Source organism: Sprattus sprattus, assembly GCF_963457725.1.
Source record: "Sprattus sprattus genome assembly, chromosome: 19".
Classification (NCBI taxonomy): domain Eukaryota; kingdom Metazoa; phylum Chordata; class Actinopteri; order Clupeiformes; family Clupeidae; genus Sprattus; species Sprattus sprattus.
The window spans coordinates 25,088,521-25,212,134 of NC_137917.1; the positions used below are offsets into that span (position 1 = coordinate 25,088,521).

General features: G+C 41.1%; 12 protein-coding genes, 1 long non-coding RNA gene and 1 pseudogene across 14 annotated transcripts; all 14 read right to left on the bottom strand.

Annotated features, from left to right (window-relative positions):
* Window positions 1–1,719: 1,719 nt before the first annotated feature.
* LOC308380700 (uncharacterized protein) lies at window positions 1,720–10,576 on the bottom strand (the record flags this gene model as incomplete). The annotated part of the gene is made up of 2 exons (XM_080858105.1): window positions 1,720–8,317; window positions 8,888–10,576. 2 exons carry the CDS (start codon window positions 10,574–10,576, stop codon window positions 2,216–2,218), a joined length of 7,791 nt encoding a protein of 2,596 aa, XP_080714231.1. The 3' UTR covers window positions 1,720–2,215.
* A 231-nt stretch (window positions 10,577–10,807) lies between these two features.
* On the bottom strand, window positions 10,808–27,227 carry LOC308380834. Its single transcript, XR_013969023.1, has 4 exons — window positions 27,107–27,227; window positions 20,446–20,500; window positions 11,299–11,359; window positions 10,808–10,879 (listed from the first exon to the last, which is right to left on the bottom strand). It is a non-coding gene; the product is annotated as an uncharacterized lncRNA (long non-coding RNA).
* A 4,207-nt stretch (window positions 27,228–31,434) lies between these two features.
* LOC308380819 (uncharacterized protein) lies at window positions 31,435–34,073 on the bottom strand. The gene has a single exon (XM_080858231.1). The coding sequence runs from the start codon at window positions 33,790–33,792 to the stop codon at window positions 32,029–32,031; it is 1,764 nt and encodes a 587-aa protein (XP_080714357.1). The 5' UTR covers window positions 33,793–34,073; the 3' UTR covers window positions 31,435–32,028.
* An 11,078-nt stretch (window positions 34,074–45,151) lies between these two features.
* LOC308380701 (chemerin-like receptor 1) lies at window positions 45,152–46,150 on the bottom strand (the record flags this gene model as incomplete). Its single annotated transcript, XM_080858106.1, has 1 exon — window positions 45,152–46,150. One exon carries the CDS (start codon window positions 46,148–46,150, stop codon window positions 45,152–45,154), a length of 999 nt encoding a protein of 332 aa, XP_080714232.1.
* A 1,799-nt stretch (window positions 46,151–47,949) lies between these two features.
* On the bottom strand, window positions 47,950–49,059 carry LOC308380824 (chemerin-like receptor 1; the record flags this gene model as incomplete). Its single annotated transcript, XM_080858236.1, has 1 exon — window positions 47,950–49,059. The coding sequence occupies one exon, from the start codon at window positions 49,057–49,059 to the stop codon at window positions 47,950–47,952; it is 1,110 nt and encodes a 369-aa protein (XP_080714362.1).
* Window positions 49,060–65,158: 16,099 nt separating this feature from the next.
* LOC308380825 (chemerin-like receptor 1) lies at window positions 65,159–66,259 on the bottom strand (the record flags this gene model as incomplete). Its single annotated transcript, XM_080858237.1, has 1 exon — window positions 65,159–66,259. The coding sequence occupies one exon, from the start codon at window positions 66,257–66,259 to the stop codon at window positions 65,159–65,161; it is 1,101 nt and encodes a 366-aa protein (XP_080714363.1).
* Window positions 66,260–68,000: 1,741 nt separating this feature from the next.
* LOC308380827 (fMet-Leu-Phe receptor-like) lies at window positions 68,001–69,038 on the bottom strand (the record flags this gene model as incomplete). Its single annotated transcript, XM_080858239.1, has 1 exon — window positions 68,001–69,038. One exon carries the CDS (start codon window positions 69,036–69,038, stop codon window positions 68,001–68,003), a length of 1,038 nt encoding a protein of 345 aa, XP_080714365.1.
* A 3,353-nt stretch (window positions 69,039–72,391) lies between these two features.
* LOC308380822 (chemerin-like receptor 1) lies at window positions 72,392–73,555 on the bottom strand (annotated as a pseudogene). The gene has a single exon. The product of its transcript is annotated as a chemerin-like receptor 1 (transcript).
* Window positions 73,556–75,794: 2,239 nt separating this feature from the next.
* Window positions 75,795–77,747, bottom strand: LOC308380702 (fMet-Leu-Phe receptor-like; the record flags this gene model as incomplete). The annotated part of the gene is made up of 2 exons (XM_080858107.1): window positions 75,795–76,824; window positions 77,680–77,747. 2 exons carry the CDS (start codon window positions 77,745–77,747, stop codon window positions 75,795–75,797), a joined length of 1,098 nt encoding a protein of 365 aa, XP_080714233.1.
* A 2,432-nt stretch (window positions 77,748–80,179) lies between these two features.
* Window positions 80,180–81,244, bottom strand: LOC308380704 (fMet-Leu-Phe receptor-like; the record flags this gene model as incomplete). The annotated part of the gene is made up of 1 exon (XM_080858109.1): window positions 80,180–81,244. The coding sequence occupies one exon, from the start codon at window positions 81,242–81,244 to the stop codon at window positions 80,180–80,182; it is 1,065 nt and encodes a 354-aa protein (XP_080714235.1).
* A 16,167-nt stretch (window positions 81,245–97,411) lies between these two features.
* On the bottom strand, window positions 97,412–98,485 carry LOC308380705 (fMet-Leu-Phe receptor-like; the record flags this gene model as incomplete). Its single annotated transcript, XM_080858110.1, has 1 exon — window positions 97,412–98,485. One exon carries the CDS (start codon window positions 98,483–98,485, stop codon window positions 97,412–97,414), a length of 1,074 nt encoding a protein of 357 aa, XP_080714236.1.
* Window positions 98,486–100,232: 1,747 nt separating this feature from the next.
* On the bottom strand, window positions 100,233–101,270 carry LOC308380826 (fMet-Leu-Phe receptor-like; the record flags this gene model as incomplete). The annotated part of the gene is made up of 1 exon (XM_080858238.1): window positions 100,233–101,270. One exon carries the CDS (start codon window positions 101,268–101,270, stop codon window positions 100,233–100,235), a length of 1,038 nt encoding a protein of 345 aa, XP_080714364.1.
* An 8,681-nt stretch (window positions 101,271–109,951) lies between these two features.
* Window positions 109,952–111,013, bottom strand: LOC308380706 (fMet-Leu-Phe receptor-like; the record flags this gene model as incomplete). The annotated part of the gene is made up of 1 exon (XM_080858111.1): window positions 109,952–111,013. One exon carries the CDS (start codon window positions 111,011–111,013, stop codon window positions 109,952–109,954), a length of 1,062 nt encoding a protein of 353 aa, XP_080714237.1.
* A 3,397-nt stretch (window positions 111,014–114,410) lies between these two features.
* On the bottom strand, window positions 114,411–115,568 carry fpr1 (formyl peptide receptor 1; the record flags this gene model as incomplete). The annotated part of the gene is made up of 1 exon (XM_080858235.1): window positions 114,411–115,568. One exon carries the CDS (start codon window positions 115,566–115,568, stop codon window positions 114,411–114,413), a length of 1,158 nt encoding a protein of 385 aa, XP_080714361.1.
* Window positions 115,569–123,614: the final 8,046 nt, after the last annotated feature.

Here is a 123,614-nt window from a genome sequence, read left to right on the forward strand (position 1 = left end):
TGTTCCAGTCCGAAGCTGTGCGCCTGCCTGGGTCATCTTCTCTTGTTAATACTCACCCTCATGATGTTTCATCAGGTGTTCTTGGTGACCAGGTGGCCACATGGCTTTAATTGTAGTGGTGCTGTTACTATTGGCAACAGGCCCCCTGGGCCCCCATGTCCTCCAGCCAGCTGTCTCTCCAAACTAGTCACATAGGACAATCTTTCCTTTGTTTCACGCTGTTTTCCAACATGATTAACAGGTTTATTCGCTGTCTTCTTTATTTCTTTGTTTTTTGGGAGGTTAGTTAGTAAGAGAGAAAGTATCTTTATTTGTAAATATTATCGAAGGTCGTCATTTATTTATAACTAAATTAATTCTGTACATTCATCATAATTATATACTAGATAAAGCCTTCGGCAGTATGATTAGACTACACAAAGCAATGCTTTTCTGTTCCCTTATATCTATTTAAAAAATCTTCCCTTTAAATGTATTGGCATAGAGTGAGTCTCATATGAAAGGCATGAGGTGGTAGTTGATGGTATTTTTGTCTTTGACAGGGTATCTTAATGTTTACAGATTAATTAAATTAAGTGATACTACAAAAGACTACTGTTCTGAATAGTCATAAACATGAATGGCTTACACAGGACATGTACAGGACTTCAACTTGCAAGTGAAATTGATTTATAGAAATGCTATACCCTATTAATACAAATGTTACGTTCATATCCCTCAAAACCTTTTGTCCAAAGGACACAATGAATTGAAACTTCCCAATTAGCGAACAAAACAAACTTCTTCAGGATTCATAAGGAGCAATCTGAACATTTTCTGACCAGAATTATTTGTGCCAGTTGTTTGCCATGGTGGAGGGTGACTGTATTCCAAAAAGTTTTTACCTAGATACTATATTACTAATCACTAAGCTGCTGGTTGGTTGGATGGTTCATTCAAAGACACTGATCAACATAGTACCTTATCCAGGAAACCACTCTTATGTAAAAGGCCAAATAGAAAACATAAGCAGAGACGAGGAGGTTTGATGAGCACAACCGTTTCTGGACATTATTGAACTTATATTATTGTGCTATTTTTATGTCTGTACCATCTGTATTTGTGTGTGCTTGGCTGCTATGATGATGTAATTTCCCTCTGGCGTATAATGGTCATCCATCCATCCAATAAGAGCCTGATATGACTAGTTTTTTTTTGTTTTTGTTTTTAACACTTCTTTTATTGTTTTTTATCTTATTGTTTTTTATTTTCTTTTATTTCATGTATATACATATATTTTGCTAAGTGTATTTGTTTGTGTGTTTATTTTAGATAATTGAATGTTTTCTCTGCACAAAGCACATTGTGTCTATGTATACCATACCAAATGTGCTATATAAATAAACTTGAACTTGAACTTGATATGAACGATATCCGTTTTATTTGCCAACTGATCTCAAACCAATATTCATGTCATACAGAAGGAGAACAGAAACACCAGGCTAACAGAAGCCTATTCGAAATACAAATGTAGTCATGAAATGTCTCCATCTTAAAATCATTTTTTTTCCATGATCATATTAAATATGCAAGTGCTCAACAGCTTTAACATCTTTGAATCAAAGGCAACATTTCAAAACATTCTCGAGAGAATAAAAGAAAATCTAAAAAAACTGAATGTAATCTCAAAAATTCATACATCTCAAATAACACTGAAGGCTTAACATCTCTTATTTGCCGTCTTTTAATGAACAAGGGAAGAATAGTACAGTACACGGACTACAGTAAACAAAAATGGTTCAAGGTTCATCAGTTGATGAAACCCACCATTGAGACTATGAACAAAGGATGAACACTTTACGTGCTTTTAAGGTGGATATCGTCAAGGCATATAAAATGTACTCTACATTTTAAAAAGTTATTCGATATCCGAATCTTCACTGCACAATTGAACAAACCAAATTAAAAACAAAAAAAAAATCAAGTCATTTTTATATACAGTAAGTAATTATGTGTGGTAATTGCTAGCTAGCTACTTTTATGGTTAGCAACACCACTGAATATGTACAAGACTATACAGTATACAAACATCTCAGCTCTGAATAGATCCACCTTAACATCCCATGAAAGTTGGTCAATTAGGCTAAAATCTGCCATCAAAAACACACTGAGGACAAGGTTATATCTCTTAAAAAGATGTTGGGTGAATTTAGTTTTTACAGTGCGGAATCTTTTTTTATACTTGGTCAGTGTGTGGATTTGTAAGAGCGGAACTGGTAGAAGAGGCAACAGCTACGTGAGTGCGTTCATGCTCTTCTAGAAGGTGGAAGGCGGCAAACGCTTTGTCACATTCTGTACATTCATACACAACCTCACCCACGTGAGACTCTTGATGCTTCGTCAGGAGTGAAAGATGGCCAAAGGACTTATAACACATGTCACAGCGGTGAGCCCCCCCAGTCTGTTTGTCTTTCTGTTTAGCATGCTTCTTCTCATGTCGTAACAGATGCTGAGCCGTGGTGTAGTACTTCTGACAGACAGAGCACTGGAACTCTCGATTTACATGAGTTTGTTGATGAGCCGAAAGGGAACTTTGAGTGTCAAAAGACTGTGGGCAATCATCACAGCGAAACGGCCTCTCGTGTATAAGCTGATGCTTGTTGAGATAGCGCCTCTTTCCGAAGCCCTTTCCACAAACGTGACATTTGTAGGGACGGCATTCTAAATGTACCCTTTGATGCTCGCCAAGATCCTCTTGCGAGGAGAAGCGTTTTTTGCAGACTGGACAATTGTAGAAGTCCTCTCCCACATCAACCTCTTCTTCCTCCTCCTCCTCATCAGCCCTTGAAGCCCTCGAGGACTGCTTAAGTGATGTGGGGGACGACAACCGCGGCGCTGTACCGTTTTCGATGTGTGAACGTTGACGCTGCGCACACTGGTGCTGCCTGAAAGCATCACTGCCCAGAAAACTCTCCCCACATTCTGTACACTCATACTGGGTCGTTGCAGTGAAGTGACTCTGCTCGTGGTCTGTCAGTTGTGCTTTTGTTGGAAAAGTCACATTGCAAACTTTGCACAAGAAGGAATGTATGGTAAGGTGATCAGCCAACTCCATGGCTTGCGAATAACTTTGGGGGCAGATGGGACATTGGTATATATTGTCAGGATTACTGCTTTCAGCTTCTAATTCGTCCCCGCCACCAGCTACATCTACTGATTCCTTCTCGTTCCCATGACGTTTTAAATGGCTGAGGAAGTGATGCCGATAGATGAAATTCATGTGGCACTGATTGCACTGATAGCGGTATGGATCTGACAGCTGATGGCTAAGCTGATGCTTTTTTAGATGGGTGCCACACAGGAAGTGCTTGTCACATGGGCACGCATATGGACGCGTCTTCGTAGCTTTACATCCATGTTCAGAGAGTTGTTCTGAATCTTTAAATCGCATATTGCAAACCGCACAGCGATACTTAAAGACACCCATCTGCTCCTGACTGCAAGGGACAACAGAAGAGGATGATGTCAGAGGAGGCGTATTTGACGGTGGAATCAATGAGGGGAGCTCTTCTTCCTGTTCGCTGTGGATTCTGCGGTGTTCTGCTCGACTTACTTTACATGAGAAAGTGCGGTCACAGAGATCGCAGGGGAAATTCTCTTCACGATGAGTGGCCATGTGCTCGGCAAGTTGAGAGGGGCCAGTGAAGCTCAGATGGCACTTTGAGCAACGATGAGGACGGCTCTTGCCATGCGAGTGTTTGTGCTTTCTTAGGGCGAAGAGCGAGACAAAGCCTCTTCCACAAGTCTGACACTGAAATTCTGATTTGTGGCTCCGCTGATGTTGTTGCAGGTTTACAAGCTGGACGAAGCATTTCCCACATTCTTCACATTCGTGTGGTTTCTCGCCCAGGTGGCAGCGTTGATGATCCTCAAGGCTCTCTGAGGTGGAGAAAGTTTTGCCACATACATGACAAGGAAAATATGGAGCAGAGTCCGAGTCGTCATCTTCACTGGCGTCATTTTCATCCTTGGCGTCACTAACGTCACTCTCTTCATCAATGTTAACTTCAATGTCAAATTGATCTACTGAGGCGCCCTCTCCTTTGTCATTTGTCACTAATTTGTCAGAATTAGTTCCAAGCCCGTTAGGATGCTTTAGCCTATTATGCCTGACATATGACTGTTTGGTTAAGTAACTCTTGTTACAGGGGTGGCAGGTGTAATCTTCACTCTTGGGATGGGACATTGTAATATGTAGATTTAAGGACTTTTGAGACCAGAATCTTAAATCACAACTAGAGCAGCAGAAAGGTCGATTGGGATCATGGCACTCTTTGTGAGTTTCCAAATCAGATGGAAAGCGGAAGGATTTTGAACAGATGTGACAAGTATGGGTGCTTTTTATGCCGTGTTGCATGCTCATGTGTCGTGAAAGCGCACCTGCTTTATCAAAATCCTTGAAACAAATAGTGCAGCGTGGTTTTTTCCCTTTAAAAAGATCTTCGCGACCATGGTTCTCCAAATGACTGATAAGCAATAATCCATCTGTGAAGCTCTGATCACATTCGGAACACTGGTACTTGTTTGCCGTCATATTAGCATTGTCTGAGATATCATCATCATGACCTGTACTCTGCTCTAAATTTCTCAGTAATTTCTTGTTACCATCTTTGCAGGAAAATTTGGTCTGCAGAACTCCGGTTCCTGTTGTATTTGAACCTTTGTTAAAGACTAGGACAGCACTTTTTTCTTTAGACTCTGGCTCTTTAGATATGTGTGCTGGGTTGAGACTGTTTTGAACCATGGCTGTTTTGCCTTCACACTTTCTCAGATGCTTTTTTAGAATTTTCTTATTCCAGAATCCTTTGTTGCACTTAGGACAAGAGAGAAGGTATTCTGCTGTATGTGTGCGGATGTGCATGCCACGTCCACTGTTGTTAAGAAATCGCATGGGGCAGTGTGGACAAGGATATGGCTTTTTGTCATTATTCTGGTTATCCACATCAGTCTGTACCGGGCCTGCCTCATCGTATTCTTCAACGAAAGTCTCTTTTTTAATGGACACATCATGTAGTTTCTGTGACGTATCTTCTCTATGTTTACTGAGAAAATGTTGCTGCAGTTGCGAGAACAACAAAAATGTTTCGCTACAGTTGGTACAGGAGAACGTCTGAGCTTTTGTAGGGGGGCTGGAATTTGCCTGTATCTTATTTTTGAGTTCTCCATCATTGGCAACACAATTTGATTTGTGGCTTTGAAGATCTTCTTGTGGGAACAACTGGCCACATCGGTCACAGAGCGCTCTTTCAGTGGCTTCTCCTTTCGAGGTACATTTGACCAAGTGTCGCTGCAAATAGTCACGCCGGATAAATCGATCACCACAGTTTTCACATCCATAGGGCCTCTCTCCAGTGTGGAGACGGGTGTGTATCTGTGATTGCCCTCGATCCTTGAAGCGACGGGGGCAGTAGGCACACTGAAACTTAAATTTATTTGAATAATGCCCTTGTATTCTCTGCAGAAGTTTTGCCGTCTCCCTGCACTGCTGTTCAGTAACTTTGGCACTCACAGTCTTTCTAGCACTGTTTGATGAGGCCCTTGTGCACTTCACCCTCAAAGTGTGTTTCTTCAGAGCATCCAGACTAGTAAATGATGATCCACAGCGTTTACAACTGAATGGTTTGTTGGTAGTATGCACTAGGGAGGTATGACGGGCCACATTTCTTCTACTAGAGAACTGCTTTGAGCAGATGTTACACTGGAAAGTTTCCTCTTGTTTTATTTGTAAAGAATTTTGCCAGCCAGTCCCGACAAGCTTAGGACTTATCTTGGAGACACGAACTTCAAGTTTTTGCTTGCTCCCTCTGCATTTATTTTGATGTACTATAAGATGATCGTGTCTGGAAAAACCACTCTTACATAACTCACAGCGGTAAGGTTTCACATCTGTGTGGGTTAGGATGTGACGTCTGAGGTTCCTGGCTTTGGAAAAGTTCTTATTACAGAACTTGCATGGGTACTGACCATCGGTCTCCATTTTGGCCACTCCATCTTGAGGAGTGGTTTCCGTTGGTTCCGTTTTCAAAACTTTCCGAAGGGGTGCCGATCTCCTTCTGAAAATCCCATCACAGAAAGCTTCATGCTGAAGATATCGCCTTTGACTTGCGTACTTATGACCACAATGCATACATGCGTATGGTTTTTCTGCCGAATGTGATGGAAGATGTTTCAGCAAATAACTTCTGTATTTGAAAGACTTTGGACAGTGAGGACATTTGAACGGCAGGCTTTTCGCAACTGTCCCAGTATTTTGTGAGCTTTTTTTAATTTCAAGATTTGTTGGCAGAGCAGTTGCCTCACATTTTTTCTCATGGACATTTCTATTGTCAACCCGACTGAAAGTTTTCCCACACTTATTACATGGAAACAAAGTAACTGTGTTGGAGCCCTTTCCACTGCATGCCTTCTCATGAGAGTCTAGTACAGTTTTCCAGTAGCATCTTCCACATTTGGAGCAAGGGGCAAGTAGCTTTAACTTGTGTCCATTCAAGTGCTTTGTCAGACTACTAGTCCATACAAAGGATTGCGGGCAATATGAGCACTTAAACTCCTTCTTAGCTTTATGCGAAACACGTTTTACTTCTTTATGCTCTGCCTTTGCGTTGTCCTTTTTATCACATTTCTTCATGGCCACCACCTTCCCCTTGCAATGCTCCATGTGCGTCATAAGGGGCTCCTGCCGCTGGAAGCACTTGCCACATTTTTTACAAGGAAAAGGTTTCTCCCCTGTATGAAGGCGGATGTGGCGAATTAGGGCACCGCGACTGCTAAAATTGCGTTTACAGAACGGGCATTTTAATGACGACTCTTTCGGCAAGTGACTTAAACAGTGATCGCTCAGTCCTTTTGCATCAGCAAACGATTTTTGGCATACAGAGCACCTAAATTCTTCTTCGCTGGCTAAGGGGCTCTCGTGTTTTTCGGGCGGCTCTTGAACTGGCTTACTTGTAGCCTTCTTGGCTGGATTCGTCTCATTCTGCTTCTGCTTGTCATGGATCACCAGGTGCCTAAAAAGCCAAACAGGAAACTTAAACTCCAACGGGCAGTCGGGACACTTCAGCATTCCTTTGTTAGCATGAGACTGCCTATGCTTTATCAAATCAGCGATGGTGGGGAAGACTTTCTTGCAAACAGAACACGGCACCTTCCTTTTGTGGGAGTGGGTGTGGGCAATCAAGTAAGCATTCTTTTTGAAACTTTGACCACATTGCTGGCACTTGTAGGGTTTTTCTCCCTTGTGCAGGGACATGTGTTTCTTCAATGAGAGCGACCCCGTAAAACGTTTTCCACAAACCTGGCAAGACACACTATGACCTTTTTTTGTGTCTAACGACTTTTCTCCTTGTCTCTCCTCTGAATAAGATGACACTTTCAAATCATCAGGATTTGCAGTTCTGTATCCAACTTGCTTTCCAGTCTTAGCAAATAGCCTATGTTTCCTTGAATGTTTGGATAATCCGGAGGAATGAGCAAAAACAGCTGGGCATAACTTGCATTTAAAGTATGTGCCGTTGGGTGATTTTTGCATCTCTGAAACTATTGGTTTCGGTTTTCCCGCCAAACGATTTTCCCTCTTTTTTTCTTGCTTCATCCTGGAGATTCCTTTGGCTTTATACTGTGGGAAGCAGATATTTTTTAAATGTCTACCCAGATTGCAAACAAGGGTGAAAAGAGCACCACAAAGTGGACACTTAAACCCACTGGCTGTCTTCCCCTTCCCATCAACTTTTGTGTACTCTTTGAGGCACTGCAAACGCAGATGTCGGAAAAGGTTGTAGGAATATTTGAACACACGAGGACAGAGTGGGCACTTGTATCTGGAGGCACTGGTCTCCTGTGCCGTGTCCTCAGGGTACTGTTCTTGTTTGTGTGGCTCTGGGCTCCCTGCAGACTGAGCCTCGTCGCAGATTTTGGGAATCCCATCACACCGTTCTCTTCTGTGTTTATTAAGGTTCCACGAGTATTTGAATGCCCTGGAGCAATCTTTACACTCGTAAGGCTTCTCATCAGAGTGCGACCTCATGTGTGCGTTGAGCTGTGCACGAAGCTTGAAGCTTTTATTGCATATTTTGCAAGTGTTTGATGGGGATACTGGGTCTCTCCTGTAGACATCCACCAGCTTTACATAACATTCACGAAATATTCCGTGTGAGGTCTTGACAGAGGTTTTCATCATTCTCTTTTTTGCCTTTGGTATCACTTCCCTCTCCAATACCTCAGAAACAGATCCCGACTGGAGACATCTATTTAATCGTTGGTGCCTGTACAGGGAGCTAGTCTGGGAATAATACACGCCACATCCATCACACCTTAATGTCGCTGTCTTGCCCACATGCTTTAGTTCATGCTTGCGAAATGTATCAAAATTTCTAAACCTAAGGGGACAATGTCTGCAGTGATGCAACCCATCTGCCTTCTTTGTGAGCTTTTGAGAGTCTTCACTGCTCCTGTGCTGTCTTGGTTGTGGAAAGACCAGCTTATTTGGTTCACAATTATGATGTCCATGACACCTCAATGTCGCTGTCTTGCCCACATGCTTTAGTTCATGCTTGCGAAATGTATCAAAATGTCTAAACCTAAGGGGACAATGTCTGCAGTAATACAACCCATCTGCCTTCTTTGTGAGCTTTTGAGAGTCTTCACTGCTGCAGTGCTGTCCTGGTTGTGGAAAGACCAGCTTATTTGGTTCACAACTATGATGTTCTGCAAGTTGACAACTAGTAAGATAGCACCCACAGGCCTGACATAGCTGGAAATAGAGCTTGGAGTGCTGAAGATGATGATGTTCAATAAGAGGATTTATACTCTCTGCAGTTCCACTGCATTGTGTACAACGATAAATCCCAACCTGGTCATAATTTTGCTCTTTGTAGTCTAAAACCACAACAGGATCCAACTTTCTCTTCATGTTACGTGAATCTATCAGTCGTACAGCTTTAACAAGGCGATGGCTCTCATTTTCATTTAAACTGGATTCACTCTTCCTTATGTTGCCCTCCTGTTCGGTTACAACTCCACTTAATTCAACGTTATCTTTTGGCGCTTCAAGTATGCCTTGTGGTTCACTGTTGCACGTACCCAACATCATCGAGTCAGCACCGCTGTCTACTGCTTCTTGCTCATTTTGTCTAGGTGGTTCTTGTGTTACACATCTTTGTCCTGGTAGGACTTCGTTTGGTTCCCCACAGACTGACAAATCTGCACTCTCAGAGGTCCTTAGTGGGTTGCAGCTGGAATTTAGGCCGTTTTCTGACTTTTTCAGGCAGGTTTCAAGAAACTCAAAACTACTGCGCTCCATCTCGAGACCACTGCTGACATGACGGTCATCCTCTCCCTTTTTGAAACCATTATCAATCTCCAATTGTATGGCCTCTGTTTGTGGTGACAGTGATGTGGTATTGTCTTGGGGTGATGTGGGACCAGGAGTGGGGACAGAGGTTTTTTGAAGGACTTCTTCTGTGGACTTAACAGCATTGTCAGTTGTCAGTTTGCCCATATTCATGAAACCATTATCAATCTCCATTTGTACGGTCTCTGTTTGTGGTGACAGTGATGTGGTATTGTCTTGGGGACCAGGAGTGGGGACAGATGTTTTTTGAAGGACTTCTCCTGTGGGCTTTACAGCATCGTCAGTTATCAGTTTGCCCATATTCATGAAACCATTATCAATCTCCATTTGTACGGTCTCTGTTTGTGGTGATAGTGATGTGGTATTGTCTTGGGGACTAGGAGTGGGGACAGATGTTTTTTGAAGGACTTCTCCTGTGGGCTTTACAGTTGTCGGTTTGCCCATATTCCTGTCCACATTGCCATCTACATTTTGGAAATTGCTAGGAGTAGTGCAGGTTTCAGCGATCATCTCATGGACCTTATCAGTATTGAGTGGACCATCCCCAGCTTTTTGATTCTCAAGCACATGATCTGAAACACTTTCAGAAGCAATACACAGATCCTGTTCGAGAGCTTGTCCTTCCTCCTTAAGAATGGACGTCTCTTGATCAAGTTCTGGGCTACTAACGTTTGAGTATTGATCCTCTTGTAAACGCTCCTTTTTTATCTCACAACCTAGCACTGCACTTTCACAAACGTCCGACATCATAGCAATGCCGTTGTCTTGGTCTGATTGGCATTCCAAATTACTATGGTTCTTCAGAGTCTCCTGGGTTTCTGCAATTTGTGTTGAAGCCTTCTCATCACAATTCAAAGTCCCTTCATTGTGGTGTTCCGAGCAGCTACTAACATCCGAGTACCCATCAGGAATGTCTGGTGTCAACAAATGAGGGTCATCTTTTGGGCCCTGTAATTTTTGGTCTACATCAAAATCTCGGCCAGTTTCACCTGAAAGAAAAGACTTTGTGGGAGTAAATGCTGTACCATCACCGTCCTTTAAAAGGTCTGTTGTGAAAGAAACAGTCTTAAAGTCTTCATGAGTAGTCTCCTGATATATTCCAGAGGTATGGTTGTTCTCCTGCTTCAAAAAGCCTTCAGCCTGAACCTCCATGTTTTCTTCTGGGTCCTGGGGTTCTCCCAAAGCCATTGGATCAGGAATCTGAGTTTGGCAGCATGTATTCCCTTCATGAGTCATGCTGTCTGGACATCCAGGATGAGAGGAACCTTTCAGTGGCCAAACCTACAAAAAGTAAAACAAAAAATTATAAAAAATAAAAAAGTATTAATGGCCAGAGCATAGTGTTCAGAAAACAGGGTATCCATTTAGTATTATTACTGAAAGAACTGAACAAGTACAAATGACCACCGCAACTTACCATAAACATCTACTTTTTTCCAACTGTAGTCTCACAACCACAGGAATCACAAATGTGAACTTCATTCAGGGGACCTAAACACAACAAAAACGGTTAAAACAATGTCTGTTTTAAATATTCTAAGTAAACTAATGAAGTATAAACACGCCATAGAAAATGACCCTCCCACCATGAAGAGCGTATCATTTACAACCAATTATAGTTAAATAAATAAAAGTAATTAGTGACACTAAAGCTCATGGCCTCTTACACTCAGGTATGCACCTGAAATAGGTATACATAAAATCAAATATTTAATAAACAAGGAGTTGGATGTGCCAGGGCTACATATTGCTCACATATAATAACTTTGACTGTGGTAGAAGACAGGAACAAGGTGGTAACTCAAAGGGGAGAAGAAAAGACGCTTTGGGTGTAGTCATGGCCTTGGGAAGGTGACATACTAGTAAGATGATCCATTTTGACAAGAATGCGACCTCAAATAAGCCGTTACCTGTTGAACCACTCCTTTGAAACGCGGTGCCAGGTCACAAGTCCACAGGCCAGCAGAGCCCCTGTTGTGAGGGAGAGAACACAGCACAGTGTTATGGGATGTTCAGTAGCCAATGGCAGACATATGGAGCAGTAGATGCATGAAAGCCCTTGTAAATGGACTGAATTGTCAGATGAAATCTGTTGTGAAAAGGGCTCATGCACTTGGGGACGAGGGAGTTTAAGGCTGATTTATGGTCAGAGACGTAAGCGTAAGCGCAAGAGCAAGAGGCCGTGCAAGCCGCTTGTGCGTCTTTTCACGTCTTGCGTGCGTCGGCCACCTTTTCTAGATTTGCGCCATTTTTTACGCAAGCCTTTTGTTCTGGGTGTGAATTGCTTGGCAACACACACAACCATTAAGGGAGCATGAATTGCTATGAGTAAATTTTGCGCAACAATGTTATTGGATTAAGACCCTGTGAGGGGCGTTCACTGCACTTCAGTGCACCAGTCCCGCAAAGGTGAAATTTGGTCTAAATTTGGGTGGGAATATTTATCACATTAATGGATTTTAAATGTCTTAAACCAATCCAAATAACCCTTGAGGGCAGAGAAGAAAGAGGAGGTTAGAAGTAAAACTCCTGGCAAAAATTATGGTAAAACCACACTCAGAAAAAAATATTTTACTACCTAGCAAATAAACAAAATCACAGATGAAACAAAACCATTTTCATTTAACAGCAAAAAGTTTTGGCTAAGAGTATTTTATTAAATGCCATATTTTTTTTCCATATCAAGAAGAGGAAAAAGCAAGTCTACAGCGAGCATCTAACCAAAAACCTGCTAGCCACCTCTGCAAGGGAAGCAACACAAGCAAGAAATCGCAGAGACGACCTGCAACTCAAGGAATAGAGCAGACGAGTCGTCCGATCTACACGGCACAACATCGACAACATCTCAGCTATGACGATCACCAATCTACAGTACCAGTCAAAAGTTTGGACACACCTAATTTTTTGAGCAGTATTTTCTTTACTTTTATTATTTTCTACAAGGTAGATAACACTTTTTTGGTTTAGAACATCATTCCATATGTGTTCTTTCGTAGTTTAAATGTCTTCAGTATAAATTTACATTGTAGAAAATAATAAAAGTAAAGAAAACACTTGTAAGGTGTGTTCAAACTTTTGACTGGTACAGTATGTATTCTCTTCTCTTTGCCTTAGTTATCACCATTGGATCCACCAGCACAACCCCTTTTCCCCTAAGGACTGGTAACTCCAATATAACATCCTCCGAGAGCAACTTCTCCCAACCATCCAGGAACAACTTGGTGATGAACAATGCCTTTTCCAGCATAATGGAGTACCTTGCCATAAGGCAAAAGTGATAACTTAGTGGCTCGGGGGACAAAACATCGATATTTTGGGTCCATGGCCAGGAAACTCTAGCCTGGCCATTACCAGCCTGTGACTCCATTTCATTCCGTCTTTCAGTCTGGGCCAACCCAATGCATTTTGGTTTCCGAGATGGGCGGGTGCTTATCTTGAGGTTTAAAATCATTGGAGTTCCCTTAACCAATCAGCAATAGGGATGCAAATGATTAATCGACTTTAGATTAATTGTCGATTAAGAGGTTGCTCAATCAAAATGTATTAATCACGATTAATCGCTAGAGGGCGCTAGCGCGAGAGACCGGTTGAAAACAAATGTTCTCTGTGTAATGCGGTATTGAAATACAATAGTTCCACTAGCTCACTCAGTTACCATTTGAACACCGTGCATGCTTCTGTCCTGCATGGCACGACCAGTTCAGCTGGTCAACCTAAAAATCACAGCTACACTGTATTATACCTTCTCTCGCTTACTGCCGCGAGTTATGGCTTATAGTCTTAAAACTCAGGTTAGCTAATAGCTCGTTAGCGGGCTAGCTCACTGAGACTTCATAGAGTTAGCTACCTAGCTCGTTAGCGGGCTAGCTCACCTTGCTATGAATGTGAATATCTCTGTCTACTCCCGCGCTAACGTGTGCCCGCGAGTTTGGCTCATGAGAGTAAGTAAGTAAGTAAGAGTTGAGTTGGCTATTTAGCTTGATAGCGGACTAGCTTACTCAGGCTTAATGATTAGATACCTAGCTCGTTAGCGGGCTAGCTTACCTTTGCCTGATGGCTTGTCATTAAGAATGTAAAGTTACTCTATCCCTCACTACCGTGAGCGCGAGTTAAACTTCAGAGAGTTGTGTTGGCTATTTAGCTTGTAATAGCCTAGATGCAGTTTCTTCATAATCTATAGGCTCAATAATATTCTGTTTGGCTCTATTTCATTTCTTCTATTCTTTTTTGTTTTATGTCTGTTTCAAATGCAAGAACTGAGCCAGTCCATAATTTATTTCTTTTTTTTTTAATTAATGAATGGATTTTGTTATACCATAAAAAAACTTTTCTGCTTTCTTTTCCTAATGCATAATTACTTGAGGAATGTATAATAGAATATAATAGAATTATCATAATGTAATGTAATAATAATAGGGCCTATTTTTAAAGGCCCTATTGAAGCACTGAAACTCAGGTGAAAAACGCCGCTTATCAATTAATCGAAAGTCGATCGATAAGATTATCAACTAATGATTAATGAATTAATCGATAATTTGCATCCCTAATCAGCAACGTTTAGTAAGCATTCGGTAGATTAATCTCTTCCCAAAGCCAGTTGGGAGAAGAGCTACGACGTCCTTTCCAATCATAAAACTTACAAGAAAATACTCTTGTTCTCCTTTTAATTTTCTGATGTTCTCGAGAGTTGAGACAACTTTTCCGATAGCTTTTCGTGTCTTTTCCTCCAAGGCGAGTTTTGCGTCACAGCTCTGAACTGTTCGCTGATTGGTCCTACAAAATTTTGAGTCCTGGAGACGATTGTCAACGGGGTTAGGCCAGACTGAGTATGAGCTTGAAATCAATTCAGGCGGAAATACGTAGGCTGGTGTCACCAGGCTAAGGATACTCCCCAGACAACCCCTTTTCCCCTAAGGACTGGTAACTCCACTATAACTGGGCGTTTACAGATACATTAGCATACTCACTACTTGGCTAAGCATACGACTATACAAGGGATATTGCGAATATTGCTTCCCAAAAACATAGTGTCTTTCTTGGATCACTAACAATTTCCCTCTTCTAACTTGGCACCGTAATAGCATATACATTGGACTTAACATAGCCACACATGCAAAGAGAACACTCAAACTTTATGCTGTATAGGCGCGTTCTTTGTTCATATCACATGTCAGTTCCGCGTGCATGTATGCACGTTCGTAAACAAAGATGATCAAACAAAGGAACACACATTCTTTATGGTGTGCACACTCGAGCACACAAACTAACACACACGCCTTTTTAAGTAATCAGCTAGAGATATTTAGTTAGATTACATATTGTGTGTTTTATTTCTGATCATTACGTTAATAAATGCTTTGATTATACAAGCTGGTCTTTTTAATGTTAAACAAGAATGAATACTGCTTACTTCCAAAGACCTTCAACCTTTGGTTGTCGTTTTAATTTCAATTCCAAATCAGAAAAAGTTGGGACGGTATGGAAACTGCAAAAAATAAAAATAAAGCCAGGAAGGGCCTACTCCTGACGGAGCAAAGATGGGCCGAGGATCACCATTTTGCCAACAAATGTGTGAGCAAATTATTGAAATGTTTAAAACAATCTTTCTCAAAGAAAGATAAGCAGAGATTTGAATCGCTCACCCTCCACGGTGAATAACACGATGAAAAGATTCAAGGAATCTGGAGTAATTTCAGTGCGCAAAGCACAAGAGCGCAGGCCTAAGCTGAGAGACTGTGGTCTCCGATCCCTCAGACGGCACTGCATCAAGAACCGTCATTCATCCATAAGTGATATAACCACATGGGCTCAGGATTACTTTGGCAAACCTTTGTTAAGCACTACAATATAGTTGCATCCACAAATGCCAGTTAAAACTGTACTGCGCCAAAAGGAAGCCTTATGTTAACCGTGTCCAGAAGCGGCGTCAACTTCTCTGGGCTCAGAGGTATCTGGGGTGGACCATCACACAGTGGAAACGTATTTCCGGTCTTTTTTTGCTTGCTCCAGAACAAAGAAGCAAAAGGACCATCCAGCAAAAAGTCCAAAGGCTAGGGTTTGTCATGGTATGGGGTTGTGTCAGTGCCCTTGGCAAAGGTAACTTACACTTCTGTGATGGCACCGTTAGTGCCGAAAAATACATAGAGATTTTGGAGCAACATATGCGGTCTTCAAGACGACATCCTTTCCAGGTATGCCCATGCACATTTCAACAAGACAAGACTATGCAAAACCACATTCTGCACACATTTGAAAGTCTTGGCTGAGAAACACGGGTGTGTGGTTGCTGGACTGGTCGACCTGCAATCCCGACTTGCCCGGCATAGAGAATGTGTGGTGCATTTTGAAAAGCAAAATGCGACAACGAAGACCCCTTACCCTTGCACACCTTAAGGCTTGTTTACAGGAAGGAATGGGACAAAGTTACACCTGAACCGCTTAATTACTTGGTGTTTTTAATCCTTAGACTTAAGTGTTTTAAAAGGAATGGCAACATTACAAAGTGGTAACTGCTTTACTGTCCCAACTAGTTCTGTTACTTTTAGGGTTTAAAAAATATATATATATATACAGCCGCGGAAAAAATTAAGAGACCACTTCAAAATTATCAGTTTCTCTGGTTTTACTATTGATTGGTATGTGTTAAAGTAAAATGTACATTTTTGTTTTATTCTATAACCTACTGGCAACATTCCTACCAAATTTCAAATAAAAATATTGTCATTTAGATCATTTATTTGCAGAAAAATGACAATTGGTCAAAATAGCAAAAATGATGCAGTGTCTTCAGATCTCGAATAATGCAAAGAAAACAAGCTCATATTCATTTTTAAACTACACAATACTAATGCTTACACTTAGGAAGAGTTCAGAAATCAATATTTGGTGGAATAACCTTGATTTAAAATCACAACTTTCATGTGTCTTGGCATGCTCTCCACCAGTCTTTCACATTGCCGTTGGGTGACTTTATGCTACTCCTGGCGCAAGAATTCAAGCAGCTCGGCTTCTTTTCATGGCTTGTGACCATCCATCTTCCTCTTGATCACATTTCAGAGTTTTTTTATGGGATTCAGGTCTCGAAATTGGGCTGGCCATGACGGGGTCCTGATCTGGTGGTACTCCATCCACACCTTTACTGGCCTGGCTGTGTGGCATGGAGCATTGCCCTGCTGGAAAAAACACTTCTCAGAGTTGGGGAACATTGTCAGAGCTAAAGGAAGCAAGTTTTTCTTCCGGGACAACGTTGCACTTTGCCTGGCTGAGGTTTGTAAAAGACCATAAGGATTGAACCAAAGCGGACTGGAGGGTCTCCTAGTTCGTCTTCTCTGATGAGTCCAATTTTCAGCTTTGCCCAACACATGGTCGTCTGATGGTTAGACGGAGACCTGGAGAGGCCTACAAGCCAGAGAGTCTTGCACCTACTGTGAAATCGGACTCATCAGAGAAGACGAACTTAGAAGAACCTCCAGTCCGCTTTTTCAATCCTTATGGTCTTTTACAAACCTCAGCCAGGCAAAGTACAACGTTGTCCCGGAAGAAAAACTTGCTTCCTTTTGCTCTGACAATGTTCCCCAACTCTGAGAAGTGTTTTTTCCAGCAGGGCAATGCTCCATGCCACACAGCCAGGCCAGTAAAGGTGTGGATGGAGTACCACCAGATCAGGACCCTGTCATGGCCAGCCCAATTTCGAGACCTGAATCCCATAAAAAAACTCTGAAATGTGATCAAGAGGAAGATGGATGGTCACAAGCCATGAAAAGAAGCCGAGCTGCTTGAATTCTTGCGCCAGGAGTAGCATAAAGTCACCCAACGGCAATGTGAAAGACTGGTGGAGAGCATGCCAAGACACATGAAAGTTGTGATTTTAAATCAAGGTTATTCCACCAAATATTGATTTCTGAACTCTTCCTAAGTGTAAGCATTAGTATTGTGTAGTTTAAAAATGAATATGAGCTTGTTTTCTTTGCATTATTCGAGATCTGAAGACACTGCATCATTTTTGCTATTTTGACCAATTGTCATTTTTCTGCAAATAAATGATCTAAATGACAATATTTTTATTTGAAATTTGGTAGGAATGTTGCCAGTAGGTTATAGAATAAAACAAAAATGTACATTTTACTTTAACACATACCAATAAATAGTAAAACCAGAGAAACTGATAATTTTGAAGTGGTCTCTTAATTTTTTCCGCGGCTGTATATATATTTATATATATTTTATGTGCTGTTGACAATGTAGCACAGGTCAAATTCTGGTGCCCATATGAGGCTGGAACCAATTGTACCTACACTGATCTATTGTAGCCCATCAGCAGTCTCCAGATATCAGTTTTCCTTATACCTAGTTGTAACTGTTACTTTTATTTTAACTTAGTTTACAGGCCAAGACCAAGACTACAGTGAACATGGAACAGTGAATATTGGCATTAAGAGAAACAGTACAGTCTTATTTTGCACAAGCTTGATGTTGGGCTATGCTAAAGATATTTGCTTGCTAGTTTTGAAAACAAAGCCTAGCATGGCCATCTCTGTAGAGTTGCTAGAAAATACTCTTGGCCAATGGTACTGTTAGATTTAGGTGAATTTCGGGGGCTACTGTGGCGCAGCCAGTTCCCAGACCACATTCAGGCTTGATGCCCATGGAGGACACAGGTTCGATTCCGGCTTGATGTCATTTCTCCTGTCCACTTTTCTCCCTCTCATTTCCTGTCCCACTCTTCACTCAAAAACTATTGATAAAAGGCCAAAAAGCCCCCAAAAAAACAACAAAAAAAACAATGACACATACTGAAATTTCATATGCTATCTCATATAGACCAAGACATCAGACAGGCCCCCACTCTCAGTTTAAACAACACCAGTGGTCCACCGACAGAGCCATCAGACTTGGCTCCTGGCCTTTTTGTCTGAAGCCAGCCAGAACCATCAAGCCCGATTCCTGGTCTTTGTCTATGTTTGGAGCCTGAACTATTAGAACTTTTATCCTAACATCCACCTCCCTTGACCTCCAGACACACCCTATCCCTTCCCCTACAATTTATGTCATTGTTTAATATGTTAATTCCACACTATAAGAATTGTACCTTTCTATAAGAATAAGACTCTCCTTGTGACATGTGACCGGGCTGTCCAAGGTTTACTGCGCTATGCGTCGGAATAGATTTAGTTCAGCTAAGCCTACTTCCACAAGTCTGTTCCTCTGAACAAGCTAACTTGAAACCAAGGAGCCGACTTCTGTGTTTCAATCAAGGAATTCGCCAAGAACAGCATATTCTTTCAGTACTGATTGACTTGTTTTAAGAAATACAACACAAACTTGACAGTACCCTCTGTCGGTCAGAGACAAAAGACAAGGAAGTCATCAGGCCCAGATAGTGGGTCATCCTCCTGTCTGAAAGCCTGTGCTGATCAGCTGGCCCCCATTTTCACACGGATCTTCAATAGATATCTGGAGTTGTGTGAAGTCCCTTCCTGCTTCAAACGCTCCACCATCATCCCAGTCCCGAAGAAACACTACATCACTGAACTGAATGACTACAGACCCGTCGCCCTGACGTCTGTGGTCATGAAGTCCTTTGAAAGACTAGCGTTGACCCATCTGAAGGCCATCACAGGCCCCCTGCTGGACCCTCTGCAGTTTGCCTACCGGGCAAACAGGTCAGTGGATGATGGAGTCAACATGGGGCTGCACTACATCCTGCAACACCTCGACTCCCCAGGGACCTATGCAAGGATGCCGTTTGTCTCCCCAGGGACCTATGCAAGGATGCCGTTTGTCGACTTCAGCTCGGCATTCAACACCATCACCCCAGAAGTCCTCCTCACCAAACTCACTGCCAGTGGATCCCAAACTTGCTGATAGACAGAAAGCAGCAGGTGAGGCTGGGTGAGATAACATCCAGCACCCGTTCAGTCAGCACTGGTGCACCTCAGGGATGCCTGCTCTCCCAACTGCTCCTCACTCTACACATACAACTGCACCTCAGGGAACCCATCTGTTAAACTCCTAAAAATTGCAGGCAACACATCAGTCATCGACCACATCCGTGATGACGATGAGTCTGCATATAGGCGGGAAGTTGAACAGCTGGCCCTGTGGTGCAGTCGCAAAAACCTAGAGCTGAACACGCTTAAAACTGTAAAGATGACAGTGGACTCCAAGACCTGTACACCTACAGTCAGGAAACGGGCAGAACAAAAACTGCAGACCCCTCACATCCTGGACACAAACTATTCAAACGCCACCCCTCTGGTAGTCGCTACAGATCACTGTTCACAAAAACCTGCAGACACAAAAACGGTTTCTTCCCCCTCGCCGTCTCACTCGCCGAAGCTTACCCACTGTAGCATATATATTTATGCTTTAACTTCTTTCACTCTCCATTTCTTCTTTGCATTATTTGAAGATATTTATTACACATTTGTATTCGCCGAGTAGATAATAGTAAAAGACTATTGTGGTTGGCTTCCATTGAAATGGGGTTTAACCAGTAAGCGCCAATCATCACCGCAAGCCCCACCCATCAGTGTCGCACAGAAGTACCCACTCCAAAGGGAAAAGTTCCATTCTGAAAATGGCCCGGATCAAGTTTCTACAGGGTTGGTGGAAATACACACAGAGGTTTGGGCCTCCCAAAAGGGGTCCTAGAGATCTTTTGGAAGAAAACGGCTTAGAGTACGCAAGTGTTGCCACACCCTTTTCCTAAGGATGTCTCATTTGATTGGTTTGCTAAATTGACAAATTAAGCCCGCAAATGTGTTTCGCCGAATCTGTTACCTACTTGACTTTACCAATGCAGCTGGGGGTTCACTTACTTTTGCACATACACTAATACCATGTTTCATGTAGTTTTTTGTCTTCTCACACAATTCCCTCTAAACAAGTACATGCAACTGATAAACATAAACCTGACATTTCATCTATGGAAAATTGGTGATGGTGAAATCGAAAAATCATGGTAAAACAACAGAAAATTCTTAACTGCTCAAGGGGTTCACATAAGAAATACAACAGCACAAAAGATACAAAAGCAAACTCCAACAAATGATTACCTGTACTGCCGACAGTAGTGCCATCCCACAAATGAAGGTGTTAACGCCAAACCAGCTGTGAATAACAAAGAAAAATACATCAGTATTGCAGAAAGTACAAAGTTTACTTGGCATGCCTTGCAGGCTATTTAGGGGAAGGCCTGCTGTGGCGTTTTTAAACGGTGTAACTGGTTAGCTGACTAGCCAGCAAGTAGGCAATCTAGTCAGTCATCTTTATGCCAGAACTACCATTCCCTTAAATTCCCTGGAATGGATGGAAATGAGCACTAGTGAATGTTTTACGGCAGAGATAGTGACACACACACACACTCTGAATTCTATCTCTGCATTTTACCCATCCAGGGTAGTGATACACACAGTGATACACACAGTGAAGCACACAGTGAAGCACACAGTGAAGCACACTAACCCCGAGCAGTGAGCTGCTTTTGAGCTAACCTGGGGAGCAGTGATTGGGGTTAGGTGCCTTGCTCAAGGGCACCTCAGCCGTGGAAGTGGGCATGGAAGAGCAGTGCTCTAGCACTTCCCCCACCCACTTTTTTCCTACTGGCCGGGGATCGAACCGGCCACCCTCCGGTTACCAGCCCGAAACCCTAACCAGTAGGCCACGGCTGCCCACATCTTCCGATCTCATCCTTATGCCAAACTACTACTAACGATCATTCCCTTAAAGCAGGGGTTCTCACCTTTACGCCAGAACTATCATTCCCTTTAAGCAGGGGTTCTCATCTTTATGCCAGAACTACCTCTCTGTTAAAGCACGGGTTCTCATCTTTACGCCAGAGCTATCATTCCCTTGAGGGACAGTATTGTAACACTGTTTAGGCCTATATTCCAATCAGGTGACAATCCTGTCAGCAACCAACAAATCGGGCTTTAAATCTTTGTCTAAAAATACTCCCACTGCTTTCGTTATTACCTGCACCAAGGTTTTTGATGCCGTTTGTAAGGAAGATTATGCAGATGTACTAGCTTGATTTCCATGATGTCGATTCCAAAGAGTAGCAAACTCTGCTTCAGGTTCTCCTTCTCGGCCAACACCTCCCTCAGCTCCTTTTCCATGCTGTAAGGCTGACGACCAGGTGCTGCACATCCCACCCCTTTTGGTGATATAAAGTCTTTCTCCTCCCTCAATTTTCGATTTTAACCCTTTTGACTTTCAGCTTTTCCCATTCTACATTGCGAGCTTTATCCCTTTCAGCTGCGTGAGGTTTCATATTTTCATATTCCATTTTGCAAACTTTATCCCTTTCAGCTGCATCTCTAAGTAAATATGCTTGCCTCTGTTTGTTTTTAAGCTTTAGATTCTCCATTAGCTGCTCAAAATCTAACGCACTCATGCACTCCATTTTAAACCTGCCCAACTTTCCGATCGTCAGAATTTAAACAATAGCCCCGACGCAATCGTAGGTAGGCTATATCACCACCCAATTATAAAACCCCACAGACTAGAGCTTTCCCCACATCTATCTCCAAAACACAGTCCTACCTATTTCCAAACGTATTTCTTCAGTGTGTCCTCATTCAATTTGGTTGTCTAAACAACCCCAGCGCGTCCGACACATCCAATGAAAATAACAAACTCTTATAAGCACGGCCCAAAAAAAAAACTGCGGTAAGCGCCTCTTTACCTGCGCAGGGTTTCACGTTCGCTCTGTAGGTCTAACCTTCCTTTTCCCACCCAGTTAGCAACACCTGTGCCCACTTGAAGTAGTATGCACAACGCGTTTCTCACGCAACGAGAGCCCACAGCTGTAGTCACCTTTTAGAAATTACTTTCCTCTTTCCAGGCAACCCAATGAAAACTTAAAAGTGTACAAATTACAAATTGTCCACGTGCCCACGCCAAAAAAAAAGGCTAGGGTCGGCAGGTTTTTTTTAGGGTCGGTTGGGAAACAGGAAACATCATTTTTTTTCCCTTAGGCCTTACTGACTGTTAGGAACCTTGTCGACTTGCTACATTTTTCATCATAAACATCCCTGCCAATGTTATTTATGAAATGATTTGGCGTATGCTGTAACCTTACTGGTGTCATCCCTGTCTCACAAAGATTTGTAGTTTTTCCAGATTCCCAGAGTCATCGTCCTTCACCAAAATCTAACATCAGCAATATGCCTAACATTATGAATTATTAAATCTAACAAAATAAATACCCTCAACTAGCCCATCAGTGGCATCCCTGTAGACAGCTAGTAGGTAATAGATCTTTCGTTTACATTACAGCACTACTTCATCCGACACCTTGGACTCTCTTGCAGCAGGCTATGCATCTGCCACTCACACAGAGCTTTGTGTCTTTCTGAGCTCCCTTTTCCCCTTGTGATTAAGGTATGAGAAGCGCGAGAACTCAGCTTCTTTCATTTAAAAATGAAAGCTTAAGTTACTGTTCATATATTTTCTACAAAATATTCTGAAGGAACTGTGCTGACCCCGCCTCTTTTGGTTGCTGGGCAGGCCGTTTGTCTGTCTGTGTGTTTGTGTTGCAGATGCCCAGCAGGTGAGTTTGGATCGTCCGTGATTGGGAACACCTGGCACCGGTACTATAAGAGCACATCCCACTGGTTCCAAGAGAAGATTCTGACCAAGCATCAAACAGAGATTCAGAGAGAAGAGGGAAACTTTGCTCCCTACGTTCTGTTAGCGCCATGCTCATCTTTGCGTACTTGAAATATACAACAGTCCACCTATTAACCTAGCATGCATGCATGCATGCATGCACACACCCCGACATCACTGATTAACTGACTGCCACACCTCACAGTAGTTTTGCCTTCTAGAGTCCTCATAGTTTCTAATAAATTAACAGTGTTATGGTTTTAACTCTGTGTGACTTCAGTTATTTGTCATGTCTGTGAGCAAGAGCATGCCACACATTCAGCATAGGACAGCACTAGCTGGAAATGAACCAAGTTCAAGAACTTTGTGTTCGCAAGTGGACTGAAAATAAATGGGAGTCAATGGAGCTTATGGCACATCTAACCATAGCTATCTACGCACAATTGATGGCATCTCATTTACATCCAGCAGCACTAGTGTTAAAGACCTCCTACTTGTCTCATACATAAAACAGATCTCAAAGACCTCATTTTTGTATCTATGCCAAAATCAGAAAAGTTCTATTCCTCCAAGATACAGAAAAATTAATCCACGCTTTTATGACATCACAACTGGACTATTGCAAAGCGCTCCTGTCCAGATGTAGCAAAAACTCAATAAAGAGCCTCTAACTTAAACAGAAGACTGTTCCTTGCAAAAAGGCAAAAGCTAAAAAATATAATTCAGAGTACTCCTAAAATACAAAGTCCTAAATAAGCTTAGCTCCAAACTACCTCATGGAATTAGTTGTCCCCTACTGTCCACCAAGATAACTTTGTTGCCAGAATGCAGGTCTCATCTAGGAATATTCAAAACGCACAACAGGAGGCAGACCCTTTAGCTATCGAGCCTCCCTCCTGTGGAATAATCTTCCTGCTTCCATCCGAGATGCAGACATCCTTTCCATATTCAAATCAAATTTAAGACATTTGTCTTTGATGCATCCAATAGTCATGAATAACGGATCAAAGGCCAGTCACCGGTCACAACATTCTTCATTTCCTCTTGGTGGCCATGTTGTTGTTTCTAGCAGGAGTGGACTACAGACAGCGCATTTTGTGCTGTGAAGGAGTACCTTAACGTATCCTGGGGACAGCATACAGCGCAGGTTGCGGCTGTCGCCAGCCAGTTGTGCACTACTATTGTATCCTGCCACCCATACTATGCTTGTTAAGAGTCCCCACACACCGAGCTAGCCAACATTGTTAAACATAACTCATCACAACTTAACACATACAATTCCCAATAGCAATAAAACTGGGCTACAGAGAGCACATGTTGTACTGTGAAGGAGGGCCTTTACAGATCCAAGGTACAACATGCAACACACAGCTGGGCATGGTTGTGCATCCGGTCACCCTTGCCATCCTAACTTAGGCTAAGTCTGCACACCATGTCAGCCAACCATAACTAAACATATCTCTTCAAACCTTAACATAGACAAAATCCCCATACACAGCCTTTTCTTACAGTACTGTTCAAGAGGCCATTGTTCCTACTGGTTACTGTTTTCAGCCAAATGTATCTGTTTATCAAATTGATATCATCTAACCAAATGTTCTGTCTTATAGCATGATCTTATAGCATGAAGTACGTTGGCAGCTGAACTTTACCCACTCACTTTGTCTCTTTCTTCCCCTCCTAGTCTAGACCAGGGGTCCCCAACCTTTTTTGCACCACGGACCGGTTTAATGTAGGGATTTTTTTAAACAGAGCGGAATTGGTGCGTGAGAATCACCTGTTGCGATAAACCTGTATTTTAAGTATGACTCCTGGTCTTGTCTGTTAAAAGAAGCTTTCTTTTTTTGAGGTCGTAGGCTCCTCTTCTGGCTCCTTAGTTGACCTTTTCACCTTTGCAAAGAAGCTCTCCAAAGATGTTTTTTTTTTTTTTTTACTAAATTTCGCTAATTTGTGGGCTTATTTTTTGAGTGACGTTTCACTTGAACGAGACAAGCGTCTTGACGCGACAAAAGGCACAGGCGAATGTGACGTCCGGGAAAATCCGGTCGTTTTTCAAAATAAAACACCTTTCAGACGCTAATAATTAATTCAGCGGAATTGATATAAATTATTTATTCTTTCTGTGCGGCCCGGTAACAAATGCCTCACGGACCGGTACCGGGCCGCGGCCCGGTGGTTGGGGACCACTGGTCTAGACTACCTTTGTTGTGGGATCCTGCTGCAGTCTCTCCACCTGATCTACTTGCAGAAACCCTCAGCCTATACCTGCCCATCCCCACAACACATCCCCATACACTTATTCTACCCCAAACTCTGTGCTTTTACCTGCAATGTAAATAATTGTCACCATCAAAATAGTTTTCTGTTCCATTACTCTACTTAACTTTGTAATAGTAACCTGACGAGCACACTCCACTAAACTGTTTTCGAATAATCTCCCCATCTTATCCTCTATCAATTTTATATGAATCATGCTATGTTTTTTATGTATTGTGTACATTTATGCTAGCATGCTCATCCTACCCATCGGTTTCTTCTGCCATGTTCCTTATTGTTTCCCCTCCCCTTCTGCAACAATCCCTCTCCCTACTTTTTCGATCTCAACCGGGCTGGCTTCAAGCAGATGGACACCCACCCCCCCCCCCCCCCCCCCCCTTATGTGAAGTGGTTCTGCTTAAGGTTTCTTCCTAATTAACAGAGTTTTTCCTTGCTCCTGTCGCAAATGTGCCTGCTCCAAGGGGATTTTACATGCGATTTCACTGTTGCAGACATATTTAAAATGTCTGAATAAAATCATGACAGTTTTTCTAGAGTTGTGGCGCTTCAGTCATCTCAATCGTTTGGTGTAAGGTGGTCTTAAGTCTTAAGTCAATCTTTTTCTTGTCTTGACATTCTGATAAAATCAACTGTGTTAAATTATTATCATACGTTTTGAGTCCTGTGAATAGTGGCATGGACATTGTCAACAACCAATAGGTGAACTCTCTCCAGGATGAAACTGGAAAGAGCAAAGCGGCACAGGAACATCACTGGTGGGTATAGGAGTAGGCTCTGGGGCGGCCCTAGTAAGCTGCGGTTCTTTCTGTCTGTCCAAAAGGAGGAGAAACTGGTGAAGCTGTGGAATGAGCCAGAGTATCTCTAGCCATTTGTATATATGATTAAGAGTGGAGAAGAAAAAAATGAATGCAGCCAGCCTTGCATAATCTCAAAAGGAACCTAGCTGCAGTCTTAGTAACAGTGACTGAAAGACTCCCAAAATCATAGTCATAGTGACAAATTACATTGTATTTAGATGTGAGACCGCAACTAAGTAATTCTTTTCGAATCTATATCTGTTAATAGCAAGAAATAAGGCAACAAAATATGTTTCCATAAAGTTTTTCGTTAACTTATTAAGGTACACGTCAGTCAACTATGTGCAATGCAATATGTGAAATACAGCTTGCTTTGTTTGTTAGCCATCACTACCACCGTAACTAACATGTCCATATAAAAACAGTTAGATTTCAAACGGAACTTTTTAATTTACATTTCAGTTGCCCAGGGCCGTTGCACATTGTCGAGACAATAACTTGCCAAAGCTAGTACGGTTTCCAATTCCATCACCATTCACGTTTGCTAACTAGGCAAGGTTACCCTCCTACCAATCTGAAACTTCAGGTTGCAACTTTGGTATGCACCAGCTAGCTAGCTCGCTAGCCGCAGTGTATCAACTTGCTACCTGACTCAATCAGGTTACGTTAGCTTCTCGGGCTGTATAGGAAAACAACACTATGGACCAACCTATGTAGGTGCTGAAAACCAAAAGGAACAAATAAGCAGTCCGAATGACAATAGCATTCAAAACTCTGCAAAAATGTCGTACAAATGTCGCTAGCGCTACTACTTGTCATTATATCCGATCTTCGGTGTTTTCATTTATTAGCAAAGTGGTTGCATCGTTTAGTTGAGGTAGTCGTTCCTAATTATGCTAGCTGGCAAATGATGGATGCAATGCTAAGCTAGATAGCTAACCAGCTAGCTAGTTGCAATGTTTCTTCTGCTGCAATGTTTCTTCATCACGACCAATCTCAGTAGGTCAGCTCGCGACGTATCGCCACTTACCTTGGCTGGTTTAATTCAATAGTTCCAACCTTCCTCTATTCTTTCTCTCCTCAGAAGTTCGTCTGCGTGTAGTCCAGTTGGCAAAGAGTGCAGTCGGTTCGTCTGTATGATGTAGTACAATGTTTAGATAAATTGGTATTGTTGGACTTTCTTGCCGCCGTCGCCCATTTTCCTTGAATTCGCTTATTTCACAGACAAAGTGGTGAAGCCCACGACGTTTCACGACACTGAACCATTGACGGCCAATAAGGGGAACGGAACGAACCAGATGAACCCGCCCTGATTTCTACGGGGCTTCCATTTCACAACTCCCAACATGTGCGCGAACGTTAGTCTGCGCATTGTCGTTAGAGGAGCAAAGTAAAATGGCTTCCAAGTCTAAGGTTGTGCCATGTCTTCATGGAGTTCTTGCTCTGTGACTATACCTTCTCTTGCTGATTGTTCCTAGCTCAAACCAGGAACACAGACCTAAGCCCTGACTAAGAAAGGACCCAAGTGAAACAGTCCATCCACAGGCACGTCACCCTAGAGCTCCTGCTGAGGAACCAGGACCCAGACCTGGTGGGCATTGAGCACATGGATTAGTGTCAAACCTGCCTAATTTAACTCAGAGGAAGGGGTAAACCTAAAATAAGAGCCCTATGGCCTTGTTTTGCTAGGGGAATTAAGAAATGGTGGTCGTCTATTAGGAGGTTTACCACCTACTCCAATGGAATTTACCCAGGTTTGAAACTAAACCATGTACCTGGAATCCCCCCTGGTCACCGGGCATACAATAACACACGTAACATTTAACAGTATCTTTATCCATTTTGAGGAGAGGGAGGTTTCATCTGTGCCTTCAGGAACTAGTACTCTTTGAAATTGCAGTTGATCATTGCATTGTTGTGATGAGGCCACTGCAGTAAGGGGTCAAGAAAGGGCTGAAGATACATGCACACAACAGCAGGAACCTGAATAGCTGATTTATGTAAGGGCACATCGAATTGTGTACTGAGATTAAAGGTACAGTATGTGAATCTTGCAAAAGGTTGTTGATATTTAAGGTAAACAGCCAATCAAATTACACCCCTCACTTCCGTCCTTCTGAAGCAACACGTTGATTGTTTGATTACCATTTAAAGAGCCAGGACTGTATATGAACAAAAGTTTTTTCAGCACTCTTCAGACAGCGGACTCACCTGTAAAGGAAATGTTCTTGTTATCCAGGCCCACCTTTAACAGTACATTGATTATTCTTTTCAAAAACACTTGAGAAGGCAGATTAAGTGAGCAACTGCCTTTTATGAAGGTAAGGAAGGTCTTATTTGAAACCATGTGTGGTGTTTTCCCATTCATCCAAAATAATCAGTGACGGTTTCACACCCGCATTTATTCTCTTTTGCAAAAAGATTATCATGATACATTGGTACGTTGATTTCTGGACTTGGGCTTTCATTTGCTATGAAGACATCCTGAGGAAAAGGGTAGTTATTAAGAAGAGGCATGGCTCACCCCCACAAGGTATCACACAGGATACCTTCACTGGTTCTCGCTCCATTGTTGATGTATAGACAGAAAAGACAAATTGTGAGTTTTTTTCTTTATTTTTAAGCAAGTCACTTTCCACCCATGGGGTTTCACACAACCATCTGTATTGCAGGGTCCCATGCCACTGGCACATCACAAGGCTAAGACCAATGTGTTATTGCACATAAGGGACACTTTTTCACACACCTTATTAGTATTTCTTGTTATGTGCTTAAGAATAAGATAAATTGTGCAAGTTTAATAAGGTAACAATGAAGAGATCTACTACGATGCTAGTTATTAAGAGGGGAAACGAAGTGGTACCTCACTTACAGGTCATTTGGTATTCCTGCCAGCCAATTTGATAGGTGCCCACACCGCCCAATCCCGTTGAATTCCACCAAAGTTTAAAATAGCTTGTGTAAAGTGGGCCCTCAAAGCCTCAGGACTGTGTACTACCACCTGAGTTTTTTCCCCCAGTGTACACAGAAAGCACAGCTAGAGGACATAAGGAGAAATTTGCTGAATTTGAGTGTAAAAAAAAGGTGTATTTGACCAGAAATTACTGACCCTACATTTAAGTTCAAATGGTGAGACCATTTCCTGTCATATTAAACCCTTGTCATAATCAGTCTGGAACAAGGAAGTGGAAGAGAACTCAAGGTCCTCAAGGCTTGCAGGGTAGACCTTTTGGTATTACTCTTTTCACCAAAAGCGCCTGACTTAACTAACCAATTGTGAGATATTTGTGGTGGTGATGTATTTTATTGGGAAACATACCAGATGCACACAATATATCAATGGCACCATGATTGCAAGTGAGTTTAAGTCAATGTTGGTGTGTTTTTCAGTGCACACAGAATGCACTGCTAGAGGACATAAGGAGAAATTTGCTGAATTTGAGTGTAAAAAAAGCTGATTTGACTAGAAACGACTGACTACCTTTAAGTTCAAATGGTGAGACCATTTCCTGTCATATTAAACCCTTGTCATAATCAGTCTGGAACAAGGAAGTGGAAGAAAACTCAAGGTCCTCAAGGCTTGCAGGGTAAACCTTTTGGTATTACTCTTTTCACCAATAGCGCCTGACTTAACTAACCAATTGGGAGATATTTGTGGTGGTGATCTATTTTATTGGGAAACATACAAGATGCACACAATATATCAATGGCACCATGATTGAAAGTGAGTTTAAGGTAATGTTGCTGTGCTTGGAACGAAGGGTTACAGGACTATCTATAAGGTAGTAAGGCATCACTTCCAAAGTACTGTTGTATTTTTACATAGGCTGGATGGATTTCAGGAATGTAAAGGCCAAGTTAGAGTAAAAGTGTTTTCCATGCAGGAAAAGGTTGTAGCAAACCTAAAATGAGAGGTTGCACTGTAACGGTCTTGCTTCACATTAGATCCTATACATTCGGGAAAACAAACTGATGAGGTTGGTAGTGTATACAATAAAGGTGTAGGAAAACAGATCTAGAATGAGGGCAACAAAATTCACCAATGAATGAACACTGACTGTTCTGTCACATTGGTTGAATTTTTTAATCACTGGTGGAATTGTAGTTTTAAACCCAATTTTAACAAACGAGGATGAAAGCAGTGTAAAAGCTTGTTCTCAACACACCCGAAATGAGCCCTAGATCACATTCAGCAAGTAGAAAGGTTCGTCATTGCTAGGTTCTCCGACCATAAAAGGTGTGATGTTCAATGGCTACCAGTAGTCTTTTAATGGCAACTGGTCCACATGGTTTGCTAGGGTACACTGGAGATATCCCACAATCAATCCAAGGGTTTGCCCTCAAACCTTGACGGCAAATGCTAAGGTCATCAAATACTGAGGTAGTAAACATACTCAACGTGATTTTGCGTACTGAATTGAATATAGTTTCTTGTTCGGGGTAGAGATGACCAATTCCTGAAATTTCTAGCATGCAAGTCAGGGAAAGGTTATAACATGGAAGCTAGTGAGCTAATCATTTGTTTACGAATATTGTGAAGTTTGTCAAATTATTGATTTGTTCTGTGAGTACCTTTGTAAAAGCAAGAACAACTAGAGCAAAGATCCCTGTTAAGGATGCATGGCCCCTACTCTTTGCATCAATGTTCTCTAATCCCCCTGGGGGTTATTCTGGAATAAGGACTATGTGACATCCCTTATGTAACCAAGGTGATTTTGTGTGCACTAACAAGGTTATTGATAAAGGGAAGATATTGTCTTTGACCTGTGCATTAAATCATGAACCCTAACCATATTTCTGAACCAACAGGTTGTCACATTTTGGAAGGGGCAGTTGTGTCCCCTTGCTGTATTTCCACTACAATTACAATCCGGACACAAGCATTTGAGCCCACTTGTATACTGCCAATCTATGTGCAGCGAGGAGAGGTTTAGCTGATTTTAAAAAGGGTAAAGGATAAAGCCCTGGATGACATGTGTAAGCAAGCCACCACACAGACCTTTCCCATTATCCCTCATCTCCCTAACTGGTTAGGAAGTTTAATTCACTTTCTCTATGTAGGCACCTTTGTCTTGCCGTCATTTAAGCACTTGGGACATAAACCAATGGCGGAGCCGATGTCTAACATTTTGAGCACAATGTACTTGCTTTTTTATAACCAGGCATACATGGCCTTTAGTTGGGACACATAGTTGAGTAAAGTAGGTTTACAACGTGTGTGAAATTACTTTTTTGTCTCCCAAAAATAGTTGAGTAACTGATGAAACCCAGAACTAGTAATCATCATCACTTCAGCAACCATCATAAATGCCTCCAGAGGTCAAAGTACATTCGTTAGTCAAAAGTACACAAGTTCACTTAAGAAGAAACATCTAGATTTAATTCACACAGTAAAAACACAGTTTGCTTAACTAACATTCCTTTGTCCATTCTGTTGTGGCCAGAATAATGGCCGCATTGGCAGAAATAAAATTCACAATGATTGAGAAGATCGACTGGGATTTGGATCTAGGACTCCCAAGAAAAAGAAAAACAGCATTTAAAAGTCTCATGGGTGTTAATCCACCCCAATGATCCACACAAACGGTCTAATGTCATGCACAATGAAGAACAAACGCCACATCAAATGACCTGTCTTCTGAAATTTACCAACAAGAAGTTTATGTAGATGTATGGGGATGACAGAAGCACAAAAGCAAGTAAGAAATAGTGTGATGACCATATTTCTAAAACCTATCCATGATTTTGGCACTGCACACTGTTATAAAAAAGGGACGCCATGTGCTAAAACACTAATTAAGAGACATAAAATAGAATAAAATATGGAACTATGAAGACATTTTGGAATGAGATTCTTGCCTTCCCAAGCAAGAAACAGCAGGGCTTCAATTGTACATGATCAGTTATTTTAGTGAATTTGTTATCGTTCACACATGAAATCCTCACCCAAAGTTAAGCATGCTCTTTCTGATGTTTCATGAACATTTTCATGGAAGAAAATGTTTTGGCACACACAGTGCATTCATACAGCACTTCAGCATTCACACCCTCATCACCTTCAGCATTTGCATCATCATCATCAACTGTATCGTCAGTGTCCTCGGATTCAACTTTGTCATCCTTACTGGCATCTGGAGTAGCTTTTCCTTCTTTTCCTACCTCGGAAGGTACCTCGGAAGATGCCTCGTGGTCATGGGTTTTTAGATGGCGCTCAAGAGCAGATAGTTGTGAAAAACGGCACCGACAGTGAGTACATTTGTGTAGCTGTCGAGCTGGTTCTCTTTTGTGGTAACGTTGATGACGTTGGTAAACGCTGAGCAAGCCAAACACTTTACCACAATCACGACACTTAAAGGACAATCGTACCTTAGGAGGACCAGATTTCTCTTTTGCCCCTGAGGATTCATTGCTTGGACTTTCTTGTACATGATCTGAATCCTTTTCGGCTTCTTGTTCCTCTAAAGCGTTCTTTTCTGGCGACTCTTTGTGATTGTTAGAATTCTCATCAGCTGTAGCTGTCAGTTCTGATTTATGGTACATGGCTATATGCCGGGTGACGTCACATCTTTGTGGAAAGTGTCTCCCACAGTAGACACAGGTGTGCAGCGTTCCCTTATGGTACCGGTTGTGACGAGACAGACTACTTGAGTGCACGAACACACGGTGGCAGTGTTTGCATGGGTACAATCTAGTATTGCTTGAGTAGGACCCACGTGATCGACCCCGCATCCTTCTTGACCTGGGAGCATCCAACCTATGTATCTGTTGTTTGGGTGTGAAGGATCTGTTTCCGCTATCAGATGGGGACCGTCTTGTTGTAGCCTTTGATTCCACTGTTTTCGATTTGTCCTCCTTTGTCTGGTGGGTCAAATGATGTTGTTTGAGGGCCGACAGTATCTTGAAGCTTTTCCCACACAAACCGCATCGGTATGCTCGGTCAGCACTGTTTTTAGGAGAAGGGTCACTGGGTTCATTCTCATCAATGATCGGTTCAGTGGTGTCTGTAGGCACAATTTTTTTGAGGGAGTGACTGATGAGATGGCTCTGTAGGTCAGAAAGCCAAAAAAAGTGCAATTCACATAACTTGCACTGATAGAACTTCCCAATGTTGTTTTCCTGAGTCTTAGGAAGTTTGCTGGAATTCCTGACCACAGACGATCCGTGCCATTCTTTTTGGTGAACTGATAAGGTTTCCTGTTTTAGAAATCTTTTTCCACAGTGTCCACAGCTAAAGAATTTCTCATGAGCGTGATCTTGAAGATGTTCCCGAAGAGACTCTCTGTCAGAGTGAACCTTGCAGCATAAGGTACATTTGTAACCTTGCCCCAATGAATGATACCGCTGATGCTGTTGTACGCTCAACTTACTACTAAATACTTGGCCGCATCTTTCACATGGAAAAAGCTTGGTGCCATTTTCTGATGACCCTGTAGTGGACCGGGCATCAGTTAACTGACCTGATACTTTGGAATTTGAACCCTCCAATCTCTCAACTACAGTAAGTGTTCCATTTTTATGAAGAGCAAACTCTATGGCAGTTTCAAACTCATTACTGGTAGCATCAAACTGCAATGAATCTGAAGGTCCATGAATGGCCATATGACTGATTAGTCTGGAGTACTGCACAAAACCTTCTCCACATTCTGTACAGATGAAAGCATCGGCCTCTCCTGCCAACTCCTGGGAGGAGCAATAATCCATAAACGGGTCTTCCATGATTAAGGGATCAGTCCAGACGTTTTGTGGGTACTAAAACATTCACAGTTTTCAATAGTTTGATAACCACTGTAACATTATGTGCATCATTTTTTTTCTCCTGAAAGACAGCATCAACCCATCACTGTCCCAATTACCATACATTACAAGGTTGTCCATTCATGATTACTGTTTAGTATACATTACAAGGCAGTTCATTCGTTTCCTTCCATTGAAATCAAAGAGATGTAAGAATGTGAACTTTCTTCATGAGCAACATCATCCATAATCACTACCGTAGAGTAGGAAGGGGACATTTGACCATCAGGACACACTAGAACATAGGTGTGCCATCTTCTTGTCATCACATGACATTAAGAATCTGGAAGGAATTGAAAAAAAGAAAGATTCAGAGAACATTCCACTAAAATAAGTTAACATTTTAATCAATCTTTTTATTTCTCTGCGTCCGCAGCTCCTAACTCAAGACAAAGGGTTAGTACAAAGGGGTTGAAAACTGATTGCAAAAATATAACAGGTCTTGTTGTCAAATTCATAGACAGGCCTAGTCACTGACTCATCAGAACCACTACAATTGGAGTAAGTTTCATCTAGACAACCATACTTAAGTGCAGACCATGGGTACCATACCAATTGCTTGCAAATGGGGAAAGCATATGAAAGGCTCTAAAACTAGCCAACTACTAAGGCAAAAGCTTGCAAACGTCAACAAAAGCACAGTGCTAAACTACGCTCATTACTGCTCGTGCACACAACGCGTACGACCAGGCGTAATTCGCCTCGCCCTCTTTAGGATTGAATGGCAGACGAAATTCCGGCTGTTTCCCCGACAAGGCAAAAAATACGCCTCTGCATCCGAGATTCAAAGTTGGTGATTGTTTATCTGTATGCAAATGCAAAACACACGAGAGCCAATTGGTTCGGGGTGGTTTGTGATTTGGAAGCCTACGTTGTTCAAAGGGGCGGGAGTAATCAGAAACATCAAACCAAGATGGCGATGTCTCGGGAGTCTGTTTCTGGGAAATATTTTATGTGAATAAAGGTTTCTACATGTCTTTATGTCTACATGGACTCGGTTTGTTGTTTATATGCTACACGAATAAAATTAGGGCAAACAGAATATTGTAGGTCTTAACAGAAGCGCTCGACGATTATTGTTAGCTTCCTGCTAACACTTTAACAGAAAATCCATTAGATCTCATAGTTGCTAGCTAGCTGCTTATAAGTTACATATAACATTAGCATGCTGATATGAATTATATAGTGCTCGTAGAACATCAACAATTGATTGTGGTTAACTTTGCTCAGGAACATATTTGGGGAATATAATCCACTAACTTCCTATTTAGCGCTTTAGCATCCTAGCCGCTAGCCAGACCCTGCACCACCCGGGCAGTTAGACAAACACAGTATCCTGGAGGGTAACATAAGTTGTCAACATAGTGCTATGAATGCTTTTCCTCAATCTTTGTGAAGTTCCCACTACAGAACTACATTTTGCATTGACTGGTTGCTTCAGGTACCAGTCAACCCTCCAAGGGCTTGGTGGAACCAAACATTGCTATTCTACTGTTGGAAGAGACATGAACTAAGTGTGGCATTATTTTGATTCTGTAACTCATACTCCTGAATGTGTACTCTGTCTGTCTCACTGAGACCTGAACCATTGACATGTGAACCCCTTCCCCCCAGATAGCCTCCTTCCTGCTATCACCGTTTGTCCTCTGTTCTCCCCCCTCCCCCCATAGGTGAACCCCTCCACCTCACGGTCTCCCCTAACTGCCATCACCTTTGGTCTGACCTCCCCCCTCTGTATTCTACCTGACTGAATGGTGTAAATGAAAACACATTCATACAATCAGGTAGGCCATTCTCTGAGCAACACACTTAAAGAGAATCTCCACGCTGAAATAAACTCCAGAAATCCTGACTGCGTCTACAGGTCCGTTCTTGAAGTTTGGCGGGCTCATTTAGATTCTATCAGGTTGTTGGGCAGCTTAACTGACTGCTTCCTGACAAGGTTTCCATCCCTGGGCACTGGCACTGTACACTATTGGTGCTGCAAATGTGAAGCAAATACAGTGACTCAGACAGTCATAGACAGTTCCAGCAATATTACACCTTGCCTCAGTAGCACAGAAGTGTTGGGGGTAATTTGCTTCGCTCTGAGGTCACCTTTTTCAGGATCTGCGCACACCTCTTAAGAGTAGACTAGACCAGCGTTCTCCACCCGTAGGTGGCAAGCCAAATTTGGGTTGTGGCAAAATCTGAAAGGGTTTTGAGCACGAGTTGGAAATGTAAACATTTTAAAACCAACCTGCTCCTAAATGCTGATCCACAATCAGATTTCTCACCCCCAATCCTAATTTCTATAAACGGATCCTGGATCTGCAATTGACCTATCGCCAAGCCCCGCCCCCCATTGTGACAGCTGCTAAATCGGACACTTTATCAGAGCTGACTAGAGTTTACAATGGCAGCTATCAGTGACAAAACTATATCCCAAGAGGCTCTAGACAACTTTTGGAGACAAAAGGACCTGATTTCGCCTAGAAGCCTTCAAAAGGGTCTTAATTATGCAATGGAGGGATATGTATAAAATTTAAAACTCGATATGGTGGATAACAAGCTTAAATTTGAGGCGAGAATTTACAGAGCTCAATGCAAGAGGGAGAAGCCTAACTCACGGTCATCGCGATTGCAGATAAATACATCCAATACCTGCATTGTTCATGCACCGCATGGGAAAGATACAATGAATTCACAGTCAGTTAATTTAACTAATCTGGAAGGCACCGATATGTACACCTACGTTTATTAACTAGCAGGAACCTGCCCCTGACAGGACAGTGTCCAAACCATAGGCTATGGTCCTAACTGTTTAGCTTGTTAATGTAACCTTTTTAATTACCGGCATGCGTGTGTTTCGTTCACGTTGCCATGTTAATCCATTATTAAACCTATCGTTTGTTTAATAAACTGTCCCATAACTGACAAAGTTACGCTAGCGCATTGAATCATTAACGTTAGCTAATTTGAACCAGAGATAACTTGCCTAAGCCTAGCATAACATCAGTGGTGAAAGTAAGCAGGTACTGTGAATAATGAGTAGGCCTATGCCTTTTATCATGTAGGCTTAGTTGATTGCTTAAGCAATGGGAAATTCTAACAAGAGTATGGCAGAAAGCTAATGAACGTAGCGTTCACTGTGCGGTCTGTCACACAGCTTAATCCACCGGAGATATTTTGGACCGATCTTGTTTTCGTTTAGGAAATGAGATACAATATACCCCATTGCCTATCTTCTCACGATAACTCGTATTGTATACAGTGTTGTATCTACCCCATGCACATCGTTTGGCCATTTATGTTGAAACTACATTACCACAATTACACTTGTTTTTGTCCCGTTGTGGCTTGGGGAAAGGGATGAAATATACCCCATTCTGCAGCCTATCGGGATACCTACTGTCGGTGTTACATGTACCCCAAGCACATCGTTTGACCATGTTTTTTTTTTTTCATAAGCAACATCAATCGATCATTAAATTATTGTAACATGTCTCCTCCCTGTTGTTTTCAATGGAGTTATCGGAGCCGATGTCCGAGTCCAGTTCAGGCTGGAATGTCATTGGTTCATCTGCGTTCTAAGGACGGCGCTTAGCGACAGGTCAATTGCTTAACGTAAAACTACTTAAAGCAACAATAGGGAGTTCTGTTTCAAAAACCTTGCAAACCCCACCAACAGCCCAGTTGACACTTATAGAAGCTTGCCAACACACTAAATGATGTCTTTAGGCAGTATAGCTGGCAATGTCATGCTGTGAAAGCTTTTCTTTCATTTTTGCAGGATGTTCCAGCGCAGAACACAGAACTACATAGGGCATATCCTGGATGGCTAGTGGGAAAGATACGGGTGTTTATCTGTCCTTCACATAACCATATGCTATCAAAATTAATTTGACTTTTGAAGTTGACGTTGTGACGACCCCGCCTCCTTTGGTTGCTGGGCTGGCTGCTTGTCTTTGTGCTTCGTGTTGTAGATGCCCAGCAGGTGTGGTCGGGTCTTCATTTATTGGGAACACCTGGCCAAGAGTTCCCAGTACTATAAGAGCACACCCCACTGGTTCCATGAGAGAGAAAGGGGAACTTTGGGCCCAACGCTCTGTGCTCCACATGCTTGTCTTTGGGTTTCTTCTTACTATACAAAAATCCACAGCAGCAACAATGGGCAGCCGTGGCCTACTGGTTAGGGTTTCAGGCCGGAAACCGTAGGGTGCCGGTTCGAATCTGACCAGTAGGATATTGTGGGCGGGGGAAGTGGTAGACCACTACTCTCCCATGCCCACACCCACGGCTGAAGTTCCCTTGAGCAAGGCACCTAACCCCGATCACTGCTCCCCGGGTGCCGCCAAAGGCAGCTCACTGCTCCGGGTTAGTGTGTAACCTCACTTCACTGTGTGTGTGTCACTTCCCTGGATGGGTTAAATGCAGAGGTGGATTTCACAGTGTGTGTGTCTACACCACCTCTGTTATAGAGAGGACTTTCACTTTTCACTCACTGATCTATAGGGCATGCATACCTGCAAACAATACTGTTACTGACTTCCACACCTCACCGTAGTTTGTGATGTTTAGTGTTCTTGTTAGTTTCCAATAAATGAATGGTTCTTTTGCTTTAACTCTGTGTGACCCCCCCGTTATTTGTCATGGTTCTTGAGCCGGGCATGACAACATGGAAACAGTGGTTTACTAGTCATCTTGGGATCATGGTCTTCAAAAGAAGGTGCATTATTGCACGTGAGTATCCTGCTCTTGCTAACCATTCAATCAGAGTGCTATTTCCTTTCAGCACCACATATTTATGGGAGGCAGACTTCTCAGCTCTCACCCAGTTTAAGAATAAAAGCCAAAGCAAACTGAATGCCAGAAACATGCGTATTCCGGTCATTTTGAGACCAAATTCAAGTGTCTACAACCTTCAGAAGCTGAGATACAGATGCGCTGGACGGACAGATGCATTGACTAATTAACACAAGCAAGATCTTTTACTGTTGTATCTGTAAGTACCTCCTTCTTCATATCAATAGTCCTATCCTATGGCTCTGTCAAGAGAATCAGATAACAATATTGGCAAATCTGCCAGTGATGGAGATACCGGCCCACGCCAAGACACTGCCCCCACCAAAGGCTGTTACTCAGTCGATGCAACAATCAGCATAGCGCTCTCCACGTTGCCTCCATACTTTGACCCTGCATGAGGAGGGGGTGCCAGGCTGTTGTGGGTGCGTATCGATCTTCGAACCGCTACTGAGGCTCCTGACGGTGTATTAATTAATGAACTGCAAAATTCTTGGGGGAACCTTAACCCTGGAACCTTCAGATCAAGGCAAACACCTTGCCACTGAGCCACCAGACAAGTCACATTTTACATCAATGATGGCTTGGCAGGGACGTTCTTGAAACACAAGATAGATTATAATTTGAATTAATTTTAAAGTCTAGATCATAATAAATAAATTGATAATTTTTGCACAATTTGATGCATATTTGAAAAAGTATGAATTTAGGTATTTGTAAGGCACAGTAGCAACAGCAGATTCAAGCCTTGGCCTTTGAGCATTGAGACAGAGTGTAGACCTTGAGGACCCATGATTGTTTTAAAAGCATGAATTCAGGTATTTGTGACTAGGGCCAAATGGAAACAGCAGGTCCCAGCCTAAGACCTTTGAGCATTGAGATTTTTGAGATTCAAAGATTGAGACAAGACGCACCATGGTAGAATAAGGACTCAAACTCTGAACCTTTGGATTGCCAGACTGGGAAAGACATGGATGGACAATAGGAATACCAGGAAGTGCCAGGAAGATGATGAGAATGGGGAGGGCCCTAAGTGAAGATGTTCAAGTTAAACCCTGATTGGCTGAGGAGCTTTGAATAGCTTGAATATGAACAATATTGCATTATGGATTTGTAAGGGATCCCCCCTTGTCACTTACAGACGCTATGCTTTGGCTTCAGAAACCTGCAAATGAGGCACAAATCAGTGATCTAACAACATGTCCCTGCAGTATTTATAGGGATGCATTCAGTCACAGCCCAACAATCCCGACCTCAAGCAGATGGGTCCCCCCTTATGTGCCGTGGTTCTGCTTAAGGTTTCTTCCCGCCTAACAGGGAGTTTTTCCTTGCCCCTGTTGCCATTGTGCTTGCACTAAGGGGGTTCAGGCTCTGGGCTCTGTAAAGCACCTAGAGGCAATTGTATTGTTATGGCACTATATAAATAAAATTGAATTGAACAATCCTTGCACAGTCAAATCCACTGTTGGCAGGCAAGTGGCCTTAACAATTCAGGAAGCTGTTCGGCAATTGATGTGCTGAACATTGGCTGTCTAGTAGAAAACGGTCAAGTCAACAAGGCTACAAAAACTGGCAAAGCCAATTTGAGGTATGCCCCATATGAAATTCAACTTAGCATATTAAAAATATATTAAAACATATAACAATGTTTCCTGTCAATTTTGTGTCAGTCATTCCTAATTTTCCGATTGGTTCATGGGATTTGTTTAATAGTATAATGGTGATCAGGCTTTTAGCTAGGCATGCGTCCGTGCGTCTTTTGGACGCACTGTTCTAAAATAATAAGAAATTGGACGCAGTACTTTCAGGCAGACGCCCTACAGACGCCTTAAGTTTTCGTCCCTTTTTTCACTCAGTCAAACTTTTTTTAAACGTGTTCACAATAACTCTCAACATTGTTCAAACGTTAATGAGCGTAATCACGTTGTAACACGTAAAACAACAGTTTACCGCTATTAGGGGTGGCGAGCCGCATGCAGCTCTTTGCCGGCTGACGTGGGGCTCGGCTCCAGCGCGAGTGCTCACTGACTTTTCCCTTGGTGTACAGAATTTTCATATTGTAAAATAAACATCTAAAATGCATATTTTGCACGAAATACAGACAAAAAGCTGTCCGATTTGAATGGGGTATCTATTCATGTATATTGTGTCATCACGCGATCTTGAGAGATGTCTTCAAGTAACGTTAATGTTCCAAACATGAAACATTCTAATGTGTGCACCCAGTCGCAGAGAGTTACTACTAGCCAAACTAGCAGTAGCTACTGAAAGAATGCCATGGATCCAGCAAAGCGTAAAGCTAAACGAAAATATGAAGATAAACACTGCACGTTCTTGCCTGAATGGAAGGAATTATTTGCGCAGCGAAATGGAAAACCCCTCTGCTTAATATGCCAGATGTCACTGTCGCATAATTTAAAGCCTCAAACTTGGAGCGCCTGACAGCGCCTTCTCTCCACACACAATGCTAACATATAGCCCAGGAGTTCCTAAAGGCAAAGAGCTGTGCAAGCACAAGGTACATAGTTTGAATTGAAACGTCAGTCAGAGAAACAGACTCGGCTTTTTTTTTTATGAACGAAGTACTCTGAAACTGTCACGTTGGCATCGTATCATTTGTCATGGAATATTGCTCGAGCAAAATGTCATATAGTGAGGGAGTTTGAAAATTGAACAGAGGATATCTGACATTAACTATAATTAGCACCTATCTCAGCGGATGTCTCCAATATTTTTATTTTTGTGCCATATTTTAAATCTACATTTGTTAACTTCTCTTCCTAAAACCTACTAGAGGACACTATATAAAAGGTTATTTTCAAAAAAAAGGGAGGCAACTGCTTTGATTAGGCTCTTCTCCAGGCACAGTCTGTTTCAATGCTTTGTTTTGATCACAGTCATTGCAGAGAAGGAGTTCTCACATAAATATATGGAGGCAAAGGGTATAGCTGCTCCTAAGCTTTCTCTCCCAGGTCAGGGTGCTCCTGCTTCACACATATCCAAAACAAAATCTCAGCGGATGTCTTCAATATGTTTATGCCATATAATACATCTAAATTTGTTAATTTATCTTCCTTAAACCCACTAGAGGACACTATTTAAAAGGTTATTTTCAAAAAAAAATCTTATGGGGGAGCATGCCCCCAGACCCCCCTAGTTTTGCTGAGTCACCTGGGCTTCGCCGCGTTAGGTTCAATTACAAAATGGACCCCCCCTCAAAAAATCCTAGCTAAAAGCCTGATGGTGATGCATAATGTTTAAGTCCGTAAAAACAGAACTGACTGAATTTTTGTCTGTGCTTCTATTTTTTTACTTGGGTGCAAAAAGTGGGAAAAAAGTATGTGTAGAGCCCTGATGTTAGAATAAATTCACGTTAGCCTACATAAACGACTGAAGCATCATTTGTCCAGGAGCTTATCAATACTCCAATACTGACCCGTCAGGAAGCGATACCAATTTAGTACCGGTTCTCAAATCCCATTCCTAGTTTACGATAGTCCAGAAGTACCGAAATGGGTCGCACAACTAGCCCACACCTAACAACGGATATCTCAAGCAATGGCTGGAGGTATCATTTCCAATGGCAGGCAGTGTGATTTCCAAATAAAACCTTATTTAACATTTTATTGTGCATTCCCATGAAAATAATCATGACTGGAAAACACTTCAGAGAACAAGAGAACAAGAGTTTAAATTGTTATGCTTTTGTTAACCTAAATTGAATTTCATGGTTAGCTAAAATTACATTCGCTGCATTCATTTGCAGCAACCACTGTGTGGCATGCTGTCATTTCTGATCTACTGGGATCTCTGCTTTTCCAGTAATTAGTGTATAGCCTACTACTACTATACCTGTTTTGCCAACGATTGCAATTATAAAATTATTGAACACAGGCTACTTACGCTGCTGGTCATTAAAGGGAAACTTTGGGATTGTATAACCTGGGCCCTATTTTTCCCACATCTTTGTTCATAAAGTCAGACACTTCTAACTACAGTCAAGGGTAAGGCTAACTGAATACAAGACCAACATGGATTGTTTTTGTCCCTAGTAAACATGCAGACCTGAAAATATGTGGAAATAGGACCCAGGTTAAACATTTGCAGGGAAACTTTTTCTTGCCTATATAATACCATTGGGGTCTTCTCTCCGAAAAGCCTAAAAAGCCACAAATCTCTTTATTTGCTCTACCTTCCCAATTTGATACCAAGATAAAACGAAACGAGGTGGGCTAGTCTGGCATCCCTCCGTGGCCTGAAATAAGCTACTGTTAAGCGAGAACAATGATAGGACATTAAAAAGCTTTCCTGTCACCATAAAATACAAGGTAAGTCACTAAACTGAAATTGGTAATCACGTGAAATGTTTCACTGAAATGTATTTCACGTGTTGTTATTGTTATAGATTCTCACCTCTCAACTAATTTCATTCCGGGAAGGCAGGGTTTCCAACTGTTGATTAGCTGTAGTTTCTCTAATCATGGGGCTAGAGGTCTTTATTTTTTTAACCTTTTACTTTATTAGTCGCATTTCCACTAATGTTGACGTTATATGTACTTTATTAAGTTAAGACGCACCCATTTCCTGTTGTCTACACATCCTTACAATGTAACTTAGCATTTTCCCTTCACGTTCTAAACGTTGCCGTATTTAACATACAGGTTGCATTTATATCAGTGCACCTACAGCACCAACACGAAATATTATACACTTTGCAACAGCAAGCTAAATTCCTGCATGTTCCCCGTAAGAAATGACCATCCGAATCTTACAATCTACGCATGCATGTATGGTCGCCCACGTTATAGGAATACAAGTTGGTTAGCTATATCAATGTAGCTAGTTCAGTTAGCGCACTAACTACTAAAGTAGCTATAGATCTACCACAACTTTGGCTAACAACGAAACGTTAAGGTATGTGCACATCGCCAAGCTGTTCAACACTAACGTAAACCAAGACATATTTTCACAAGAATGCCAATAATCCGCCTGGTAACGTTAGCATACCAACCTGCTAGCTAAATGAGGTGACTATATCTCGTCAGCTAAGAAGTAAACACTGACTTACTCAATACGGCCGTTAAATCGAATTACCTTTTACGAATTTGCGAACTACCAACTGATTTTATGCTTGAAAGAGCTGCGAGTTCTGCCAGCTTAAAATAGCTAAATAGCTAGCTACAATGAGTCGTGGCAGCGAACAAATGTTGGTTATTCTTATATAGCTAACGTTATAGTTAGCTATCTGCATAAGAAAGGCCTTTGCCTAAAAGCCCAGGGTTGTTTGTTATGTAACTATATTGAATACACTTATACAGTTAACTCACCTCTACAGTTAGTTAAGCACTAACTAGTCCACATTAGGCATATCAGTTTAGTTGAAACCTCTGCTCAGTCGTTGAATTTCCCAACGTGATGCCATCCTGATAAGGTAGCTAGCTTCTTGCTGGGCTCCCGAAACAGCAGCAGGGGGCGGAGAAACTCTAGTAGTGTATACGCTGGTTTCCGCTCCGTAGTGATTGAATGAATGAAAAGATGAGAAGATTACTTCATGCCTCCTCGAGTTTGCGGCGAGAGGCTTCTCAGGCTGGCTGCACTTCAGTCATCGCATTTTAGGAAAGGATCCATTGGGCCTCTGAGAGGGCGTGTGACTTTGTAGTCCTACTGTCCAAAGGTGCAAAACTATAGACTTTGTAGTGCGAGCTGGTTCTGTGATTAACATAATAGAATACTATATTACTTTGCAGGAGATTCGTTCCAAGTTCTACCACAGAGAGTAGCGAACACATCTGACTATTAGGCTAACACAACCAGGGTCATGTGTGGACTGCATCTGTGTATGTTTTATACTTTAAATCTTAAAGGTGCTGGTGCAGGTGTAGTTATTGTTGTCAAAGCATGAAAATGCTTCTGGATTTCTTGATGATAATAATAATAAATATACAGTGTTCCCCATATTAATATTACTATGCACCTTACTGTGTTTCAGCCCTTTTTATGTATTTGTAAAAAGCACAGACTCTACCATTTATTCAGAGACGAGGCTATGATAGGTTCCAAACTGACAGTCTGTATCAAATATATATATTTGGGGCTGGCTAATAATAATGCATATCCCCGATTCACGGTTACATCCCATTTAAATGGGTCTTTGATCTGATGAACTACAATTTTTAACCTATTGTCTGCTTGTGAAAGCACAGTTTGTGACTCTTGGGCTCCTTGCAAAAACATGTTTTCTGAACTAACCACATTAGAAGGTGTGCAAAGTATCAAATCTAATCAAACTTTATTTATATGGCACATTTTATATAATGTCCTCGATTACAGGTGGTTCAATGAGTCTATAGAAGCATTTCATACAAATCCCTTGTGTCCCGCAGGGAGGATCACAACCTTAAAAAACAGGACTGATCAAATAAACAGTTATTTACAGCTCAAGCTCCCATATGTGGTTGTTCTTGAGAAGTGACACAGAATTCCCTGTTAAGTGTCCCTGTTAAGGACCTACGCCATAACTCACACCTCTGCATTGGTAAAATGACTTGCGCATCTTGTCTTTGAAATCCTGATCCATGAAGACATACAGCAAGGGGTTCAGGCAGCTGTTAAGGAATGCCAGGCTGCCGGTTACTGGATATCCAATCATTAGGACATAGCGAAGAGTTGGACTGAAATCATGTCGACAAATCACGGTAATGATCCACATAATGTGTAATGGTGCCCAGCACACAAAAAAGGCAGTGATAACAGCCGTCATTATCCTGAAGGGTCGTCCAGTTCGTCCCGGCATTGAGCGCCTCTTCCTGAGTCGATAAATGATGACGGCATAGCAGGACACGATGATGGCAAATGGCACCACAAAGCCAAATATGACCCGGGTTATGATCAATGCCATCAATTCGTGGTAGAAATCAAAGAAACAGTTGATGGTGCTATTTCCACTGGAGACGACATCAGAGAACACAAAGTTAGGCAAACTCAGCACCAGGGCCAGGAACCAGACGACAATGCTCACTGCTGACGCTCTTTGCACGCTTCGGTGGTTTTGTGCCCAGATCGGCTTCACCACAGAAATGCAGCGGTGCACACTGATCACTACGAGGATGTAAACGCTGCTAAACATGTTCAGTGTGCACAGGGTGGCTTTGACTTTGCACATGAACCTGCCAAAGGGCCAGTGGAAATCCATGGCTGTGTAGGCCACACTTAGAGGAAGAAATGCCGTGAAAAGGAAGTCAGCCACGGCCAGGTTCAGGAACCACACGGTAGTCACAGTCTTCTTCATTTTGAATCCAGTCACCCAGATCACCACACCATTACCCAGCACACCCAAGACAAACGCCAGGGAAGAGACGACAAGTCTCATGATGTTTAGGGACTTCCTCAGCTCATACTTGTCGTCCTTCTCAGTCCCATTTCTTGGCCACAAGTTGTTTTCGTCCGTCTCATTCCAGTTGTCAGTGTATGGGTCCACTGAGGCCATGACCAAGGCCATATCTGCCCTAAAATCAAATGTGGAAAATGCTTATTGCAACAAGCAATTATAATTTGTATTATATTTCATCAATTATCTTATTATGATTGTTTTCCAATAATTGTCCTATTTCATATCAATGTAAAATCGAGACATATTTAGTCAAACTGTGCAGATGACCCTAGATGACCCTAGCCTAGACTATCGAGGACAGGGAGGTGTGTGCGTAAATAGAACATATACTGACACTGTATCACTATTTCACTGACTCTGATCATTCGCACCCATCTGCAGGGAAGGCAAGGTCGGCCTCTGGCACTGATGTTCCTCATTCCATCCCAACCAGTTGAAAGTTAATTCACGAAATGAATTAGGAAAAACACTGGTCTCATGCTCTTTTCCTCTTCATTTACACTTCAGTATAGTTAGGCCTCATTCTATTTTATAAACTTCTAAAGGGTGAAGTCTTTTATAAACTTAGGGTGAAGTCCATCCAAATAGTTACACTTGAACTGTAACTTTGTTACTGAGACAAATTGTAGCCTATAGCCTAATATCCCTATAGACAAGTTTCCTCACGTAATGTCTTATAAAAAGGTAGTGGTCATATACAATTAAATTAAATATGACTGAAAGCAATCATTAAAAATACAACCTCCTTATTTCTCCCTGGCGCATTTAAAAAAAATAACCATTTTTTGGTAGCCTTAAGTAATTTCCGGTAAAATTATGTTAGTAGTATTTTAGAATGTCAAAGTAATTAGTAATTAGGAGTTTGTTGCATCTCTATTTGGTGTGTACACCAGGCTACGTAAGTATGCCCTAACACATCAATTCACATTTTGCCATTTAATTGCATTGTTCTGTTAATTTATTTGTTCTATCTAGCCTAGTTTTAAGCATTTGCTGATGTGTTAACCTAAAAACAGACCAAAGTGAGAGAAAACTGTAACTTTTGCCTACCTTGTTTGACCAAATATGACGCAGTAATCGTTGAATGGTTTCAAGTTGTACTGTAGTCTTTGCAGAACAGTCGCAAGTTTGCTGATTTAAATAGAGGTCTCAGGGAGGTTTTACTCTTTATGCGTGACGTCAATCTCAGTGTCAATCTCTGTGGCAGAACACCCAATGTTCTGCTGATTCTTGTCATTCCCACCTATCGCTCGGAAAGTTCGTCCTCGTTGCATATCTATTGGGGCATTTATTGAATTGATCCTTTTCTGAGATATTGTTACCCGGGACTTGACTTTTAGTTTGCTTGTTTGGTGCTGACATTGGTAGGTTAGGGAGGTATAACTACCTAGATATTAAGATTACATGTGTTACATCACAATCACTTGACAGCCTTCAGTTCACCGTAGGGTAATTATAAGTGTAAGGCTTTATATTTATTATGTTTGAAGAAAATAAAGAAAACTCACACACACTAACAGATGGACATAATATATAATAAATAAAATGTTTATTTCATCCAATTTTCAGACTTTTAATTAGTGGATCATTGATTTTATTTCCCAACAAACAAATAGTCTGAAAGGACCGAGGAATGTACGTATGTCATGGACCGCTCAGTGAGAGGGTGGGGGCAGGAAATGTGGTTGTGGTATTACGGATGTTGGGAGTGTGGTTGGTTTTGAGAGATGAAATACAGTCTACAGAAGGGTATGACAAATTGAATGGGAAATGGGTGTTTGTAGTCTGATGCTTTCGTTGGGCCATAGTGGTTGTTCTTGAGAAGTGACACAGACTACACATGTCCCTGATATAAGGACCTAGCCTACGCAATAACTCACACCTCTGCATCGGAAAATGACTTTTCCTTACGGCTGGTTATCATTGAGTTGGTGTACTTCCTCTGTGAACGCTGTCTCCAGCACCTTCAGGATGGATTTGCGCACTTCGTCCTTAAAATCCTGACCCATGAAGACGTACAGCAAGGGGTTCAGGCAGCTGTTAAGGAAGGCCAGGCTGAGGGTAATTGGAAGCCCAATCACTGCGACATGCTGAAGAGTTTGGCTGAAATCTTGGTCTGACTTCGTATGATTAATCATCTCAATGATGGCCATGATGTGAAATGGTGCCCAGCACACAAAAAAGGCAGTGATAACAGCCGCAATTATCCTGAAGGGTCGTCCAGTTCGCCCCGACATTGAGTGGCTCTTCCTCAGTCGATGAATGATGACGGCATTGCAGGACACGATGATGGCAAATGGCACCACAAAGCCAAATATGACCCGGGTTATGATCATGACACAGTGGCGCAGTGACCTCAATGCCTCCACTTCGGGGGAATGGTCGTCTGAGGAGGCGAAATTGTTGAAACAGTTGATATTGCTGTTATTCACACTGGGAGTGATGTCCCGGAACACAAAGTAGGGTGAACTGAGCACCAGGGCCAGGAACCAGACGACAAGGCTCACTGCTGACGCTCTTTGCACGCTTCGGTGGTTTCGTGCCCAGATCGGCTTCACCACAGAAATGCAGCGGTCCACACTGATCACTACGAGGATGTAAACGCTGGCAAACATGTTCAGTGTAATCAGTGTGGTGTTGACTTTGCACATGAACTTGCCAAAGGGCCAGTGGAAATCCATGGCTGTGTAGGCAATACTTAGAGGCAGAAATGCTGTGAATAGGAAGTCCGCCACCGCCAGGTTCAGGAACCACACGGTATTCACAGTCTTCTTCATTTTGAATCCAGTCACCCAGATCACCACACCATTACCCAGAACACCCAAGACAAACGCCAGGGAAAAGACGACAAGGGACATGATGTTTAGGGACTTCCTCAGCTCAGGCTGGTTTTCGTAGTAGTCATCATAATAATACTCGTCGTCCTCCTCAGTCCCATTTCTTGGCCACAAGTTGTTTTCGTCCGTCTCATTCCAGTTGTCAGTGTATGGGTCCACTGAGGCCATGACCAAGGCCATATCTGCCCTTAAATCAAATGTGGAAAATGCTTATTGCAACAAGCAATTATAATTTGTATTATATTTCATCAATTATCTAATTATGATTGTTTTCCAATAATTTTCCAATTTCATATTAATGTAAAATCAAGACATATTTAGTCAAACTGTGCAGATGACTCTAGATGACCCTAGCCTAGACTATCGGGGACAGGGAGGTGTGTGCGTAAAAAGAACATATACTGACACTGTATCACTATTTCACTGACTCTGATCATTCGCACCCATCTGCAGGGAAGGCAAGCTCGGCCTCTGGCACTGATGTTCCTCATTCCATCCCAACCAGTTGAAAGTTAATTCACGAAATGAATTAGTAAAAACACTGGTCTCATGCTCTTTTCCTTTTCATTTACACGTCAGTATAGGTGGGCCTCATTCTATTTTATTAACTTAGGGTGACGTCCATCCAAATAGTTACACTCGAACTGTAACTTTGTTACTGAGACAAATTGTAGCCTATAGCCTATACAAGTTTCCTCACGTAATGTCTTATAAAAAGGTAAAGTGGTCATATAAAAATACATTAAATATGACTGAAAGCAATCTATCATTAAAAATACAACCTCCTAATTTCTCCCTGGCGCATCTTAAAAAATAACCAGTTTTTAGCAGCCTTAAGTCATTTCCGTTAAAATGATGTAAGTAGTATTTCAGTATGTAAAAGTAATTAGAGTTTGTTGCATCTCCATTTGGTGTGTAAACCAGGCTACGTAAGCATGCCCTAACACATCATTTCACATTTGCCATTTAATTGCATTGTTCTGTTAATTAATTTATCTCTATCTAGTTTAAAGCATTAGCTGATGTGTTAACCTAAAAACAGACCAAAGTGAGAGAAAACTGTAACTTTTGCCTACCTTGTTTGACCAAATATGACGCAGTAATCGTTGTATCGTTTCAAGTTGTACTGTAGTCTTTGCAGAACACTCGCAAGTTTGCTGATATATATAGAGGTCTCAGGGAGGTTTTTCTCTTTATGCCTGACGTCAATCACAGTGACAGAACACTCACTGTTCTGCTGATTCTTGTCATTCGCACCTGTCGCTGGGAAAGTCCGCTCTCGTTGCATATCTACTGGGGCATTTATTGAATTGATCCTTTTCTGAGATATTGTTGCCCGGGACTTGACTGTTTGTTTGTTTGGTGTTGACATTGGTAGGTTGGGGAGGTATAACTACTTAGATATTAAGATTACATGTGTTATATTACATCCACTTGACAGCCTTCAGTTCACCGTAGGGTAATTATAAGTGTAAGGGCTTTATATGTATTATGTTTGAAGAAAATAAATAAAACACACACACACTAACAGATGGACATAATATATTTATGAAAATGTTTATTTCATCCAATTCTCAGACTTTTAATTAGTGGATCATTGATTTTCTTTCCCAACAAACAAATAGTCTGAAAGGATCGAGGAATGTACGTATGTCATGGACTGCTCAGTGAGGGGGTGGGGGCAGGAAATGTGGTTGTGAAATTACGAATGTTGACAGTGTGGTTGGTTGCGACAGATGAAATACAGTCCACAGAAGGGTATGACATATGTAATGGGAAATGGGTGTTTGTAATCTGATGCTTTCGTTGGGCCACAGTGGTTGTTCTTGAGAAGTGACACAGACTGGATGATGTAACTCTGAAGGTATGATACACCGTTTTTCCCATTTTCTGTGCATTTTATTTTGTTTCTCTGTTTCAGCCCTTTTTCACGTTTCAAAGTTTTTGTCTGTCAGCCAATTTAAGAGCCTTGTAGATGCTAAGGATGTGCCTCAATGCTGTTGTTTTAAATGATTCTCTGATTTTTTTTTTTTTTAACTTTATGAGTTTTTTAATGTGTTTTGTTTATTTATTTTGTCTGTTTTGTTTTGTTATGGTTTGTTTATTTATTGTTCTTCTTATCGTCTGTATTCTGTAGCCTCAGGCAGGGCATTGCTGCAAAAGAGCCCTGTGCTCATTCAATTCTCCCTGAATAAACAATGATGAATGAATGTATTTGTAAAAAGCATGACTCTACCTTTTATTGAGAGACGAGGCTATACATAATAGTCTCAAAACTGACAGTCTGCACCTGTTTAATGTCACCAGAAAGAGGGGAAGGTCACTCATGCGTTCATTTTTGTGCTGCAGCTTGTCAAACTTTGGGGTCGGCTAATAATGCACATCCCCCATTCACGGTTACATCCAATTTAAATGGGTCTTTGATTTGATGAACTTGTATTTGTTCTTTCCACAGCATTAACTAACATATTTTCTGCTTGTGATAGCAGTTGTTGACCTGAGGGGCATTTAAAAAAAACTATTTTATGAGTCAACCACATTATAGGAGGTGTGCAGAGTAAGTCTTGGAAGCCCTCCAATCCTATCTAAAGCAGAATGTTATGTGTCAGGTTTTATTCAGTGCAACTACCCAGGTTGCTGTCTCTTGAAACTCCTGTAGGGCTTGACTGGGTCACCCACAGTACACTTCTGTGAACCTTCAAGAGGAGTTCGGAATTCAAGTGCATGTAGTTTATATGCCACTACAATTTATAAAATGTCTTGAATGGAATGGTACAGATGGTTCAATGAGTCTATAGTAGTATTTCATACAAACCCCTAGTGACCCCAATTTCATATCAGGCAACCGCATGGAGGATCACCACCTGAAGATACAGAACTGATCAAATAAACCGTTATTACAGCTCAACTCACATATCACATCCCAGCACTGTGTTTGCGACCAAGGCCATATCTGCCCTTAAATCAAATGTGGAAAATGCTTATTGCAACAAGCAATTATAATTTGTTTTATATCTCATCAATTATCTAACTATGATTGTTTTCCAATAATTTTCCTATTTCATACCAATGTAAAATCGAGACATATTTAGTCAAACTGTGCAGATGACCCTAGATGACCTTAGCCTAGACTATCGGGGACAGGGAGGTGTGTGCGTAAATAGAACATATATTGACACTGTATCACTATTACACTGACTCTGATCATTCGCACCCATCTGCAGGGAAGGCAAGCTTGAAAGTGAATTCACGAAATGAATTAGGAAAAACACTGGTCTCATGCTCTTTTCCTCTTCATTTATACGTCAGTATAATTTCTCCCTGGCGCATCTAAAAAATAACCAGTTTTTAGCAGCCTTAAGTCATTTCCGTTAAAATGATGTTAGTAGTATTTTAGTATGTAAAAGTAATTAGAGCTTGTTCCGTCTCAATTTGGTGTGTTAACCAGGCTATGTAAGCATGCCCTAACACATCCTTTCACATTTGCCATTTAATTGCATTGTTCTGTTAATTTATTTTCTCTATCTAGCCTAGTTTTAAGCATTTGCTGATGTGTTAACCTAAAAACAGACCAAAGTGAGAGAAGCCTGTAACTTTTGCCTACCTTGTTTGACCAAATATGACGCAGAAATCGTTGTATCGTTTCGAGTTGTACTGTAGTCTTTGCAGAACACTCACAAGTTTGCTGATATATATAGAGGTCTCAGGGAGGTTTTAGTCTATATGCGTGACGTCAATCTCTGTGACAGAACACCCACTGTTCTGCTGATTCTTGTCATTCCCACCTATCGCTGGGAAAGTCCGCCCTCGTTGCATATCTCCTGGGGCATTTATTGAATTGATCCTTTGCTGAGATATTGTTGCCCAGGACTTGACTTTTTGTTTGTTTGTTTGGTGTTTACATTGGTAGGGGAAGTATATCTACCTAGATATTAAGATTACGGGCCCTATTTTAACGATCAGAAACACAAGTAGGACAGCGCCAAACGCAAGTAGCTCTGTGGGCGGCTCTATGGCGCATTTGCTATTATAACGGCGGAAAAAACACACTTGCGCCCGGCGCAAATGTCAAATGGGTTGGTCCAAAGGAGGTTACTCACACTGTAAAAAATATCCGTAGTTTATACGGTCGACAACTGTCAAACCGCTGCGGTAAAATGCCGTAAAGTCAGAAAAGGTTAAAAACATTATTCTAGACAAGGAAACACCGTAGATAAATATACTGGTCAGAACCATAATTTTTACATTTTTTTTCTGTAAAAAAGAAATCTACTGTCCGTCAAAAGCACAGACACACGCCGTAATGTTTAAAATTGTCACCATGTTCATTTTCACGGTTATTTTCTTTAACAAACACATTTTGTTACCGTTAAAAGGCAGCTTTTGTAGGGCTGGAATACTCTTGACAGAGAAATACCGTAAATATACCAGAACAATATTTTTCACAATTTTATTCTTTAAAAACTACATTTTCTAGCTTAAAAAAAAATACATTTACTGGCCGTCAAAACACATGCACACGCCATAGACTACCGTAATATAAATTCAGAAGCCTGAAATGGCGGCCTATCGTGAAGGTGCGCTCAAGCCAGTCTGTGCAACCGCCTACGGATTCTGACCTCAGCAGCAGTTGCAGCAGCATGCTATCTGAACGCACAGAAATAGAGGTTTACAAGTGCAAGGTAAGCTGTTGATTTTTCATTTTAGGTAGTTGAGGTATTTTTTTGCATGGCAAACAAATTAATACATTGAATTCTATGGATTATAGGATCATTAAAAGGCTATTGTGTTCCGTGGGTTGCATAACTTACTAGCAAGCTAGTTAAAACTATGTATGTTGAACGTACCAGTTGAGTTATTTATTGCTGACCTTAGCGATTGATAGGTGCATTAATAATATGGCTAACATCGTGAAATTAATGTCACAGAAAATTATTAAAGTAAGATTATAGGATCATTAAGTTTAAGGCTATTGTGTTCGGTGGGTTGCATCATTTACTAGCAAGCTAGTTAAAACTGTGTATGTTGAAGGTACCAGTTGAGTTATTTATTGCTAACATTAGCGATTGATAGGTGCATTCATAGCTAACATCGTGAAATTAATGTCACTGCTGTGTTTGGCTGTCACATTCAAACTTGTCAAAGTTAGTTATACTCAAATTTGTAATGTTATTCGCTATTCCAGTTTATAGACAATATGCGCACAGCTTAAATTACTTAAAGAACAAACCTTAAGGTGCTTTGTGCAACTGGCATTTTACAAACGTTGCTGCATTTTACGTTTAAGCAGCCCCCGCAAACTCCGCCTTCGGATTCTGACCTCGGCAGCAGTTGCAGCAGCGTGCTAGCTGAACGCACAGAAATAGAGGTTTACAAGTGCAAGGTAAGCTGTTGATTTTTTCATTTTAGGTAGTTGGGGTATTTTGTAGAAATTGCATGGAAGGGATGGGTATCTAACCGTCTTAAGAGAGATATACACCCTCGGTTGGGAGATGGGATGGAAATGTAATATTTCCCCTTCGGATGATTGGGAGGGAAAATCTTTGGTTCAGTTGACCATGCCGTGCTCCTACCGTTTGCATTCATACACGTGCATCTGTGGAGTTAAGTAAGTCACTGCAGGTGCTTGCTGACCGTTATTCATATAGTCGTTACCGTGATAGACTAACTAGGCTAAATAGGCTAACTTTTTTTGCATGAAGCTTTTTATCTTAAATCTGACGTTAGCACTACTGTGAGTTGGCAGATTTGAATACTACTATGTGGATGTTCGCTGTGCCTTATGGCTGAGCTGCTAAGGGTGGCTTTACACGACAACGCTCCCGGGTGAAACCGACAAAATATTTTATCAGATGTGCCTTTTGTTTAGACGGTGACAGCGTTTTTGGGGCTTAAAAACGCAAAAAAATGAACCCACCCTCCAGAGTGGAAATCTTAAATACGCTCCACCGTCGCGTTCCCGTCTAAAGGGTTGAAAACGCAAAAGTGTGCTCTGAGCTGCTCACGCTGGCTATCCTCGCATACGCGTTGACATCATATCCATGTGCATACAGCCAAACAACAACAAACATGTCGGATTATTTCCATCAGTCGGAGATTCAAGCTGCTTTGATATCTATCCAGGAGTCATTTCAGCAAATAAGCCGAGTAATCACAGATAAAACAGAACAGAGAAGGCGCATTAATTACACTAGGTCTCGAAGCTTGTCTGTTCTATCCCTTGTAGCCTACGTCGCTTTGGCCAAAGGCGTCTGCTAAATGACTAAATGTAAATGTACACGAACACTGCAAATGTAAGTGAATGAATAAATAAATAAGCACCCAATCGCGTTAAAATAGCCATAGTGGAATAGAATGGACACATATACATCCTGCAGTAGGTAGGCCTACCTCCACGTCTGCACCGTTAAGTTCAATTTCACACACTTTTGCGTCACCGTCTGCATGCAGATTTCCACCCAAAGACTCTCGTCTAAACGCGAAATAAAAAGTGGGAACGCAACGCCACTTTTGCGGTTTGCGTTCAGATCGTTGTCGTGTAAAGCTAGCCTAAGTTTGTGCAGATTTAGGCTAGTTGGCTAGTTAGCTAGCTTTGCTGATAGCTTGGCTATGTATTCCTGTTGCATTTGTGGTGCATCATTTCCATCTGTAAAGGCACATGTTGTCCATTTCAAGCTCCATCGCAATAAACCTCGCGCGGTTTTCAAGTGTGTTAACATTAGCTGCAAGCGGGTGTTTTCCAAATATCCTGCTTTTAAAGCTCATTACTATCGCCATCATGCCTGTAAATCATTGATTTCTCCGGATTTGGCTACAGCGTTTTTGAAATGCACAGTTCCCCTTTGTGAGCGCCACTGTGGTGACGTGAAAGAGTTGGTTGCTCATCTAAAGATGCACATTGTTGGGGGTGTCCTGTAAATTGCCCAGTGGAAGGATGCATTACTCTGTTCTCTCTAAAATCTACCTTCTCGGCCCATATGTCCAGGAAGCACAGAAACTGTCCTATCAATGCCATTAGTGGCTCACTTGATCGGCTTAGATCTTCTGAATGTCCTTCCACAAGTGCTAGTGTTAGCCTAACTGTAATAGAGGAACCTGCCAGTCTACCAGATGATGAAGACTGTCATTGGAGACAGTAACTTTGATGAATTGTATCTCAGAAATGTCTGTTTGTTTCTAGGTCTTGTCAGCCCTGTGCCTGATGTTCAGCAGTTTTTACTGCTTCAATGTGCATTACCCCATCGAGCTTCGTTCTACACTCGAGTTTCTCCAAAGGTACAATTGTTGTTGTTATTGTTGTGACTATTTAAGTCATTAATTTCATCTTTCAAAAGGTAATAGAAAATGCTTATTTGTTTTGATGAAGGTGCTTTTTCTCCATCAACCCGGAAAGAGGCACGAAAGTAGAGTGGAGGAAGAACAAAAAGGTGCTCTCAGTGAACCCGAGAGTCCTAACATTAGTTGCAGACTTGGCTGATCACGAGTGGATTTAGTCGATTTCTGCAAGCTGTGGTAAGTATCCCTTACTTTGTTGCACAACTTCATCAAACTTTATCCTCTCTAGCTCCTTTTTTAAAGACATCTCTGCCAAACTACTTTTATTATATTAATCTGCCACTGCTGTCTTACTCCTCCCATCCTCGTTTGTCCAGGGAAGTAATTATATGAATTATAAACTCTAAATCTCATTACTTGACACCTGTGTTCTCTGTGTTCTCTCCTTATAATGATCAGACTGCCTCCTTTTGTTGGATTCGTGATGTTCACCACGCTGCACGGCCCACTTTTTTGCTTCGCAAGCTAAGGAAAGCAACTCTGTGTTGGGACCTCATTTTTTTTTTTTATGCAAACAGACTGTTTACATTTTTGGACCTAGCATACAGTATCCTGGTAATTTTATTTTGCAGTTCCGATGCTCGTCATAGATACCTAGCATGCTACCCAGTGAGTACATTATACGATTTTGATTTCCAGTATCTGATGAATGTTTTGACTCCTATGTTGAAATTAAATTATTTTATCATATTTTCTAATTACAACCTATAATTTGGAAATAGGCCCAAAAAAGGGAGAAATCTGAACTGGCAAAGCTGCTCTACTGTATGTATATCACAGTTCAATATTGTTGACCTTAAACTGACTGATGGAAGTGATTTGTTATCTGTTGTACATTTGGATAATTTCAAACAGCGATCAATTTTATTCTCAAACATGCTGCCGTTCTTTTTACTTGGAGCTTTTTATGGCAAAATTGTTGAGAGAGAGTTGTATGCACGACTTAGGCTAAATGTAGAATAGGCCGTCTTCGTTTTTTGTATTTGAAGGTCATTAACAAGAAATAAAATGGTTGTTTTCATATTAAACACTTTTGTTATCACAGTGCCCAGTGTTTGCATGGAATAATTTAATAATATTTCTTTATAGTAAAACAGTCTGACACAAATGTTTAGCCAACTTGAATGTATGGTTATTATGGCAATGGTATGCTTGGTGAATTGTGTTTTTTGCAGTGAAAATTTGAAATGCTATGTAAGCCAGCTGCTGGTAATTCACCTAAAAAAAAAACTGATTGTATTTATTGCGGTGAGGTTCTGGAGCCAGCTGCCGGTATTTCACAGTTAAAAAAGGATGACATTTTTCCGTATTTATTACGGTGAGGTTCTGGCAACCGAGCTGCCAGTTAATTACCGTAAAATAAACAGATGGTATTTTTCCGTATTTATTACGGTGAGGTTCTGGCAACCGAGCTGCCAGTTAATTACTGTAAAATAAACAGATGGTATTTTTCTGTATTTATTACGGTGAGGTTCTGGCAACCGAGCTGCCGGTTAATTACTGTAAAATAAACGGATGGTATATTTCTGTATCTATTACGGTGAGGTTCTGTCAACTGAGCTGCTGGTTATTTACCGTAAAATAAACGGATGGTATTTTCCTGTAGTTATTACGGTGAGGTTCTGGCAACTGAGCTGCCAGCAATTTACCGTAAAATCAACAGATTTTTTTTTACAGTGCAGCCATAGGTGTGGTTTGGGCATAATATGCAATAAACCAATCAGAGCGTCATCTCACATTCCCTTTAAGAGCGAGGAGCGCATATTCCATAGCGGCTTGTTATTATAATGGCGGAATTACCTGGAGGAAGACCGTGAGGCCACCAGAACGTGTGTAACCAGAAACAATCACGGCAATATTTTCCCATGCTTGTTTGGAGAAATGTTTCTACTTTTCATTTCTCGTTTGTATTTTTTCATTGTCTAGCATTCGTTTTTTGGTGGCAACATATTTGAAATAAAAGTCACAAAAACATACTTTCTCACTGAATCACTAGGTTATGTATGCATGGTAATAATATTGCACCCATCGACACATGCAGTTCAACCTCACGTCTTCTAAAGTCCTCTAATCTATCCTCATTTATGTCATTGACACATCCATGATTCATGGCAATGTTGTGTAAAACACTGGGGGGGCACGTATGTGAATATGGGTGCAGTCTATAGCGCCAAGGACGGCAGGGAACCCATACTTCTCCCAGAACGCCTGCTTAGCCCTCTCTTGGCTGTCGGGTGTTACGGGAAATTGTATGAATTCCCCAGCATGTCGGACTAGACCTGACATAACTGCATGTATAGCCGAACTTATTGCAGACTGTCATAGGGACAGTGTGCGTCTGCTCCTAGCTCATCTGCCAGGAGATGGCAGACATCAGAACCGCCATTACAATTAACCTGAATCATTTGGGTCAATGTGTACGCTAGATGTATGCCTATTTTTTAAATATCTTGGATATGGATATCACAATGATTTCCTCATGTGGTAAATACTTTATTTTCCTTGTAATTATATATGGCTTGCCAAAAAATTGGTGTAAATCTCTCGTGTAGACGAGAGAAGTAAAGTTTAGCCTACTGTGCGGCCAAGAACGCGTCCTTAAAATAGCGTCTGAATACGCGCCACAGACTCTACACAATGCGCCTCTGACATTAGACTAGGGGCCCTATCTTGCCGATCAGAAACGCAAGTAGGACGGCGCCAAGCGCAAGTAGCTGTGTGGGCGGCTCTATGGCGCAGTTGCTATTTTAACGGCGGAAAAAACACACTTGCGTCCAGCGCAAGTGTCAAAAGGGTTGGTCCAAAGGAGGTTACTCAGCCATAGGTGTGGTTTGGGCGTAATATGCAATAAACCAATCGGAGCGTCATTTCACATTCCCTTTAAGAGCGAGAAGCGCATAGTCCATAGCGGCTTGTTATTTTGATGGCGGAATTACCTGGTGGAAGACCGGAGAAGTTCACAGCCGAGGAGACCGACGTGAGATTTACACCAATTTTTTTGGCAAGCCATATATAATTACAAGGAAAATAAAGTATTTACCACTTGAGGAAATCATTTTGAAATCCATATCCAAGATATTTTAAAAATAAGCATACATGTAGACATTGACCCAAATGATTCAGGTTAATTGAAGCTGCGTGACATTTGATTTATTGTATGGCTTTGTAAAAAGCCGGGAGATAGATATATATGGGGATGCGAGAAACCCTCCAAAAGTACACTGTAAAAAAAAAATCTGTAAAAAAACAGTAAATCACTGGCAGCTACGGCTGCCAAACAAAAACCGCAAAATTAAAGTAAAACATCCTAATTCAAATAAAGTGCAAAAACCCTATATTTACAGATATTTCCATTTGAGGATTTGCAGAGAAAAACTGTTTTTTTTATAGATTTTTCCTCAATTAATACAATCAAACACCATTAATAAAGTTACAGCCCTAACAGTTTAGCAGAGAAAAACTGTTATTGTACAGATTCTTCCTAATTTATTACGAGCAAACACCTTTTATTAAGTTAGGGTACTAAAAGTATAGCAGAGAAACACTGTTATTTTACAATGTTTTCCTCGATATTTAAGATTAAAAACCTTCAATAAAGTGGCAGCCCTAACAGTTCAGCAGAGAAAAACTGTTATTTTACAGATTTTTGTATCTATTATTAATATCGAACACTTTCAATAAGGTGACAGTACTACAAGTTTAGCAAAAAATGCTGTTATTTTACAGATTCTTCCTAATTTATTACGAACAAACACCATTCATTAAGTCAGGCTTCTTTAATTAAGATTAAAAATCTTCAATAAAGTGGCAGCCCTAACAGTTCAGCAGAGAAAAACTGTTATTTTACAGATTTTTTTATTATTAATATCGAACACTTTCAATAAAGTGACAGTACTACAAGTTCAGCAAAAAATACTGTTATTTTACAGATTCTTCCTAATTTATAACGAGCAAACACCATTCATTAAGTCAGGCTTCTTTAATTAAGATTAAACACCTTCAATAAAGTGGCAGCCCTAACAGTTTTGCAGAGAAACACTGGTATTTTACAGATTTTCCCTCATTTATTACAATGAAACACCTTCAATTAAGTGACGGCAATTCACATTTAGCAGAGAAACTGTCATTTTCCAGATTGCTCCTACATTTTTATGATCAAACACATTCAATAAAGTGCTGACACATGCTCAAGATTGTAAAATGATGGTTTTATTTTGGAAGACAATTATTTCAAACATTGACATGCAGGGTTTGTGATTGAAGAGTTTCAGGTGATGCAGAGTTTATTGATGGAGTACAGACGGGGAACAGGACACAAACAGAGTATACAAATCAACGAAAGGGTTAACAGACAGAGTTCTAACACAAAGATCTAGGAACATGAACTAAAGATCGCACAGAGTCTCACTCTGGCTACTGTGCGCAAGGGCAAAGAACAGAGGTACACGGCTACAGGCCGGACAAGACAGTCACATTACTCCCGGTGCCGTATGCACGGCACTCTGGATAATGCAGTCCTAAAAGTCTGCCGGCACCGAAATGGCTGACTCGGAAGCCAGCAGACAGGGAGCTTGCGGGGCTGGACGCCCACGGACAGAGAGCTTGCTGGGCTGGAAGCCAGCTGACAATGGGGTTGTAGTTGCCGGTGGCCGGAAGGCGGAATCCCAGGGACGTAGAGTGGGCCACAGAGCTAGAAGACTTGGGCAAAGGTTTCACCCTTGTAGCGACGAGACCAAACACGGAGTGAGGGGAGTGCAGGTTATATATAGGAGTGAATCAGGTGTGTGTGATCATGTGATTTGGGACCTGAATGCAGTGCAGCTGGGATGGTGAATGATACTGATGACATGCAGCTGAGAGCATGAGTGAGAGTGAAACAGGTGTATGTGCTTGTGTGATTGAAGGGGGCGTGGCCGGAGCGGAGCTCAGCAGGAACATCACAATAGCCTCTACCCACAAAAGTTAAAACATTTGACTTCAGACTCATATTAAACTACATGGAGTGAGTCAGTCCATTGCAAAGTAATTTCCCCCTTGTCTCGTCTTTATTGTTCTGCATTGCTCTGGGCCAGCCAGATCCAAGGTTAGGTCAGGTCAAAAGTATTGGGACACCTGATCATCACACATATATGAGTTTCACGCACATCTCATTCCAAAACTACTCTATAACAGTTGCCTCTCTTATAGGAAGTCTTTCCACAAGATTGTGTAGTGGGTCTGTTGGATTTAGTGCCCATTCAGCATTAGGGAATTTGGACAATGCTCTTGTGTGACTAGACCAGGCTTGCCGATGCCGTTAGAATGGGTCCCAAATATGTATAGTGGTGTTTAGTTCAGGGGTGGCTTGATTTTAACCGAATGAACAAAGTGAGTCTGTGACGGGGCACCTGTGTGACCCACCACTGCAGCCTGTAGGCTGCTGCTTTTGTGGACTGGGTGAAGGTGTTTTGGTGTGTGTGTGTGTTACATGTTTGATGTTCATGTCTTTGTTCAGTTAAAATCAGCACACATTCAATGTCTTGTCTCTGAAATTTTCTGTTTATTTAGTTTAACAATAATCATATTGTCATATTTCATACCGTTTGTCAACCGGTGTTTAGTGTCTAAGTTTGTGTTGTGAAGATGGCGCGATATATGGAGTTTATGTTTAATGAGATTTGGCTGCTTTATTATGTGTCGGCTATGCCGGCACCAAGCCTAATTGCTACCATGTGTAGTCTGTGTTTCCTAGTTGATTGGGAGTTTGATTGTTTAGGTATGGCTGCTGTGAGCCACAGGTGTTGGTGCCTTGCTGATTGACACACCTGAAATCAATGATTGGTATGAGCCAATTCAAGGTGCTTGTCAAGGCTACTTAAACTTACCTTTGTTCTTTGTTCAGGAAAGTTGCCAGTTTAATAGGACGTAAGTCCTTGGAGCTCTCACGATGGGCTAGTTACCTTGGTCCTTTTATTTGCTTTTGTTTTGTTTCGTAGTGAGAGTGATCGTGTTTAATAAGGACTCTCACTGACCAGTTAATGGTCCTTTTTATACATGTGGTCTTATGTGAATTGCTTATTTGTTGGTGGCTTCATGCATTTGTCCTTAGTGAAAACTGTATTTTTTATATTGATTTAGTATTGTCAGTGTTTTAACTGCCTTTGTGCCTTATTTGGGTTAATAAAAATACCCATCTTTCTAACATCTTCAACCTCCTGAGTCCTCTTATGAGTAACATCTTGCTCTAAGCGTGAAGGCTATCCCGACCTTTTACAGAGTCTTATCTTATCAGGATAACCCAATCAGCCAGCAAGATACGGGAACCTGTAACTAATATCATAGGTTGACTGACCTGTCAGTCTGACACAATGCGCGCACCCAAGACTATTTTGTTGCTATCATATGTCCATGGTTGCTATGGTAAACTCTGCTAAGTCTGTGCGTGAAAAACATAAACTAATACTTTCCTTGACTGGTCCACACATGTGTCAATCATGACTGTAGACCAATGAGATGCAAAGATATCCGAGTGCACAACAGAGAAGGTGGGATGTAATCAGTAATTCACGTGCATTTGTTTTGCCGTTTAGCCACGCAAGTTTTAGACAGTTCTATAACGAAATGCAGTTGTACAACGAAACACATTTATTCTACATCATCATGGCTTCTAAAAATAAAACAGTGAATCAGCCCCCAAAAAGATTGTTTTTATGGGGTAACAGCAGCATTGAAAGAGCTTCAACCGTTGGATGACTAGAAGATTGAAATAGAGTCTGGTAGAAACAGAAAGCAGCAAAAGTCACGGAAGAGTATATGGAGAGATCACCGATTATTTATCTTCTAACTTTTGATTGGGATGAGATATCAGTTCCATTTGTTCAGGTGATGGCATACCCTTGGGGGCACACAATTTTATGACATAACTGGCCATTTCAATTCATTTTCCCACTTAAATCCACAGTAATCTAGATGCAAAAGGAAAAAGAATTAGGGGGCGCCTATATTTTGGGAAGGTTATCAACATCTTTCTAAAATTTGAGATAACATATATGGTACTCTAAAGGTATTTTATCATAGCTTGAGGGGCACTTTTGTAACATCAAATTGAAATTTGCCATCATACTATACTTAAGACTCAAAAGTAGGCCTTTACATTTGGGCATGGAATTTTAGGTAGAATTTGCCAAAAAACATCAAGGTTCTAACAGGTTAATGAAAATGGGTTTGCTGAATTTTTGAGGAATTCACTGTAAATTTACATAGAAACATGATAAATTGTTAGTATGTACATAAACCTTAATATAATGAACTACATATTTAATTTCAGATTATCAGTGTAATTTTATTTACATTTGCATGTATTTTAGAAAAATGGAAAAATTATGTATAAATAATACAGTTATTTTCTGTAAAAAAAATAGAAATCCATGTAATTTGTCATTATTGGCATTATCCTTAAAATAGCAGTCGTGTTTTTAATTTATAGTTAACCTCCATTATTATACGTAGTTTTGTATACAATTTCATAAAACAGAAAACCACTGTAAAAATGTAGAGTTATTAACTGTAAAATTAGGTTGTTTTTTTACAGTGTAAGCAAAGTCAAGCAAGCATGTCAAGATATTGCCGTGATTGTTTCTGCAACGGGGCACCCGAAAACGTTGCCGAAAACGCTATAATGACGTCCGGAGACGTGGGACATCCAAGCTGGAAGGTAACACACGTTCTCGTGCCTTCACGGGAGGTGGATCTGCCTCGACCCAGGATCTGACGGCAGCAGAGGACATCGCCACGTCTACCCTCATGCCTGAGAGCGTGCAGGGATTTGGGAGCATGGAAATCGGCACCCAAGCCAGTGCACCAGCTGACCAAACCCAAGGTACATAAATAAAGTCCACATACACAGAGATGAGTTTACAAGATTTATAATAATACTGGCATTAAATAAATGCAACAAAGCCATACAATAAATCAAATGTCACGCAGCTTCAATTAACCTGAATCATTTGGGTAAATTGTGTACGCTAGATGTATGCCTAGTTTTTAAATGTCTTGGATACGGATATCACAATGATTTCCTCATGTGGTAAATACTTTATTTTCCTTGTAATTATATATGGCTTGCCAAACAATTGGTGTAAATCTCTCGTGAAGACGACAGAAGTAAAGTGTAGCCTACAGGTCCTATACTGTGCGGGCAAGCACATGCGCCCTTAAAATAGCGTTCTGAATACGCGTTACAGACTTTAGACATTGCGCCTCACATTAGACCAGCTTTTTTTTGGTCAATGGCGCACGGCGCACGGCGTTGTTTTGAAACTGCAAAATACCACTTGCGCCAGAGAAACGCCTTCTCTGTTCCGCCCCCGCCCATGTCGACGCAAGTTCATTTCGAAGCGCGCCTCTGGAGGGAAAATCGCGCTGTGCGCCGGGTGCAAGATAGGAATGATACATGCGTCGGTGACAATGTCAATTGCGCTGGGTGCAAGATAGGGCCCTACATATGTTACATTACATTCACTTGACAGCCTTCAGTTCACCTTAGGGTAATTATAAGTGTAAGGGCTTTATAATTATTATGTTTGAAAAAAATAAAGAAAACACGCACACACTAACAGATGGACATAATATATTTATGAAAATGTTTATTTCATCCAATTCTCAGACTTTTAATTAGTGGATCATTGATTTTATTTCCCGACAAACAAATAGTCTCAAAGGACCGAGGAATGTACGTATGTCATGGACCACTCAGTGAGAGGGTCGGGCCAGGAAATGTGGTGGTGATATTACGGATGTTGAGAGTGTGGTTGGTTTCGACAGATGAAATACAGTCTACAGAAGGGTATGACGAATTGAATGAGAAATGGGTGTTTGTAGTCTGATGCTTTCGTTGGGCCATAGTGGTTGTTCTTGAGAAGTGACCAAGACTTCATGTGTCCCTGTTAAGGACCTACGCAATAACTCACACCTCTGCATCGGAAAATGACTTTTCCTCACTGCGGCTGGTTATCATTGAGTTGGTGTGCGTGTTGGTGCGAGACACTTCCTCTGTGAATGCTGTCTCCAGCACCTTCAGGATGGACTTGCGCATCTCCTCCTTGAAATCCTGACCCATGAAGACGTACAGCAAGGGGTTCAGGCAGCTGTTAAGGTAGGCCAGGCTGGTGGTAATCGGAAACCCAATCATTGTGACATGGTGAAGAGTTGGACTGAAATCTTGCTTCATATGATTAATCAGCTCAATGATCCCCATGGTGTGAAATGGTGCCCAGCAAACAAAAAAGGCAGTGATAACAGCCGCAATTATCCTGAAGGGTCGTCCAGTTCGTCCCGACATTGAGCGGCTCTTCCTGAGTCGATGAATGATGACGGCATTGCAGGACACGATGATGGCAAATGACACAACAAAGCCAAGTATGACCCGGATTATCATCAATGCCATCACTTCCGGGAGGGCAAAATCATACCTACAGAAGATGGTGTTGTTCTTCACACTGGGACCGATGTCCACGAACACAAAGCAGGGTGAACTGAGCACCAGGGCCAGGAGCCAGACGACAAGGCTCACTGCCGACGCTCTTTGCACGCTTCGATGGTTTTGCGCCCAGATCGGCTTCACCACAGAAATGCAGCGGTCCACACTGATCACAACGAGGATGTAAACGCTGCTAAACATGTTCAGTGTGCACAGGAAGCTTTCGACTTTGCACATGAACCTGCCAAAGGGCCAGTGGAAATCCATGGCTATGTAGGCCACACCTAGAGGAAGACATGCTGTGAATAGGAAGTCAGCCACGGCCAGGTTCAGGAACCACACGGTATTCACAGTCTTCTTCATTTTGAATCCAGTCACCCAGATCACCACACCATTACCCAGCACACCCAAGACAAACGCCAGGGAATAGACGACAAGTGACATGATGTTTAGGGACTTCCTCAGCTCAGGCTGGTCGTAGCAGTCATGGGTATAATACTCAGTCCGGTTTCTGGGCGACGAGTTGTTTTCGTCCATCTCATTCCAGTTGTCAGTGTATGGGTCCACTGAGGCCATGACCAAGGCCATATCTGCCCTTAAATCAAATGTGGAAAATGCTTATTGCAACAAGCAATTATAATTTGTATTATATTTCATCAATTATCTTATTATGATTGTTTTCCAATAATTTTCCAATTTCATATCAATGTAAAATCGAGACATATTTAGTCAAACTGTGCAGATGACCCTAGATGACCCTAGCCTAGTCTATCGGGGACAGGGAGGTGTGTGTGTAAATAGAACATATACTGACACTGTATCACTATTTCACTGACTCTGATCATTCGCACCCATCTGTAGGAAAGGCAAGCTCGGCCTCTGGCACTGATGTTCCTCATTCCATCCCAACCAGTTGAAAGTTAATTCACAAAATGAATTAGTAAAAACACTGGTCTCATGCTCTTTTCCTCTTCATTTACACGTCAGTATAGTTGGGCCTCATTCTATTTTATAAACTTAGGGTGAAGTCCATCCAAATAGTTACACTTGAACTGTAACTTTGTTACTGAGACCAGTTGTAGCCTATAGCCTAATATCCCTATAGACAAGTTTCCTCACGTAATGTCTTATAAAAAGGTAAAGTGGTCATATAAAAAAATAAAAAATATATATGACTGAAAGCAATCTATCATTAAAAATACAACCTCCTAATTTCTCCCTGGCGCATCTAAAAAATAACAATTTTTTAGCAGCCTTGAGTCTTTTCCGTTTAAATGATGTAAGTAGTATTTCAGTATGTAAAAGTAATTATAGTTTGTTGCATCTCCATTTGGTGTGTAAACCAGGCTATGTAAGCATGCCCTAACACATCATTTTGCCATTTAATTGCATTGTTCTGTTAATTAATTTATCTCTATCTAGTTTAAAGCATTTGCTGATGTGTTTACCTAAAAACAGACCAAAGTGAGAGAAAACTGTAACTTTTGCCTACCTTGTTTGACCAAATATGACGCAGTAATCGTTGTATCGTTTCAAGTTGTACTGTAGTCTTTGCAGAACACTCGCAAGTTTGCTGATATATATAGAGGTCTCAGGGAGGTTTTACTCTATATGAGTGACGTCAATCTCAGTGACAGAACACTCACTGTTCTGCTGATTCTTGTCATTCCCACCTTTCGCTGGGAAAGTCCGCCCTCGTTGCATATCTACTGGGGCATTTATCAAATTGATCCTTTTCTGAGATATTGTTGCCTGGGACTTGACTTTTTGTTTGTTTGTTTGGTGTTGACATTGGTAGGTTGGGGAAGTATATCTACCTAGATATTAAGATTACATGTGTTACATTACAATCACTTGACAGCCTTCAGTTCACCGTAAGGTAATTATAAGTGTAAGGGCTTTATATGTATTATGTTTGAAGAAAATAAAGAAAACACACACACACACTAACAGATGGACATAATATATTTATGAAAATGTTTATTTCATCCAATTCTCAGACTTTTAATTAGTGGATCATTTATTTTATTTCCCAACAAACAAATAGTCTGAAAGGATCGAGGAATGTACGTATGTCATGGACCAGTCAGTGAGGGTGGGGCAGGAAATGTGGTGGTGATATTACGGATGTTGAGAGTGTGGTTGGTTGCGACAGCTGAAATACAGTCAACAGAAGGGTATGACAAGCTGAATGGGAAATGGGTGTTTGTAGTCTGATGCTTTCGTTCGGCCATAGTGGTTGTTCTTGAGAAGTGACACAGACTTCACATGTCCCTGATAAGGACCTACGCAATAACTCACACCTCTGCATTGGAAAATGACTTTTTTCCTACTGCGGATGGTTATCATTGAGTTGGTGTACTTCCTCTGTGAACGCTGTCTCCAGCACCTTCAGGATGGACTTGCGCACCTCGTCCTTGAAATCCTGACCCATGAAGACATACAGCAAGGGGTTCAGGCAGCTGTTAAGGTAGGCCAGGCTGAGGGTCATCGGAAACCCAATCATGGTGACATGTTGAAGAGTTTGACTGAATTCTTGCTTCATATAATTAATCAGCTCAATGAAAATCATGATTTGAAGTGGCGCCCAGCACACAAAAAAGGCAGTGATAACAGCCGCAATTATTCTGAAGGGTCGTCCAGTTCGTCCCGACATTGAGCGGCTCTTCCTGAGTCGATGAATGATGACGGCATAGCAGGACACGATGATGGCAAATGGCACAACAAAGCCAAGTATGACCTCGATTATAATCAATGCCATCACTTCCGGGAGGGCAAAATCAAAGCTACAGAAGATGGGGCTGTCCTTGACACCAGGAGGGGCGTCCACGAACACAAAGTAGGGCGAACTGAGCACTAGGGCCAGGAGCCAGACGACAAGGCTCACTGCCGACGCTCTTTGCACGCTTCGATGGTTTTGTGCCCAGATCGGCTTCACCACAGAAATGCAGCGGTCCACACTGATCACAACGAGGATGTAAACGCTGCTAAACTGGTTCAGTGTGCACAGGGTGGCTTTGACTTTGCACATGAACCTGCCAAAGGGCCAGTGGTAATCCATGGCCGTGGAGGCCACAACTAGAGGCAGAAACGCTGTGAATATGAAGTCAGCCACGGCCAGGTTCAGGTACCACACGGTATTCACAGTCTTCTTCATTTTGAATCCAGTCACCCAGATCACCACACCATTACCCAGAACACCCAAGACAAACGCCAGGGAAAAGACGACAAGGGACATGATGTTTAGGGACTTCCTCAGCTCATACTTGTCGTCCTTCTCAGTCCCATTTCCTGGCCACAAGGTGTTTTCGTCCGTCTCATTCCAGTTGTCAGTGTATGGGTCCACTGAGGCCATGACCAAGGCCATATCTGCCCTAAAATCAAATGTGGAAAATGCTTATTGCACCAAGCAATTATAATTTGTATTATATTTAATCAATTATCTTATTATGATTGTTTTCCAATAATTGTCCTATTTCATATCAATGTAAAATCAAGACATATTTAATCAAACTGTGCAGATGACCCTAGATGACCCTAGCCTAGACTATCGGGGACAGGGAGGTGTGTGTGTAAAAAGAACATATACTGACACTGTATCACTATTTCACTGACTCTGATCATTCGCACCCATCTGCAGGGAAGGCAAGCTCGGCCTCTGGCACTGATGTTCCTCATTCCATCCCAACCAGTTGAAAGTTAATTCACGAAATGAATTAGGAAAAACACTGGTCTCATGCTCTTTTCCTCTTCATTTACACGTCAGTATAGTTAGGCCTCATTCTATTTTATAAACTTCTAAAGGGTGAAGTCTTTTATAAACTTAGGGTGAAGTCCATCCAAATAGTTACACTTGAACTGTAACTTTGTTACAGAGACAAATTGTAGCCTATAGCCTAATATCCCTATAGACAAGTTTCCTCACGTAATGTCTTATAAAAAGGTAGTGGTCATATACAATTAAATTAAATATGACTGAAAGCAATCATTAAAAATACAACCTCCTTATTTCTCCCTGGCGCATTTAAAAAAAATAACCAGTTTTTGGCAGCCTTAAGTAATTTCCGGTAAAATTATGTTAGTAGTATTTTAGAATGTCAAAGTAATTAGTAATTAGGAGTTTGTTGCATCTCCATTTGGTGTGTACACCAGGCTACGTAAGTATGCCCTAACACATCAATTCACATTTTGCCATTTAATTGCATTGTTCTGTTAATTTATTTGTTCTATCTAGCCTAGTTTTAAGCATTTGCTGATGTGTTAACCTAAAAACAGACCAAAGTGAGAGAAAACTGTAACTTTTGCCTACCTTGTTTGACCAAATATGACGCAGTAATCGTTGTATCGTTTCAAGTTGTACTGTAGTCTTTGCAGAACAGTCGCAAGTTTGCTGATTTATATAGAGGTCTCAGGGAGGTTTTACTCTTTATGCGTGACGTCAATCTCAGTGTCAATCTCTGTGGCAGAACACCCAATGTTCTGCTGATTCTTGTCATTCCCACCTATCGCTCGGAAAGTACGTCCTCGTTGCATATCTATTGGGGCATTTATTGAATTGATCCTTTTCTGAGATATTGTTACCCGGGACTTGACTTTTAGTTTGCTTGTTTGGTGCTGACATTGGTAGGTTGGGGAGGTATAACTACCTAGATATTAAGATTACATGTGTTACATTACATTCACTTGACAGCCTTCAGTTCACCGTAGGGTAATTATAAGTGTAAGGGGAATGGACGAGGAATGAGCGTATGTCATGCACCGCTCAGTGAGGGAGGGGGGGTGGGGGGTGGGGCAGGAAATGTGGTTGTGATATTACGGATGTTGAGAGTGTGGTTTGTTTTGACAGATGAAATGCAGTCTACAGAAGGGTATGACAAGCTGAATGGGAAATAATAAAAATCATGTTTAATAAGTGACATCAAATCGATAAATGAATGCATGTTCAACAGTGGTAACACATCTTCCATGCAGAATGCATTTCTTTTCTTCAGGGTTAAAATATTCAGTCTCAAAGCAATTTTACAGTTATACCTTAACCGAAGATGGCACATCAGTGGCACCATAAGGGCTTGATAAAATAGCCCTGATAGCTGCATGACAAAATGGTTGATACATATTTACTTTCGCCCTGTGGGCGACTATAAAGCCACAGCCACATTTTCAAATACAAATGGAGCATACAAGTGGAGTCACTTAGTCACTGATATTTCACTTGCATAATGTCATGTCATGCAGATGTATGCAGTTATCCATCTTACTTTTATACACATGAAAATCACTTTAGCCTTATATATTGGCGTTGTTCAAAACAAAACAAAAGGACACATAAAAACATTTGACACACAAATGTTTTGTTTTTACTCACCTATGTACAATAAAGGTGTTGACCTCTTTTAACCTGTATAGACTAATATTCGGACATCATTGGCTATTAACCAGGGGTTCACGTGTTTTTGTCGCAATTGCAGAAATACAAAAACTATTTAATGGCATGCTTTTCATTATATTTAGCAAATATGTTGTAGTGAATTTCTTAATAAGTTAATCTTAAATGTGCAGATGTGGCTTCTGGACCTCTGGAGGATGTAACTCTGAAGGTATGATAAATAAACAGTGTTCCCCATATTAATATTTCTTTGCACTTTACTTTGTTTCTCTGTTTCAGCCCTTTTCATTTATTTGCAAAAAGCACTGACTCTAACTTTTATTCAGAGACGAGGCTATATATGATAGTTTCCAAACTGACAAACAGTCTGTACTGTACCTGTTCAATATCAGCAGAAAGAGGGAAAGATCACACATGGGTTAATCTTTGTGCTGTAGCTTGTCAAACTTTGGGGGTTGCGGATTTATCAGATGCCTGAAAGTCACATACCGGCGTCATATGACGTCATACACAGGGGGTTCAGGAAGTGTAACTTACTTACAGGCATTGGTAGGGGTACCGAGACCTAGTTTTTAGCCTCCTACTCTAACCCTAACCCTAAAAAATCCTAAGAAAAAGTTGATTCAGACACTTAGAAACACTACGTCACTTCCGGTATGTGACTTTCAGGCATCTGATAAATCCGCAACCAACTTTGGGTCTGGCTAATAACGCATATATGCCCCATTCATGGTTAAATCGATTTGAATGGGTCTTTGATTTGATGAACTCGATTTTGGTTATTTCTGCAGCATTAACTAACATACTGTTTTGCTTGTGTTGGCACAGTTTGTGACCTTGGGGGCATTTTAGAAAAGAAAATGAGTTAACCACATTAGGAGGTGTGCGGAGTAAGTCTTGGAAGCCCTCCAATCCTATCTAAAGCGGAATGCTATGTCTCAGGTTTTATTCAGTGCAATTACCCAGGTTGTTGTCTCTTGAAACTCCTGTGGGGCTTGACTGGGTCACCCACAGTACACTTCTGTGAACCTTCAAGAGGAATTCTGAATTCAAGTGCATGTAGTTTATATGCACCTACGATGTATTAAATGTCTTGAATTGAATGGTACAGATGGTTCAATGAGTCTATAGTAGTATTTCATATCAGGCAACCGCATGGAGGATCACAACCTGAGGATACAGAACTGATCAAATAAACAGTTATTTTACAGCTCAACTCACATATCACACCCGAGCACTGTGTTTGTAGTCTGATGCTTTCGTTGGGCCATAGTGGTTGCTCTTGAGAAGTGACACAGACTTCACATGTCCCTGATAAGGACCTACGCAATAACTCACACCTCTGCATCGGAAAACGACTTTTCCTTACTGCGGCTGGTGATCATTGAGTTGGTGTACGTGTTGGTGCGAGACACTTCCTCTGTGAACGCTGTCTCCAGCACCTTCAGGATGGACTTGCGCATCTTGTCCTTGAAATCCTGACCCATGAAGACGTACAGCAAGGGGTTCAGGCAGCTGTTAAGGAAGGCCAGGCTGGTGGTAATCGGAAACCCAATCATTGTGACATGGTGAAGAGTTGGACTGAAATCTTGCTTCATATGATTAATATTTAATATAAAAATATTAATATTTTATAATTAAATCAGCTCAATGATCGACATGATGTGAAATGGTGCCCAGCACACAAAAAAGGCAGTAATAACAGCCGCAATTATCCTGAAGGGTCGTCCAGTTCGTCCAGACATTGAGCGGCTCTTCCTGAGTCGATGAACGATGACGGCATAGCAGGACACGATGATGGCAAATGGCACCACAAAGCCAAATATGACCCGGGTTATGATCATGACACAGTGGCGCAGTGACCTCAATGCCTCCATTTTGGGGGAATGGTCGTCTGAGGAGGCGAAATTGTTGAAACAGTTGATGATATTGCTGTTATTCACACCGGGAGCGATGTCCCGGAACACAAAGTAGGGCGAACTGAGCACCAGGGCCAGGAACCAGACGACAAGGCTCACTGCTGACGCTCTTTGCACGCTTCGGTGGTTTTGTGCCCAGATCGGCTTCACCACAGAAATGCAGCGGTCCACACTGATCACAACGAGGATGTAAACGCTGCTGAACATGTTTAGGGTGCTAAGGGTGCTGTTGACTTTGCACATGAACCTGCCAAAGGGCCAGTGGTCATCCATGGCTGTGTAGGCCACAACTAGAGGCAGAAACGCTGTGAATAGGAAGTCAGCCACGGCCAGGTTCAGGTACCACACGGTATTCACAGTCTTCTTCATTTTGAATCCAGTCACCCAGATCACCACACCATTACCCAGCACACCCAAGACAAACGCCAGGGAAAAGACGACAAGTGACATGATGTTTAGGGACTTCCTCAGCTCAGGCTGGTCGTCCTTCTCAGTCCCATTTCTTGGCCACAAGTTGTTTTCGTCCGTCTCATTCCAGTTGTCAGTGTATGGGTCCACTGAGGCCATGACCAAGGCCATATCTGCCCTTAAATCAAATGTGGAAAATGCTTATTGCAACAAGCAATTATAATTTGTGTTATATTTCATCAATTATCTAATTATGATTGTTTTCCAATAATTTTCCTATTTCATATCAATATAAAATCGAGACATATGAAGTCAAACTGTGTAGATGACCCTAGATGACCCTAGCCTAGACTATCGGGGACAGGGAGGTGTGTGCGTAAAAAGAACACCCACTGTATCACTATTTCACTGGCTCTGATCATTCGCACCCATCTGCAGGGAAGGCAAGCTCGGCCTCTGGCACTGATGTCCCTCATTCCATCCCAACCAGTTGAAAGTTAATTCACGAAATGAATTAGTAAAAACACTGGTCTTATGCTCTTTTCCTCTTCATTTACACGTCAGCATAGTTGGGCCTAATTCTATTTTATAAACTTAGGGTGAAGTCCATCCAAATAGTTACACTTGAACTGTAACTTTGTTACTGAGACAAATTGTAGCCTATAGCCTAATATCCCTATAGACAAGTTTCCTCACGTAATGTCAAAAAGGTTGTCATATAAAATTAAATTAAATATGACTGAAAGCAATCTATCATTAAAAATACAACATCCTAATTTCTCCCTGGCGCATCTAAAAAATAATCTGTTTTTAGCAGCCTTAAGTCATTTCCGTTAAAATGATGGTAGTAGTATTTTAGTATGTAAAAGTAATTAGAGTTTGTTGCATCTCCATTTGGTGTGTAAACCAGGCTACGTAAGCATGCCCTAACACATCATTTCACATTTGCCATTTAATTGCATTGTTCTGTTAATTAATTTACCTCTATCTAGCTTAGTTTTAAGCATTTGCTGATGTGTTAACCTCAATACAGACCAAAGTGAGAGAAACCTGTAACTTTTGCCTACCTTGTTTGACCAAATATCACGCAGTAATCGTTGTATCGTTTCAAGTTGTACTGTAGTCTTTGCAGAACACTCGCAAGTTTGCTGATATATATAGAGGTCTCAGGGAGGTTTTTCTCTATACGCGTGAGTCAATCTCAGTGACAGAACACCCACTGTTCTGCTGATTCTTGTCATTCCCACCTATCGCTGGGAAAGTCGCCCTCATTGCATATCTACTGGGGCATTTATTGAATTGATCCTTTTCTGAGATATTGTTGCCTGGGACTTGACTTTTTGTTTGTTTGTTTGGTGTTGACATTGGTAGGTTGGGGAAGTATATCCTATATGTGTTACATTACATTCACTTGACAGCCTTCAGTTCACCGTAGGGTAATTATAAGTGTAAGGGCTTTATATGTATTGTTTGAAGAAAATAAAGAAAACACACACACACACACACACACACACACACACACACACACACACACACACACACACACACACACACTTACAGATGGAAATAATATATTTATGAAAATGTTTTGTTAGGCTTTCTCACGGCAAGGACCCAATCGCAAACCAGATTGCAAAAAACTCAGGATTTATTTTCTTCCAAAAACAGAACACGCAATATATCCAAAAAGGCAAAAACACAATTCCAAAACGGCAAACACAGAAGAGCAAAAATCAGAGAGTCCAAAAGAGATAACAGGCAAACAGAATTCCAAGGGCAAAACACAGAAGATCGCAAAACAGAAAATTGTATACAATACCACTCGGGAAAAGACAGAATTCGGGCATAGATCCGCATTGAAAAGAATTACAATCCGACAGTGAACTAAAGAGGGACAGAAAGATTTATAGCAGGGGGAACAGAATTACACAGGTGAAACATTTCAGGTAAAGCAATAAACGATACATTGGGGCAAGGAAAATTAACACAGGTGAAACGAATTCAAGCACAAACTGTCAGCGAAATGAATGGGAACAGAGCAATACACGGGTGAAAACAATAAGGGGAATTAACAAGGGAATGGAGAAACAATTAGGCCAACAAATCACGGGTAACTTGGGAAACCGGTGAGTAACTGAAAGGTCAGGGAAAGGCAGAGGGCGGAGTCAGCAACCAATAATAAACGCACATGACCTGATCACAGGAACAAAACAAACTGTTTTTGTTTTTGTGGTTGTGGTTGTGAAATTACGGATGTTGAGAGTGTGGTTGGTTGCGACAGATGAAATACAGTCCACAAGCTGAATGGGAAATGGGTGTTTGTAGTCTGATGCTTTCGTTGGGCCATAGTGGTTGTTCTTGAGAAGTGACACAGACTTCACATGTCCCTGATAAGGACCTACGCAATAACTCATAAAAATGACCTTTCCTTACTGCGGCTGGTTATCATTGAGTTGGTGTACGTTTTGGTGCGAGAGACTTCCTCTGTGAACGCTGTCTCCAGCACCTTCAGGATGGACTTGCAAACATTCTCCTTGAAATCCTGACCCATGAAGACGTACAGCAAGGGGTTCAGGCAGCTGTTAAGGTAGGCCAGGCTGAGGGTAATCGGAAACCCAGTCATTGTGACATGTTGAAGAGTTTGACTGAATTCTTGCTGCATATAATTAATCAGCTCAATGAAAATCATGATTTGAAATGGCGCCCAGCACACAAAAAAGGCAGTGATAACAGCCGCAATTATCCTGAAGGGTCGTCCAGTTCGTCCAGACATTGAGCGGCTCTTCCTGAGTCGATGAATGATGACGGCATAGCAGGACACGATGATGGCAAATGGCACAACAAAGCCAAGTATGACCCGGATTATCATCAATGCCATCACTTCCGGGAGGGCAAAATCAAAGCTACAGAAGATGGGGCTGTTCTTCACACTGGGACCGGTGTCCACGAACACAAAGTGGGGTGTACTGAGTACCAGGGCCAGGAGCCAGACGACAAGGCTCACTGCCGACGCTCTTTGCACGCTTCGGTGGTTTTGTGCCCAGATCGGCTTCACCACAGAAATGCAGCGGTCCACACTGATCACAACGAGGATGTAAACGCTGCTGAACTGGTTCAGTGTGCACAGGGTGGCTTTGACTTTGCACATAAACCTGCCAAAGGGCCAGTGGTAATCCATGGCCGTGGAGGCCACAACTAGAGGCAGAAACGCTGTGAATAGGAAGTCAGCCACGGCCAGGTTCAGGTACCACACGGTATTCACAGTCTTCTTCATTTTGAATCCAGTCACCCAGATCACCACACCATTACCCAGCACACCCAAGACAAACGCCAGGGAATAGACGACAAGTGACATGATGTTTAGGGACTTCCTCAGCTCAGGCTGGTCGTCCTTCTCAGGTGCTATGCACACGAAGTCTAGGGCCTCCGAATCGGATTTACTTTTCACACCAATCGAATCTTTTAATTTCGTAAATACGGAGGCTGGCAACGAGAGATTTGCGTAAACACGGAGGCAGCAGATTGCGGTGAACCGACTGTAGTACATACCTCACGCCTGTGGGTGGCGCTTTAGCGCTTTATTTACACAACTGAAAAAACGTGAAAAACCTAGAAGAAGAGACTCAGAAGCACAAGGTAAAGGAAGCAGCAAACGGATAAACAAATTACACAAGACATTCAAGCTCCAATTAACAACATTACATTATGATGGTTAATAAAATCAGTGGTCAGACTAAAGGATATGCGAAAATGAATTCTTTTTTCTATTGATAATAAAGAGTTTGGAACAGTAACATGACATGTCTGTCATCCCATCTCCCATGATGCATTGCTCCGAGCATTTTACATACATTTATGAATAAAAAAGCAAATTAAATCGCTGGCCAATTTATATTTGTGGTCATGAAAGTTATGTTACGTCTGAATAAGAAGAATTAGATCAAGATAGGGGGCTAATCAAAAATCAGAAGACTGGGTTAATGTTAGTGAATTCGAGGCCCACCATGAGTGAGATTTTGAGGGAGAACAAGTTATTTATATACTGGTTGGAGATGGCGGAAAAGATCACGTGGGGCAGTGACGTCATCAGGTTGCGCGAAACCGTGCAGACGAACACCAGCCCCCGTACCGATTCAAATCTACTCACTTTCTACCCCGGACTGCGATCGTTGCAGAAACGAGGTGCGGATAGAGAGTGTTCGTATGGATGATAGGGCTATCTGTATTAGCTATCCGTATCAGTTTGACAAACTAGGCTCCATGTAAACGACACTTCAGTCCCATTTCTTGGCCACAAGTTGTTTTCGTCCGTCTCATTCCAGTTGTCAGTGTATGGGTCCACTGAGGCCATGACCGAGGCCATATCTGCCCTTAAATCAAATGTGGAAAATGCTTATTGCAACAAGCAATTATAATTTGTATTATATTTAATCAATTATCTTATTATGATTGTTTTCCAATAATTGTCCTATTTCATATCAATGTAAAATCAAGACATATTTAGTCAAACTGTGCAGATGATCCCAGATGACCCTAGATGACCCTAGCCCTAGACTATCGGGGACAGGGAGGTGTGTGCGTTAAAAGAACATATACTGACACTGTATCACTATTTCACTGACTCTGATCATTCGCACCCATCTGCAGGGAAGGCAAGCTCGGCCTCTGGCACTGATGTTCCTCATTCCATCCCAACCAGTTGAAAGTTAATTCACGAAATTAATTTGGAAAATCACTGGTCTCATGCTCTTTTCCTCTTCATTTACACGTCAGTATAGTTGGTCCTCATTCTATTTTATTAACTTAGGGTGACGTCCATCCAAATGGTTACACTTGAACTGTAACTTTGTTACTGAGACAAATTGTAGCCTATAGCCTAATATCCCTATAGACAAGTTTCCTCACGTAATGTCTTATAAAAAGGTAAAGTGGTCATATCAAAATTAATTAAATATGACTGAAAGCAATCTATCATTAAAAATACAACCTCCTAATTTCTCCCTGGCACATCTAAAAAAGAATCTGTTTTTAGCTGCCTTCAGTCATTTCCGTTAAAATGATGTTAGTAGTATTTTAGTATGTAAAAGTAAGTAGAGATGTTCCATCTCCATTTGGTGTGTAAACCAGGCTACGTAATTATGCCCTAACACATCATTTCACATTTGCCATTTAATTGCATTGTTCTGTTAATTAATTAATCTCTATCTAGTTTAAAGCATTTGCTGATGTGTTAACCTAAATACATACCAAAGTGAGAGAAAACTGTAACTTTTGCCTACCTTGTTTGACCAAATCTGACGCAGTAACCGTTGTATCGTTTCAAGTTGTACTGTAGTCTTTGCAGAACACTCGCAAGTTTCCTGATATATATAGAGGTCTCAGGGAGGTTTTACTCTATATGCCTGACGTCAATCACAGTGACAGAACACCCAATGTTCTGCTGATTCTTGTCATTCCCACCTATCGCTGGGAAAGTCGCCCTCATTGCATATCTACTGGGCATTTATTGAATTGATCCTTTTCTGAGATATTGTTGCCTGGGACTTGACTTTTTGTTTGGTGTTGACATTGGTAGGTTGGGGAAGTATATCCTATATGTGTTACATTACATTCACTTGACAGCCTTCAGTTCACCGTAGGGTAATTATAAGTGTAAGGGCTTTATATGTATTGTTTGAAGAAAATAAAGAACACACACACACACACACACACACACACACACACACACACACACACACACACACACACACACACATGGACATAATATATTTATGAAAATGTTTTGTTAGGCTTTCTCACGGCAAGGACCCAATCGCAAACCAGATTGCAAAAAACTCAGGATTTATTTTCTTCCAAAAACAGAACACGCAATATATCCAAAAAGGCAAACACAGAAGAGCAAAAATCAGAGAGTCCAAAAGAGATAACAGGCAAACAGAATTCCAAGGGCAAAACACAGAAGATTGCAAAACAGACATTCGTATACAATACCACTCGGGAAAAGACAGAATTCGGGCATAGATCCGCATTGAAAAGAATTACAATCCGACAGTGAACTAAAGAGGGACAGAACAATTTATAGCAGGGGGAACAGAATTACACAGGTGAAACATTTCAGGTAAAGCAATAAACGATAAATTGGGGCAAGGAAAATTAACACAGGTGAAAGGAATTCAAGCACGAACTGTCAGCGAAATGAATTGGAACAGAGCAATACACGGGTGAAAACAATAAGGGGAATTAACAAGGGAATGGAGAAACAATCAGGCCAACAAATCACGGGTAATTTGGGAAACCGTTGAGTAACTGAAAGGTCAGGGAAAGGCAGAGGGCGGAGTCAGCAACCAATCATAAACGCACATGGCCTGATCACAGAAACAAAACAAACATAGGAAAGCACGTAGCAAAACAGTAGCAAAACAGAACAAAAGCAGCGATCGCAATAAAAATGTCTTAGATCGCTGGGATCTTAACATGTTTATTTAATTATATTCACAGACTTTTAATTAGTGGATCATTGATTTTATTTCCCTACAAACAAATAGTCTGAACGGACCGAGGAATGAACGTACGTATGTCATGGACCACTCAGTGATGGGGGGGGGGGGGTGATTGTGGTTGTGGTTGTGAAATTACCGATGTTGAGAGTGTGGTTGGTTGCGACAGATGAAATACAGTCCACAAGCTGAATGGGAAATGGGTGTTTGTAGTCTGATGCTTTCGTTGGGCCATAGTGGTTGTTCTTGAGAAGTGACACAGACTTCACATGTCCCTGATAAGGACCTACGCAATAACTCATAAAAATGACCTTTCCTTACTGCGGCTGGTTATCATTGAGTTGGTGTACGCGTTGGTGCGAGACACTTCCTCTGTGAACGCTGTCTCCAGCACCTTCAGGATGGACTTGCAAACATTCTCCTTGAAATCCTGACCCATGAAGACGTACAGCAAGGGGTTCAGGCAGCTGTTAAGGTAGGCCAGGCTGAGGGTAATCGGAAACCCAGTCATTGTGACATGTTGAAGAGTTTGACTGAATTCTTGCTGCATATAATTAATCAGCTCAATGAAAATCATGATTTGAAATGGCGCCCAGCACACAAAAAAGGCAGTGATAACAGCCGCAATTATTCTGAAGGGTCGTCCAGTTCGTCCAGACATTGAGCGGCTCTTCCTGAGTCGATGAATGATGACGGCATAGCAGGACACGATGATGGCAAATGGCACAACAAAGCCAAGTATGACCCGGATTATCATCAATGCCATCACTTCCGGGAGGGCAAAATCAAAGCTACAGAAGATGGGGCTGTTCTTCACACTGGGACCGATGTCCACGAACACAAAGTGGGGTGAACTGAGCACCAGGGCCAGGAGCCAGACGACAAGGCTCACTGCCGACGCTCTTTGCACGCTTCGATGGTTTTGTGCCCAGATCGGCTTCACGACAGAAATGCAGCGGTCCACACTGATCACAACGAGGATGTAAACGCTGCTAAATTGGTTCAGTGTGCACAGGGCGGCTTTGACTTTGCACATGAACCTGCCAAAGGGCCAGTGGAAATCCATGGCTGTGGAGGCCACAACTAGAGGCAGAAATGCTGTGTATAGGAAGTCAGCCACGGCCATGTTCAGGTACCACACGGTATTCACAGTCTTCTTCATTTTGAATCCAGTCACCCAGATCACCACACCATTACCCAGCACACCCAAGACAAACACCAGGGAAAAGACGACAAGTGATATGATGTTTAGGGACTTCCTCAGCTCATTCTCCTCAGTCCCATTTCTTGGCCACAAGTTGTTTTCGTCCGTCTCATTCCAGTTGTCAGTGTATGGGTCCACTGAGGCCATGACCAAGGCCATATCTGCCCTAAAATCAAATGTGGAAAATGTTTATTGCAACAAGCAATTATAATTTGTATTATATTTCATCAATTATCTTATTGTGATTGTTTTCCAATAATTGTCCTATTTCATATCAATGTAAAATCAAGACATATTTAGTCAAACTGTGCAGATGACCCTAGATGACCCTAGCCTAGTCTTTCGGGGACAGGGAGGTGTGTGCGTAAATATAACACCCACTATATCACTATTTCAGTAGGGCCTTATACATGTGCCACTGAGATCAGATCAGTTTATCGTATCGTATTCGCGTGTAGGTGTGAAGATTTTCAAGGGAAACGGCTCTTGTCGTTACCTGTATACATGTGCAAAAAAATGTGAAGCGTTTACATTGCCTCGGGCATGCGCAAAGACCACGGAGATGTGCTCCCAACTGGTTTGTTTACTAACAACATCAACGTGGATCCGCATCGTGCACAGGCAGTGTAGTGGCTTAAAATTCCCTTCTTTCTATCAGCATATAGTTCTTAATATTTTCTTTGAATAACCACTCTCGGATGGAAAGAAAACGAGTCTACGCATGGATGTGTTTCAACAACAGTAGAAAACTGTGTTTGCTCCGTCTTTTACTGGACTCATAATTATATGACAGTGGTATTAGTTACAGTTGAGACACCCGAAATAACTTGCATGCGCAGCAATCCTGAGACGTGATTTTTAGTTTGCACATGAATACTAACGTCTTCTTTGATCCCAGGAAATTTGAGCACATAACCCATCTCCCTTACGGAGATATTGGCGAAAGTTGTTTAACCTACTTCATTGCAAACGTCTAGTTTTTCAAACGTGTCTAGTTTTTGTGCAGTAGTGAATAGAGTCTCAGTCTACTACACCATACATAGCATATCATGTTTGTAGAAAATGATTAAGGTGCAACAAATGCCAATAAGCATAAATTTAAATTAATTGATTCACATTGGAAGTAAAATGGTGCGGCTGGAGCACAGGGAGGGACAACGGTGACGCAGTTTGGATGTAGCGACAAACATTTATGTGCTGTAACAAACAGTGTTAACCAGTATGTGAGTAACGTGGCTTTTATTAAAGCATAGCGTGTGTAATGTGTAGCTATTTCATTCCGTTTATTAACCTTTCCGGCTGTCTGTATTGCTAGCCAGCAGCAGACGTAAAGGAAAGGGACTTAACCCAAAGTTAAAAACATGTAATCTACTTCGGCAGTGGAGCATTTTACTCCCCCGCAATCTCTCTACAAACTTCCATATAGACGCGGGATCAGCAGAGGAAAATCTACTTTTCCTTTCGGGAGAAACCAGGCCAGTCATTCCCACGACTACAGCACCTTGCAAAACGAATTATATGCGTTCCAGCAACAGGTGCTGCGAGTGAGCGCTCCTTCAGTGCAGCAGGGCGCGTTATAGAAGCCAGGCGCTCTCGCCTGAATCCTGACACTGTAGATGCTATTTTATTCCTGCATAGTGCTAAGACAAATTCTAAATAGAACGAAGGTTAGGCATATCAGCAGAGGTATATTTTGGTTACATTAGGATGGCTACGTTTATAACCTGCGTTTTGGGCGCACCACAATGCCAAGAAGTTTGTCGCGACTGTAATGGCATATTTCATTGTGGGGGTGATTGATAGCTTAAGGCTTACGAGACACAGTGTTTTCCGATGTTTTACTGAGTCCTCTCTGTCTCTATCACACACACACACACACACACACACACACACACACACACACACACACACACACACTAACGGAAGCAAAAAAGGTTTAAATTAAGTGACATCCTTCAAATGTCGCGTCTCCCGCAAACCTGCAAGCTATGAGTCAGCTGTCAGTATTGGAAGAAGCCTTAACGTCTCGAAGATGAAACTTCCTGGGTTATTTTGTTTCGTTAGGCTATTAGTTATATTTTAAAACAGCCAGTCATTGTAGCCTACCACTCGTGGAATAAGGAATTTCAAAGAGATGATGGAGTGAACTTTCTAGCCTCTAACTTTCTAGCCTCCTTTCACCGTCTCCCCCCAGTCACGCACCGCCACCCCCATGACACATCGGCCTGATTTGACACGCCCTTTTCTAAGCCGAACGATCGTGGTAAACCACCTCTCTCGAAAGCTTCAGACGATCGGCGGAAAAACGAACAGTTCACATCTAGACCCCTTATACATGAGGCAATTGTAACACGTTCGCTAGTTTCTATCGTGGTAGACGCGATGTAACAGCTTTACATTGACGCACGTGTATAAGGGGCTACTGACTCTGATCATTCACACCCATCTGCAGGGAAGGCAAGCTCGGCCTCTGGCACTGATGTTCCTCATTCCATCCCAACCAGTTGAAAGTTAATTCAGGAAATGAATTAGGAAAAACACTGGTCTCATGCTCTTTTCCTCTTCATTTACACGTCAGTATAGTTGGGCCTCATTCTATTTTATAAACTTGGGGTGACGTCCATCCAAATGGTTACACTTGAACTGTAACTTTGTTACTGAGATAAAATTGTAGCCTATAGCCTAATATCCCTATAGACAAGTTTCCTCACATAATGTCTTAAAAAAAGGTAAAGTGGTCATATCAAAATAATTGAAATATGACTGAAAGCAATCTATCATTAAAAATACAACCTCCTATTTTCTCCCTGGCGCATCTAAAAAATAACCTGTTTTTTGCAGCCTGAAGTCATTTCCGTTAAGATGATGTAAGTAGTATTTCAGTATGTAAAAGTAATTAGAGTTTGTTGCATCTCCATTTGGTGTGTAAACCAGGCTACGTAAGCATGCCCTAACACATCATTTCACATTTGCCATTTAATTGCATTGTTCTGTTAATTAATTTATCTCCATCTAGTTTAAAGCATTTGCTGATGTGCAGGGGCGTCGTTAGGCATGTTTTGGGGGGGCTGAAGCCACCCTAAAATGTTCTTCAGCCCCCCCAATGTTTTTGGCATTGGCTTTTTTTTTTTGAGTGATGACATTAAATTAAACTATTGTTTCTCACATGGACAAGTTATTTATAACTCTTACATGATATGATACATATGTGCGTGCGTTCTGGTTTGTATGTTTTCTCCCCCTTCAAATTACAATCAAACAGGGGCGTTTCTAGGATTCCAAGAAAGGGGGGCTTAGCCCCAAGGGGTGGGCCCATTTGGAGCCGCGGATATCCATTGTTTCAGTTCATAGATTTGTTCAATCAGAAAGTGTGTGATTTAGCTCTGTAGTTTTGCCTGCATTCAGTACATGATAGACACAGAATGTCAGGGTCATAGTGAAATTTGAAACACAAATGTGAACTTTTCTAATCTTTTAACTTTTTTTACTAAAATTTTTTAAAGAGAAAGACATAATTGTCCTGCTTGTTCAAGAAAGACGGATAAATTAGCTTTCATATCTGCTCCCAGAGGGGGGAAAAAACGAAAGTTTCAACTCTTTACTTGTTTTATTATGAGCAGAAGGAAATACGATTCAGATCAACATTTACATCTATTTGGTTGTGCGTGTGTAGTTTTTGCATACCAGTGATATTTTATGCTATTTTGGACACTATGGATGGAGAATGGACCTGACAGTGTCAACTCTTGAGTTGTTTACTTGTTTTATTATGAGCAGAAGGAAATATGATTCAGATCAACATTAACATCTATTTGGTTGTGCGTGTAGTTTTTGCATACCAGTGATATTTTATGCTCATTTGGACACTATGGATGGAGAATGGACCTGACAGTGTCAACTTCTGAGTTGTTTACTTATTTTATTATGAGCAGAAGGGAATAAGATTTTGATCAACATTTATGTCTATTTTGTAGTCCGTGTTGATATTTTATGCTCATTTGGACACTATCACTGTAAAGATGAACTAGTTTAATGTCAAATATACCATTCAATGGGGGGAAAAACAGACATAACAAAAACAAAAAAACACATTTCAAATACATCTTATTTATCAACTGATAAATATTGTATGATGGGCTGAAAGGGAAGGCAACCAATGCATTCATTATAATCAAGTCAAACAAGGATTCACTAGCATTAACTGATTATACAACAACTTTCTATAGGGACTTATATAATTGTTTCGAAATACTAGAGAGATATCGATAGTTATTTCTTGTATTTCAAATTCGCTCTTTCACACTCTTGCTCACTGGAGACAGTTTAACAAAATAGCCAGCTAGCTAGATAGCTTAGTGTAAACATAGCCCACTACAATATTCCCTTTCATTTACCTCAAGTAAACCTAAATGTAAGAAGCGAGTAACAATCGTTAACAACTACAGATAACAACATTCTGTAACTACCTGTACTTACAATTTCACTCCTTGCCTCATTTACTTTGAGCTAAACTTCTTGGCTGTAATCCTGGCTGTCGTATCACAGACGTTTCTTGGCAGAGTGGGAAAGCCAGTGCAGCAGCCTCCGCAAGATCCCCGGGGTTTATTTGAGGTAAATGAAAGGGAATATTGTAGTGGGCTATGTTTACACTAAGCTAGCTAGCTAGCTGGCTATTTTGTTAAACTGTCTCCAGTGAGCAAGAGTGTGAAAGAGCGAATTTGAAATACAAGAAATAACTATCGATATCTCTGTAGTATTTCAAAACAATTATATAAGTCCTTATAGAAAGTTGTTGTATAATCAGTTAATGCTAGTGAATCCTTGTTTGACTTTATTATAATGAATGCATTGGTTGCCTTCCCTTTCAGCCCATCATACAATATTTATCAGTTGATAAATAAGATGTATTTGAAATGTGTTTTTTTGTTTTTGTTATGTCTGTTTTTTCCCCCATTGAATGGTATATTTTACATTAAACTAGTTCATCTTTACAGTGATAGTGTCCAAATATCCATAAAATATCAACCCGGACTACAAAATAGACATACATGTTGATCAAAATCTTATTCCCTTCTGCTCATAACAAAACAAGTAAACAACTCAGAAGTTGACACTGTCAGGTCCATTCTCCATCCATAATGTCCAAATGAGCATAAAATATCACTGGTATGCAAAAACTACACGCACAACCAAATAGATGTTAATGTTGATCTGAATCATATTTCCTTCTGCTCATAATAAAACAAGTAAACAACTCAAGAGTTGACACTGTCAGGTCCATTCTCTATCCATAGTGTCCAAATGAGCATAAAATATCACTGGTATGCAAAAACTACATGCACAACCAAATAGATGTTAATGTTGATCTGAATCATATTTCCTTCTGCTCATAATAAAACAAGTAAACAACTCAAGAGTTGACACTGTCAGGTCCATTCTCTATCCATAGTGTCCAAATGAGCATAAAATATCACTGGTATGCAAAAACTACATGCACAACCAAATAGATGTTAATGTTGATCTGAATCATATTTCCTTCAGCTCATAATAAAACAAGTCAACAACTCAAGAGTTGACACTGTCAGGTCCATCTCCATCCATAGTGTCCAAATGAGCATGAAATATCACTGGTATGCAAAAACCACACACGCACAACCAAATAGATGTAAATGTTGATCTGAATCGTATTTCCTTCTGCTCATAATAAAACAAGTAAAGAGTTGAAACTTTCGTTTTTTCCCCCCTCTGGGTGCAGATATGAAAGCTAATTTATCCGTCTTTCCTGAACAAGCAGGACAATTATCTCTTTCTCTTTAAAAATGTTAGTAAAAAAAGTTAAAAGATTAGAAAAGTTCACATTTGTGTTTCAAATTTCACTATGACCCTGACATTCTGTGTCTATCATGTACTGAGTGCAGGCAAAACTACAGAGCAAAATCACACACTTTCTGATTGAACAAATCTATGAACTGAAACAATGGATATCCGCGGCCCCAAATGGGCCCACCCCTTGGGGTTAAGCCCCCCTTTCTTGGAATCCTAGAAACGCCCCTGCTGATGTGTTAACCTAAAAACAGACCAAAGTCAGAAAAAACTGTAACTTTTGCCTACCTTGTTTGACCAAATATCACGCAGTAATCGTTGTATCGTTTCAAGTTGTACTGTAGTCTTTGCAGAACACTCGCAAGTTTGCTGATATATATAGAGGTCTCAGGGAGGTTTTACTCTATATGCGTGACGTCAATCACAGTGACGGAACACCCACTGTTCTGCTGATTCTTGTCATTCCCACCTATCGCTGTGAAAGTCCGCCCTCGTTGCATATCTACTGGGGCATTTATTGAATTGATCCTTTTCTGAGATATTGTTGCCCGGGACTTGACTGAGGAAATGTGGTTGTGATATTACGGATGTTGAGAGTGTGGTTGGTTGCAACTTGCAACTGATGAAATACAGTCTACAGAAGGGTATGACAAGCTGAATGGGAAATAAAAAAATTATGTTTAATACGTGACATCAAATCCACATCTTCCAGGCAGAATGCATTTCTGTTCTCAGGGTAAAATATTCAGTCTCAAAGCAATATTACACTTATACCGTTACTGAAGACGGCACATTATAGGCACCATAAGGGCTTGATAAAATAGCCCTGATAGCTGCATGACAAAATGGTTGATATTTACTTTCGCCCTGTGGGCGACTATACAGCCGCAGCCACATTTTCAAATACAAGTGGTGGAGCATACAAGTGGAGTCACTTAGTCACTGATATTTCACTTGCATAATGTCATGTCATGCAGATATATGCAGTTATCCATCTTATTTTTATACACATGAAAATCACTTTAGCCTTTTAAATTGACTTTGTTCAAATCAAAACAAAACAAAAGGACACATTTGACTCACACTTTTTTTTGTACAATATGTACAATAGAGGTGTTGACCTCTTTAAACCTGTATACACTAATATTCGGACATCATTGGCTATTAACCAGGGGATCACGTGTTTTTGTCACAATTGCAGAAAAACGAAAACTATTTTATGGCATGCCTTCATTATATTTTTAGTACATATGTTATAGTTAATTTCTTAATAAGTTAATCTTAAAGGTGCAGATGTAGTTTTTTTTTTGTCAAAAGCTTCTGGACCTCTGGATGATGTAACTCTGAAGGTATGATAAATAAAAAGTTTTTCCCATTTTCTGTGCACTTTATTTTGTTTCTCTGTTTCAGCCCTTTTCATGTTTCAAAGTTTTTGTCTGTCAGCCAAAAAGAGCCTTGTAGATGCTAAGGATGCTGTTGTTTTAAATGATTATCTGATTGTATTCTTTTTACTTTATGTTATTTTTTTATACTTAATTTCTGAGTCTTTTAATGTGTTTGTTTATTTATTTTGTGTGTTTTGTTTTGTTATGGTTTGTTTATTTATTGTTCTTCTGTATTCTGTAGTCTCAGTCAGGGCTTTGCTGTAAAAGAGCCCTGTGCTCATTCAATTCTCCCTGAATAAACAAAGATGAATGAATGTATTTGTAAAAAGCATGACTCTACCTTTTATTGAGAGACGAGGCTATACATAATAGTTTCAAAACTGACAGTCTGCACCTGTTCAATGTCACCAGAAAGAGGGAAAGATCGCACATCAGTTAATTTTTTTGCTGTAGCTTGTGAAACTTTGGGGCCGACTTCACGGTTACATCCAATTTAAATGGGTCTTTGATTTGATGAACTTGTATTTGTTCTTTCCACAGCATTAACTAACATATTTTCTGCTTGTGAGGGGCATTTAAAAAAAAAAAAAAAAAAACTATTTTATGAGTAAACCACATAGGAGGTGTGCAGAGTAAGTCTTGGAAGCCCTCCAATCCTATCTAAAGCATGTTATGTCTCAGGTTTTATTCAGTGCAATTACCCAGGTTGCTGTCTCTTGAAACTCCTGTGGGGCTTGACTGGGTCACCCACAGTACACTTCTGTTAACCTTCAAGAGGAGTTCTGAATTCAAGTGCATGTAGTTTATATGCCACTACAATGTATAAAATGTCTTGAAGTACAGATGGTTCAATGAGTCTGTAGTAGTAGCTTATACAAATCCCTACTGACCCCAATTTCATATCAGGCAACCGCATGGAGGATCACAACCTGAGGATACAGAACTGATCAAATAAACAGTTATTTACAGCTCAACCTCCCATATTACACCCCAGCACTGTGTTTGTGACCAAGGTCATATCTGCCCTTAAATCAAATGTGGAAAATGCTTATTGCAACAAGCAATTATAATTTGTATTATATTTCATCAATTATCTAATTATGATTGTTTTCCAATAATTGTCCTATTTCATATCAATGTAAAATCGAGACATATTAAGTCAAACTGTGCAGATGACCCTAGCCTAGACTATCGGGGACAGGGAGGTGTGTGTGTAAATAGAACACCCACTGTATCACTATTTCACTGACTCTGATCATTCGCACCCATCTGCAGGGAAGGCAAGCTCGGCCTCTGGCACTAATGTTCCTCATTCCATCCCAACCAGTTAAAAGTTAATTCTTTAATAAATTAAGAAAAACTCTAGTCACAATAGTGCTCTCAAGGCTAATTTGTTGCACAGTCTTAATCCAGAGGTGAAACAGGCTGTCAAGCTGACCACACCTACATGGGAGGACACCACGTTTACTCTGGAAATGCTCATCAATGTGGCAAGAAGGGTGGAGCGGGATGTCGGCGACAAACTCAGATGTGTCAACACCTGGGATTCGAATTTGGAACAGGAGTGCATGTTGAGACTTTTAAATGCACAAAAGCCTAGACAACATCAACAATACACATCACAGTATGCACCCAGGGACAGATCATATGATACATGTCATAAATGTGGAAAACATGGCCATTGGGCAAAACAATGCAACACTCAGAAACGTGGCAGATATACTGCTCGCCATAACAATCACAAAGAGAGTGATGAGGAGAGTAATGATGATGAAGACATATTCAGAAGGTTTGCGAAGTTGACGGATCATCAGAGACAGACCATTATGTCTGCGATTCCGGGAAACTAAGTCTGCCCTCCTTACGGTCTCTTACGGCGGCTGAAAGCCAGCGGCTTGACAAAGGTGATGTGTGTGTGCCTAATGAAGTGGGAACACACATAGAACCAGAGTCAGTGGAAGCTGCAGGCGAAGCTTTAGCTGATGAAGTTATGAAGAGAACTGAGGTTTGGACGGCCAAGCCTTTAATCCTAACAACCTGATAATTGTTGAGAGTCAAGACTGTCCATCAAACACTGGAGAAGCGCAGATACCGCCAGTGGAGAGACAACAACTACAGCCATGTGACAGGAAGAATTTGAAGTGTAAAAAAACACACAGAGCACTGTCACCTTCCTACACTGCAGTCATGGTGAAGGGTAAGACCAAATTGTTCACCAACTGCATAGAGAGCATACCTCCAGAACAACCACCTCTGGCGGGGCGCAAAGAAAAAACTTATGATTACGGATAATTTAAGTCATGCCTTTTGTTTAATCATATCATTACTTTTAGCAATGATATGATGATTGGATGGGAATTTTAGATGCTGACTTAATTATGAACTTGACTACAAGATTTAGATTTTATTTTTATTTTTTGACAACACCAACCATCAACTTGAGAACAACGTCGCCAAGACGTATCGAGTGGAGGCGACCATGATCCTGTAGGTCAGGGCTCTTCAATTAGTTCGGAGCTGGGGCCAGTATTTGAAACTGATGCAAAGTCAGGGGCCGGAGGATATGAGCAGTATTCTATTGGTTTCCGTGTCGCTGCAGCTATCATATTGACTAATCAGCGCAAGCGTATCATGGCGGTCAATGTAAACTACGTGGCGGCTTCCATGGGTAAGCAGGAGGCCAAGTTATGACACATTTTTACTTATTTCTCGAGTTGCAAAATGTTTCAAACTGAAATTAACTATAATCACTGACAGAACAAGCACTGTAACAGTCCAATATTTGACCTCTTTTTACAATAACAGGGTTAAGCAGTTAATCTGCTGTGGCCAAAAGTATACTGCATTTTGCATATCTGTCTATAACTAAATAGCCTCAGATACCTCAATATTCAGTCCAGCTGAAATTGTTGTATTTAATCTAACTAGCCAAAAAAGAAAAAGTTTGTGACTATGTCTAATTGTACACTCTCGCGTGCAGTAGACATTTTTGTCTGGTAAGCGCAGTTTGAAAGGTACGAGTCAGAGTGATGAAGGCCAAAGGTAACGGTCACAGTGACGCACTCTACAGCTCGGTAAATTTAGAGGGGCAAATTTGATTGGTAATTTGTTTTCCCTCAAAAATGTATGTCTGGCCAAATCAGGCAGTACCTCTTTACGTGGCTTAAACGGGTGCATACCGCCACCATACCAGCACCTAGCTACTGCACGCGATAGTGTACAATTAGCCATAGTCACGAACTTTTTTTTTTTTTTAGATTTTTAGTCACGAACTGAATGAGGCTACCGGGGGACAGTCCAAAGCAGCTCGGGGACCGGATTCGGCCCGCGGGCCGCCTATTGAAGAGCCCTGCTGTAGGTGATGTCCCTCATCCCAAACGCTTCCTCCTTATGCAACAGCCACCACCTGCACCCCTGCACACGCATATGCCCATGCCCAAGGAGAACATTCATGTTGGGTGTGCGGATTGCTACCCCAGCCCAACGCTTCTTTGCAGCCGTCATTCTAAACTATGGCATTACCGTGGTGATAGATGAGGTCAGAGAAGCAGCCTCAATTATGGACAAGATTGCGAAGGACGCCGCAGGAACCTTGTCCACACTCAACAGAGATTTCAGATAATTATGTATTTTTTGAGCCTTTATGCAACTATCAGGTTTTGAATGTGCATTAATATTTATACCACTACACTATAGGAACATACATTGATACCACTACACTATAAGAACATGTGTTCTGTTTTAAAACTTTTTACCACTACACTATGGGAAAACATGTTTGTTGACATTTTGTAACAATGTTGGATTGTTTGATCACTATGTCTGATTATGTTTGTTATGGTTTTGTTAGGTTTTAGTGTGATCATGATGTAAGATTGATCGATGATCATAGGGGGGAGTTGTTAGATATCCGTGTATTCCACGAGATCAAACTGGCCTCCTGACCTTGTTGTATTCAATGGGATTTAATCAGGGTATTCATTCACTGTGATTAAATCAGGTCCTAATTAGCAATCATCCACTCAAAACTGATACATACAGTCCTGCTCACCATTATTGGCATTCCTAGTGAATATGAACAAACAGGCTATGAAAAAATATGTCTTTGCTGTTTATCCTCTTGGTCTTCCACTCAAAATATTCATAAAAATCTTACCTTTTCATTGAGGTAAAATAATTGAGAGAAAAAGTGTTTTTTTGACATTAAATAAATATTAAAAAAAAATTAATTTATTCTTCAAAACATGTGTGCACAGTGTAACACTTGTGGTCATACAATATAGTTGAAACACTTGTTTACTTACTATCTGGGATCTGGGCCATCAGAAGATTCTTTGTTCTTTTCAGGTACGCAGTCAATCACCACAACAGGGTTTTATAATTTTTAGATTTTAGTGACAAATTATTATTTACACATACTGTATACAAGGCTCAAATCTGTCAACATTTAGAAAATGTAAAATAAAAACATTCATCAAAATAACTCAATATCAGAACCTTAAATCAACCTCAAACTCTTTATGAATTCCTAGTTGTTCTTATTTACTCTATTTGCTTCTTATTTATCTCTATTTTATAACCTATTTGCTTCTTATTTATCTCTATTTTATAATATATTTGCTTCTTACTTATCTCTTTTTTATAATCTTTACAATAGTTAAATGTAGTTATCTTTTAATATAAATTATGTTTAGCATTTAATAAATAGTCAATAAATACATAAATACATAATTTAATCATCTAGATTAATCATATATTATATTCTTATATTATTTATCTAATAAATACGGTTTATCTCATTTAAATGATCACGCAAATCTTAACCTTACTCCTTAACCTAAATTCACATAACCTAACACAATTATCGTAGCCCGACCTATTATCCCGCAAGCGCTGGTACACGTTACTTAATATTGATTTCGGTGTCATCCAGGATCGCAGATTTCGGAAAACTTAAGTCCCTGCCCAAAAAGGGTATTTAAATTAGCTTTGTAGCAAAAATGGCACATATACAGCGTATTGAAGTGTATAAGATAGTGTTGTAATACTGCATGTACAAACCAGCCTGATACAAATAGTAGAATTTTGATTTCGCGACGTTCGGTGTAAATTCTTTTTCTTGTTGAGCTTTATTTCCAACGGCATTTTAAATCAATGCGGGATAATAGGTCGTCGCCAACTTTGTTTCCATTTCGCGACTGTACAAAACAAATCGGAAAATACGTTAAGAAATGTTCCTGCTAAGAGTCAAACAAGACTTCGTGCATGTTCTACACACCTGTCACTTCTGAAATATGTAAGGTTGATTCATTAAACCATATTTATATTGATAAAAACATATTTGTTAAGCTGATTTTTTGGTGGCCCGCGGGATAATAGGTCGCGTTACTATATACAGGCTATACATTTAAAGTAACTAGCATTGAGCATAAATAAATAATTTCATTTACAATTAATACATTCAAATATCCAATCAATGTTCAATGTTCAATGTTCAATGTTCAAAGTATCAGAGTTCATTGGGTTTCTTCTTAAATTAAAAACATGTAAAGTCTTATGGGTTCCGTTGGTCTTCAGCTACGAAGCTAACAAACTGTCACTTGTGTCTGGTTCGGTGGGAAGCTCGCCATCCAGTTGTCGTTCCAGTTCGGTATTTAGTCAGTCAGTTAGTCAGTCAAAATCCAGTGACGATTACTCCAAAAGGACAATCCTCGTCTCGATCAAGGTACGGTATTCAAACCAAAAATCCTTAAAGAAACATCCAGCAGATCCTGATCTATTTTGCTGTAGCTAGCTGGCTAGGCTACACGTTAGCGATCCGTTAGCACAACATCAATCATAAATTAAAACTTAAACTGTACACTTTCAATAAACTTGTACAAAATATTTAAACGTCAAAATATCATTGAACTGATTCTTCTCAATACTTATTTCATCAAAACGCTAACTTCTTGTAAGTTTAAAAAGTTGTGACCGTAACCTCTGAAACCGTATTTCTCTCTTTGAGTTTCAACGTCTTTTTTCCTTCTTTCAAAATAAAAGTTGCGCGAGCTATTAGGCACGCGCTACGTCCTGTAGAGGGCGCTCCAACATTACATTTCATTTAATTCATTACAATTCATTCAATTCATTACATTAAAACAATATACTAAATTCCTAAAGTACTTATAAATATATACTAATCAGTCCAATACAAAATGCTTATTATTAGACTATTGTTTACTATTTATTCATATTTACAGAATCTAAAATATTATAGTTAACCTAGGTTACAACAGGTATTGGCACCCCTTAATTAAATGTTTTGTGCAGCCTCCCTTTGCCAAAATAACAGCTCTGAGTCTTCTCCTATAATGTGTGATAAGGTTGGTGAACACATGGCACGGGATCTGACACCATTCTTACATACAGTATCTCTCCAGATCCTTCAGATTCTGAGGTCAACGCTTGTAGACTCGGCTTAAGCTCATCCCACAGATTTTCTTTGGGGTTTAGGTCGGGGGACTGTGATGGCCATGGGAAAACCTTTGTTCTGCGGCCGGTGAACCATTTTTGTGTTGATTTTGAGGTATGCTTCGGATCATTGTCCTGCTGGAAGGTCCAACCATGGCCCATTTTAAGCTTACTAGAGGGGGCTGTTAGGTTTTCATTTAATATCTGCTGGTATTTGATCAAGTCCATGATACCATGTATCCTAACAAGATGTCCAGGGCCTTTGGAAGAAAAACAGCCCCACAACATCAAAGATCGGCCACCATACTTCACAGTAGGTATGGGGTGCTTTTCTGTATGGCTATCTTTCTGTCTACGCCAAACCCACCTTTGTTGTTTTTGCCAAAAAGCTTTATTTTGGTCTCATCTGACCATTTAAATCAGTCCCATTGAAAGTCTGACTTCCATTTGGCAAACTGTAGGCACTCTAGTTTGTTGTTGATTGACAGCAGAGGCTTTTTTCTGGCAACCCTCCAAAACGACCTGTGGTGATGTAGGTGGCATCTGATGGTAGTTTTGGAGACTTTCTAACCCCAAGACTCAACTAATGTCTGCAATTCTCCAGCTGTGATCCTTGGAGATTATTTTGCCAGTTGAACCATCCTCCTCACGGTGCGTGGGGTCAATGTACACACACGTTGTCTTTCAGGCTGATTCTTAACATCACCTGACGCTTTAAACGTCTTTATTATTTCCATGATAGTGGAAATGGGTATTATCAACTGGTACGAGATTTTCTTGTGTCCATTTCTTGATTTGTGCAGCTCAACAACTTTTCATTGCACATCGTCACTGTGTTCTTGGGTCTTTCCCATTGTGATGAATGACTAATGGAATTTGGCCTGTGTCATCTCATATTTGTACATCAGTGGAACAGGAAGTCATGGTTAACCTCTTAAGAGTTCATAATTAAACGGGTGAACTTAAAAATGTAAAACATGCATGGAAATATACTTCAGTTAGATTTCAATTATAAGATTTTTCTAGAGGTGCCAATAATAGTGGCACACATGTTTTTGTACAAAATATTTATTTAATCTCAACCGTGGTTTTCTCTTACAATAATTTAACTTCAATGTAAAGGTAAGATTTTTGTGAATATTTTGAGTGAAACACCAAGAGGATAAACAGCACAGACATATTTTTTCATACCCTGTTTGCTCATATTCACTAGGGGTGCCAATAATGGTGAGCAGGACTGTACCTCCAGACACACCCATTCCCTCCCACATCCCATATACCTGTGTATAAAAGACTTGACCCTGCTGTTAGTATGTTGAAAGAATCCTCTCGTGTAACATGCGAGTGGATTGCCCTGTGACGCTGAAATAAACCTACTTCTACCGTTGGACACTTTCCCGAGTTTTCCTGATTATCTGCAAACCTGACCTTGGATCAAAGCATCAGACAGGCTTCTTTCACATGTCATGTCTCCTCACGTAATGACTTGTAAAAAGGTAAAGTGGTCATATAAAATTAAATTAAATATAACTGAAAGCAATCTATTATTTAAAATACTCCCTCCTAATATCTCCCTGGCGCATCTAAAAAATAACTTTTAGCAGCTGTAAGTCATTTCCATTTAATTTATGTTAGTATGTAAGAGTGGTATGCGCTTGTTCCGTCTCCATTTGGTGTGTTAAACAGGCCACGTAAGCATGCTTCAACACATCATTTTACATTTGCCATTGAATTGCATTGTTCTGTTAATTTATTTTTTCTATCTAGCCTAGTTTTAAGCATTTGCTGATGTGTTAACCTAAATACAGACCAAAGTGGAAGAAACCTGTAACTTTTGCCTACCTTGTTTGACCAAATATGACGCAGTAATCGTTGTATCGTTTCAAGTTGTACTGTAGTCTTTGCAGAACAACAACCTCGCAAGTTTGCTGATATATATAGAGGTCTCAGGGAGGTTTTACTATATATGTGGGACGTCAATCTCTGTGACAGAACACCCACTGTTCTGCTGATTCTTGTCATTCCCACCTATCGCTGGGAAAGTCCGCCCTCGTTGCATATCTACTGGGGCATTTATTAAATTGATCCTTTTCTGAGATATTGTTGCCTGGGACTTGACTTTTTGTTTGCTTGTTTGGTGTTGACATTGGTAGGTTGGGGAGGTATATCTACCTAGATATTAAGATTACATGTGTTACATTACATTCACTTGACAGCCTTCAGTTCACCGTAGGGTAATTATAAGTGTAAGGGCTTTATATTTATTATGTTTGAAGAAAATAAAGAAAACACACACACTAACAGATGGACATAATATATTTATGAAAATGTTTATTTAATTATATTCACAGACTTTTAATTAGTGGTTCATCGATTTTATTTCCCAACAAACAAATAGTCTGAACGGACCGAGGAATGAACGTACGTATGTCATGGACCGCTCAGTGAGGGGGAGGGGGGGGGGGGTGATTGTGGTTGTGGTTGTGGAATTACGGATGTTGAGAGTGTGGTTGGTTGCGACAGATGAAATACAGTCCACAGAAGGGTATGACAAGCTGAATGGGAAATGGGTGTTTGTAGTCTGATGCTTTCGTTGGGCCATAGTGGTTGTTCTTGAGAAGTGACACAGACTTCACATGTCCCTGATAAGGTCCTACGCAATAACTCATAAAAATGACTTTTCCTTACTGCGGCTGGTTATCATTGAGTTGGTGTACGTGTTGGTGCGAGACACTTCCTCTGTGAACGCTGTCTCCAGCACCTTCAGGATGGACTTGCGCACCTCGTCCTTGAAATCCTGACCCATGAAGACATACAGCAAGGGGTTCAGGCAGCTGTTAAGGTAGGCCAGGCTGAGGGTCATCGGAAACCCAATCATGGTGACATGTTGAAGAGTTTGACTGAATTCTTGCATCATATAATTAATCAGCTGAATGAAAATCATGATTTGAAATGGCGCCCAGCACACAAAAAAGGCAGTGATAACAGCCGCAATTATTCTGAAGGGTCGTCCAGTTCGTCCCGACATTGAGCGGCTCTTCCTGAGTCGATGAATGATGACGGCATAGCAGGACACGATGATGGCAAATGGCACAACAAAGCCAAGTATGACCCGGATTATCATCAATGCCATCACTTCCGGGAGGGCAAAATCAAAGCTACAGAAGATGGGGCTGTCCTTGACACCAGGAGGGGCGTCCACGAACACAAAGTGGGGTGAACTGAGCACCAGGGCCAGGAGCCAGACGACAAGGCTCACTGCCGACGCTCTTTGCACGCTTCGATGGTTTTGTGCCCAGATCGGCTTCACCACAGAAATGCAGCGGTCCACACTGATCACTACGAGGATGTAAACGCTGCTGAACTGGTTCAGTGTGCACAGGGTGGCTTTGACTTTGCACATGAACCTGCCAAAGGGCCAGTGGTAATCCATGGCCGTGGAGGCCACAACTAGAGGCAGAAACGCTGTGAATATGAAGTCAGCCACGGCCAGGTTCAGGTACCACACGGTATTCACAGTCTTCTTCATTTTGAATCCAGTCACCCAGATCACCACACCATTACCCAGAACACCCAAGACAAACGCCAGGGAAAAGACGACAAGGGACATGATGTTTAGGGACTTCCTCAGCTCATACTTGTCGTCCTTCTCAGTCCCATTTCTTGGCCACAAGTTGTTTTCGTCCGTCTCATTCCAGTTGTCAGTGTATGGGTCCACTGAGGCCATGACCAAGGCCATATCTGCCCTTAAATCAAATGTGGAAAATGCTTTTTGCAACAAGCAATTATAATTTGTATTATATTTCATCAATTATCTTATTATGATTGTTTTCCAATAATTTTCCAATTTCATATCAATGTAAAATCGAGACATATTTAGTCAAACTGTGCAGATGACCCTAGATGACCCTAGCCTAGTCTATCGGGGACAGGGAGGTGTGTGTGTAAATAGAACATATACTGACACTGTATCACTATTTCACTGACTCTGATCATTCGCACCCATCTGCAGGGAAGGCAAACACTCAGCCTCTGGCACTGATGGTCCTCATTCCATCCCAACCAGTTGAAAGTTAATTCACAAAATGAATTAGTAAAAACACTGGTCTCATGCTCTTTTCCTCTTCATTTACACGTCAGTATAGTTGGGCCTCATTCTATTTTATAAACTTAGGGTGAAGTCCATCCAAATAGTTACACTTGAACTGTAACTTTGTTACTGAGACAAATTGTAGCCTATAGCCTAATATCCCTATAGAGAAGTTTCCTCACGTAATGTCTTATAAAAAGGAAAAGGGGTCATATAAAAAAAAAATATATATGACTGAAAGCAATCTATCATTAAAAATACAACCTCCTAATTTCTCCCTGGCGCATCTAAAAAATAACCATTTTTTAGCAGCCTTGAGTATTTTCCGTTTAAATAATGTTAGTAGTATTTCAGTATGTAAAAGTAATTAGAGTTTGTTGCATCTCCATTTGGTGTGTAAACCAGGCTACGCAAGCATGCCCTAACACATCATTTCACATTTGCCATTTAATTGCATTGTTCTGTTAATGTATTTATCTCTATCTAGTTTAAAGCATTTGCTGATGTGTTAATCTAAAAACAGACCAAAGTGAGAGAAAACTGTAACTTTTGCCTACCTTGTTTGACCAAATATGACGCAGTAATCGTTGTATCGTTTCAAGTTGTACTGTAGTCTTTGCAGAACACTCGTAAGTTTGCTGATACGTACAGTATATATAGAGGTCTCAGGGAGGTTTGTGTATGCGTGAGTCAATCTCAGTGACAGAACACCCACTGTTCTGCTGATTCTTGTCATTCCCACCTCTCGGTGGGAAAGTCCGCCCTCATTGCATATCTACTGGGGCATTTATTAAATTGATACTTTTCAGAGATATTGTTGCCCGGGACTTGACTTTTTGTTTGATTGTTTGGTGTAAACATTGGTAGGTTGGGGGAGTATATCTACCTAGATATTAAGATTACATGTGTTACATTACATTCACTTGACAGCCTTCAGTTTACCTTAGGGTAATTATAAGTGTAAGGGATTTATATTTATTATGTTTGAAGAAAATAAAGAAAACACGCACACAATAACAGATAGACATAATATATTTATGAAAATGTTTATTTAATCATATTCACAGACTTTTAATTAGTGGATCATTGATTTTATTTCCCAACAAACAAATAGTCTGAAAGGACCGAGGAATGTACGTATGTCATGGACCACTCAGTGAGGGTGGGGCAGGAAATGTGGTTGTGATATTACGGATGTTGAGAGTGTGGTTGGTTGCGACAGATGAAATACAGTCCACAGAAGGGTATGACAAGCTGAATGGGAAATGAGTGTTTGTAGTCTGATGTTTTCGTTCGGCCATAGTGGTTGTTCTTGAGAAGTGACACAGACTTCACATGTCCCTGATAAGGACCTACGCAATGACTCACACCTCTGCATTGGAAAATGACTTTTTTCCTACTGCGGATGGTTATCATTGAGTTGGTGTTCTTCCTCTGTGAACGCTGTCTCCAGCACCTTTAGGATGGACTTGCGCACCTCGTCCTTGAAATCCTGACCCATGAAGACATACAGCAAGGGGTTCAGGCAGCTGTTAAGGTAGGCCAGGCTGAGGGTCATCGGAAACCCAATCATGGTGACATGTTGAAGAGTTTGACTGAATTCTTGCTTCATATAATTAATCAGCTCAATGAAAATCATGATTTGAAATGGCGCCCAGCACACAAAAAAGGCAGTGATAACAGCCGCAATTATTCTGAAGGGTCGTCCAGTTCGTCCCGACATTGAGCGGCTCTTCCTGAGTCGATGAATGATGACGGCATAGCAGGACACGATGATGGCAAATGGCACAACAAAGCCAAGTATTACCCGGATTATCATCAATGCCATCACTTCCGGGAGGGCAAAATCAAAGCTACAGAAGATGGGGCTGTCCTTGACACCAGGAGGGGCGTCCACGAACACAAAGTAGGGCGAACTGAGCACCAGGGCCAGGAGCCAGACGACAAGGCTCACTGCCAACGCTCTTTGCACGCTTCGATGGTTTTGTGCCCAGATCGGCTTCACCACAGAAATGCAGCGGTCCACACTGATCACAACGAGGATGTAAACGCTGCTAAACTGGTTCAGTGTGCACAGGGTGGCTTTGACTTTGCACATGAACCTGCCAAAGGGCCAGTGGTAATCCATGGCCGTGGAGGCCACAACTAGAGGCAGAAACGCTGTGAATATGAAGTCAGCCACGGCCAGGTTCAGGTACCACACGGTATTCACAGTCTTCTTCATTTTGAATCCAGTCACCCAGATCACCACACCATTACCCAGAACACCCAAGACAAACGCCAGGGAAAAGACGACAAGTGACATGATGTTTAGGGACTTCCTCAGCTCATGCTTGTCGTCCTTCTCAGTCCCATTTCTTGGCCACAAGGTGTTTTCGTCCGTCTCATTCCAGTTGTCAGTGTATGGGTCCACTGAGGCCATGACCAAGGCCATATCTGCCCTAAAATCAAATGTGGAAAATGCTTATTGCAACAAGCAATTATAATTTGTATTATATTTAATCAATTATCTTATTATGATTGTGTAAAATGGTTGATATTTACTTTCGCCCTGTGGGCGACTATACAGCCGCAGCCACATTTTCAAATACAAGTGGTGGAGCATACAAGTGGAGTCACTTAGTCACTGATATTTGCATACACTTGCATAATGTCATGTCATGCAGATATATGCAGTTATCCATCTTATTTTTATACACATGAAAATCACTTTAGCCTTATAAATTGGCTTTGTTCAAATCAAAACAAAACAAAAGGACACATAAAAACATTTGACTCACACTTTTTTTTGTACAATATGTACAATAGAGGTGTTGACCTCTTTAAACCTGTATACACTAATATTCGGAAATCATTGGCTATTAACCAGGGGATCACGTGTTTTTGTCACAATTGCAGAAAAACTAAAACTATTTTATGGCATGCCTTCATTATATTTTTAGTACATATGTTATAGTTCATTTCTTAATAAGTTAATCTTAAAGGTGCAGATGTAGTTTTTTTTTTTGTCAAAAGCTTCTGGACCTCTGGATGATGTAACTCTGAAGGTATGATAAATAAAAAGTTTTTCCCATTTTCTGTGCACTTTATTTTGTTTCTCTGTTTCAGCCCTTTTCATGTTTCAAAGTTTTTGTCTGTCAGCCAAGAAGAGCCTTGTAGATGCTAAGGATGCTGTTGTTTTAAATGATTATCTGATTGTATTCTTTTTACTTTATGTTATTTTTTTATACTTAATTTCTGAGTCTTTTAATGTGTTTGTTTATTTATTTTGTGTGTTTTGTTTTGTTATGGTTTGTTTATTTATTGTTCTTCTGTATTCTGTAGTCTCAGTCAGGGCTTTGCTGTAAAAGAGCCCTGTGCTCATTCAATTCTCCCTGAATAAACAAAGATGAATGAATGTATTTGTAAAAAGCATGACTCTACCTTTTATTGAGAGACGAGGCTATACATAATAGTCTCAAAACTGACAGTCTGCACCTGTTCAATGTCACCAGAAAGAGGGAAAGATCGCACATCAGTTCATTTTTTTGCTGTAGCTTGTGAAACTTTGGGGCCGGCTTCACGGTTACATCCAATTTAAATGGGTCTTTGATTTGATGAACTTGTATTTGTTCTTTCCACAGCATTAACTAACATATTTTCTGCTTGTGAGGGGCATTTAAAAAAAAAAAAAAAAAAAAACTATTTTATGAGTAAACCACATAGGAGGTGTGCAGAGTAAGTCTTGGAAGCCCTCCAATCCTATCTAAAGCATGTTATGTCTCAGGTTTTATTCAGTGCAATTACCCAGGTTGCTGTCTCTTGAAACTCCTGTGGGGCTTGACTGGGTCACCCACAGTACACTTCTGTTAACCTTCAAGAGGAGTTCTGAATTCAAGTGCATGTAGTTTATATGCCACTACAATGTATAAAATGTCTTGAAGTACAGATGGTTCAATGAGTCTGTAGTAGTAGCTTATACAAATCCCTACTGACCCCAATTTCATATCAGGCAACCGCATGGAGGATCACAACCTGAGGATACAGAACTGATCAAATAAACAGTTATTTACAGCTCAACCTCCCATATTACACCCCAGCACTGTGTTTGTGACCAAGGCCATATCTGCCCTTAAATCAAATGTGGAAAATGCTTATTGCAACAAGCAATTATAATTTGTATTATATTTCATCAATTATCTAATTATGATTGTTTTCCAATAATTGTCCTATTTCATATCAATGTAAAATCGAGACATATTAAGTCAAACTGTGCAGATGACCCTAGCCTAGACTATCGGGGACAGGGAGGTGTGTGTGTAAATAGAACACCCACTGTATCACTATTTCACTGACTCTGATCATTCGCACCCATCTGCAGGGAAGGCAAGCTCGGCCTCTGGCACTAATGTTCCTCATTCCATCCCAACCAGTTAAAAGTTAATTCTTTAATAAATTAAGAAAAACTCTAGTCACAATAGTGCTCTCAAGGCTAATTTGTTGCACAGTCTTAATCCAGAGGTGAAACAGGCTGTCAAGCTGACCACACCTACATGGGAGGACACCACGTTTACTCTGGAAATGCTCATCAATGTGGCAAGAAGGGTGGAGCGGGATGTCGACGACAAACTCAGATGTGTCAACACCTGGGATTCGAATTTGGAACAGGAGTGCATGTTGAGACTTTTAAATGCACAAAAGCCTAGACAACATCAACAATACACATCACAGTATGCACCCAGGGACAGATCATATGATACATGTCATAAATGTGGAAAACATGGCCATTGAGCAAAACAATGCAACACTCAGAAACGTGGCAGATATACTGCTCGCCATAACAATCACAAAGAGAGTGATGAGGAGAGTAATGATGATGAAGACATATTCAGAAGGTTTGCGAAGTTGACGGATCATCAGAGACAGACCATTATGTCTGCGATTCCGGGAAACTAAGTCTGCCCTCCTTACGGTCTCTTACGGCGGCTGAAAGCCAGCGGCTTGACAAAGGTGATGTGTGTGTGCCTAATGAAGTGGGAACACACATAGAACCAGAGTCAGTGGAAGCTGCAGGCGAAGCTTTAGCTGATGAAGTTATGAAGAGAACTGAGGTTTGGACGGCCAAGCCTTTAATCCTAACAACCTGATAATTGTTGAGAGTCAAGACTGTCCATCAAACACTGGAGAAGCGCAGATACCGCCAGTGGAGAGACAACAACTACAGCCATGTGACAGGAAGAATTTGAAGTGTAAAAAAACACACAGAGCACTGTCACCTTCCTACACTGCAGTCATGGTGAAGGGTAAAACCAAATTGTTCACCAACTGCATAGAGAGCATACCTCCAGAACAACCACCTCTGGCGGGGCGCAAAGAAAAAACGTATGATTACGGATAATTTAAGTCATGCCTTTTGTTTAATCATATCATTACTTTTAGCAATGATATGATGATTGGATGGGAATTTTAGATGCTGACTTAATTATGAACTTGACTACAAGATTTAGATTTTATTTTTATTTTTTGACAACACCAACCATCAACTTGAGAACAACGTCGCCAAGACGTATCGAGTGGAGGGCGACCATGATCCTGTAGGTCAGGGCTCTTCAATTAGTTCGGAGCTGGGGCCAGTATTTGAAACTGATGCAAAGTCAGGGGCCGGAGGATATGAGCAGTATTCTATTGGTTTCCGTGTCGCTGCAGCTATCATATTGACTAATCAGCGCAAATCAGGCAGTACCTCTTTGGCTTAAACGGGTGCATACCGCCACCATACCAGCACCTACTGCACGCGATAGTGTACAATTAGCCATAGTCACGAACTTTTTTTTTTTTTTAGATTTTTAGTCACGAACTGAATGAGGCTACCGGGGGACAGTCCAAAGCAGCTCGGGGACCGGATTCGGCCCGCGGGCCGCCTATTGAAGAGCCCTGCTGTAGGTGATGTCCCTCATCCCAAACGCTTCCTCCTTATGCAACAGCCACCACCTGCACCCCTGCACACGCATATGCCCATGCCCAAGGAGAACATTCATGTTGGGTGTGCGGATTGCTACCCCAGCCCAACGCTTCTTTGCAGCCGTCATTCTAAACTATGGCATTACCGTGGTGATAGATGAGGTCAGAGAAGCAGCCTCAATTATGGACAAGATTGTGAAGGACGCCGCAGGAACCTTGTCCACACTCAACAGAGATTTCAGATAATTATGTATTTTTTGAGCCTTTATGCAACTATCAGGTTTTGAATGTGCATTAATATTTATACCACTACACTATAGGAACATACATTGATACCACTACACTATAAGAACATGTGTTCTGTTTTAAAACTTTTTACCACTACACTATGGGAAAACATGTTTGTTGACATTTTGTAACAATGTTGGATTGTTTGATCACTATGTCTGATTATGTTTGTTATGGTTTTGTTAGGTTTTAGTGTGATCATGATGTAAGATTGATCGATGATCATAGGGGGGAGTTGTTAGATATCCGTGTATTCCACGAGATCAAACTGGCCTCCTGACCTTGTTGTATTCAATGGGATTTAATCAGGGTATTCATTCACTGTGATTAAATCAGGTCCTAATTAGCAATCATCCACTCAAAACTGATACATACAGTCCTGCTCACCATTATTGGCATTCCTAGTGAATATGAACAAACAGGCTATGAAAAAATATGTCTTTGCTGTTTATCCTCTTGGTCTTCCACTCAAAATATTCATAAAAATCTTACCTTTTCATTGAGGTAAAATAATTGAGAGAAAAAGTGTTTTTTTGACATTAAATAAATATTATTCTTCAAAACATGTGTGCACAGTGTAACACTTGTGGTCATACAATATAGTTGAAACACTTGTTTACTTACTATCTGGGATCTGGGCCATCAGAAGATTCTCTGTTCTTTTCAGGTACGCAGTCAATCACCACAACAGGGTTTTATAATTTTTAGATTTTAGTGACAAATTATTATTTACACATACTGTATACAAGGCTCAAATCTGTCAACATTTAGAAAATGTAAAATAAAAAAATTCATCAAAATAACTCAATATCAGAACCTTAAATCAACCTCAAACTCTTTATGAATTCCTAGTTGTTCTTATTTACTCTATTTGCTTCTTATTTATCTCTATTTTATAAACTATTTGCTTCTTATTTATCTCTATTTTATAATATATTTGCTTCTTACTTATCTCTTTTTTATAATCTTTACAATAGTTAAATGTAGTTATCTTTTAATATAAATTATGTATAGCATTTAATAAATAGTCAATAAATAAACATAATTTAATCATCTAGATTAATCATATATTATATTCTTATATTATTTATCTAATAAATACGGTTTATCTCATTTAAATGATCACGCAAATCTTAACCTTACTTCTTAACCTAAATTCACATAACCTAACACAATTATACAGGCTATAAATTTAAAGTAACTAGCATTGAGCATAAATAAATAATTTCATTTACAATTAATACATTCAAATATCCAATCAATGTTCAATGTTCAATGTTCAAAGTATCAGAGTTCATTGGGTTTCTTCTTAAATTAAAAACATGTAAAGTCTTATGGGTTCCGTTGGTCTTCAGCTACGAAGCTAACAAACTGTCACTTGTGTCTGGTTCGGTGGGAAGCTCGCCATCCAGTTGTCGTTCCAGTTCGGGTATTTAGTCAGTCAGTTAGTCAGTCAAAATCCAGTGACGATTACTCCAAAAGGACAATCCTCGTCTCGATCAAGGTACGGTATTCAAACCAAAAATCCTTAAAGAAACATCCAGCAGATCCTGATCTATTTTGCTGTAGCTAGCTGGCTAGGCTACACGTTAGCGATCCGTTAGCACAACATCAATCATAAATTAAAACTTAAACTGTACACTTTCAATAAACTTGTATAAAATATTAAAACGTCAAAATATCATTGAACTGATTCTTCTCAATACTTATGTCATCAAAACGCTAACTTCTTGTAAGTTTAAAAAGTTGTGACCGTAACCTCTGAAACCGTATTTCTCTCTTTGAGTTTCAACGTCTTTTTTCCTTCTTTCAAAATAAAAGTTGCGCGAGCTATTAGGCACGCGCTACGTCCTGTAGAGGGCGCTCCAACATTACATTTCATTTAATTCATTACAATTCATTCAATTCATTACATTAAAACAATATACTAAATTCCTAAAGTACTTATAAATATATACTAATCAGTCCAATACAAAATGCTTATTATTAGACTATTGTTTACTATTTATTCATATTTACAGAATCTAAAATATTATAGTTAACCTAGGTTACAACAGGTATTGGCACCCCTTAATAAAATGTTTGGTGCAGCCTCCCTTTGCCAAAATAACAGCTCTGAGTCTTCTCCTATAATGTGTGATAAGGTTGGTGAACACATGGCACGGGATCTGACACCATTCTTACATACAGTATCTCTCCAGATCCTTCAGATTCTGAGGTCAACGCTTGTAGACTCGGCTTAAGCTCATCCCACAGATTTTCTTTGGGGTTTAGGTCGGGGGACTGTGATGGCCATGGCAAAACCTTTATTCTGCGGCCGGTGAACCATTTTTGTGTTGATTTTGAGGTATGCTTCGGATCATTGTCCTGCTGGAAGGTCCAACCATGGCCCATTTTAAGCTTACTAGAGGGGGCTGTTAGGTTTTCATTTAATATCTGCTGGTATTTGATCAAGTCCATGATACCATGTATCCTAACAAGATGTCCAGGGCCTTTGGAAGAAAAACAGCCCCACAACATCAAAGATCGGCCACCATACTTCACAGTAGGTATGGGGTGCTTTTCTGTATGGCTATCTTTCTGTCTACGCCAAACCCACCTTTGTTGTTTTTGCCAAAAAGCTTTATTTTGGTCTCATCTGACCATTTAACTCAGTCCCATTGAAAGTCTGACTTCCATTTGGCAAACTGTAGGCACTCTAGTTTGTTGTTGATTGACAGCAGAGGCTTTTTTCTGGCAACCCTCCAAAACGACCTGTGGTGATGTAGGTGGCATCTGATGGTAGTTTTGGAGACTTTCTAACCCCAAGACTCAACTAATGTCTGCAATTCTCCAGCTGTGATCCTTGGAGGTTATTTTGCCAGTTGAACCATCCTCCTCACGGTGCGTGGGGTCAATGTACACACACGTTGTCTTTCAGGCTGATTCTTAACATCACCTGACGCTTTAAACTTCTTTATTATTTCCATGATAGTGGAAATGGGTATTATCAACTGGTACGAGATTTTCTTGTGTCCATTTCTTGATTTGTGCAGCTCAACAACTTTTCATTGCACATCGTCACTGTGTTCTTGGGTCTTTCCCATTGTGATGAATGACTAATGGAATTTGGCCTGTGTCATCTCATATTTGTACATCAGTGGAACAGGAAGTCATGGTTAACCTCTTAAGAGTTCATAATTAACGGGTGAACTTAAAAATGTAAAACATGCATGGAAATATACTTCAGTTAGATTTCAATTATAAGATTTTTCTAGAGGTGCCAATAATAGTGGCACACATGTTTTTGTACAAAATATTTATTTAATCTCAACCGTGGTTTTCTCTTACAATAATTTAACTTCAATGTAAAGGTAAGATTTTTGTGAATATTTTGAGTGAAACACCAAGAGGATAAACAGCACAGACATATTTTTTCATACCCTGTTTGCTCATATTCACTAGGGGTGCCAATAATGGTGAGCAGGACTGTACCTCCAGACACACCCATTCCCTCCCACATCCCATATACCTGTGTATAAAAGACTTGACCCTGCTGTTAGTATGTTGAAAGAATCCTCTCGTGTAACATGCGAGTGGATTGCCCTGTGACGCTGAAATAAACCTACTTCTACCGTTGGACACTTTCCCGAGTTTTCCTGATTATCTGCAAACCTGACCTTGGATCAAAGCATCAGACAGGCTTCTTTCACATGTCATGTCTCCTCACGTAATGACTTGTAAAAAGTTAAAGTGGTCATATAAAATTAAATTAAATATAACTGAAAGCAATCTATTATTTAAAATACTCCCTCCTAATATCTCCCTGGCGCATCTAAAAAATAACTTTTAGCAGCTGTAAGTCATTTCCATTTAATTTATGTTAGTATGTAAGAGTGGTATGCGCTTGTTCCGTCTCCATTTGGTGTGTTAAACAGGCCACGTAAGCATGCTTCAACACATCATTTTACATTTGCCATTGAATTGCATTGTTCTGTTAATTTATTTTTTCTATCTAGCCTAGTTTTAAGCATTTGCTGATGTGTTAACCTAAATACAGACCAAAGTGAAAGAAACCTGTAACTTTTGCCTACCTTGTTTGACCAAATATGACGCAGCAATCGTTGTATCGTTTCAAGTTGTACTGTAGTCTTTGCAGAACAACAACCTCGCAAGTTTGCTGATATATATAGAGGTCTCAGGGAGGTTTTACTCTATATGTGGGACGTCAATCTCTGTGACAGAACACCCACTGTTCTGCTGATTCTTGTCATTCCCACCTATCGCTGGGAAAGTCGCCCTCATTGCATATCTACTGGGGCATTTATTAAATTGATCCTTTTCTGAGATATTGTTATCTTGACTTTTTGTTTGCTTGTTTGGTGTTGACATTGGTAGGTTGGGGAGGTATATCTACCTAGATATTAAGATTACATGTGTTACATTACATCCACTTGACAGCCTTCAGTTCACCGTAGGGTAATTATAAGTGTAAGGGCTTTATATTTATTATGTTTGAAGAAAATAAAGAAAACACACACACACTAACAGATGGACATAATATATTTATGAAAATGTTTATTTAATTATATTCACAGACTTTTAATTAGTGGATCATTGATTTTATTTCCCAACAAACAAATAGTCTGAACGGACCGAGGAATGAACGTACGTATGTCATGGACCACTCAGTGAGGGGGAGGGGGGGGTGATTGTGGTTGTGGTTGTGGAATTACGGATGTTGAGAGTGTGGTTGGTTGCGACAGATGAAATACAGTCCACAGAAGGGTATGACAAGCTGAATGGGAAATGGGTGTTTGTAGTCTGATGCTTTCGTTGGGCCATAGTGGTTGTTCTTGAGAAGTGACACAGACTTCACATGTCCCTGATAAGGTCCTACGCAATAACTCATAAAAATGACTTTTCCTTACTGCGGCTGGTTATCATTGAGTTGGTGTACGTGTTGGTGCGAGACACTTCCTCTGTGAACGCTGTCTCCAGCACCTTCAGGATGGACTTGCGCACCTCGTCCTTGAAATCCTGACCCATGAAGACATACAGCAAGGGGTTCAGGCAGCTGTTAAGGTAGGCCAGGCTGAGGGTCATCGGAAACCCAATCATGGTGACATGTTGAAGAGTTTGACTGAATTCTTGCATCATATAATTAATCAGCTGAATGAAAATCATGATTTGAAATGGCGCCCAGCACACAAAAAAGGCAGTGATAACAGCCGCAATTATTCTGAAGGGTCGTCCAGTTCGTCCCGACATTGAGCGGCTCTTCCTGAGTCGATGAATGATGACGGCATAGCAGGACACGATGATGGCAAATGGCACAACAAAGCCAAGTATTACCCGGATTATCATCAATGCCATCACTTCCGGGAGGGCAAAATCAAAGCTACAGAAGATGGGGCTGTCCTTCACACCAGGAGGGGTGTCCACGAACACAAAGTGGGGCGAACTGAGCACCAGGGCCAGGAGCCAGACGACAAGGCTCACTGCCGACGCTCTTTGCACGCTTCGATGGTTTTGTGCCCAGATCGGCTTCACCACAGAAATGCAGCGGTCCACACTGATCACTACGAGGATGTAAACGCTGCTGAACTGGTTCAGTGTGCACAGGGTGGCTTTGACTTTGCACATGAACCTGCCAAAGGGCCAGTGGTAATCCATGGCCGTGGAGGCCACAACTAGAGGCAGAAACGCTGTGAATATGAAGTCAGCCACGGCCAGGTTCAGGAACCACACGGTATTCACAGTCTTCTTCATTTTGAATCCAGTCACCCAGATCACCACACCATTACCCAGCACACCCAAGACAAACGCCAGGGAAAAGACGACAAGGGACATGATGTTTAGGGACTTCCTCAGCTCATACTTGTCGTCCTTCTCAGTCCCATTTCTTGGCCACAAGTTGTTTTCGTCCGTCTCATTCCAGTTGTCAGTGTATGGGTCCACTGAGGCCATGACCAAGGCAATATCTGCCCTAAAATCAAATGTGGAAAATGCTTATTGCAACAAGCAATTATAATTTGTATTATATTTCATCAATTATCTTATTATGATTGTTTTCCAATAATTGTCCTATTTCATATCAATGTAAAATCAAGACATATTTAGTCAAACTGTGCAGATGATCCCAGATGACCCTAGATGACCCTAGCCCTAGACTATCGGGGACAGGGAGGTGTGTGTGTAAATAGAACATATACTGACACTGTATCACTATTTCACTGACTCTGATCATTCACACCCATCTGCAGGGAAGGCAAACACTCAGCCTCTGGCACTGATGTTCCTCATTCCATCCCAACCAGTTGAAAGTTAATTCACGAAATGAATTAGGAAAAACACTGGTCTCATGCTCTTTTCCTCTTCATTTACACGTCAGTATAGTTGGGCCTCATTCTATTTTATTAACTTAGGGTGACGTCCATCCAAATGGTTACACTTGAACTGTAACTTTGTTACTGAGACAAATTGTAGCCTATAGCCTAATATCCCTATAGACAAGTTTCCTCACGTAATGTCTTATAAAAAGGTAAAGTGGTCATATCAAAATTAATTAAATATGACTGAAAGCAATCTATCATTAAAAATACAACCTCCTAATTTTTCCCTGGCACATCTAAAAAATAATCTGTTTTTAGCTGCCTTCAGTCATTTCCGTTAAAATGATGTTAGTAGTATTTTAGTATGTAAAAGTAATTAGAGTTTGTTCCATCTCCATTTGATGTGTAAACCAGGCTACGTCATTATGCCCTAACACATCATTTCACATTTGCCATTTAATTGCATTGTTCTGTTAATTAATTAATCTCTATCTAGTTTAAAGCATTTGCTGATGTGTTAACCTAAATACAGACCAAAGTGAGAGAAAACTGTAACTTTTGCCTACCTTGTTTGACCAAATCTGACTCAGTAACCGTTGTATCGTTTCAAGTTGTACTGTAGTCTTTGCAGAACACTCGCAAGTTTCCTGATATATATAGAGGTCTCAGGGAGGTTTTTCTCTATATGCCTGACGTCAATCACAGTGACAGAACACTCACTGTTCTGCTGAATCTTGTCATTCGCACCTGTCGCTGGGAAAGTCCGCTCTCGTCATTGTTGCCTGGGACTTGACTTTTTGTTTGTTTGTTTGGTGTTGACATTGGTAGGTTGGGGAAGTATATCTACCTAGATATTAAGATTACATGTGTTACATTACATACACTTGACAGCCTTCAGTTCACCGTAGGGTAATTATAAGTGTAAGGGCTTTATATTTATTATGTTTGAAGAAAATAAAGAAAACACACACACTAACAGATGGACATAATATATAATAAATACAATGTTTATTTCATCCAATTCTCAGACTTTTAATTAGTGGATCATTGATTTTATTTCCCAACAAACAAATAGTCTGAAAGGAACGAGGAATGTACGTATGTCATGGACCACTCAGTGAGAGGGTAGGGGCAGGAAATGTGGTTGTGATATTACGGATGTTGAGAGTGTGGTTGATTGCGACAGATGAAATACATTCTACAGAAGGGTATGACAAGCTGAATGGGAAATAAAAAAATAATGTTTAATACGTGACATCAAATCCACATCTTCCAGGCAGAATGCATTTCTGCATTTCTTATGTCTCAAAGCAATATTACACTTATACCGTTACTGAAGACGCCACATAAGAGGCACCATAAGGGCTTGATAAAAAAGCCCTGATAGCTGCATGACAAAATGGTTGATACATATTTACTTTCGCCCTGTGGGCGACTATACATCCACAGCCACATTTTCAAATACAAGTGGAGCATACAAGTGGAGTCACTTAGTCACTGATATTTCACTTACATAATGTCATGCCATGCAGATGTATGCAGTTATCCATCTTACTTTTATACACATGAAAATCACTTTAGCCTTATATATTGGCTTTGTTAAAAAAAAAAAAAAAGGACACATAAAAACATTTGACACACACAAATTTTGTTTTTACTCACCTATGTACAATAAAGGTGTTGACCTCTTTTAACCTGTGCAGACTAATATTCCGACATCATTGGCTATTAACCAGGGGTTCACGTGTTTTTGTCGCAATTGCAGAAATACAAAAACAATTTAATGGCATGCTTTTCATTATATTTAGTAAATATGTTATAGTTAATGTCTTAATAAGTTAATCTTAAAGGTGCAGATGTATTTTTTTTGTAAAAAGCTTCTGGAGCTCTGAATGATGTAACTCTGAAGGTATGATACATAAACAGTGTTGCCGATATCAATATTACTGTGCACTTTACTTTGTTTCTCTGTTTCAGCCCTTTTCATGTATTTGCAAAAAGCACTCACTCCAACTTTTATTCAGAGACGAGGCTATATATGATAGTTTCCAAACTGACAGACAGTCTGTACCTGTTCAAAATCAGCAGAAAGAGGGAAAGATCACACATTGGTTAATCTTTGTGTTGTAGCTTGTCAAACTTTGGGGCTTACGGATTTATCAGATGCCTGAAAGTCACATATCGGCGTCATATGACGTCATACACAGGGGGTTCAGGAAATGTAACGTACTTTCAGGCATTGGTAGGGGTACCGAGACCTAGTTTTTAGCCTTATACTCTAACCCTAACCCTAAAAAATCCTAAGAAAAAGTTGATTCTGACACTTAGAAACCCTACATCACTTCCGGTATGTGACTTTCAGGCATCTGATAAATCCGCAACCAACTTTGGGTCTGGCTAATAACGCATATATGCCCCATTCATGGTTACATCGATTTTAATGGGTCTTTGATTTGATGAACTCGATTTTTGTTATTTCTGCAGCATTAACTAACATAGCCTACTGTTTTGCTTGTGTAAGCACAGTTTGTGACCTTGGGGGCATTTTAGGAAGGAAAATTAGTTAACCACATTAGGAAGTGTGCGTAGTAAGACTTGGAAGCCCTCCAAACCTATCTAAAGCGGAATGTTATGTCTCAGGTTTTATTCAGTGCAATTACCCAGGTTGTTGTCTCTTGAAACTCCTGTGGGGCTTGACTGGGTCACCCACAGTACACTTCTGTGAACCTTCAAGAGGAATTCTGAATTCAAGTGCATGTAGTTTATATGCACCTACGATGTATTAAATGTCTTGAATTGAATGGTACAGATGGTTCAATGAGTCTATAGTAGTATTTCATATCAGGCAACCGCATGGATGATCACAACCTGAGGATACAAAACTGATCAAATAAACAGTTATTTTACAGCTCAACTCACATATCACACCCGAGCACTGTGTTTGTAGTCTGATGCTTTCGTTGGGCCATAGTGGTTGTTCTTGAGAAGTGACACAGACTTCACATGTCCCTGATAAGGACCTACGCAATAACTCACACCTCTGCATCGGAAAACGACTTTTCCTTACTGCGGCTGGTGATCATTGAGTTGGTGTACGTGTTGGTGCGAGACACTTCCTCTGTGAACGCTGTCTCCAGCACCTTCAGGATGGACTTGCGCATCTTGTCCTTGAAATCCTGACCCATGAAGACGTACAGCAAGGGGTTTAGGCAGCTGTTAAGGAAGGCCAGGCTGGTGGTAATCGGAAACCCAATCATTGTGACATGGTGAAGAGTTGGACTGAAATCTTGCTTCATATGATTAATCAGCTCAATGATCGACATGATGTGAAATGGTGCCCAGCACACAAAAAAGGCAGTAATAACAGCCGCAATTATCCTGAAGGGTCGTCCAGTTCGTCCAGACATTGAGCGGCTCTTCCTGAGTCGATGAACGATGACGGCATAGCAGGTCACGATGATGGCAAATGGCACCACAAAGCCAAATATGACCCGGGTTATGATCATGACACAGTGGCGCAGTGACCTCAATGCCTCCACTTCGGGGGAATGATCGTCTGAGGAGGCGAAATTGTTGAAACAGTTGATGATATTGCTGTTATTCACACCGGGAGCGATGTCCCGGAACACAAAGTAGGGCGAACTCAGCACCAGGGCCAGGAACCAGACGACAAGGCTCACTGCTGACGCTCTTTGCACGCTTCGGTGGTTTTGTGCCCAGATCGGCTTTACCACAGAAATGCAACGGTCCACACTGATCACTACGAGGATGTAAACGCTGCTGAACATGTTTAGCGTGCTAAGGGTGCTGTTAACTTTGCACATGAACCTGCCAAAGGGCCAGTGGAAATCCATGGCTGTGTAGGCCACACTTAGAGGAAGAAATGCTGTGAATAGGAAGTCAGCCACGGCCAGGTTCAGGAACCACACGGTATTCACAGTCTTCTTCATTTTGAATCCAGTCACCCAGATCACCACACCATTACCCAGCACACCCAAGACAAACGCCAGGGAAAAGACGACAAGGGACATGATGTTTAGGGACTGCCTCAGCTCAGGCTGGTTTTCGTAGTAGTCATCGTAATAATACTCGTCATCGTCCTCAGTCCCATTTCTTGGCCACGAGTTGCTTTCATCTGTGTCATTCCAGTTGTCAGTGTATGGGTCCACTGAGGCCATGACAAATGCCATATCTGCCCTAAAATCAAAATTGAAAAAAATGTAAACCTTTTATTTCAACAAACAATTTATATTATATTAGAATATTTTTTATAATTGTGATTGTCTTCCAATTATTTTCATAATTCCTATCAATGTTAGTAAGAGACATATTAAGTGAAACTGTGCACTTCCTAATACGTAATACAGCATAGCCTGCACAAGTCTGCAGGGTCTTCCAGGTAATCTCTGCAAAATAATAATAACGCGATGTCTGTTTTCTACCACTAGAGGTCACAGGAGTAACAAGGAAATGTATAATCACTAAACTGATCACTAGTGGACCTTCAATGGGTGGAGCAAAAATACATTCATGAATGGCAGTGTTAGCTACTATAATAAATCAAAGATCGATCAATAATCTACTATAATCGATGCCCGCAGAGGGAGAAAACACAGCTGTAAATAAACAATGAACGTTCGAGCTTCGCAATGTTCTCCTGTCTCCTGCCTCTCTTATACTTACATAGGGGTCTAGTAACATAAACTAAGCGTTCCCAGATCTATCTGACTGTTACAAAATATAAATCACACGTCTTTTGAGTGGTGACATAGCCTAGTCTATCGGGAACAGGGATGTGTGTGCGTAAATAGAACACCCACTGTATCACTCTTTCATTGACTCTGATACCTCGCACCCATCTGTAGGAAAGGCAAGCTCCGCCTATGGTAGTGATGTTCCCCATTCCATCCCAACCAGTTAAAAGTTAATTCTTTAATTAATTAAGAAAAAGACTGGTCTCGTGCTCTTTCACTCTCATTTACACGTCAGTATAGTTGGGTCTCGCTCTATTTTATAAACTTAAGTGACGTCTGTCCAAATAGTTAATACGTTACACTAACTTAACTTTGTTGCAAAAAACGAATTGTAACCAGCCTAAAATCCCAGAAGACATGTCATGTTTCCGCATGTAATGTCATATAAAAAGGTAACGCGGTCATATTCAATTACATTTAATATAAGTGAAAGCAGTCTATCATTACAAATACATCTTCCTAATTTCTCCCTGTCGCATCTTAAAAAAACAACCAGTTTTAAGCAGCCTTAGGTCATTTCCATTCAAATTATGTTGGAACATCTGAAAAGCAGTTAGAGATTGTTCCGTCCCCATTGGGTCTCTGAACCAGGCACGCATGCTTTAACATATAATTTCACATTTGCCATTCAATTGCATTGTTCTGCATGTTAAATGTTTTTCGTTCTCTATTTAGCCTAGTTTTAAGCATTTCCTGATTTGTTAGCCTAAATCCATACCGAAGTGAAAGAAACGTGTAACTCTTGCTTACCTCTCAAATATGATGCAGTGATCGTTGTATCGAGTTGTACTGTAGTCTTTTTCAGAACACTCGCAAGTTCGCAAGTCGCGGGGAGGTTTTACTCTATATGAGTGACGTCACGGTGTCATATCTCATTCTTCGCGAACATCTGGGCAGCACCGCTGCAGCTGTGGTGACCGGCCGCCAAACCCTCTTATAAATGAAAACACTCCAACATCCTAACTTGAACATGTTGTTTTTGGACGACTTTGAATGGGCAGAAGATGTTAAAACTCGTTGTAACATTGCTGTAGCCTACGATGGGTGCATTCATGACATGTTCATTTAGCCTACACCGTTGCTAAATTTAAGTGAGAAATTAGAGAAATATTTCAGAGTAGGCCTAGGCCCTATATCCTTGTCTGCGTAGTCTGCTATGTTGTTCTAAACGTAATTCTATTTACAAGTGGGTGCCTCAATAGGATGCAAAGGAAAGTGAACGCACCACCTGTGACTTGTGCCCAACTATGATGGTTAGAGCTGCTCAAGTCCTAGGAATGCATGTCATGGGCCGCTCAGCGAGGCGGGGCAGGAAATGTGGTTGTGGCTCTACGGATCCGGAGAGGTTGGTTGGTAACTTGAAACAAATGAAATACAGTCAACAGAAGGGTATGACAAAGTGATTTTGGAATTTTAAAAATAACCTTTTCGAATGAGTGTATTTTTCGGCGGAGCTTCTAACGCACTATTGACTTAAAATGGTTTGGAAAAAACGAATGGCCCTTGCGGCCACATCTGAAACCGACTGTCTTTAAAATGTCATGAAGGCCTATCCCGAGTTAATATCCTTGAGAAAATTGAGGGTTTTCTTCTTCTCATTTCTTATACTCCACTTATGCACCCTATTATCATTTTTCATCTGGCTGAAGGTGAAAGATTTTAGCAACCTTGGAGCATTTGTTGTGCAAGATTAGAATGACCACCTCATACCCATCCAAGTTGGAAAAAGGCTTATGAAGTGATCAATCATTAGTCATGTTGAAATATGATCTTCCTCTGATTTTCTCTTTAGCCACAGCCCTCCTTCCTGGTTTTGCTCCTACTTTGAAACGCTATAAGGACAGATAAGTTGGTGTCAATACAGGGGGAAAAAATGATTTTGAATTTTTTACCGTTTATTGACTTTTCCTTTTTATTTACCTCCTCGCATTGGTCAACTATGACGCACTGGTCACTCATGTCATTTTACGCATAGCTTTTAAGCAAGTGTACAGCTCAGGTGGCTCTTGTTTTAGTGTCCCATGGGACAGTACAAAGAGATCGCTGAAGGAAAGACAGTGGCACCTAGCTCACTTGTTGCTTTCATTGAACACACAATCGCTGAGCATCTGCCATTGAGTTGAACGGGAATACTAATCATGACCTTTCTCCGCTTGATTTACAGAGACAAATTCAGGAAGTGGAATTTGTGAGTCTGATGGCCAAATATGATGGACTTCAAAGGCAAGTGAGGGAGAGTTTGAAGAAGAAGAACAGTTATAGAGTAGTGCAGTGGTTCTTAACCTGGGTTCGATTGAACCCCAGGGGTTCGTTGAGACACTCTCAGGGGTTCGGCAGTAGGCTAATACACTCAGTGTAGCCCGGTTCACACTAGCAATGCCGTTTTTATACATGCCTACGTTTTGAAGAAATCATATTTTATTTTTCAGATTACGAAGGGTTCGGCGAATGCACTGATGAAGCTTGCAGGGTTCAGTACCTCCAAAAAGTTAAGAACCACTGGAGCAGTGCATTTGGCAGGGATGGACGAAGGGATGAATCAATGCACATACAGCAATTCTGCGTAGAGGAAGCATAAAAAATACATTATTGTGCCCATGACCTCAGTTATACCCTTCTGAAAAGATAATTATATATTCATTTTGTCTGCATGGGAATATGTTCAAAACAGCCACAAATTCGAATTTTCGTACTTAGAATAGCACAGGGCTTAAATGTATCCATTAGAGTACATGCTGCCTGTGATGCCGACCTACTGTCATTTAACCATTCAAGATATTCATACATTGACTGAGTGCCTAAATGAAGTAGGCCCTTAGGACAAGCAATTTAGCAAATCTTAAGTGGAAAACATATATCCTTATTCCCAGGGGCCCATGTACACGTCTGAGGTTGGTGACTCTCTGGATCGAGACTGCAAGGGCGGTCCTTGATGTGTTTTTCTCTCGTGGAAATGAGCTCATGTGTGCTTGAGGTTTCAGTAATTGCTCCATGTTGACTAGTTGCACTGACCTCTGCTTTGCGAACACACACACACACACACACACACACACACACACACACACACACACACACACACACACACACACACACGTGCGCACACCAGCCCTTTCCTCTGTGCAGTGCATGTAACAGGCGAGTTGGACATCTGTTAGTGTTTTGCTGCGGTCAGAGCTCTCTGGTGTACCAACACACACACACACACACACACACACACACACACACACACACACACACACACACACACACACACACACATGCAGCGGTCAGAGCTCTCTGGTGTACCAACAGGGTGACTCCCAGAGTAGTGTCCATTAAGGGCTGGCACTGGACATTAGCAGTGGACCATCTCTCTCTCGCTCTCTTTCTCTCTCTCTCTCTCTCGCTCTCTTTCTCTCTCTCACTTTCTCTCTCTCTCTCTCTCTTTCTCTCTCTCTCTCTCGCTCTCCGTCTCCCTCTCGCTCTCTTCCACTCTCTCTCGCTCTCTTTCTCTCTCTCACTTTCTCTCTCTCTCTCTCTCTTTCTCTCTCTCTCTCTCGCTCTCCGTCTCCCTCTCGCTCTCTTCCACTCTCTCTCGCTCTCTTTCTCTCTCTCACTTTCTCTCTCTCACTTTCTCTCTCTCTCTCTCTTTCGCTCTCTCTCTCTCTCGCTCTCCCTCTCCCTCTCCCTCTCTCTCTTCCTCTCCCTCTCTCTCTCTCTCTCTCTCTCTCTCTCTCTCTCTCCCTCTGCCTCTCGGTCTCTCTCTCCCTCTCTCTCTCTCTCTCTCTCTCTCCCTCTCGGTCTCTCTCTCTCTCTCTCTCTCTATCTCTCTCTCCCTCTCTCTTTCTGTGAATTCAAGTTCCTGTCTGAAAGAAGACTGACATCAGCGATATGTCATGTCTTTGTATGGTACGCTGTCTAAAGAGCTTTTGAATGAACAAAAGGAATGTTCCCAAGTATAAACGTTTCGTCGACAAACGTCTGCATCCAGCCACTGCCAAGATGAGGACAGTTGTATATACTGAACTGAAATAAGACACATTTTCATTATTTAACCCCGAAACACCAGATGGACAACAAGGCTATTCTGTTCCTTCAAATAACTTGAGTTATTTCAGTATACAGTATGTCACACACCCAAACTACATGCAGTTCCAGTGCATTGATACATCACACCTCATACATTTCAAGCATCTGTACACTCATAGTTGTATAATGTACTTGCTGACGTCAAGTTACAAATAATTTTGGTTACGTTAAGTGAACGGACTACATGCGGAGTGATATGAAAAATATGAATTAGAAGAACAAAACCTGTGGCCAATCATTACAGTAATTAGGGTGGATAACAGACTTAAGGTTCGCTTCAACGGAGAAGAGAAAGGATGAGAAGACCCGCCTGGATGTGTCTGATTTGGTTTGTATACATGCCTGTGTGTGTGTGTGTGTGTGTGTTTGGGTGTGTGCGTGCGAATGTGTGTGTGTGTGTGTGTGTGTGTGTGTGTGTGAGTGTGTGTGTGTGTGCGTGTGTGTGTGTTGGGGACCTATGGCCTGTGTAGCTAGAAGGATGATGAGGTGGGTGGGTGTCAATTATCCCATTCATTTAACGTTACCTACCCTAAAACATCCTCCAGCTTTTACTTACATCTTGAGAATGTATCATTTCATTTCATTTAGCAGACGCTTTTATCCAAAGCGACTTACAAGGATGTGTATACATTTTACATCTTCACTGATGGCACACTGCACATCAGGAGCAATGAGGGGTTCAGTGTCTTGCTCAAGGACGCTTCGACTGGGAATCGAACTGGCAACCTTCTGATTACGAAACGACTTCTCTACCTGCTGTATCACTGAGCCGATTGGAAATGAAATGCGATGCAATCATGTTCTCAGTCAACATTAGGATGCATTTTCATGTCAGTTGAGGTTATCATGTTGTTCAATCATGCTTATCATTTCTACAAGTTCTTCACCTCTTTTCTGACCCAAGATAATCTGATTATCAACCTCTCTTTCAGTTCCTGCTGAACTGACCAGTTTCCTGCTCTTTGCGGTTCCTAACCCTAACCCTAACCCTCGGTGGTCTGAGGATCATTCCCAACAGAGCTGTAAAAGCGATCAATCACCTCTTAATTCAGTTTCAGCAGTGATGGGAGGAAATTGTTAAAGTGACAGGAGGAGAAAGCCATTACCAGTTGCAGAGGTCAAGATGTTGTGGTGAACTTTTGTTGTTGCAATGGAAATGGCTCCAGACAACCAGAAAAGACAGACGTGGTAACTTTATGCAATGCATCTTGTTGCAATGGAAATGGCACCAGACCACCAGAAAAGACAGAAGTGGTTACTTTATGCAATGCATCTGAATGCATAGTGTTGCAATGGAAATGGCACCAGATCAAAGTGAGATCTAAAAATTTGTATTGCTCAACTCAAAACCATCTCAGGAAACAACTGCCCATGAAACCACACTTCAAATGAACTTTGTTTAATTCCAGTTCCGTTTAGTTTAAAGTGAGTTATGGCTACACAGGGTTACAGCACTAAAACATAACAAGTACTATAGCTTACCGTTTTTATGGTTGGTATCTTGCCAAAAAAACAAACAATGTCCTAAATATGAATTAGAGAAGAGAAGCGGAATCACATTGGGCTTTAATGTAATTATGCATATTTGCATTGTCTTTAATGACATATTTTTAAAATTATAATATTAACTGCTATTTGAATATTAAAGGAATTATTAAATGCTGATATTTGAATATTGAAGGCATTAAAAACAAGCTTTTAATCAACTTGGTCAGATGGTTTGACAATGTTTATCCACATCCTAGAATCCTAGTTCCTCTGAGCCACATTTGTCTAATGGAAAAGGCCCACTCATCCATCAGTGCACACCCACAGACTAACACACACACACACACACACACACACACACACACACACACACACACACACACACACACACACACACACACACACACACACACACACACACACACACACACACACACACACACACACACACACACACACACAACCACACACAACCACACACTCACACTCATCAATCTTGGCACACCCACAGACTAACACAGAGGGGTGTGGTGTGTCAGCTGGACTGTGTGCTGTACACTTATACTCCCTCAGCCAGAGGAACACACACACACACACACACACTCACACACACACATGCACACACACACACACACACACACTCACACACACACAAGCGCACACGAGCGTGCATGCACATTCACACACACACACACACACACACACACACACACACACACACACACACACACACTCACACTCACACACACACAAGCGCACATGCACATACGCACGCACACACCCACACACACACGCACACAGGCATGTATACAAACCAAATCAGACACATCCAGGCGGGTTGTCCAGGAACCTCTGGAGCGGCTGCGGGAGTGGAGGCGAGGAGCATGGGAACACAGTAATCAGGCCAAGCTGTAGCGTGGGCCGCCAAGGTGAACACACACACACACACACACACACACACACACACACACACACACACACACACACTGGCTGTGTGTTTAAGCTGTAGCGTGGGCCGCCAAGGTGGGGGAGCTGCCTAAGAGATTGCAGATCTACTTCCAACTCTTTCTCCCCTGGACCTTTTGCCTGGTGATATCTCCTGCGCATAACAAACACACACACACACACACACACACAGACACACACACACACACACACACACTCACAGACACAGACACAGACACACACACACACACACACACACACACACACACACACATGCATGAACAAACACACACACACACACACACACACACACACACTCACAGACACAGACACACACACACACACACACACACACACACACACACACACACACATGCATGAACAAACACACACACACACACACACACACACACACACACACACACACACACACACACACACACACACCAAAAGGACTGGGTTAGGGCCCTGGAACAACACTGCACCCCATTTCCTCCCACTTGTGCGCCCCCTTAGCTCAGCTATTCATTATACACCCACAGCAAAGGACATGCATAGTTCTTGTGGGGGAGGCTGTGAATTCTGGCAGTCGCATTGTGGACCTTTCTGTCTCCGCGCTGCGAGTTCTCCAAAACGGAAAACTAATACTGGCAGAAAAAAGCGGCATGAGCGGCGCGGACTGCAGACTGCAAGTCTCAAGAGGCATGGTCCTCAGAGCCAGACGGAGCCCTAACACAACACAGCACAGCTGACACAGGAGCGGATCCGGCCCACCTACGGCCCACCTCTGGCTCACCTCCGGCTCAGGTCTGGCCCATGTCCGACTCTGACCTAAAACCGAGGTTTCAGAACTATCTGAGCTTGCGTGGTGAAACAAGCTGTTGCAAATTAGATGAGAACACTTTGGTCACACTGCGGAGAGATTACATTTGTTCAAAAACGCACACACTGTGTGCGTCTTTGATTTACGCACCCTATGTG

Bases quoted from the DNA above. Each gene is read 5' to 3' on its own strand.
- LOC308380819 (XM_080858231.1), bottom strand. From the start codon at position 33,792: ATGGAAGACCCGTTTATGGATTATTGCTCCTCCCAGGAGTTGGCAGGA.